The sequence below is a fragment of the Ruditapes philippinarum genome, unplaced genomic scaffold (assembly GCF_026571515.1).
Source record: "Ruditapes philippinarum isolate M1 unplaced genomic scaffold, ASM2657151v2 ctg697_1_1_1_1, whole genome shotgun sequence".
NCBI lineage: Eukaryota > Metazoa > Mollusca > Bivalvia > Venerida > Veneridae > Ruditapes > Ruditapes philippinarum.
This window is the reverse complement of record NW_026859667.1, coordinates 12578-156756: the sequence shown is the minus strand read 5'-3', so window position 1 is coordinate 156756 and position 144179 is coordinate 12578. Positions and strand designations below refer to the sequence as shown.

General features: G+C 32.8%; 5 protein-coding genes and 1 pseudogene across 7 annotated transcripts; 2 read left to right on the top strand and 4 right to left on the bottom strand.

Annotated features, from left to right (window-relative positions):
* Nucleotides 1–45028: 45028 nt before the first annotated feature.
* LOC132757454 (tyramine beta-hydroxylase-like) lies at nt 45029–55376 on the bottom strand. The gene is made up of 11 exons (XM_060748734.1): nt 55246–55376; nt 53835–54045; nt 51578–51710; nt 51264–51362; nt 50600–50770; nt 49722–49888; nt 48928–49171; nt 48048–48144; nt 47404–47564; nt 46490–46580; nt 45029–45823 (listed from the first exon to the last, which is right to left on the bottom strand). The coding sequence occupies exons 2-11, from the start codon at nt 54042–54044 to the stop codon at nt 45400–45402; spliced, it is 1797 nt and encodes a 598-aa protein (XP_060604717.1). The 5' UTR covers nt 54045; nt 55246–55376; the 3' UTR covers nt 45029–45399.
* A 4742-nt stretch (nt 55377–60118) lies between these two features.
* LOC132757452 (peptidyl-glycine alpha-amidating monooxygenase B-like) lies at nt 60119–85691 on the bottom strand. 2 transcript variants are annotated; one of them, XM_060748732.1, is made up of 11 exons: nt 85652–85691; nt 83677–83881; nt 77805–77937; nt 75368–75475; nt 73752–73928; nt 72138–72298; nt 71271–71514; nt 70005–70110; nt 63798–63958; nt 63423–63501; nt 60119–60858 (listed from the first exon to the last, which is right to left on the bottom strand). In XM_060748732.1, coding segments are annotated over exons 1-11 (1722 nt in total). In that variant the 5' UTR covers nt 85654–85691; the 3' UTR covers nt 60119–60512. The 2 variants fall into 2 exon arrangements, with proteins under 2 accessions (XP_060604715.1, XP_060604716.1); XM_060748733.1 differs by lacking the exon at nt 73752–73928.
* A 3241-nt stretch (nt 85692–88932) lies between these two features.
* Nucleotides 88933–104723, top strand: LOC132757451 (medium-chain specific acyl-CoA dehydrogenase, mitochondrial-like). Its single transcript, XM_060748731.1, has 14 exons — nt 88933–88967; nt 89548–89650; nt 93215–93312; nt 94175–94244; nt 94773–94873; nt 95325–95405; nt 96189–96381; nt 96645–96691; nt 97685–97756; nt 98271–98339; nt 101297–101392; nt 101623–101799; nt 102628–102699; nt 103276–104723. Exons 1-14 carry the CDS (start codon nt 88947–88949, stop codon nt 103348–103350), a joined length of 1275 nt encoding a protein of 424 aa, XP_060604714.1. The 5' UTR covers nt 88933–88946; the 3' UTR covers nt 103351–104723.
* LOC132757448 (histidine-rich protein PFHRP-II-like) lies at nt 90221–91105 on the top strand (annotated as a pseudogene).
* A 2078-nt stretch (nt 104724–106801) lies between the features above and the next one.
* On the bottom strand, nt 106802–126432 carry LOC132757450 (uncharacterized). 2 transcript variants are annotated; one of them, XM_060748729.1, is made up of 7 exons: nt 126236–126432; nt 116238–117069; nt 109795–110009; nt 108988–109079; nt 108425–108542; nt 107807–107932; nt 106802–106974 (listed from the first exon to the last, which is right to left on the bottom strand). In XM_060748729.1, the coding sequence occupies exons 2-7, from the start codon at nt 117065–117067 to the stop codon at nt 106847–106849; spliced, it is 1509 nt and encodes a 502-aa protein (XP_060604712.1). In that variant the 5' UTR covers nt 117068–117069; nt 126236–126432; the 3' UTR covers nt 106802–106846. The 2 variants fall into 2 exon arrangements, with proteins under 2 accessions (XP_060604712.1, XP_060604713.1); XM_060748730.1 differs by lacking the exon at nt 126236–126432 and adding an exon at nt 120891–120909.
* Nucleotides 126433–128143: 1711 nt separating this feature from the next.
* LOC132757449 (uncharacterized) lies at nt 128144–143211 on the bottom strand. The gene is made up of 8 exons (XM_060748727.1): nt 143045–143211; nt 140429–140590; nt 138795–139277; nt 138117–138287; nt 137298–137507; nt 135091–135258; nt 134319–134423; nt 128144–133532 (listed from the first exon to the last, which is right to left on the bottom strand). Exons 1-8 carry the CDS (start codon nt 143109–143111, stop codon nt 133234–133236), a joined length of 1665 nt encoding a protein of 554 aa, XP_060604710.1. The 5' UTR covers nt 143112–143211; the 3' UTR covers nt 128144–133233.
* Nucleotides 143212–144179: the final 968 nt, after the last annotated feature.

Sequence of the window (144179 nt, the reverse complement as noted above, 5' to 3'; positions counted from 1 at the left end):
AAAATGCGACAATCCAAGATCATTTAAATTATTTCGAACAAAACAGACCCAATCTGATTTAATATTATTCAGAGTATATAAATTATGAGTTGTTCTATACAGAATGCTGATTATCTTATCATGTTTAGAATTAACTATTTTACCCCAGTAATTGAGAACTCTACTTTTAATTTGTGTTGAAAGTGGGGTAATACCCAACTCCCCATAAATCATAACATTTGGAGTACTCTGTTTCAACTGTAGAATTATCTTTAGGTATTTTAATTGAAATTTATCCACAACACTCACATCTTCAACACCCCAAACTTCACACCCATACAACAAAATGGGTGCTATCATTGTATCAAACAAGTGTAATGGCATATCTATTGGTAAATTAAGTATCCTAGATTTCCTAATTACAGAAAACATGGCTTTACGGGCTTGATCAATAAGGAATGTTTTAGTTCTGCTGAATTTACCATTAAATGAAAATTGGACACCTAAATATGAGAAATGCTCAACAATTTCAAGGACAGTCCCCTCATAGTGACAGTTAGGCAATCAAGTTCACAATAAGACGGTTACCTTCCTTTCTTCATTCTGCGTGGTGTTTTGAATAGTTCAATGTGACATCATAGTTTTTGTTTAAGTTCTTGGTGTTTATTAGTGTTTAACTTGAGAATAAGGTAAATATTAAAGGTCACTTCCGAAAATCTACAAAATAATTAAAATATATCGGTCACGCGTTCCTCTGCGAATGGTATAGATTTAGTGTTAGGCCGATTACTCTCTGCGAACGATCCATTGACATATGGCTTTGAAACTTTGCACACTTGTTCACCATCATGACCCCGGCCTGAAGACAGGAGGAGGTAAATGTATCAAGCATTTTGACAGAATTATGCCCCTTCTTTCAACTTAGAATTTACATTTAGGTTTGCATACAACCACAGATATTTTCATATTCTATTGAAACAAGTTTAATTTTTATACTCTTCGTTGAGAGCATAATAGGACTCTCTTTAACATGGATTTAAAGAAAATAATTGTCTTTTCGTTATTAACCTAGAAAATTTTACATTATCACGCAAGCACTAAGAATAGTCGAGCGTTGCTGTCCTACCGACAGCTTTTGTTATTTTTCTTCTACCGCCACTAAAATAAATGTCACCTGATTATTGCTAGGTTACTGATACGAGGAATATCAGGTCGGTATGTATAAACAGTGTTAGGATTAGATCTCTAAAACCCCGGCAAGACATTCTGAATGAAACGAAAACAAAATCTGAACCCGTAATGGTGTCAATAACACGACATGGCAGAAAAATACGTGTAACTTAGCAACCCACGCGTAATTTCCCGCAAATCTGTGAGAGAAAACTAGCGCGTTTAACTCATGGAAATTGCGATTCTTTAACTACCCACATAGACTTTAAATTTTTATATCCTGTAATTTTCAAATCCTGTAATTTAGACTGCTTAAATGTGTACCTTGAAATGATGAGATCAGTAGGTTGAAATGCTAATGAAAGTGCGCAAAAAATAATATCGGTCTTTATACATTATAATATTAATCAAAAAGGTTGTTGTATAGGCGACGACATGTTTTTGCCCTGTGAAGTCATCTAATCATTTTAGAGATATTTTAACCGTTCGAAGAAGCTCCTGAAAAATGAAGATATTTGTGATGTCGACAAGAATAGCGTCCGCCCTAAATTCGTAAAAATTCGGAGTATTCCGTCACTTTCCGTGCAAAGCTAAGCCAGCAAACAACATATTCAGTTAGAGGATACAGGAAGTGTCGAAAATGGCCGAGTTTACAATATAATAAGAATGTTTAAATTATCTGGCGTTTTGAAAAGGTGGCTGTAAAATATTTTTTGCCAGATATAAAAATGAAGTTTAGAAAAAAAACTCAGTGACGTTATTTTATTATTTCTTCTTGAAGTGTCTGGAATAATGTCACGCTCTGTATATTTGAGACCAGCCATTCATGCCCTGGGCATGTCTCTAAGGAAACGCTGTTCAAAACGCTCTGACTCAACTGTTACCCATGAGAAAGAAAACATAACTCCCAGACAAGATGTGTTGTGGCATTTTACTACCAACAACAAGTGTTTGTGTTGCTCATATCTTTGACCCAGATTTGAAAATTTGTAACACATGTGTCAAAGAAATTTAAAACCAGGCCAGAAACGCTCATTTTCATTCACGTGAGTCACGTGCTCTTAAATGTTCCAGCGTTCTTTTTATTTTCCCAGCATTCCCTCGTTTTATTTCTAGAAATACTAAAGAAACGATACAAACCATCCATTCGATAGATTTTAAAGATCGAAGAGGTTATTGATCTTAAACATTTAGCGGTGTCAATCTAAATGTATCGATATCATCGATTTCTAAATCTAACTGTATTAATCGAACTGTTATATCGATTTTTAAAATCGCAGGGTCTCAATTCGACGGTATTATCGATACATGAAGACATTTGAAAATTGATCGAGTTAAAATCGCCAGTATTAAACGCTTTTTTATAATGGGTTTTTAAAAGTTTTTTTTTTCTTTTTTTAAAAACGAATTGAAGACTTCGTTGATTTAATCCCCAAAAAATTTTTTGGGAACATCAACCCCAAGAAAATGTTTTTTTCCCCTTTATTAACGTTTAAAATGACTTTGAGTACGAATTTTTCCTTTTTCCCGCTGAAAAAATATAGAACAAGGGTGCTTAAGGATAATCGAAGAGTCACAAAAAAACAAAAAAAAAAAACAAGTTTTTCCCGAAATATTTTTAAACTTTTTTATAATTTTTTTAAGTTTTGTTTTTTTTTCCGAGTTTTTATTTGTCAAACAAAAATTTTCATAATTCTTTTAATTTCAAAAACTTTAATTTTTTGTTTTAAAAGGGGAACTCCATTTGAGGTTACGGGGCCTAAAAAATAAAATTTTTAAATTTTTCTTAAATAGATCAGCTGAGGCATTTAAAACAGAATTATATGCAAAAGATAAATAAAAAAAATTGTAAGAAATAAAATCGTATAAATCATATTATTGTGCTTAGTCCGACTTTAGTGAAAAGTATTTGGTTTAAACATATTTTATTTAGAATATTTGTACATGTGTAGATAACAACATAACAATAATTATAGATTAGTAAGTATTAAGAAAGTATTTGAAACAACGCTTTTCAGTTTTGTGGGTTTTTTTTACATTTAGAATATTTATCCTGGAAAAACCTTGAATGATCGAATGATCTGAAATGTTGCACACAAGTTATTGGTCTAGACCTACATCAAATTGAACATTAATCTCGAAAAAATATTCAAAGTCCAAGCATGTCAAAAAACCTCAGTGGAGTCACTTTAAGACAATGTTGTTTTTTTTCTCGTAGAATAAAACGAAAGGTTTTGTTAAATCTCTACAAGTTACAACCACTTTTTGCGTTTTTCTTCGACAGTCGGAAGTGATCTAACAAGACAGCGCCCCCTGCCGATTTATATACAGCCAGGCGTCTTTAAATTTTACAATGAATGAAATAACAAACTTTATTATTTTAGCAGAATTATATGTCAGTACCGGTTGACTTGTCAGCGGATATATGAATGAACGAGTAAAGAACGTTACTTCTTTAACAGCTGGTAATCATGTCTTTATTTCCTCAGTTTTTTTTCTATGAAGTCAGCATTTTGGAGTAGAACAAGTTTAGATAATATTGTCCTGGATGTGCCTTGAAACACATTTTAAGCAATACTACATATATACATATACATTTATAAATGCGTGCGTCCATGTGTTCGTGCGTCAATACATGCATGATGCATGAGTCACTTATTTATGTGGCATCCATTGGAATATAAAGATAAAATATTAGATTCAATATAATGGTTGAAATGTATTTCTGACGAAAAGAATCGTTAAAGAATGCCTACTAAAATTTAATTCGAAATTCCGTCAACAGGGATACATTTTGTACTTTTTTTTTCTTTTTCTAAAATCATTTAATTTAAAAAAAATTTTACATTTGGTTATTAGACTTTTTTTTTTTTATATCTATTTAAAATAATTTTTTTTAAAAAGGGCCCTTTTTACTTTTCCCCAAAAGCTTGCAGAAAATTTGTGACACATTTTAATCCAAAAATTTAAAACCAGATAGAAAAAAAAAATGAAAGTATAAAGGGAAAAATTTTAAAAAGCTACAATGGAAAAATTTTATAAAATGTAACATTGGAATCGACAAATAATGGTTACCTCGGTGAATATATTTTATTCAAAAATTTAAAGCTGTAACGAAAAATTAGCAAATACAAGTACTATTAACATTGACCGTAAACAAATGTACAAATGTCACGTGATTGATCTCGCTTGTGTTTAAAAATTTTGTCGTTTCAGCGTTCGAAATCCTTTTCTGCAGATTGGTGGATGCCATTGATTTTTATAATGTTCATTGAAAATAAACAAACGCTGTGCTCGATTTCAATTGATATTTTCATTATTTTCTCACGGGTTTTCAATTTTAATAAAAAAATCTGCTACATGGCATTCCTTTTATTTCAACAAAAAGATGTCAATTAGGAACCGGCGTCGTATGTTAAAGTCACGCGCGCGTCTTAATATTGTTTTGTTATTTTAATGTTTACAGCGCGTGCGTTTTCCGCGTGCCTCTTTAATAGTATTGATTATAACGTTGCAAATTCATGCTTCGCAGGTGATGCTAATTTTAATCAGCGTTAAATGGAGCAAATAAAATTGACAGCTCTTTCTGTTTAGGGTGATTATTGATAATATTTATAATCATCAATGTGTCCCGAACCCCTTGGCTAGCCGTAATTTGTTTGACGCTATATTGTAACAGCTTTATCGCTATCTTCATTAAAGAAAGAAAATTTCACTATTCCTCCAAAGGACACAAAAGGTTTACATCACATGCCCCACCAGATGACACTCACAGTTAAAATACCCTAAACTATCACTGGACAGTTCTAATTCAGTCACGTTTAATTCTTTTTTAATTTTTTAAAAAAGAACGACCCGTTTTTTTAAAACAAAATCTTGGGAAGGGTCTTTTCCGCTTTAAAGGGATTGTTTCATTTTTTGTTCACCTTGCAAACAGTCGACCGCGTTTAAAAACACACGATAATAAATACGGCTTACAAATGAAGCAAAGATGGAGTTTATATCAAAAACTCTGCATGGCAATAAACACTTTGAGATAAAGATTTATTTCTAAAGCCATCAGACTTGAAGTCTTGAAGCTTACAGACAAAGAAACTTGCACTCCATGTGTATATGTTCTCTCTTAGTTCGTCTGAATGCTACTTGACACTTTCGGGGGAAGAGAAAAAAAAACCCAAAAAAATTTGTTTTTATTTTCCCCCCGGGTTTGGGGGGGCTTTTTTATTTAAGTTTTTTGGAAAGTTAATTATAAAAATTGTTTTTTAAAGACAGCCCTGTTTTAAATAGAAATTTAAACTTTTTAGTTCCCTTTCTCTTTTATTTTAAAAAAATCTGAAAAATTTGTCACGTGTCGGGTTTTAAAAAATATTTCAAAATAAAAATATTAAAATTAAATATTAAAAAAAAACATTAAAAAATTTTTATCTTTATTCTCGGGTTTGTGTTAAAGTTTTTTGTATTTTTTTATTTAACCTAGTAAAAGTAAAAAAATTGTAACTCTGAATTTAAAGTTATTTTAAGTTCGCGTTAGCCGCGTTCCTTTTATTGATCTTTACTCGGACACACTTTTTCTTAAAAAAAAAAAATCTTTGTTTTTAAAAATCGCAGTGCTTTTCCTTTTCTTTATGTTTGTGTATTTAAATTTGTTTCCAAGTTTAAGGGAGCATAGGAAAATAATGTTTTTTGATTCTTTTGGGGTTTTTAATTGCTTTAAATAGGAAAAAAGGTATCACTCTACAACAACCTATATCGTTATCGCTTTTTTTTTGACTTTGTCGCGAAAAAACGCCCAAAAACGACCCTTGTCGCCTGTTCTTTCCCCTGTTTGCAAAAGCACCCAACGGGGGTTTTGTAAAACGGGGTTTGTTTGCGCGCATACGTATGTGCTTTTTTTTTAAAAAATTTCGTATGGGGGGGGAAAATGTGCTCGCGAAACCCGAAAAGACGACGCACGTTTGTGTCTTTAGCAAAGGGGACGGGGGAAGCCCGCAAAATCGCAGTTTTGTTTTGTCGTCTGTGCTACGAAAACCCGGCCAAAAAAACGTTCCCAAACAGCCCCCATGTTTTCGGGGGGCTGTCTTAAAGGGCATTTAACGTGTGTTTTTTTTTTCTTTTTTGAAAAATTGTTAAAAGGTTTTTGGGGCGCTTATGTCAAAAAACCTTTCGTGTCATAAATCAAATACTAAATGGTTTTAAATATAAAAAAATGTAAAAATTACATACTTAAAACCAAAATATAATAATTGGGGAAAAAATATTTTTTCCCCAGATAAAACCCAAAAATTAAGTTTTTTGGGCCCCTTTTAAACTTGGTTAAATAAAAATGATAAAATTTTACGATTTAGTATTTTTTGGTTGAACTTCTGGGTCGAATATTTAAAAATTTAAAATTAAAGTTTTTTGCTTTTTCAGAGGCCTTTAAAAATTTAATGTAACAAACCTTGTTTTTAAAACACCCCGTCACATGTTGCATCTATAAAAAAGCTGATTGCCTTAATAAAAATGTTGGTTTTTCCCTGCTTTAAAATTTTTTTGCTTTTTGTTTTTTATCCCATGGTACAAAAAGCTTTTTCCTTGTTTTGAAGCTAAATTTTAAAAAAGTTTTATATACCCTTTTTCGCATGCTTTTTCTGGTTTTGGGTTTTTTCCGTGTTATTTACCTTTGCTAAAAAAACCGGGGAATTTTCGCCCAAATTTCCGGTAAAACCCCCGTGATGTTGAGTCCTAATGTTACAATAAAAAAAACAATTTTTTCCCTTTTTTTGTTGGGGGGAAGGTGAAAAAATTTTGGAACCGGCAGTTCCCGATGGGTTTTAAAACCGACTTGGGTTTGATGCAACAAATTTTTTTTTAAATTAAAAAAAACTTTCCCTTTTCTGTTTCCCTTTTTTCAAATAAAAAAAAGCCCCTATTTTTGAAAAGAAAATGTCCCCAAAAAGGGGGTTAAAAATAACTTCAAAGAGGGAATTTTTTTTAATTAGAATAGTGTTTACTATGTAAAAAACCCAAAATTTAGTTTATTTTAAATTTCCCTTAATTTTAAAAACCCCATAAATAAAGGGCTATATCCCGGGGACCCAAAATAAATTTTTGTACCCCTAATTTTAAACCTGCGTTTTCGATTTAAATTTCTGCTAACGGGTTTGTTTTATCAGTGCATATTGTCCCAAATTTTAAAAAAACCCCCTTTAAACCCAAAATACGACTTTCTTTTAAAATCGACTTTTTTGAACTGTAAAATTTTTAAAACCCTTTTACGATTTTTCAAAAAAAAATTATGATGGCCCTTAAATTATTCGCTACTTTAGAAACCAACCCCTTTTTTTGGGGCTGTGTGACCTATTTTTTGACCAGTACCTATTCAACTTCCTGAAATCCAAAAACCTTTTGTTTAAATCAGGTTTTTTTGATAAAAAACCCGTCCCTCTTGAGAAAAAAATTTTTTTTCCCCTTTTTTTGCTGTGTACTAGTTTTCCCCCTTGAACTTTTAAGATTGACAAAAATTCCAAATTTCCCCGGTTTTGGTAAAACGTCCTCTGGTTTGTTTTTTTCCTTTTTAAAATTGGTTGTGTACCTTTTTTTCTAAACCAAAAGTACCCATATTCAAAAAAAACATATAACATCCTTTCTGACCTATTTCCAAGATATTTGGACTGGAGCAGTAGCTCCTAGAGTGTTAACAAGGTTTTCCAATATTTAGGCTGTGTGACCAGGTGACCATTATTTGAAATTGACATAGATATCACCATAAAAACCTGTCTAACCAATTTCAAGGATATTTGGTTTAAAACAGTAGCCTCTAAAGTGTTAATAAGACTTTTCCATATCTGTGCTGTGTGACCTTGTTTTGACCCCAGGTGAGTGACTCATTTCAAACCTGACTTAGAACTCACCAAAACAATATTTCAGATCAATTTCAATCATATTTGGATCAAAATAGTAGCCTCTGGAGAGTTAAAAATGTGTTTCCATATTTTGGTTGTGTGACTTAATTTTTGACCCTTGGTCACCCATATTGGAGTTTGACCTAGAAATCATAAAAAAACATGTCTAACCAATTTCAAGGATATTTGGATCAAAACAGTAGACTGTAGTAGTTTTTGACCCCAGGTAATCCATATTCGAATTTGACCTAGAAACCATCAGAACAACTTTTCTCACCAATTTCCAGGATATTTTGACCAAAAACAGTAGCCTCTTGAGTGTAAAAACGTTTTTTATAATTAGGGCGTTGTTACCTAGTTCTTAACCCCAGGTGACCCATATTTCAACTTGAACTAGAAACATCAAAACAACCTTTCTGGCTAAATTCCAAGATATTTGGATCAAAACAGTAGCCTCTTGAGTGTTAACAATGTTTTTTTTATATATATTAGGGCTGTGTGTCCTAATTTTTAACCCCAGGCGACCCATATTTGAATTTGAACTTGAAAGCATGGGTATATATATAGTATATGCATGATTGTCTCCCGAACAATCATTATTATTCAGGCGGTAACCATCAGTTGAAGTGGTTATGAAAACTGTATACTGAAGGTATTCGGTAAAGACAAAAGCAACATTCCGGCTCTTTCCGGCAAACTTCGACAAAACTGACAATGGGGCTACAAGTGTAGAAAAGAGTACCAACGTCTTACCCTCCCCATATCTACTGACTCACACACTACCCCCCCCCCCCCCAATCGTTTAATAAGTTCAATACAACTCAATGTGTACGATAAGAGTCTAAAATAAAACATTAAAATTATATAAATTTATAAATTTAACCAATTAATTTTCAAATAATATAATATATGAATGTTACTTTATGTCTATCATACAGTTAGAACAACCTTTACAATAAAAGCAAGTTGTAAACATGTACATTGTATGCTGCATATAGTGGAAAATTGGAAATATGGTAATATTATTGAAAAAATAATAAATTTTCATCGGCTGATTTTTCGTACCAACAGGGTACTTAACGCTTTAATAAATAGGTTTACTTTTAAATGTACCATGAGACCGCCCACACAACTTTTGTAGGGTTTACCGACCGCGAAGTCGGTCATGAATACCACAAAGTAGGGTAATACATAAATTTTTGTGCTTTCGGGGAAAACAAAAAAAACGAGACATCAGACGAGGTTACGCATTACGTAGCAAAAATGGAATAACATGGGGCAAGTAAATATTCCGGCTTTTTCATTGCAAAAGTTGAATAAACATTATAGCTTCCCAATACTAAATGAAACAAAAAGGCCATGATGGCCCTGAAATCGCTCACCTGAATATAGAAACGCTTCAAGACAAGGAACAAGTAATATTGTAAACTATAAACAGCAGCAGATATAAAACCTATATTTTAAGCTGATATCACATATTTCATATTTGTATCTGAAATTGTGCTTGTGTAAAAACATTACTGGTTGCTATTTGTGTTTTTAAAGAGAAGATTTTTAAGTTTTCCCTTTATACAAATAAGGAAAGTCAACGACCCCCGGACGAGACCAATTTTGACCCAATGGCTTTTATTTGGTAGACATTCACTAGAAGATGTTTCATGCCAAATATCTAGGCTCTAGCTCTTTGGGTTTTTTTTAAAAAAAGATTGTTTCAGTTGTTTTCTTCCGGTTGCAATGGCAATCAGAATTGCATAGAATTAAATTCTTTGAACAATTTTCAAAGGTAACCAGCAAAAGGAATATTCCTTTGAAGTTTGGTTGAAATTGGCCTAGCGGTTTATGAAGAGATTAAAATTACAGTTTACGGACGACGGACGAAAAGTAATCACAAAAGCTCACCTTCTCACTTTGTGGAAGGTGAGCTAAAAAGCTACCTTTTCAACATACTGTCGAGTTCAACCCATAGTTTGGTGCCTTCAAGCAATGTTTCGTGTGTACACTAGTCTTAGAACCAGAATTTTGATACAATTAAAACATTTTCATAGTTGTGACTGTTATTCTTTATATTTATCAAGAAATAACAGGTATATTTTCATTTTAAGCTACATTTGTCCAATTTTAAGCAATTCCAGTACGCTTATGGTCATATTTAGTTGTGCATGGTTCACAATCCCAGCTCAAGTTAATATTCCTGTAGCTGTATAAATTCGACAACTGAAACCATTTGACAACCAAGGCAGGATCTAAACTCAATGGTAAAGCACACAAACGATACAAAGTCTTTGCAGTATTCAACCTTTTCCGGCGTTTTCCGTCATAAATTTTGTGAAGTAGTATAAATAATCAACTAGGTAAGCATGTATGTTTTTCTAGGCTTCATGGGAGTCCATTCGCTCTTTCAGGCACTGAGAGTACAGATGTATCAATCGGAACACCTCGAAGTTTTGTCATTATCCGAAGACAATCGCAACTACTCGGCCCTTTTCCGTCAGTCTTCGGATAAGTTATTATAGATAATAGCCGAACACGTTCCGATTGATCCGAAAATAGGCGGAAAAGGCCGAAACGTTGCGATTGGCATTTAAATATAAAATGGACCAAAAGAAACTCAATGAACGAAAATATAAGTATTCATACTATTTTTATTATTGATAAAACTTAACATAGTTTCAGTATACATCTGAGTTCATATAGCAAAAAATTATAAACATATAATTATATATATACATCATACAACAAAAATGACTTTAAAATGGATCTCAGTTAATTAAAACGTTATATAGTTAAATACAGTGTTTATCATTTTTTGAATGTGTTATTGGAATATAAATAATTAACACTGTATAAAGAGAAATATAGGGGGAAAGTAATACAGGTCATAGAAAGAAGCTTGACAACACCATAATAAGATCTTGTTGAAAATGAAAATAACATAAGTATAATACTGCAGGTTTGAAACGCTGATTTTTCATTGGTTAAAGTAGCTGTTACGTTATCATTAAAGGCACATTATGCCTCAGAAACAATTGATATTTTCCTTCTTTAGAAATGACATGAATAACTTATAAAACGTACAAATAATGGTGTTAGACAAGTTATAACACAATGAATGTAGTTATACAAGTTAAATGTTTATTACACAAAGAAAGTAGTACTGAATGTAAAATGATTTGTAACAGTGAAATTCATCTTTTATAAAATAATGTCTACAATTAACACAATTCTTGATAACTTTGAAAAAAATGTTGAATTCAATTATTTTCAAAGAAGCATGGCCAAATAATAACAAAGTTCAAAGTTTATGCCTTCTTCTTTTTAAAGACTCATGAAGATTTTATGTATGAGAAGTAAATCGTAACAAGAAATTATAGAAGAAAGTACCTACTTTTGTAGTGTTATATTGACTGCCCATATACTTTATATTATAACACTTACATTATGAATGCCCTTGAGATGAAAAAAAAACAACAACACTTGAGCTGCGTAACCAAATTTTTGTTCTGGTTCATTTTCTTTCAGAATTATTTCAAACAACAATTTGAGCCGCGCCATGACAAAACCAACATAGTGCGTTTGCCATCAGCATTAATCCAGACCAGCCAGAGCATCCGCGCAGTCTGATCAGATCCCTTGCTGTTCGCTTACAAACCCTATTACAAGTAGAGAAACTGATAGCGAACAGCATGGATCCTGATCAGACTGCGCGGATGCGCAGGCTGGTCTGGATCCATGCTGTTCGCAAACGCACTATGTTGGTTTTGTCGTGACGCGGCTTATTTTCTTCTTTTTTTTCAGAATTATTTTAAACAAAAAATTATGTAATACTCGCATCATGGTAAACATATATTGAATATAGATGAAGTGAAAAATGTAAAGATAACTGTAAAAAAGTGAATTCGATAACTTTAAGTTATCAATCAAACATTTATTTATCAATAAATCAATGCACAGAGGTATTTTCATTTAATTAAAGACAATAATGTTATGGTCTTATCATCTGCCATACCATATGAAAAGCAATTATCTCAGGCATGGAGTACACAGAAATTTTGTCCCACAGCGATAAAGGAGCAGAATATCTCATTATAACTTCAATACCATATACATATACATGTTCATCATGCCAATTATCAAAGACACATTATCAAACTGTTTATATATAAATTTATACTGGCCTTGATACAGAATTTACAAAAATTACATTTTTTTACACACATAAAAAAAATCTTGTTTCACAAGAAAAGATATTTTTTTTACCCGACATACATACACATTGCATTATTTGTCTTAAACAAAATACAGTAAGCAAATATATGTAAACATAAGACCTTTGTAGACAACAATTCTCACATTGTATCTAGTGTTATCTGTAAACAATAAGATTATTTCTTATCAAATATTGTTCTCTCATCGTTCAAGAATCAACAGTGAACAATGTGATCAAATAAAAATATAGTCATCACATACATTGGATTCACCTGTCAATACAAAATATAATATATTCAAGTACAGCGGTGAAGTATCAGGCGCGGATCCAGAATTTTTACCAAATGAAGTTAAAAAATAGCAAAAGAGTAAAATGGCTGGTTTTCACTTGCCTTGAGTAATTTTCGTTTATAATTTCATAAATGGTTCAATAAACTAGCCAAATCCCGGGGGGGGGGGCGGTTATGATCTAAAACCAACCCCGGTCTGGATCCGCGCATGAACAGCAGTGACTCAGTAACTGTTTTATATTTATGTGTACACAAAATAATTACCCATAAAAACATTACATTTGAAATTAACACTTTAAAACACCAAAGTATCTTTATTAAAAACAGCAAAGTATCGGGAAAAATATATATGTACATGTATGTCAATTATTGCTACTAATCCAGGATATAAAACATAAGATTTACGTTTAAACATTATTTGTATTTGTATTGGCCTAATTAATAATAGTGACGAAAATTTCAGTGCTTTGTGTGATTTTAGTACAAAATGTTTCATAAAAACATGTATGCACAGACCATTTTCAAAGAGACACACTGGTTACAAAATTAATTGATCTATTATTTTTTTCATAAACGAGTGTATGCTTAAACATTAAGGATTTAGGCCAAAGTAGATAGCATTTGTATATAACTGTGTTATGTAAGAGCGCACCTATTTAATCAATTCAATTATATTCATTTTAGGCTTATTTTCACTGAAAATCAAAGGCCTGGAAAGTTTTATACATTAAACCACTGAAAGTGTTAATTAAAATAAGTTCATTGAAACCGAACCTGCAACATTTTCATTTTTGACATGAGGAGTGACCTATAACGACCCCATTTCAATATCTGAATCAAATATATACATTTCAAAATTCATCAGGTATAAAACATCTCCGAGCTTGTTCGCGTTCGCCCTTTATTAACGCTCCAACGACAGACGAACATATTTCGTTTGGAGTTTTACATTTTAAACGGAAAACATGTTAATTCTGACCCGGTGTTTTGAAAACGCGAACTTATGCAAAGGTGCAACATAAAATACGAAATTGTGAGACGGTTTTTCAATTTAGACGAATGTAAATTCCTTTGAACTAGAAATTAGACCTTATTTCATCCTATTACTTAATTGTAAACCCGCCTCTTTTAAAAAGAGATTTCGTTAAAATTAAGTGTTGCGAAGTCTTAAAATTATACAATTCACAGTACTCAAACTATCTACTGAAGCGTTCATAATTTACCTTTACATTTCTAGACCACGGTACAATTGTATATAAAAGCTAGGTATCTTTTCACATATCAAAAGCCTGCGAGATTTAAATGTTTGCCAAAATATGTATACATACATCAATATATAAAATTGCTCCAATTTAATGACAATGCATTTTAAGAACGTTGGACGGCTCATTCATATATGGATAGTTATATATATAAATGTTTTATTTAAATTTTATCCCCATTTTTTAAAAACAGAAATACATAAAATATAGTTTGTTTTTTCATTTAAATGTAAATGTGTTTTACATGTCTTTATCGTTTCAAACTTTACCGATCGCCGGGTCTTGAATTTTGCTATGCACAAGTCCCGAAAAAGAAATAAATATTCTGATCTATTCTAAAATTTTGCAAAATGGGCACTTCAACAGAATGATATAGACTACCCACAATGCAAAACTACCCACAATGCAACAGCAACAAATGTGTCTAGCATGTTCAGACGTAAATCATTTGAACTATTTATTTGCGCATACGAAACTAGTACGTTGTAACTACAATGTTCTGCTTCGGTGCAAAGGTATTTTAAAAATGACTGTAAAATTTGCATTTTTAATACAACGATGGAGGGAAGAATGATCTTTGAATAGAATAGCTAGACCGATATTAAACTGTGCTGCAAATAAGTGCTTGCAATACTGTGAAATATTTTTCACTTTGAAACTGTAAACGTTTTAAATACAGAAGGACAAACTAGATTTAAATACCGAAAGCGGACTTAGTTTTAGTGCTCTGTATTGTACATGTATATACACGCATGTTTTAGTTCAACTTTAAGGTTTATGATTTTTTACGGTAAAAATGTAACTGACAGAGCGTTTATACTTTACTGGTGATGCCCCTCCGTGCATTATTTCAGTAGAGTAGAACTACCGAGTGCGTTAGCTTCCTCACATGAAATAATCCATAGTTCCCGACGTGTTTCAAACCTACAGCAGTGAATGGACAGGTAATTCAAATTAGATAGGCAAACCTTTATGTGGAACTTATACATATCAGCTATATGTTCGAAACGTAATTAATAATTTCAGACCCAACAGAGGAACAATCGATCCTTTTAAAATCTTAAAATCACATATTAACAAATGAATTCATGCATTTGGCCTAAATTTTCATATAAATTTAACCCATATTTTATACGACGATGATTAAAAAGATCCCGAGTGTATTTTATTGCATTACAAAGCACTAAGTTATCTTTTTTATTTACACATAATTTTAAAAGAAATTTTACGTCGAGTTGATAACAATCGTACTTAAAAGGTAATATTTTAATTAATTTACATATATAGGACGTCTGGCTTCGATGAAAAATGCATTAGGGGTTGATATCAAAGTTCAGCGGTGATTTACAGAGATGTTCCTATTGAAAGAAAAAAAAATTAATATACATACATTGTACAAACACGAAAGGGGTAATTTTGAGTGTTCTCAGTATTAAACCAATGTTGAAATAATAACAACAAACCCACACAATATATTTGCAAAGTTATACTTGTATAATACTTGGTATTCCTGACATAAAGATTTTTTTTTAGATTTTTTTTGGTGGTTGACTATTCTCTAACATATCTTTTAAAATAGTACAAGAGTAAATCCCTTAAACATAATTATGTTATCTGAGTAATTGTAAACTAGCATTATTGTGTATAAAATCAACATCGTTAGTTCATAACCACATTTTAAGATGAAAAATAAGAATAAAAATTGTCTTTTAATAACATTCTAGTACTTTACAAGTGTACATGAACATCCGGTCGGATGCAAGTCCAATTAGATTAAAATCAGCTCCTAAATAACGCTACGCATTAAGAAATAAGTAGATCTGAGCTTAATTAAGTCAGCTTGAATTTAGAGTTTTCCTCATTGTGTACAAAACGTACAATTTTCATTGTATTCCGATTTTATCCTAACGTATTTTTTATAAACGGAAAATGACGAAATATTCCGAACTTCTACGCCCTTATGATCAATGTTTTCGAACTTTCACGATCTGATAATAGATGTTTTTAAACGATCATGACACGTCAACTCTGATTGATCAGAAAATTCTACGAATTCATAATGTTTCTTTCTAATTTAAATCAAATTAAAAATGTCAAAAATAGGACCAAATTAACGACAGGGGAAAAATCTCTGTCAAAATTACTTCATGCCTCTCATTTCGCAATCTTACATTCGAACCTCGATAAAATTATAATGAAGTAACCGACTTTATCAGAGATTACTTCATTCTGTACTTGTCAAATACTTGACATAAGTAATCAAGTTTTAGACATATATCCTTCATCATATTAACAATCTAAAATTACCCGAGAAAACTTGTGACGATCATTTATTTAGAAATTAAAGAAATCTACTGAACTTCTTATACCTTAACGATCTGATATATTTGGGGTTCATCAATTTAAGTGTTTTTTTTCTCTCTCAAGTTAGCATCATAATGCCGCATAGTTATTTTCGGTGCAATCGGAACATCTCGGCTATTATCAATAATAACCTTATTCGAAAGGTCCGAAAAGACTATGGTGTCACATTTTCATTTCTCCGAAGAGCTGCATATTGACGGACAGCAGACCTTCCGATTTTTACATTCATGCGCGATTGTATGAAATGAGACATGGACTATAGAGCTTGAATAAAATACATGTAGCTTAAAGGTCGATTAACAAAATTGAAAATGTTGCAGACTCTCTTTATATGGGCGGCAGCTTTAAGATACAATTTTCTTTACAGCCTTTGATGCGATGTCCAGGATCCGAATTCGATGTACCACGCTCCCAATGTTCGTATAAAAAACGTGTTTTTTTTTTAGACAATTCACACCTCTTTAGGACACTGAAAACATTAGCTACTTTCATTGGCGTTTTTTAATATTAAGAAGCACTAAGTCCTTTATCTGAACCCCCGTTTTTAATTTGACAAAGCTAATTTATTTTATTTTTCTATAAATTTAAACAATTACAGATCGGCAAGTAAAAAAAAACACCTTTAAATCGGTTAACATACGATGCGATCTGTTCCTCAAATCGCTGTGTGTGATATTTTCCCTCACTGACATGTTGTACCATGTACAGCTTAACATAAATAGATTTTCCGCGACGATATGAGGGAAAGAAAAAAAAACATGACGAGTTACAACTAGAAAAGACTGTTTATCTTGCATCGTGGCAGATTTCATTAACATCTTGCAGCCAATATCTAGTACACATACTCCTGTGCCCCAGTCAACTTTATTAAAGGTCGGTACACATTGCCGGGAGAGAGAGTACAGGATGATATAGCCGGGAAGCGTTGGATATTTGAAATAAAGTTAATAATTTACCTCCTACAAAAAGTCAAACTATAATACATTGTTTTCTTTTAACCTTGATGATAAAATATTTATAATAATCAGCGTGATGTCCATTATCAATCATGAACATGACTTTATGAAAGATGTGTACCCCCCACCCCCACTCCCCAACCGACGTCCTTGTCAATTCCATGAGAAAAAAAAAGATTTCTTAAAAGTGTGCAGAATAACAAAACTTTTATAATTAAAATAAAATGCATCAAAAACATAATACAGGGGTACAAAAAAATTGAAGAAAAAAATCAATTTTCCAAATCTGAATGCTGATATAAGGGTTATATTTGCGTTTTAAATCCGTTTGTTTACCTTGTCGATAGTTCTTCATACACTGTTGAATGAAATAAGTCTAAAGTTTGGGATCCTTTAAAACGTTCGTCTGGTTGCAGATCTCCCTCTAAACTTCTTGGCGTTCCTTAACAAAATAAGTCAAGGACATTTTGTGAGAACGGCAGTTTACAAAGAGAGAACATATTTCCAAAATCCAGGTCGTTTAAATGAACGACAGCATAGTAACAAAGAAAATTCACATTTCTCCGGGCAAAAACTCACGATGCAGAGTCAATTTGCATTTTCTAGTGCAGCGTCTGTAATTGTGTGAATCACGGTGTAATTCTCACGATGTGCAAATCTCACGTTCGCTGTAACACAAAAAACACAACATTGCTGCTGTATGCATAGACTTTTCGCTGGTGTGTCTTATATAAGATGAGTTTTCTGATTATTGTATGTGTAATGTCAAGTTAATAATATTGCATATAATATATGTGAACAGTTTCAGCAGTGAAAAACACGTTTCATTTTTATGGCCCTATACTTGTCAAAACTATGCGTTTTTTGAAAGACATGTAGACGTTTTTTCGGCACAATGCAAATTTTTCGGCACATTGTATGTGCTGTGAACAAAATATAAAAAAAGAAAGACATTAAAAACATCTTGAAGAATACGTATCATCACAATGTCAGCTTGGCTGGTCACAAACGGCCATCCCTTATGTCTTGAACACACTACCTTTTATTATTTCGGTTGGCTGAAATTAAATAGAGCGCAATATCTTGGTGGCCGCTATATGCCGCTATATGTAAAGCATTCCAGCCGTCACGGTTTGCTAGTTTCACGTCAGCACCGAACTTCACAAGAAGTTTTACAAGTTCAAAATTGCCATCAAGGCAGCTTTGGTGCAAAGCCGTCTGGCCTTCTGTATCGTATAGGTTTATATTTATTTTTCCGTCCAAGGTCTCTAAAATCCGCTCCAATTCCGCCTTATTACCGTCTTTGACGGCGTGAAGAAAGTCTTTTTGGTAAGCGTTTCCAGACGGAGTCAGGACCCGCGACATTTTGAGATGTCTAATTAAAGTAATTTTGTTCTAAACAATTTATATCATTTGATAACTAAACGTACTGTTTTAACAAAGGTTTCAACCTTAGCTATAACTTGAATATATATATTTCCACTCTCTCTATACATATATTAAATCACTTCACTTTAGTTTAGCTTGCCTTTCAGTAATATATATCGTTCAAATCAAATAAATCGTCCTTTTTGCCCAGGCTCTATCACAATATAAATATACTTTTACGAGCTTAGTATTTAGTTTAAATATTCATTTAATCCAAATATTTCGAATTGTTCACATGATTTTTTGAACCAGTTTTCCAAATAATACGAATTCTCACTCTTAATTGTGTCAACTCTCAGTTGGTTAAACTTTGATTTAACAAAACGCTAGATTAGGTCGATTTTCAGATTCGCACCAAGAGGTAAAATTCACACGGTTACAAAATCGTCTTTACTTTATACTATATCCTATCTGTACACGATACAGACGTAATCAGCCGACCATATCGCTTAAGCTAACCACCTTATCGTTGGTAAATTCCTGATTTGTGTACACATTGAATAAAATATCTTTTTTCCCAAAATGTTGACCTTAAGGTTATACTTTTGTAACGCTTCTTCTGATTGAATGGGAATTGAAACTTTGATTTAAAACGAGTTTTGATTGGACGAGATATTCTCAATGATATAACTGCAGCGTTTATTCACAACAGTAGCGTGGGAAAGGAATTAATTCCCGTGGTCTCACATACTTGCATATTATCGCATGATGCAGTGATTTGTCGTAACATGCTATATTGGTAATAACATACATTTCGATATCTCAGATAACGCATCTTTTTCTAAAGAAATGTTTGCTATTTCAAATAAAGCACAGTTTAAGTTCACTTGGTCCGTGTATATCCGAAACCGTACAAAAAAAATGAAAAAAAAAACAACAACAAAAAACAAGACTCATTAGACCAAACTTAAGAGGTGACAGTAACGAATGTATATTTAGAATGAGGATATATTTGTTGTTAGTAAAAGTACACCTAATTTAAGTAAATTTATAGATATAAAAGAAAACAGTACAATATTTAGATAATTATTACTATGGTTGTAGGAACGGAAAATACTAATAATATACGCTACTTTCTAAATATATGTGTACAACATTGAAAACGCTAACAGAAATAAACGTATAAAATGCGAACGATATTTATTTTCTGCATTTTCCAGAAACATATTTCATATACATGTATATATAAATAAAATTAAACAAGCCTTAATTAAAATACATATAATGGAGAAACATGACACTGGAAAATTTCATTTTCGCCCAAAATCGCACTAACCGGAAGTGGATCTGATCATTACGGATGTTGTACCCTGTAGTACCGTGTAACCAAAACGTATGATTATACTATATATGTGAGACCTGACTATATTTTATGGTGCACTTCAGACCCTTTTTGATAACGTCCACTGTTTAAACAGCAGACGAAATAGTAGTTTTCATCTCAAACATCCGAAAAATCCGCTTTAAATGTTTTAATATCATCATTGTTTAAATACGTTTATATACATTTATATTTATACTACCTCATTCATTAAAAATCTTCAAACAATTTACTTTGGTTTTCTCGTTAACCTTCTATAAAGAGACCCTCTTTTTTCTCACACAGGGACCTCTATTTAGTGCGCTTATCGGACGTTATTGGCTGTACATCAGGGCATGGGAATAAACTAAAACAGCAATCCCTACTCTAGTAAGCTTTTGTTCGCATACAATCCGTGTGAAAAAGTTAACAACTAAATTCAAATATTTACTGATCTGATAACGTGGTCAACTACTGGTGTGTGTTCAGACAGATACATCGTCTCAATATGGCCGTCAATTCGAGATATTCCGATTATTGTTTTAATTATTTTGTCATCATTATCATATAGTGATCATAATTATCATCATCACTAACATCGCCACCATCACTTCTACTACTACCACCAGTATCATCATCATAATCATCATCATCATCCTCGTCGTCGTCGTCTTTTTTTTGTAATATTTTTTTCCAACAATCTCCATGTGATGTGTCTAGAATGTTCTATATGAAACTAATATTAGTGCAACTGTTCTAGGATTCGTTTGTTAAGAAAGAAGCTTCATGTTTTAATGATTAAAATATTTACAAAATAGAATGTAAGACTTGTAGCTGTCATATAAAACGTTCGTTGACACGCGATAGATTTATACTTACACTCGCAATATATCAGTCACATCTTCAACACCTTTTTGGTCATTTTCATTGCTATAATTGGCGCCAGAATGTGTTAATAGTAGTGTTTTCGGACATTGACTGAATTCAAAAGAATTTTTTTTCAATCTTCGAAGTATAATACTACTTAAACAATTCCGATCCCCGTGGGAGAATTGCCGGTGTATGTTAAGATGTTTTAAATTGTGTTTAACGGCTATCACATTAAAGGAACGAAAACATTAACCTCTGCTTTATATAGTATACATTAAGATACTTTCGTTAAAGTTTGAACTTTTCCAAATAACTGCTGCTAGACATTGACAAAAAATCTCGAAATTTAACAGCATTGAAAAATTAAAGAATTTTTAGCCTACAAGATCATTTCATACCATTTTTATAACCCAAATTTGAAGAACATTTAAAGTCAATAATTATCTAGATATCCGGGCATTTGATTGGATGAATCATAGGCTTCCAGTTTCAAACTAACCAATGGTAATGTTTTGTATTGTGAAATGACATATTTCATTTACAAACCTGCGAATATGATGGGCATAGCGTCCGATTAGTTCAATAGGTAGAGAGTTGGACTGTAAATCGATCGATCCGGGTTCAATTCCCGGACGGTGCAGATCTCTTTTGATGTGATTGATCATGAAATCCTTTCTACGGTCATTCAAACTGTACCTCTGCTCTGGCAGGTACAGAAGTAATCAGTTTCTTGTAAAAGTGAAGACAACAAGTACTGGTAAAATGTTTTACAGCAAGCTCAGGAATGATACGGTGGCCAAACTGTACTCTGGCAAATACAATGTGCTTACTGCCGTGATCCGGAGTGAAACCTACCAACACCGACGCAAAAATTATGATATGACGTGTTGCTGAAGGTCATGATATTAAAACAGATTGAAATATTTCGGGCAACTTGCAGATTTGAAACATCTATTTCAAATATACGACGTTTAACATTCACAATCTATAGTTCTGTTGTGTTTGGCCTTTTAGGTAACAGCTTCTAAATGTCGATATAGACAAACCTACTTTTTAAATATCTAATTTATGCACTAAATTAAAAAATAGTTCTAAATATTCATTAATAGAGAAATTCTTCGGTTTACTGACAGATGAAGATAATAAGGACGAGGATGATACAAATACTGATACTTATACTAATGATGATGGTGATGATGATGATGATGATGATGATGGTGATGATGACGATGATGATGATGATGATGATGATTTTACAAAGTACACATGTGTTGACAGATATTTTTTCTTCTTTTTTTATTTATAAAAATTTATATTGCATCACGGCTTAAATGTAGTTAAATCCTTGATTGCATTTACTAGCTAGAGAAACTTATTCCAACAATTTAAAACATTAATTATTATTTTTTGATACATTTATTTCAAGACTGTGATATTATATAAAATATAAAATATATGTAATAATACTTTTCTCGTGTTTAGATGTTTTATGCATTTGTTTATATGTTTATAAGTATGTATACACGCCATTATTGTTTATGGCAATAGGCATTATGTTTGTGCCTTAATAAAATCTTGAATCATGAATGATTTTCCCCATAAAATGTGGGGCTAATCTTATTGTTATGAAGCACCTTCCATATTAACTGAAAAGAACCCATCATAAATGAAAGTTCTATTATAGTAAGCGCGACGGATTTATAAATTAAAATGCACCCATTATTTAAGGTTTTGCCCGTAACAGTTAACAATTTAATCGTATTAGGTTAAAATAACAGACTACAGTGTTAAAGCGATAAAGTTTAACCACGAAGATAATCTACTAAGATTTAATCCAATTAGACTCATTTCAATGAACTTAGCAGAACTACAAAACAAACAAATAATCTGTTACATCAAAAATGTCAATCAAACGTCTACGTAACATAGATTATCCGGATAACCCCTTATATCCGAACTGGTGTAATCATCGCAGGGGGTTTGCAATACTGTGAGAAGAAATATCCTCGGTATGGGGTGGCTTTCGTTTTAAAACGGTCTCTGTTTACATTAAGTATATGAATAGATGTCTATGTTTTGCATATCGAGGCTCTATTTTCTTTGATTGCAAAAAGTCGTCTGCTTATCGTACATGAAAGAAATCGCGAACACTTTGAATGTTTGTTAAAACTATATAATGCTATGAATATGATGAACTTTGTTTTGTTTTTAAAATTTCAAATATTCTTGTTAGAGAGCTTGCATTTTTTTCACATAGTGTTGTAATATAGCGCTATATAGATATCTCAATTCTAGATAGCTTAATCATAGCTCATTTTATATTGATATATCTCATTTCATATCTCATTTCATATTGATATCTCATTAAATGATGACATTTTAATTCAAGTGGATATCTTTGTTGCTGTGATATATTTTTTTTGATATCTTAATTCCCGCGTACTTCTCAATACTATCCCAACTCGTGTAGATAAGAAGAAGTAGAAGAAGAAGAAAATGATAGAAGAAGAAAATGATAGAAGAAGAAAATGATAGAAGAAGAAGAAAAAAGAAGAAGGAGAAAAGTTTATTTCCAACTTGTACACATTAAGTACCTTATAGATATCTCAACTTATTAGAATAAATAATAAATTTAAACCAATGGTCTGTATTATACTATATATTGAATCCGTGTTTTTGTTGAGAGACAGTAATTGGTTTACTAACATGTTAGGTTTGATGTTAGTTCCTCATGAAAACATAGATATACCTCTATTTTTTACATTTCTCAAGATCAACATTTATAAATGATGAGGGCTTGACCTTAGACAGGCATTTCAAATAGGACCCTTAAAACATATCACCTCAATGGCATACTTTCCCACGAAGAGAATTCAAGCGAAAATTTATTTCACTTAACTTCAATAGGTAATTTGATCTTTTTGACTTGAACAAAAAATTGCAATTTTGCACATTTTTAACCATTGCATATTTTCACATCAAGATAAGGTGTGTTCCGCTCTTCTAGATCTTGATATACGCTTAACTAGAACATAAACACTTTTCTTTAAAAAAAATATATTAACAAGTGGTTTAGGCGAAGCAAAAATATTATGCAAATATTATTCTTCGCTTCCACAACGTATAGATCGGGTTTGAACAGCGAATGTTTATAGAGACCGAGTGATTACAAGTAAAAAGACCATTGAATGGGTTCAAATCCCTGAAGGTTTGAAAATTGTACTGTATCGGACATAAAGGAAAAGGGAAATCTGTGCAAATGTAGTCAGAATAACAAATGCTAATTTAAGATATCAATGTGAGTTTGTAAGTCAACTCGATACTGGTTGAGGTCACATGGCGATATTCTTCATTGAATTATACGGAAAGACCTGACCACATTTAATTCGGCTTCATGACGAGAAACTTCAAGAACTTGTCCACAGAGTTGTTTACTTTATCGTCCAACTTTCATCAACCTTTATTACAAAATCTATTGATTATAGGCTCAAACATGTTAAAGTTATTTCGCTTGTTTACTCTAAAAGATTTCAAACTCATAATTTACTAATGTGTTTCCTCTAAATATAATAATCATATCATTTAAATTATTTTTCAAGTTAATGCATGTCGATCGAACAAAGAAGATGTGTGAAACTTATATTTCATTAGACTATCGACTTTGCAGTTGTTTTAACGTTCTTGACAAATGTCAAAAGAAATAAATGTGTACATGTGTAAAAATGAAAGAATGTTTCCATTGAGAAAGCATTTTTTTTCTCAAAAAATTCTGATATATTCATTTCTTTCTCTCTTTTTTCTTTTTTCGTTCTTTCGAAACTAAGAAAATGTCTTTCTTCTTTTATTTCAATTTTTGATACTGAAACATATGTCCAAAACCTGTAAATTTCTAAATTTATCCATTGAACGTGTGTGCTTGCGTGTGTGTGTCGATATTTTTAAACTTTTGTTAATTTTTACATAGTAGTAATAAAGAAAGAAGTAAACTATTTTATTATCTACGTATATATTTACAAACGTATTAATGGTAGCTTGCATGATTAGAAAAAAATGTTAACTGTCAGGTTTAAATGTTATTTATCTTGAGACAATTACATTTGACACTGAGCTAATCTACTGAGATTAATTCTGTATTAATCTCTCAACAAATTCAACAAGGAATAACATTTCACACGGATAGTTTATTACAATGTCTGTCTCGTCTCCGCGTTCCATGAGAAAAACATTGCTGAATTAAAACCCCAGTGTCAAAAGTCAATATTTCACGCACTACTTTTAACAGCGTAGTTGTATGAAAGTGTGAACCACTTGGCCGGTGTTACTGAAAAAATAGCACAGTCCGTGAAATTAGCAATTATATAATGGTCACTTTCCCATGGTGGACGCAGAAATAGTCCAGTTCTCGTGTGAAAGGGTTTTCATTTTCAATTTATTCATAATTCTGTTTATTCTTCAGTTTAAGTTGGTACGTTTCATTCATTCATTCATTCATTCATTCATTCATTCATTCATTCATTCATTCATTCATTCATTCATTCACTCACTCACTCGCAAACTCATTCATTCACTCAATCACTCACTTACTCGATCATTCATTCATTCATTCATTCATTCACTCACTTACTCGATCATTCATTCATTCACTCACTCACTCACTCACTCGCAAACTCATTCATTCACTCACTCACTCACTTACACGATCATTCATTCATTCATTCATTCATTCATTCGCTCACTTACTCGATCATTCATTCATTCACTCACTCACTCACTCACTCACTCACTCATTCATTCACTCACTCACTCACTTACACGATCATTCATTCATTCATTCACCTACTCACTCACTCACTCACTCACTCACTCAACTCGCAAACTCTTTCACTCACTCACTCACTTACACGATCATTCATTCATTTATTCGCTCACTTACTCGATCATTCATTCATTCACTCACTCACTCACTCGCAAACTCATTCATGTCACTCACTCACTCACTCACTCACTTTATGACCTTTTTTATAACTATGTAGATCACGTGACCAGCATGATATTTTTTTTCATTAAAATTTAAGAATTATTATGTGGTAATGTGTAAAATTATTGTTAAAAGCAAATAATAATAATAATAGTAATAATAATAATAATAATAATAAAATATAAAAATATAACAAAACAAGTACATGAGGAAAAAACTGTACATAAATTACTTTTAACACGTAAAAATATTCACTTAAAGCCATTACACCGTAAAAATATGATAATAAAATAATAAATTGTAGTTTGCAAAAATATTTTGTTATATCATTACCAGTACCTAGATCTGTTAAACTATTATCAATACATGTATATAAGCTATGTTATTGTTGTTGCTGTTATAGCGATACATTTGGTTTCTTTATGAATTGAAGAATTTTTATGCGCGTTTTTCAGTCTTCAACAACATTTTCACATCTGGAGCCAAAATCCAAAATATATGCATCATGTAATGGATAATTGTTGCGACCAATTGTTTTCTTGATCTATTTCTTTAAAAAAAATGTATTTTTAGCAGCACCGAGACCACGTGATCACGTTCATATTTCCTGCTGTGATACAGATACTCCACAGAAGTGACCTGATTTGAAAGGATTTATTTGTTCTGGCCTATTTCTTACCTTTTTTGATATAACAAAATTTAAATAAAATATAAAAGTCAACTTATGCTGATACAGTACAATGTAATGTTAAACTGTATAAAATGTGTGCACAATTTTTGGGTAGATATTTTTTTATGGCTATAATATAGTTATACCTACCTACCGCATATTTTATTATTTATGACCTTTTTTATAACTATGTAGATCACGTGACCAGCATGATATTTTTTTTCATTAAAATTTAAGAATTATTATGTGGTAATGTGTAAAATTATTGTTAAAAGCAAATAATAATAATAATAATAATAATAATAATAATAATAATAATAATAATAATAATAATAATAATAATAATAATAATAATAATATAGTAATAATAATAATGATAATGATAATGAAATAAAATAGTTTATGAACTGAAGAATTTTTTATGTGCGTTTTTCAGTCTTCTCCATGTATTCTATAAAGTAAGATACTATATAAGATTTATACGAATATAATTATACTTTATGTATTTTAACCATACTGTCCTTATGAGCCTAGATGTCGGATGTGGGCATTGTGTAAAATAAATTTCTTCAGTTAAAAAAAAGAGAGAGATTTTCATATTTGGAGCCATGCCAAAGTCCTTTAGAAATATATGCATGCTTTAGTGTCATATCATGTAATCAACCAATTGTTTTCTTGAATCACAGCACCGAGACCACGTGATCACGCGGTGATACAGCTACTCTTTGAAAGTGACCTGAATTGAAGGGATTTTTTGTCAACTAAACACATTTATTTGCCATATCTCGGCTACAAATCCATCTAGTCGCCCTTCTTGGATAACTAACCAGTCTTTCTTGGATAACTAACCAGTCTTTCTTGGATAACTAACCAGTCTTTCTTGGATAACTAACCAGTCTTTCTTGGATAGCTAACCAGTCTTTCTTGGATAACTAGCCAGTTTTTCTTGGATAACTAACCAGTCTTTCCTGGATAACAATAAGCAGTCTTTCCTGGATGAATAACCAGTAATTACCTATTTCTCCGCAAGTGACCAACTCCTAATCTTATGTTTTTTTGATTCAGCGGTAAACAGAAAAAGTAACCATAAGACTCAAAGTCTTTTACTTATTGTCACTTAGAAATTTCGAACCAGCTACCCCCTAATCAGTGGGCGGATTTGAAAGAATCGAGTTCAAAATGAATATTTAATAAAGATATCTTCAGCTTGTCCCCACTAATCGCAATGTAGGGTAAAATAATGAATTATACTGATGAAAATTACATACCCACCGCCATACCATGATTATTGTGTTGTAATTACAGAAATAATGTAGTATTCGGGGTGTTTCCTTATATTTCGGTAATACAATGTGAAGCAATAAGACCGAGATGATCAGAATGAAAATTACACCCGTTTGGAATTGTCACATGCGTGTTAATTTCATAAGCGGTGTCAGGTATAATCATACTAAAATCATCAGCGTGCAAATTGAGTTTCTAGTATAGCAATAAGATTTTAATGACGTGTCTCAATCGTCAAATCTCAGCCAGAGTGAAGTGTTGTCTAACTAGATATTTGTCCTCCAATTTGACCCCGTAATTGCTTGTTATTACTCCCTTTTGGCCCGCAAATCACCGTGTCATTATTCGCCCCTGAGAATCTTTGCTAACTCTACATGTCAAGGGGCCTGCTGTGCCCCCTTCTTTCCCAGGCTATACACTACTTAACATGTGAACTATCAAGCGTGACTATATTTTATAAAATTATTCCCACGAATTTTTTCTTCTTTATTTTCCTTGAAGATGCTGTTTCAATTTCAACTTGAAAAAAAAACACGGACAGTTTACATTTGAAATACAATCCGAAAAATAATCATTATTTAAATTATAGATTCAATAGTTATTGTTATTTTATGTTTTATATTTTTAAGTTATCATTTAAAATGTTAGGCGTTGAATTCGACCTATGATAAGGTCTTAATTTAAAGTATCTTTGTTTCCACTACTGCGTCTCATGCCAGTAGAGTATTGTAGGTAGGAAAATTGTTTATTCATTTTTTTTCTATCAAAAATCATATGGATTAAAAAAAAACATGAATGTTTTAAGTTTAGTATAAAAGTTTCAAAGTTTTATTCAACATATATCCCAGTTTTAATATGGACAATGGAAAAAACATGAGACAGATATGAAATGGTGATTCTTATTGACAGACCGGTTCCATGATTAGTTAAAACATGTTTGTTGTTGTTGTTGTTGTTTTGTTTGTTTTGCAATAAAATTCGTTCAATAGCTCAGATTTTGTGGATACGTAGTGGGTGGGGGACACAAACAGTATTTTATTTAGATAGATAATTTATTCATAATTATAAGACATGTAAAAAGATGCACATGCACAAAATATATTTCATTTTAGGTCCACTTGAAATTCTTATGTCTTATTTGAATAAAAGAATGGATAAACTGTGTATGGGAGGCTGCGTTCCCTATTACAGGTCAAGTAAAGTTGTCCATTTCTTAAAAAACTGCCATTTTTTAATGACACTATATATTCATATTATGACCCCCTATAGCGTGTAGAATTTTAATCAAATTTGAGCAAAATATATCTTTCAATGCGAGGAGGTATACTAGAGTTAGAAGGGTCAGTGTAAGAGTAAGATTTGGCTGATGGTCGAACACAAAGTTCGGAAAAATCGGATGTTGTCCAGCCTAATAAAATATCCTGTTAAAATAACTTTTTAAAAAAATAATCTTGAATTTGAAATGCCAACTTGTCTAAAAACACGAAATCATTTTGTTTAGTCTATGTTGTAAGTTAAATTTACTTTAACTGTAATCGATATTTAAATCAAACCGTTGTTTACGTTTCAATAACCCAAATTATTCGATATTTTTCCTGATAAATGTTGTTGTATTGCCAGAAATCTAACAATATGTTTTTGTTAAAGAGGTAAGTTTTTTTATTCTGGTTTTGCTATTTTATTACGTCTATGTTTAAATTCTAATAAATTTCAGTAATTTCGTGATGTTTAACACCAATAAAACTTTTTTTTAATCACATCTTGTAGCGCCAATTTACTGTAGTGAGAGATTTAGCATATTATCACATACAAGAATAGGGGAAAGTGAAAGCATCAATAAACAACATAAACGCTATCACTTCCAACCACTTGCAGGAATATTCACAAGTTTAAAACAAAAAATGCCACGCCCTTTTTTAGAGACTAACTCTTATTGGTGAGAAGTCTGACAGAAACGTCGGTTGCAGAATTCCTGAGAAAGTTAAAAATTTAGAAAACCGTGTGAATCAGAAAAAAATACTTTTCGCAAAACTCTGTGATATTAAACACCCAATATTTTACGAGCTACATATATTACGTAATCTTTACGTGACATCAGTTCGGCTGTTTAATTTTTCTTGTGACTTTTCAATATTATAACGATTTGATTTATTTTAATCTGATATAAATGCTGTGATAATTTTAGCAGCAACACAGCGTTGTAAAGTAATGTTTCACTTTTGTTATGTTTGTTTAACTTGTTTTCGTTTCAGGTTATGATCGAAATGATTTATTAAAAAGAATTGTTTGAAATAAATCCCGCCATTAACTGCATCATGGCCGTTTTACTTCACATTTCAAGTTTCAATATCCGAAGAATCAATATCGCCAGATCAAGGGGGGGGGGGTAATCTAATAAACGGCAGATCTACCATCTTTCTAAAAAAATAGAGTCCGAGTCTAGTTTATAATGCATGGAAAAACAAGAACTGAACTGAATCTTTCTAAATATATATAAATGATATTGGGTGGATATTTAGCATAGTTGTGACCCCCCCCCCCCTCTTAACCTTTATATGTAGTAAGCATCCAACTTTCAACTTAACACCGCCTCTCAAGTTCCAAACAAAGATTAAGTAACATGGTTAAGTGTCCGCCTCTCAACTATATAAAATGGTTAAATGTCCGCCTCTCAACTATATAAAATGGTTAAATGTCCGCCTCTCAACTATATAAAATGGTTAAATGTCCGCCTCTCAACTATATAAAATGGTTAAATGTCCGCCTCTCAACTATATAAAATGGTTAAATGTCCGCCTTTCAACTATATAAAATGGTTAAATGTCCGCCTCTCAACTATATAAAATGGTTAAATGTCCGCCTCTCAACTATATAAAATGGTTAAATGTCCGCCTCTCAACCATGTAACATGGTTAAATGTCCGCCTCTCAACTATATAAAATGGTTAAATGTCTGCCTCTCAACTATGTAACATGGTTAAATGTCCGCCTTTCAACTATTGATGACTATTTCTATAGAATAGTCTCTGTTATTTGGGGAACAACTTATACCCTGCCCTGGTTATGACGTAGGTACTGTATCTACGTCATATCCTTTTAACGCTGGCGTCGAATGTTGTAACAATGGAAGAAATGAATTGTTGAAAAAACCCACCGCCCTCCTCGGTCAATTATGAGTGTGAAGTGTCAAAGATTTGAGCTTAAATTTAATACTAGACATTTTGTGATACTGGGATACTGGTTTCTGCTTCCCAGAACCAATTTCGCGCAACAGTGTCAATGCTGTGTTGTTGCTCATATACATTTCTGAAAATTGACTATTTTGTGAATGAAGAATTGAAAGACTAGTATTGCTTGAACAGCTTTGATCAATGATTTTCTAGAACATACTGTTCCAAAAAGCTATACAGTTTGTTCCATTTGCTTGTTTTGATTTTGTGTCATTTGTTTGCTTTGCTATGGATGCCCTAACAGGGTTTTGTATGCCCGGTATCCAAACCTTTTGGCTTTTATTAATGGAGTCGTGCCCATAAAATGCCAAAGATTAACTAAGACATTACTCAGTGAGATAAATTACATATGCCACTATGTATGACTATAAAATAAAATTAGGTAAAGTATGATATCGTTTTGTTGTTGTCCCTAATAAATAAAACTGTTAAATATCCGCCTCTCAACTATGTAAAGTGGTTAAATGACCGCCTCTCAATTATATAAAATGGTTAAATGTCCACCTCTCAACTATGTAAAAGGGTTAAATGCCCACCTCTCAACTATGTGAAGTGGTTAAATAACCGCCTCTCAATTATATAAAATGGTTAAATGTCCACCTCTCAACTATGTAAAATGATTAAATGTCCGCCTCTCAACTATGTAAAGTGGTTAAATTTCCGCCTCTCTACTATATAAAGTGGTTAAACGGCCGTTTCTGTCCATGAAAATTGTTTGTCAGTACTAGGTTCACAGTCGTGTTTTATAAAGCTTTTGTGTCTATAAAGAAAATAAAAAATAGGTGATTAAACTGCATAGAACATACTTAAAAAATCTTAAACTCTTAAAATTACACTAAACTAAACCAAATTAACGTGACACTTTACTAAAACATAAATTGTTATTTTGCTTTTTCTATTTCTGTATTTTATATTTTGATTTTATCATTTGATTTGAGACATAAAAAGCATCAGTATAAAAGGTTATAAAAAACATTAAAAATGCATCTCATCAGCTATTAACTTCAAGTATCGGTTAATTAGAAGTGAAATCTTAATGTAAAAGTATTGGTGTATATTGTAATAGAATACAAGTATTGGACTTAAAGTCTTCGTGTATAAGTAACGAAATACTAGTCTTGGTCTTAAATTTTTCTTGTATAACTATATTTAAATACAAGTCTTGCACTTATAGTCGTTGTGTATAAGTAAAAGGAATCACAAGTCTTGCACTTAAAATCTTGTTGAATAAGTATAGTGAAATACAAGTCTTTACTTAAAGTGTTTGTGTATAGGTAAAGTGAAATACAAGTCTTGGACTTAAAATCTTCTTGTATAAGTATAGTGAAATACAAGTCTTGGACTTAACGTCTTAGTGTATAAGAAGTGAAATACATGTCATGGACTTAAAGTCTTCTTATATAAGTATAGTGAAATACAAGTTTCGGACTTAAAGTCTTCTTGTATAAGTATAATGAAATATAAGTCTTTACTTAAAATGTTTGTGTATAAGTATAGTGAAATACAAGTCTTGAACGTATAGGTAGTGAAGTACAAGTATTTAACCTAAAATCTTCTTGTATAAGTATAGTGAAATATAAGTCTTGAACTTAAAGTCTTGGTGTATAAGTAGTGAAATACAAGTGTAGGACTTAAAAGCTTCGTGTATAAGTATAATGAAATACTGGTCTTTACTTTAAGTGTTTGTATATAAATATAGTGAAATACAAGACTTGGACGTAAAGTCTTAGTGTATAAGTATAGTGAAATACAAGTCTTGGAATTAAAACCTTAGTGTATAAGTAGTGAATACAAATCTTTGACTTTTAGTCTTGGCGTAAAAGTAATAAAAGAAAACTCTTGGTCTTATAGTCTTCGTGTATAGTTATAGTGAAATACAGGTCTTTAACATAAAGTCTTTGTGTAAAATTACTGTTTAAGTTTTGGTTTATAAGTAGAGGAATTCTAGTTTTGGACTTAAAGTGTTAGTGTATAAGTTGTTGAATGCAAGTCTTGAAGTTCCGGGGTACTTCTTGTTGACAATAAGTCTGGAGTCTTAGTCTTGAGGGTTACTAATTTTAGGTGTATAATTCTGGCTTAATGAGTGATAGACCGAGTGTCTTGGTGTATCAATAATGTTTTACAAGTGCTGGACAATAAGCCTCGGTGTATGAGTCTTAGTCTTTAAATTGTGGACGATACTAGTAAAATGTCTCAACTATAAGTTAGTAGAAGGGTTGATCTAGACGTCGTTAACCAATCCTCTATGGAAATATATTTATAAGGTTGTGTAGTTCAAAAATCTTTTCTTACAGAAGAAAAAAAATACACCAAAGTTTACGAATAAGCGGCAACTGTTTAAAACCGCAAAGTATTTGTGTAACGGTAAGCGTAGTTCCTGCAACAGGTGTTATACTTGACGGACCACTTCACTAGAGACACAGAATTCTCATATATGTAAGCTGTGAAGAAAACTTTAAATTGTATTCCACTATGCCTTCCTAGTTCTTACTTCGTAATGAATTCCTAAGGGTAACTCATTCATAACAAATTTCCCATTCATAAAAAACGGTTATTAACAAACTTCCGGCGGAATAAATCATTTTCGTCAAGTTTATTTGAAAAACTTCCTCTGCCTGTTCCCAGCCAGCATGACCATATCGGGCCGATATAGGATTAATGTCGGCATGTCGGCAAAATATGCCGACTATTGGCCGACATCGGGCCGCTGCAGTGCCGACATATTGAGTGTTTTGAAAAATTCTAATTGCAATGGCATTGTTTACTTAATAATGTGAATAAATTGTCCTGTGTATGATTTCAATTACTAGAACCACATTAACCACATTTCGTGTTACATCAAAAAAGATACATCGGGTCTGCGTCGGGCCTACATGACCTTTCAATGCAACTATTTTGTATATCGGATTGACATCGGTACGATATTGCGTTTTCTGTTGAATTGAAAATCATGCAGCAAATAATTGTACATTTTGATATGAATTTCTTAATAATCCTAGTTTTGTTTGGAAATGATATGTGGTATGTTTTTAAATTCAATATTTATGTTTTGACTACATAAAAATCACTCTTTTATTATATTTTAAAAGGAAAAGCTTGCAAATATTCACTGCAGTCCTAAAATTAACAGATTAAGCGCCAAAAAGAAAAGCTAACAAAGGAAGGTGATGAAAAGCATGTTTTTTTTATTTTATTAATGTAATGATGATTCAACAAATCTGTTAACGCTGTTAATAATTAGAATTTTACACTTAAAATTATTGGAAAAACACAATTTATCTGTTTGTTTATTTTTAAGATGTAAAATTATGTTTGAAAATTTTTGTCATATGATTTCGCGACATGCATGTCATTTGCATATTTAAGTTAAAATGTATGTCTTTATTATCTTATGTTGTAAACTAATCATCGTATATTTTGTGTTTTTGCAGGTTATGCCGAATGCTTGCTGCTAGATGTCATCAACATGCTAGCATAAGGATGATACCTGGTCGATATAGGACCGATATCTTTCTGCTGTTGGCTGACATCGCACCGCTTTTGTTCTGATGTAGGCCCGATGTCGGCAAGAAATATCGGGCCTATATCGTTAAGATGTCGGCCCGATATTGTGCTGCCGATGTCGGGCCAACATCATTCCTATTTGCAGCCGAGGTTAAAGCCGACATCGGGCCGTCATAGAAAACCATGTCGGTTTGATGTCGGGCCGATATAGAATGTTGGCTGGGTTTCTGTCACTATTTTCAAGAGGTTATGATGGTTCGTTAGAGGCACATTATGCTCCAGAAACGAATCAATATTTACTTCTTTAGAATGGGCAAACAGAAATTGTAACATACTTGACATACAAAATATTTTTAATCTTTAAGAAATCAGTTGTGCAATATTTTAAATTTTGAGAAATTTTTGACAAATGAGAAGTTATGTTGCCGTTTATTTACGACTGTTTATAGCTATAATTATAGCGGTCTTGCCTGATAGAACCCCGAGAGTCTAAACTGGGCTTAATAACATGTCTTAAATCATTTTTATAGAGCTTATAAGATAATCATAATGAAATATTTTGTCATTGAATGAAAGTTATTTCAGCGTTTTCCTTCAGTCTTATTTTAATATAACCGATTGAAATATTCTTCATACATTAATGTTTTATATTTTATTTGTATATGAAGAATGCAAAACGTCTTACGATCTTGAATTATTCTCTCAGACATACTGCATACACACGGACAAACAAAATAGTTGTAATATTTTTACAGCGATAAGAAGTCCAGTTGCTGTATTATTTAAAAGTATGACTGGCCAAAATCTGTTTTCCCACTGACGTTGCCAAATAACATGTTTTATATCAAATGATAAAGTCTTTATTTTAATAAGAACTAAAATAAATACCAAGGTTTATATATATGAGCCGCGTCACGACAAAACCAACATAATGGGTTTGCGATCAGCATGGATCCAGACCAGCCTGCACATCCGCGCAGTCTGATCAGGATCCATGCTGTTCGCTATCATTTTCTCTACTTTTTATAGAGTTTGTAAGCGAACAACATGGATCCTGATCAGACTGCGCGGATGCGCAGGCTGGTCTGGATCCATGCTGGTCGCAAACCCATTATGTTGGTTTTGTCGTGACGCGGCTCATATGTACTGCTGCGGTATGGGAACTTGGTAAACGGGTCAATCCTGTGTGAAAATAGTACAATATGTTCCCACGATAGATTTAATAGATCAATTAAATCGTTAATCTAGGATTACATTAATTAGCTTACACGATATCAAAATAAAAATAAAGAGACCATCCTGTTCTTTCTTTTTTTTCAATTTTAGGTACCATAGTCTCAATCTGTTACACTTTCAATGATGACATAAAAGACACTTCATTGTTGATTTTATTTTTAACATTAGCAAGGGGGAAAAAAGAACAAAAGTAAAAAATAAGAAAAAAGGAAAACAAAAACGCAGCAATTATTAAATATATGATTATCATGTAAATCAAATTTAATTATATCAAAGTAAACATTCTGATTGGTGGAACGCTCCTTCTAGAATGATTGACAGTTTCCTTTAAGTGACTCTTCTAACCTCCGTTTTTTGAAGAGTTTCCGGAACTACTAATCACTCGTGCAATAGGAAGCAATCACTTATAAACCACCGATATCTTATAACGTTTGAAAATATATTTAATACTTGAAGTGGTTTGAGAAATTTTCTAACCTCGATGCTATTTTACTTTGATTGTATTAAAACTTCGGGTCTTGGGAAAAGATCTAAATGATAGTCGATTCTTCTTGATTAATGACAAACTTTATCAAATAGCGCATTGTTTAAATACAGACTATGAACAACGTATGTTAAGTTCATTTGGTATGTTTCGCACGCATAGTAAACCAAACGGTAAAATGGTGTGTAAAATGGTAGGAAAAAAGTTGACTCTATATGCATTTTAATAGCATAAACGTCCGTTCAGAATTTTATTGACCAATATGAAAATAAGAACGTTTTATAAGAAATGAAACATAAACAATTGAAACAATTATTTTTCTTTTACTAGGTCCGTCATGACGACTCGTGCATAGCAAATTGATGGTGACGATGATTATGATGATGATTATGATGTGACAGATGATATAATCATCACACATGAATAGCTATTAAAGCAAAATGTCAAAACAGTGCGTTGGGATTTTAGAGTGCAAACTGTTCACATGACAGCGATATTTCAGTCTCTGGAAATTTTGTGATAAAATGAAAAAATCAGATATAATTTATATCCCAGAATTAGAACTAGAAAATTAGATTATTAACTGATAGCTCCCAATTGATGCAATTAGTGCCACAAAAACGTGCAATTAGCTGTTAATTAGACGACAAACGTGCGCGCGCATCCTGACAGATGGCGTTCTCGGTGTTATTGGCAGAATAAGTTTAAATAGTGATGTATATTTTGATGTATCGGCTTACTAAATTCTTATCACACGGAGAAAAACTAGCATGAAAATAAAGACATGTTACAGAATTAAGCGACAGCTGAACTTGAAACTAAAATTGATTGCTGTTTCCTTCAGACGGCCTATTCTAAATTTAAGTTTGAACGTGTCTAATAACTAAAGTGAGCAGGGGCAATGTTAGCAGCATTTCTGTGTAAAAATTGAAATTAGAGTTTAAGTTCAAATACAGCAGTTTATTGTTTATTTACGTCTAATACCATGTACATCATATTACATCATATAAATCATAATTAAATAATTAGAACTGATAAAAGTACATATATGTCATTCAATATAGAATTATATGAAAGCTTACAGAGAATAAAACATGTATTATAAAAAAATCGTATTTACATATAAAATACAATAAAAAAAAGTTATTTACATTAAAATGGAAGACGCTAAAGTCTTTAGATATAAAAGAAGGCTTTGGCTGTAAACTTAGGCATACATGGATTAACAAAAATGGTAAACATTTTCAAAATTATTAACAATAGCGTGGACAGTGTATCATAACGTGTATTTCATCTTCTACGGTGTCAGTACAGTTAAAACAAGTTCTTACATGTATTGACAGATTTTCATACTTCCCGGTTTCCAGACACCGCATTAAAATAATGCCATAGCTCTTCGATAATGAATCAGTTTCGAAGGCATTCTTGAACTTTCTTTACGTTCTTAACTTATTAAATTGATGGCACTTGTTCTAATGATTGCTTCCATTTATCAACTTCTGCATTAAAATAAATAAATCTTGTCTTCAAAAGCAATACTATAAAGTATTTCCCTAATGCGAAATACCTAATTAAAATTGAAATAAACGCCGGGATGTGTTTATTACGATAACAACCAAGGAAAAAAGGCAATATGATACTGAAAATTGAATCTGGGAATTCAGGAAAGAATATATTGGTAACAGTACCTCACTTAAAAAAACTACATTATAAGTTGGATTGTACCCCATATAAAGTTGAATTAGACCCCGGACTTGTGTTATATCAATGTGTGGGAAAAACTTGCGACACAGACATAGTTTCCCAGAGCTTTTTGTTTATCCACGGTGTGTAAATGGTCAACCGGCAGTTATTGAAACTATTTTCCCATACATTTTCACGCGGTATTAATACGCGGCACGCGTTCTTTTTATTTCGTCGAGATATCGAAACTGTTTGTATTATCAGTGCAGATTTTTCCCACAGAAATCTTTTAAAAGGAAAATAGAAACCTGTTAGATTAAGTATCCTGGTGGCCATGAATTATAAATGAAACAAACACACAAAAACAATTGGAATAAAAAAATATTTACAGGTATTAATACGCATCTCTTAAGGCAGAATACTTCCAAGATTAATATATTTTTAACTTAGAAAATATCGAAAGTATAAAATTTAATATTTGAAAGTTATAATAAAAAACATATTTTACATGTGTTATTCCAAATTGGACGACGTTTTTAAACCGGGGTGCAGGGCTATTACTGCATATTTTGAGTGTTTTAGTTTTAGTTATTAATTACACAAAGTAAGAGTAGCGGCTTGCCCTTACCAACTTATTTAAGTTTGTCTATTTAAGCTTTTTTTGAATTTTTCATGAAAATATGCTCACCCTGTGTAACGCAGGAACGTGAAAATAACTCTAGAATTGTGCAGAAGTAAATTGTGCAAAGCTATGGGCGCAAGTAATCGAGCCAAATATATCATATAAAGTAAAAATGAAAGACGTAAATAATTTATTTTTAAAAAAATTATAATTATGATTCCCAATATATTTAGGAAAAAGATATCAATTTTGAATGCATTGTTGTAGAATAATGCACGATTCGAGTTCAAATGCGTAGTCCTGAATGTAATCACGAAGACCGATAGGCTTTCAAGAGTGTTTGTGGCGCCGTTATATGTCGCAACACCGCTTAATGTCGCACTTGCCGCTTAAAGTCGCACCATTGCCGCTAAATGTCGCAATGTTAACGTTAAATGTCGCACGATTTTCTTGAACTACTTCTATCAGGTTAAGTTTACATATTTATTAGTTTATTTCAGTCTCTTTCATATGCATACATATATACATAAAACATATTAAAAATTGATAAAAAATACATATGACCATTCTACAATAGAATTATAAGAGACTATATCATGTATATACTTATCATTGTCCATTTACAATTGATATTTAGTTCCTATTGTTAACAGTAAAGATACATTATAAGAACATTTTACATCATAAAAGTTAGATTATCCCCACTGACCTTCAATAAAAAATAAATGAAGAAATGCTGTAAGATATTTTGATAATAAATCTCTAAGTGTTCTAAAAAGTGGCACTATTCCACAAATTTAATAAAACTATATCACCCATGGTCAGACCATGGATGATTGGTCAGTGGTGATATTCTATACATTAGTAGGTAAAACAACTTATCATGTTTAAAACAGATATGTTTCATTTGTATCATACAAATTACTATCATCACATTTGTACAATAAAATTTACTATCATGTACTATAAGCACCGATCATCTGAAAAAGATGTTAAAAGACTATACTAAAATTAATTTAAAAAAGAAACTAAAACACTAAGTGGTCTGAAAAACCTTACTTGTACAATATATTGTAGCGGAGTTGAAGAATATTGTAACAGGTTTTGGCTGTGACTTTAACAATATCAATGTTGGAGAGAATAAATACAAGTTTATCTTCATCAGAGAGGTCAACAAATTCTGGCCTTATGTTACGTGCTTTTTCTAACATAGGTAACCTAATGTGCTCATATGCATTACAAGATAATAATACATGTTTTTCACATTCAACTGTAATTTTACATATTGGACATATCCTACTGTCAACAGCAATGTTTTCATATCTACCAGTTTCAAGCTTTATGGGAGCTACTCCACATCTGAATTTCGCTAGTGCAGACATGTGTTTACGTGGCAAATATAGTTTACAATAATTTTCAGTTTTATAATCATTTTTTAACAACTTATAGGTTCTCAATTTATTACCACCATTCCCATTTAGACTAACATTCCTATTAAGCTTAGCTATCCATTCATCTTTATATAATGACATACATTTTTGAACAACTTTTTCACAAAAAGACTTAGATGAGACTGTTGCACAACCACGTGCATACTCTATTAAATTTAACTTTTCCATATAATTATTAAATATAAATTGCCAGTTTTTACACCTATTGCTGCTCTTGCGCAAACAAGTAGAAAAGATCTTATAATTAACTCTATTTACATCCATTCTAACAAATCTATGCCATTGTTGACATACAGATCTCCATTGTTTCACATGTGTAGGCTGCCAAGCTAATTCTCCATATAAAGCTGCTGTAGGTGTATGCCGCCCTACCCCCAGATAAAAACGCATTGCCCTATTCTGTATCGCATCAATGCAGGAGAATGACTTATTACCCCAAATAGAAGCACCATATGAAATGACTGGCCAAACCATTGAATCATACAATTTAACAAATACATCATATGGCATGGACCCCAATGCTTTCGATTTGGCAATAAGTAACCCAAGTGCTCTACCTGCACTTTGAGCTATACATTTAGCGGTCTTATTATAATCAAGAAACTCATCAAGTAACAGACCAAGGTAAGTATATTGTCCTACAGTTTTTAGACTATGCTCGCCACATGTGAAAACAAATGAGGATCTGCTGGCCGACTGCGACCTAAAGTGAATAATGTTGCTCTTATCATGATTTACAATCATAGCATTTGATGTACACCAATTTGACAAAACATTAAGCATAAGTTGAAGATCATTTTCAGTTTCAGCTACAAGAACAATGTCATCAGCATATAATAAAATGCAAACCTTATCATTATCTATATCAATTCCTTTACCAATAGCTTTAATTTTTACAACAAGATCATCTATAAACAAATTAAACAATAAAGGAGATAACGAACACCCCTGTCGGAGCCCACATTTAACATCGAACCATTCTGTTGTAAGGCTATTTATCCTTACACAAGATGAAACTGAGTTATATAATGACTGTATTGCCTGTAACATATTACCATGGATACCCTTACTATCTAATTTGTTCCATAACAATGATCTGTCGATAAAGTCATATGCCTTACGGAAATCAATGAATGCACAAAAGGTTGATAATTTCTGTTTCTTTCTAGTTTCTACAATATTAGTTAAAGATGATACATGATCAATGGTACTGCGACCCTTCCTAAAACCATTTTGCTCATCACTGAGTATATTGTTAGATTCTGCCCATTTTGATAAACGGTTATTCAAAATTGTACAGTATATCTTATACATGGTGCAAGACAATGACAAGCCTCTATATGACAATGGATCTCTTGGATCGACAGTACTTGATTTCGGTATAGGGCTTATTATTATCTTATTCCATGCAGAAGGAATAATTCCTTTTGAAAAACAGATATTATACAAAATATGAAGAAAAGACACAGAGCAATCATTTTTCAAGATTTCCATAGGTATATTATCACAACACCAGGCTTTACCATTTTTAGCCTGTTTGACCGCATTAAACACTTCTAAGATAGATATATTGTCGTTTAAAATTTCTGTATTGTCATTCATATGATTACCACTAGGCACAAAATTTCCAGTATTTGTAGTATTAGGACTATTAAAAAGCTTGCTAAAATCATTTTTCCATTTCTCAAGAACAGTGTTAACATCATTTGAAACACCATGTTCAGTAATAACTTCCATAGGTATTTGTCTACTTCTTGACTGTGAAACACCTACCCTGCCAATGGTTTTCCAAAATTCAGTCTGGTTACTTTTGCAATCTGACAATAAATCATTTTGCACACCTACCCAGTATTGACGCTTGCTTTGCTGTACCGCCTTATCAAAATTCTTTCTCGCAGAAATAAATCGAGATTTAAGTACTGATTTTTCAGCACGCATATTACATTTAAGCCAGTTGCTTTCAGCATCGCAGACAGTATTCCAAAGGCAAGATAAGTTGTTATTCCACCATGGTTTCCCTATTTTTCTTTTCTTATTAGACGTTCTACTGTTAACTTAAATATTCTTAAATGGAACTTTACTATACATTTCATGCCTAATATTATGACAAATATCTGCATATGCAGTATCTACATCACTTAGCTCTTGTAAACTTTGTTCTAGTTTAAAAATACAATGGTGAATACTATTTATTACATCATCTGAACACATAAAATTTTCGGGAATACCCTTTAAATCAAACTTATCAAATGTAACATTGACATTATGACTTCTGTCGGGTTGTTCCGCAGGGTTTTCACATGAATTCCGTAACTGCACAGTCCATGATAATACAGAGTGATCCGGAATAGACACAGCAGACAAACCATTCACTGTACTTATCTCATCTATAAGCTGTGTAGACCTTTTGACTGTGAAGTTAGAAAATCTATGCAAATACTCGTGTTGAACTAAGCAATAGTCCACTACAGAACATCCTTTAGTGGATACAGAGGTAAAATCATTGTTATCACTATTTCTACCATTAAGAACACACATATTACTGTCAATAAGAAAATCTATTAAACAATCACCATACATATTTGACTTATAATCAACAATATCTCTTTCAGGTAAATTATCAACACCAACAATGTAATCAAAATTATCACCAATACGACTATTTAAATCCCCGCATATGAATAACATGCCATCATTTTGAAACATATAGATACCAGCTAAAAGATTGTCATAAAAATCCTGTACATCAGTTTGTCTTGACGAATTAATAGGTGGTAAGTAGCATACACAAGCATAAAATTTTTCATTTGAGATTTTACTTTCAAATTTCAACCATAAAATACCATCAAAACTGTCTTCAACAATATTTATGTCATACAGGTTTAATAAATCATCTTTAATAAGAAAACCCACACCCCCTGACCCTGATCTTGCATTAACATGAATATTTGTTCTATTATTTCCAAACCAGGAGAAACCAGATAAATATATAGCATCATTATTTCTAAGATGTGACTCAGCTATACCTAAAATATCAAAATCTAAAAATAGAGCACATTGTTCCCTAACATAAAAATTATCACTATTTTGCACAACACTCCAACCATTAACGTTCCAAAAACCTATTCTGGCCTATCTTCTTTGCTGCCATCCCCGTTGTTGGTAACCACGACCTCTGGCTTGTCCTCTTCCCCTTGAACCCTGACCCTGTCGACCACTATTGTTCACATCTTGTCTATCTGGCCGCGAGGTGCCAGCATTATTATTAGAAGATCTACCACCACGGTTGTCATTATAATTTGAATCTCGATTCCTACTATTATCACTTTTTCTCTGCACTTCAAAATTTGAAGTGTCAGCACGATTATCGCGATTATCACTTCGGTCGTTATGAAACACGCGATTTCCTTTTACTGATAGGGTACCACCCCTGTTTACCGCCCTCATCACCGCACGAAAGTTTATTGCCGCCACTCTTTCTTCCTTGGATTGGTCCTGATGAATGAAGATCTCATGAAATGATGTATCACGTAGGCGAGATTTTGCTTTCAACACATTTGTATGATCGTTTGCATTTCTAAATGAAGCAATAACTACTCCAGGTACAGATGACGTGTTATTATCCTGACTAACAACTCTACGAGCTGATGCTACAGTAACATCCTCAACTCTCAACTGGGTTTTTATCAATGAATTAACCTTCTCAGTAATATTCTCATTTTCTGTCTCTTTCATTTTACATATATCATACTTTACTTATTTAAATTAATTTAAATAAATTTTATACATTTGATAGGGGATTAAAGGCCCATTAAGCCTAAGAAATGCTTTAATTTTACTTCTCACAATCTTTTTAATTTTGGCGTACTTTTTGTATAAGTATATTCACGGATTTAATATAAATCCGTGGTATATTGCATGGTAGTCAAAATACTACTTTGTTAACATTTTGCTACTTTAATGACAAATAATTTCACATTTATCGCTACTTTCTTCAGGTAACAAGCATCTAACATGTTCCAAACATTATAAAATTCTTGTCTTCCGTTTCTTTAGAAGTATAAACTTATTTGTTTCCGTGACATAATCCGCAAATACGTGGGATAAAATTATTTTATTATTAATCATGAAATCAAGATACATTAACATGAATGCCTTTGAAACATTTAAAAGCAATTGTACATAAACATCACTATATGATAGTCTAAAGTATATATATTTATTATCAATGGAATAATTCTCAAAAAGTATTTGCATGGGACCGACGATAATCACATCATAAAATACACGTAGAAGGGAGACAACAGTGTTGAAATTGTAAACTTACAAGTTGTAGTATTTCTCTCCCTTGTAACAGTCTCATTCGATTCTGTTCGGCACAACCTCTGCCCACCACCCACAATGGGTTGAAAATCGGCCCTGCCAACATTTCAACATTACGTTTTGATCAAAACGGCGTTGAAATCTGATCAATAATGGGGTTATTTTTTAACGATTTGTAAAATTTGAGTTTAACGTCGGTCATAGTCTGTTTACAGTAGAGATAGGCTTCATAAAGACCGGTAGAAAGTTAGCAGTAGCAGTGAGCAGTATCAGTAGCAAATTTATAAAATGTGAAGTTGGCAGTAGCAGAAGAAAAGCAGTAGCAGTATCAAAATAATAAAACGTAAAGTTGGCAGTAGCAGTTTTTCTTAATTTCTTGTTACCATGGCAACGGGGGGACATCTCAAAAGTGCGAAAAATCACTATTTTGCATAGTTTTTTTCCCCATCAAAACTGATTTCAAATTGCTGCAACTTCTCAATGCAATGAGATAGAGTAAAAGGCTTTTCAGCGTTGGTTACACGTCACCTTAAGATCGACCTGAGGCCATTTTTAGCCTGTTACATGTCCCAAATTTTCTCGGCGATGAGGGGGACTACCGCCCCCGTCAAACCCCTCAAACAGAAGGGGGCACCCCCCCCCCTCAGAAAAGGGCACATCCCCCTTCTGGCAACCCCCTGATGTATCATATTGATGGGAGGCCGCACCGAAAAAGTGGTCACTTTTTTTAAAAACATTTCTCAAAGGCCTCAAAAGGGGGGGGGGGGGGGGACAAAAAGCCGTCAAAACACGTCTATATCAGAAAAAAAGATTAATTAAGTTTTTATGAAATGAAAACTCGTGTGACATTTCACAAATTTTAGAATTTGTATTCATTGAATCAAATTTATTCAAAGTGAATTGCAACACTTTAATTCAACCTTCAACGCAACAATGCAACAATAGCAGTATCTTACATTATATACATACATTAACATGACCAAACAAATTGAAAGAAAGGTAGACACGGTCGAGGGACATTCATTTAGCACCCAGCCACACACAACCATCGTTAAAGCACCTACCCATGGCAATTACTAAAATCAAGCATGCAAGGTTGGTACCAGGGGCGAGGCGTATTTGTCATTGAAAAGTTGTATAAATAATTATAAATAACGAACACTACCCTATTGTAGTTCATATGAGAAAGAAATGATTTGATATTTCAAATGTTCAAGTCAACATTCTTATGCCAATTCAGTGACAAAAAAGTGACAAAAGACCATAACTATTACAACAGTCAAGAAATGACAATTAAATAAAATTGTTCCAGCTCTATTCACTTCACATTTGTTTGCATACTTCATCTGTGAACAATTCTGTCGTCCTTCATTCTCTTTAATTCTCAGTTTAGTTTTCAGTTTTAGAATCTGTTCCTCCAGCATATCTTTATCACATGAGTCTAACGCAGCATAGAATTCACTCATCATCTTATATTTAGCACTCTCTGGTTCACCTTTAAATGCTAAAAATCTCGCATATTTGTCCGCATCACCAAGGAAACATGGCTTCTTCTTTATATTACGCACAATCAGCATACATTCTACCTTACAATTCCCGGGGACACACTTTTCTATGACGTTAGAGTAGATCTGCAACATTTCGGGATCACTGAAAACACACAAATAATTATTTCTATGTAAAAAGGTTTTCATTACTTATTTAACAGCAAAATTCAATTTCTTTTAAAAAAAAAACATTTTCATCATGTACATGTAATATGTATCATGTTTAGAACATATCGTAACATTATTTAAATTCAATTCATGATAAAAGTAGCTTTGAGTCCCATTACTTGTCACTTAAGAAAATATGCAAAACATTTACTGATTTAAATAGTAATGCTGATGAATAATGTTAAAAGGGGATAAAAGTGACATTATGTCCATCCAAGGATATAAAGTGAGTAAACAGCTGAAAGTCGAAATTTTGCCATGCTTTCATTCAATTTTATACTTTATTTTGGATGAACAATAAATAACTCATATGGCTCAAGAAATGTCTGTAAATATCCATCAGAACCTACCTGTAACGTTCATTCTTAAAAATAAGTGTGGGACAGTCTTTTATATTTTATCGTAAACATAGGAACATTTAGCCTATCACCATTATAACAGTAAATCCTTTGAAATATATAGTCAATTCAACTGAACTTGACTATGAAGTCGCTTTAAAGGGCAGGCTACAATTTTGTTCATAAATGTAGGCAATCATGATCATTTTATAAATTAAATAAACTTAATATAAATATACATTAAGACAAAAACTAAAACATACTCGAGAGTCAATGTCCTAAAATCGCACCCATATACAACATTGTTGTTTTCCTTCCAGTCACACGTGCTCGAACCTCTCCAAGAGTTACACTCTAAAATATAAATATTATAGTTATATGTGTTTTATTTAACAAAATAAACCTAGCAACAATGAAAGTTAATATTTCTCAAAACAACAGTCTGTGTAGGGAAAACTGCGAGGCCGATGTAAATAAGCGTAAGTATCTATTACACCAAGGTCATTCAAACTCAGATCTGTGAAACATATAAAAAGTCATGAGTAAATGAATTATCACCAACTTTTAGACTATTTTTTCTTGCTCTTAAGGCCGTTTCAATATTTACTCTTCAAGTCTGATATGCATAATAGTCCTAGTTTTATTAAAGACTTAGGACCCCTTAATGTCATATAAAACTTACATACTAATAATACATCTGGTTCCTGAATCGCACCCAATAATGGATGTTTGAATCAAGATTTCTTTTGCAACGTCCATTCTTTTAAGTGTGTGTGTTTTGGAGGAAAGGGGATCAATCAATTTTGGTTCAATGTCCTTACTCTAATTAAGATGAAAATATATATATATATATATTGATATAAATTGTATTTAGGGAAATAAACTTAATAGTTATACACAGAAAATGAACAGAAATACGACACTTAACTACAGATTTTTCAGCAATTAAGCACATATTTTGTTACATAAACTTAATTTATGTTAAAAATTACAACTTCTTCATTTCTCTGCAGTAACATGAGGGAGGCGATTTGAAAACAATTTGTATTTTCAAATAATTATTGAAACTATCGATTATCCATAATGCCATTGGTTATAAATGTAGTGAAGAAAAAAAGTAGATTTTTACAATGTATGATATACAGATGGATATTTTTGTGAAATAATAATATCTCACTTGGTTTGGCATTTTCTACAGGGAAGTAGCTGATGAAAGCGAAACACATTTCATCGGTAGTATGCTCTCCATAATAAGTAGTTGTCTCCCTTGATGTTGTTTTATAGACGCACGTTGTTCGGATTTCGTCGCCAGGTTTCACAATTATGCCATGTTCAGAACTAAAAAAATACGAGCTCAATATAACATACATTAAATCTTGCAGAAAAAGACTGTAAACTGTAAAATTTAATGTAAACTTTTTTGTTAAACAAAGAAAAAGAATAAAACACCGGCTGTCGTATATAATATGTATCTAGCTTTCGGGTAACTGTAGATATTCCGGTCTCTACCGGCAGCCGGTGTAAGTAAATTACACCCTAGCGGTATTTCTCTGATATGCATGCATTTCCTATACATTTTTCAGTTACCTTATAAAAGATATCTTTATACAAAGGTCAATTTTAGAAACAAAAGTTAACTTTCTTTTCCACCCCTATCGTTTATTAAACAAAGTATAAAATTTGTTGTTGTTTTTTTTTTCATAATAATGTCAACAGTTCCGATCAATTCAGAAAGCAAACCCGACATTCAAATAACCTAAAAACTTTAATTAGAGTTAAACTAACATAAAAATGCATAAATTTAACCGGAATATATTTTACTTGTGGAGTAAAGGATGGTCGTAACTGTAATAGTTGTCTGTGGCAAGGTCAGCAACAAATTTACCATCCCTCCACACTTCCGTCATCTGCGACCGCCCTGAAAAATCGACCATTTTAACATCTTTATACAGAAAAGGGGTGGAATTAACATGGGTTCATATACAAAATTTGTTAAAATATGTGGACTCTACACCGATTTGTATCAAATGCATTAATTTGCATTCAATACAGATTCATCAAATATATTGATTATGCGGGGATAAACAAATCATGATATAAAAATATTCCAAAGATTATTTAGGCCATCAATCAAAATTTTAAATTTCGTTTCATTTTTCGAAAATTAATTTGTTCATGCTATTTTTTTTAAATCTTATTTATTTATGAATAAAGGACTTATTTCCCAACCTGAGTGGATCATAAATAGATACATGTAAATGAAAACAATTTAAACAAAAAAATATGTATAAGAAAGTTCTGATTTATATATCTATAATGACCTGTCACTGATTATCTCAATTTCATTTGTAGACTAGTATTGATTGACTTCAGTTTTCAGATATTGTTCTGGTCCTTCGGGATAATCAATTCCAGCACTGTTAAAAATGGGTGCCGCTCAAGCCGTTGCTTGGGGGGGGGGGGGGGGGGGGGGTTTCATTATCCGTCATGTAATAACTCAATCAAACGGAGTCTGCAATTTTCATGTAATTTTATTGTGATTAATGCTTCCGAGGGACCACCCTTAGTTCATATATTTATACATCACAACAGCAGATGTCAGTGTTGAAATACTTTTCTGTTCCTTCAGGATGATTGTAGTACTTTTAAGATAAATGTTTCTGAGGTATTACCTTTTTCCAGATTTTTGTATAAAAATTACCTAAATAATGCATGTGGTTCACGGCAGACACCACCGTTATGTTGTTAGTTATAATCAGAGCGCTACATTCAGCCGGGCATCCTCCCAGAACACTGTAACGTTCTTGTTTGGGCGGGATCTCCAGATACGTCTGTCCAATCATCATCATTCCAGAATTATAGGGGCGGAGTTTAGGCGTTACATAAAAAATCATCCCAGAAGAGTCGATTTCATTGGCCTTTTTCTCCGGGTTATTCCAATGTAGCTGAATCAAAATTTGAAAAAGAAATGACATTGTTTATTTAATACTTGAAATATATAAAATGTATGATGAAGAATATTTGCCATTCTGTCAATTATTAAACTTTGCTTCGTTTGTTCTGAAATTGCTCAATGATGACAAAATTTAATATACTTTTTTCTGTCGTCTGCTACATGTTACTTTGTTTACTTCTAAATTCAAAGTAAAACTTCCATACATTAAGATATCTGCCCCCGTAGTATAATTTCAATGGTGAAGTTTTTATCGTCACGTCTCAATGAGTTTTAACAAAGATGGTTCTTCTTTCTCACGCATTTTTAAGGTAAATCTTGTTTCGTTTGTTCAATAATCATAAATATATATATACTGTTTTTCTGTCGTCTGGTATTATAGTTACTTTGGTAACCTCTAAACTAAAACTTCTTTTTATTAAGATGAATCAAAATGGCGAGGTGTGGTGTGGTGACAACATCTATCAAAAAGTAAGAAAGAGCTAAGGCTCCTTTATCTTAAATAACCGGAAGTTTTCTTAAAAGCAACGCAAACTGGTTACCTGAATTGCAGCTTTCTTGATTCCCCACGTTCCACCAACAAGCATACCACTTCCTTCATGAGGACAAACCCCAGCTAGACCAACCGACCATACCGAGATGATACCTACACATTTAGGCCCGGGGGTCATGCCACATACGTATGGTTCATCAGAAACTTCTGTGTCGTCTGTAATATACAATTAAGAATTGTATTTTTTATTTGAGGAAACTGTCCAACGTAATGACGGTGGTTCTATCACATACTCGTATCAATGAAATAATTCACGATCCTTCTCCATCATAGAATCAGAAAGGTCGCCATATGGCCGGTATATTATGTCGAAACCAAAACAATGCGTCAAGATGACGTGAATTATAATGTATTTGCATTCAAAAATCCAAATACAGATTCGTTAAGGAATATTTAGTACAAAATAACATACTATTTAAGAAATAGATATCAATTTTTAGTGCATTGTTGTAGAAAAACGAACGGTTCCAGTTCAAATGCGATATGCCTAAATGATTAATTAAAAAGCATTTGAATGATAAACCGTGCATTATTATACTGTAATTCAAAATATTAATATCTATTTCCATTCTAACATGTTTATAAAAAAGAGAACTGATAAAATATGTTACATTGAGAGTAGAAGTTATTTTTCTGACGTAATTTGGCTTATTAACGTCATAATTGGCGTCATATGATGTGTAAGCATTCCTTTTTAATGCTGTGCATATATTGCACTAGTCTAGTTCCATGCCATTATGAGTAGTAACAGGGGCAGGTAACCCAGACTTATATTGCACTTGATTATCCTATCGGCTTGAACTTGTTAGAATATCCCATATTCTATGAGGCAATTAAGGTTAATAAGTACAAATATTATATGTTTACCTTCACAATGGAAGACTAGTATATGATGTAACATCTGGATATTGTTGATCTGTGGTTTGTAAGCGATCACGTGGTTTGCATCTCTGGGAAATTCAAAAACTAAGCATGTGTAGGTTGTAACGTTTGCAGGTATATCTGTCTCGGGTATCGCTACAGTGAAGTTAAAAACCTCTGAAATACAAATAAAATAAAAATGAATCATACGCATTATACGAAATTCATTTAATAGTATTATACAACTTATCTAAAATTTTAACATGTCGTACTTGTTTATTTCAACAAACAAAGCACCCGCTCCTGCCGCCGCCCTCCCCCCTCACACCCCTCACACGCACACTTTTCTTTCACACTTCAAACACAATCACACTCTCTATATACTGTTTTTACTGTATGAAATTCGTTAATTTACCCATTTTCATTATTTGGTTAGTAAATATATTTCCCTTGATACTATTTTCTATATCTCGCTTCAGAATAATGTGTACTCATTAAAGTCAACAATTGATTTGTTTTGCAGTGTTGAATTGTTTGTCGATTCAAAACTTACAATCAAAATTAAAACAAATCAATTAAACAGATTGCTTTCAAAATATATCATCCGCGTTCCTAATTCAATTTACAGTCAGATGACGTATCGGTCCAAAATACAGTATATTAAACAAACCTGGTTCGTGAATTGCTGGACAATGAAAGTCTTCTTGGTCGCAATTAACAAAATCATGTTTCCCATGACACAAAGGGTTGTCAACTGGATCACATATACCTGAAGTTCAGAATTATCTTATTTTAATGACAAATATTTCGATAATTACCGACAATAAACAGAAATATAATATATACATTTGATTTCTTTCCCGAAGAAAAATAGTTAGTTTTCTGTTATCAATGCTCAAATATCTTGTTTTGTTTCCCTAGTATTCTGTTCTTTCAGTGCTTTGATTGATTGATTAAGTGGAACATTTCATTGAAGTTCAATACCAGGGTGTGAGAGTCCAGTCTTCCGAGAAGGTTGTTTTCCTTTCCGCCAAATACAATCAGGATCTCCGAGTTCCTGTCCGTTCGTCTTTCCATCACCATCAGAGTCTTTCTTGCATAAATTTGAATCCCATTTCTGTAACAAACCACCAGACAACTGAGGAACGTAGTACAATTGATCCAAAATTAGAAATATATTTACTTCTGCTTATCATTATGCTTAATTATATTATACACGTGATTTATTTACTACATGTATATAATTTTAAAAAGTGATAGTAGAGGATGATAATCCGTAGTATTACATAGAGGATATTTGTTTGTTTGTGTGAAAGATGAAATTTTATTTCATCGAGTGGGCTTTAAAAAAAGTATTCTCACGAGTGGCGTAGCCACGAGTTAGAATACTGTTTTTAAAGTTCACGAGATGAAATAAAATTACATCTTACACTACAAACAAACAAATTTTCTTTTTATTTTATGCTTAAAAACAAGTTAAAAAACGAAATTTCCATAATATTAACGTTAATATTAAAATCTGTTTTCCCCATTGAGAGCCCCATTTAGTCGGAATTTCTCATTAAATACAAGAAGTCTTGAGCTGAAAAATAAGTTCGTAAATCAACGTTAAATGACGTTGATATTATTCATTTTATTAAAAAAATATGAATGTTCGCTTGTTTTAATAATAAAAACAAACAATTTTGGTAGGAGAAAAAGTTCAACCATCCATCCAAATTTCTGTTACTTACTGCGAATTTATAGTAGACCTGGCTTTGTTAACTGTAAGCGGCAGCCATTTTTAAAAGTTGTGTATTTCAAGGGAGGAAAATAATTGTGTTTGATTCAGAGGGATATCATTTGGATTTGTTAGTCATACACCTTTTTAAAAGAAAGAAAACTTATTTGAGGATTGTAACAGACAAAAAATAAGTGTTGACAGATGTGAAAACATTCAAAAATGCAGATAGGAAAATGGAAAACTTGGAAGCTGGCTCAGGAACGCTGGGTAGTTTACTTATTCTACGAGCAGATGGCTGCCATTGCTTTCCAATTTTTCATAAAGCATACGACAGTTATTGCTCGTAGGATACTTTAATATGCCCAAATGTCATCAAGAGCAGTTTTGCATGTGGAAGGAATGTATTTTTCAGACTGTAAAAATTGAAACAAAAAAATTTAGAGACGAAATTTGGTGATTGGAATTTGAATGAATAGAAGTAAGTTTTCTTCTTTTTATTACTTTTGACATTTAAGTTATTTATCAATTTCAGCTTTGCTTTTTCTTTAAACAGCCTGACATTGTCAGAATTGTCAGCAAAAATAAAATTGAGGTACCACATGGGGAAAATCTTAAAAAAGTAGTTTCGTCATTGAAAAGTGTGAAATTATATTTTGATAATTTTTACTGTGAAATTATCAAATATAATTTTCACGGATAAATCAGTTATCCACTGAAAAGCATAAAATAAATGGTAAAACTCGAAAAAACCTCATGATTATCCCCTTCTATTGAAAATAGGATTTTTTCAATATTCGTGGATTTATCACTAACATTGGAAATCGCCAATATAAAGGCAATGAGCTGAAACCAAGTGCCTATCACGGTCGCCCATATGGGCTTTCCGGCGGCGACCTTAAATAAACGCATTAAAAAAAAACAAGTCGGTCAATTTTGTAAAATTTGACAGAAGTAATTGGCATGTCTTCTTGTCCATTTTGCAAAGAATTTGACCTTGACCAAAAATTGCCTTGACCCTCCAGGTCAATTCCTTAGTTTTTGCTCATAGTTCCTAATTAGTTTTATTTCATATTTAAATATAACACCCATTCAAACTCATAATTCTATCCTATATATGACCTTGACCTTTATGGCCAAATTTTTTACTTTCCCCACAAAGGCCTTTATTTTCTTATTTATGGATTTATAGTAACTTCATTGATCGTAGCTAAAATTCGCAATAGCTTTGTAAAAACAACATTTGGCATAAGACCGTCAAGTTGGGCAAGTCGAGCTAGTATGATATCGACATGACAATGACATTGACCTTCAAGATCAAATTATTAAGCCCATAACGTTCTTCTTAATGAATGTGTTACACTCTTCTTTAAACTATAAAACTGAAACTGACATTTATGACCTTGAACTTTACAGAAATTATTGACTTATGCGTCGACTGTCTATACGTACATTTGTTATTTATGAATGAATTTGATTCTCAATTAAAAAAAACAGTAAATTCAGTTTAAATTTACTTACAAAACCATTTGCTTTGAAGTCCAGACCAAATTGGTTTCTACTGTCTCCGCCCAATTCGCTTATATGGCCAACTCCTCTCCAAAGAAAGTTTTGTTTACAAGGGTGGGGCACGATCTCTCCGTTTGGAATCTCTTGCTGATATCTTTCGTAACAGGAAACAGACTTGAGAAAAATTAGTACCAAATGAAAGGCTGGCCTATTCTTCATCATCCTATAAAAGATAAAGGAAAAAGCTAGTAATTTAATTTGTTCTTGTTACATCATATATATATATGATCACTGGCAAATTCGAAAACATGGCCAGAAATCACATGCTGTTGATTATAAATGTCAAGGCCGCCATTTTTTGTAAATATTGTTTTTAAACGGGTTGCACGGTAAAAAGAAGCCATTTTACAGAGAATACAAACTTTAATCAGTAGCAAAATCTACAAGGTTAGGCACCACTTAATTTGTAATATTTTGCATGTATAGGGAGACAGTGTTTCTTCAACCTGTATATTTGCAGGTATATGGACGAAATGCATTATTTCAGGTCTCAAACCGCAGTAGATTTTGCACTTCAACGGAATTAATTGAAACTTTTTCAACTGCCTGACTATTGCATATAGGATAATTTCATTGTAGATTTACAGTCCTATGGCATAAATGTTCTCAACTAATGTGTATTTTTCCAGGTTGTGTACTTTTGGACCAGAATTATCAGACGCATTGCTTGTAGGTCATTAACGGCTGGAACTTGAAATTTACTGTGGAGGGATACCTTTGTGTGTCAAAATGAAACAAACAAACGATTAAAGCATACAATAAAGGATTATTTAATGAATCTAATCAGTGAAACATGACAGGTGTAGGAGATAGATGTAGGATATCGTAACTGTATGTTGTAAAACACCACGTGATTAAAGGTGTTGAGATGATAATCTGTAGAGGATAATTTCCGTATATATGGGTTGGTGTTTTGATTTCTAAATGAAACACAGCTCATTGTATGTTTATGACTGATAGTTATCGTCAATTGCTTAAAGAATAAAAGAAAATTAACTTCTTATTCTTAAGTTCACTTACAACTTGCAAATTAAGGACAATGGAGTTACTCTAGGTTTAATTTTGTTACAGTTAGATTATTTTAGTTGAAAATTTCAGATCATTCAGTATTTGTCTGGTAAATAAAATAAAATATCAAATAGGTTTGTGGGTAACATTGATAATTTCATCCCTCGTAAAAAATACAACATTTTCCTCAGGATGAAACTTTAATCAGTTGATTTGATAATACCTTAAAACTGATATGCGAAACGCGAAACAGAAACGAAAAAAATAGAAATGCCTTTTCTCCGGCATTTTGTTTAAAATAGCCTAATGACATAATAATACACGTTTATGTAATAAGTAAACAAAACTGTTTTACCTTCGTTAGAAAATATCCAAACACTTTTAAGTATTAACATTACAGGCTATGAGCTGTTATTATATGTTGGGTTGATGCATGTTTATGTAGCACACAGGTAGTCACTGTCTGGCATGCTGTACGTACATTGTCTATTAATGTAGAGCAGGACGGTATCCTCGTATAACAATGTTTACCAATTGTTACTGGAGATAATGTTTGAAAGTACATTAAATATATGAGATGAAAGTTATCATTGGTCCTATGAAAATTCTAGACCTTGTATTCATTTTCAACGTCCACTGACTGGAATTGTCGGAATAGTTCTAACCGTACACGTTACAATACAGTGACTACATTGAGTATTGGAATTCTGAGAAAGGAAGCATGTATATTCCTGAGTTTTCTAAGTACAACCAATGACACATAGCAATTAAACTAGCTTTAAAAAAGAATTTATCAATTGACCCCAATAATAGTGCAAGCAATTTTAAATTGTATTTAACATGTATTCTGTTCCTTGTGATTGAACAACTTTAAATAATTACTGCGTAAATAATTTACCTGATTATGAGGAATTAACAATTTATAACTCTCAACTACTTTAAAAAAAATGAATTATACATGTAAACTCAAAGCCGACATTAAATTATTCTTTTTTCATTGAATAATTAATTTATCTATCACTTGGTAAATGATTATATTGAGTGCTACAATGTAGTGTATGTACAAAGCTTACTTATGAGATCGGTATTAAATGAACATCCAACATTTAATAAATAAGTATGTACAGTCAGGACGGCTTTGATGTTTTGCCGTTCTGTCCGCAAACTTAAACCTTGATATAACATTTAATTCTTGGTATTTGACCACAACAACCTTTGGAAAGACCTTTAAATAGACAGACTAACTTGACCTTCGCTCATAAATAAGCTTGACCTTCGAAGTCAAATTCTAAATGTTGCTTTGCTGATTTTTGCTATTAGTGGCTATATGTATTTTGAGATGTCTAAACTTGGCATAGTTTAGATAGACCTTAATACAAACAGACCTTAACTCACTTAAATAAACCTGACTTATTCTTATAATTTTCTTAGTGTAACGCATGAATAAATGATTAAACACGAAGTACGAAGAAAAATTTGCAAGTTCAAAACTATAAAATCACGAAAGAAGGATAATAAAAAACGTGAACGTACAATGACGAAGATAAAAAAAACACGAACATTGAAAGTCGACATCGTATCTTTTCATCTTCGTTAATTTTTTGTGATATTTTGTTGTTGTTTGTTGTTGTTGCTGGTGGTGGTGTTGGTTTGCATTTCGGTAAATGTCTGCGTCAATTGATTATACACTTATAAATTGTGTTGATCATATGTTTCCATGCATATTAACTGATAAACTCCATACCACATTTAAATGTAGTGTATGACAGGTTTTTTTACATTTGAAATAAAAACATTGATTTATCTTGCCACCTTGAAAAATGAGCGGGTATATTGCTTTGCAAATGTCTGTCGGTCGGTCAGTACGTTGGTCGGTCAGTCGGTCGGTCCGTTAACCAAGCCATCTTAAGATCGACTTTTTTATAAAAAAAAATAAATAGAGGTATTGTTACAGTCAGGTCGGCTTTGATGTTTTGCCGTTTCTGTCCGCAAACTTAAACCTTGATCATAACATTTTAAATTCTTGGTATTTGACCACAACAACCCTTTGGACAAGACCTTTAAATAGACCAGACTAACCTTGACCTTCGCTCATAAATAACCTTGACCTTCGAAGTCAAATTTTAAATGTTGCTTTTTTGCTGATTTTTGCTATTAGTGGCTATAACTTTGTTATTTTTGAATGGATTGTCTTCAAACTTGAGCATAATAGTCTTTTAGGATAGACCTTAAAGTTTACCAAACAGACCTTAACCTCACTTAAAAAAGACCTTGACCTTTTTATTCTTTAATTTTCTTTTTAAAGATTTGTTTAAACCGTTTATTTGTTTGCATTTAAAATAGTAAAACTGTCGATCATTGGCCCGCCCGGCGTTGGCTCTTGTCGATCAATAACATAAGACTCAGCAACTTCAAGCTAAGTATGTAGATCGGTCTTGGCAAATAGATGACCCCTATTGATTATGGTGCCAAGGAGTCAAAGTTCAAGGTTATATTGGTCTTTTATATCCAAACGGGTACCGAAAATTACTTAAACACCCAATGGGCCATTCGCCCTCAAACTTCACAGGTGCACTGGTCTTGGCAAGAAGAAGACCTTTCTTATTTTGGAGTCAGTGGGTCAAAAATCAAGATCACATTTGCTTTGTATGTACAAACGGTTTCTGACCAATAACTTGACAACCCATAGGCCTTTCACATTTTCATAGGTCTTGGCCAGTAGATGGCCCCTATTAATTGAGAAGCCGTAGGGTCAAAGGTCAAGGTCATATTGTTAAAATGGTTTCCGACCAATAGCTTGACAATGAATTGGACATTGGCTCTCAAACGTCATACGGTCTGACCCCTTTTGAATATCAGGTCTCAAAAGTCAATATCTCATTGACTGTATAATAAAAAGGTTTCCAACCAATAAATTTACACAAGACCTATTGGCTGGCTTTGGTGTGTATACGTGTTTTCATATGCATACCGAAAGGCGAAAATTCGAAAACACGAAAGTATCGGGACGAAAGTGAGAACATAAAACCGCGAAAACGCGATGATATGAATTTGAATACTCCATTTCGTAAAAGTGATTTTAACTTGTATTTTGATATTTACAAAGCATCCCATAACTCTGTACAGAGTGACAATGTGCTTTATTAAAATATGTTTAGATGTGTTCTTTTTTATTTACGATATGTTGCATATATTGTATCTCATTGAAGAGACAATGTTAAAGAGTAAAATAAATGTAATTGTATTAAATTGTAAAGAATTACTTTTTAAGAGTCATAAAAATTGGAATATTTTTATGGATAATATGTTTTTCAAGTTCAATATAGAACAGTAGATATTTTATAGATTGATAAACTTATGTGGTATTATCCTATTTTTTGCAACATGACATATTAGGATACTGCTGTGCAACAATTCACTTATTCAGGTTAATCTTTTACATACACATATATTAAAAAACATACTAATTTGATATTCAAAGCTACTGCAAATATATGAAAACTTCTATTTTCCTTATTCATCACATACCCGTGCCGCTTTTGCGACTCCATAAAAATGGTATTGCACGGCCGTGCGAATATGTTGACTTGATACAAACATAGTGTATGTTAGCGTTATACTACAGGCGCGTCAATGAAAAATGACGCTTTTTCTCTTTAAATGGTCTTTATCTTTGGTATGTGATAAATAGAATATTAAGTTCCTGTATGTTCATCACTCATTACTAAATTTATTGAACTCAATGAATAAAATAATATCATGCTTGCCAGGGGCTCGCATAATATAATAAATCGGCAAGCCTCGTTACCGCCCAATGGGCGGAGTACCCTCTGGACGGATATTTCGATCCGAACCGAGACATATGATTCACATTTCTTTTTAGGATCTAAAGTTTGATGGATAAGTAAACCATCCACAATGAGGAATAACCTTTAACAAATCGTAGTCAGCTGTCCGTACACAGTCAACTATTGGTAGTAACGCGTCCGTAAACAGTCAACAATTGGTAGTAACGCGTCCGTACACAGTCAACAAATGGTAGTAACGCATCCGTACACAGTCAACAAATGGTAGTAACGCGTCCATAAACAGTCAACAAATGGTAGAAATCCGTCCGTACACAGTCAACAATATGTAGTAGCCCGTCCGTACACAGTCAACAATTGGTAGAAACCCGTCCGTACACAGTCAACATTTGGTAGTAACGTGTCCGTACACAGTCAACAAATGGTAGAAACCCGTCCGTACACAGTCAACAAATGGTAGTAACCCGTCCGTACACAGTCAACAAATGGTAGAAACCCGTCCGTACACAGTCAACATTTGGTAGTAACGTGTCCGTACACAGTCAAAAAACGGTAGAAACCCATCCGTACACAGTCAATAAGTGTTGGTAACTCGTCCGAAAACAGTCAACAAATGGTAGAAACCCGTCCGTACACAGTCAACAAATGGTAGAAACCCGTCCGTACACAGTCAACAATTGGCCGTCCGTACACAGTCAACAATTGGTAGTAACCCGTCCGTACACAGTCAACAAATGGTAGAAACCCGCCCGTACACAGTCAACAAATAGTAGACACTCGTCCGTACACAGTCAACAATTGGTAGACACTCGTCCGTATACAGTCATCATAAAGGACTGATCGTCAGAAAATGTGTGTAGCAAAGTAAACTGTCAACAATGGTGAAGGAACTGTAAGCAAAGGGAGAAATATTGACGCAAAGAGTAGCGAACCGTCAGTAAATGGAAATAATTTCTCAACGAAGGGGAGGAAAGCGTCAGTAAAGATTTGTCACGGTTCAGAACTGTTCCCTATTTAGGGGAGAAGATGTGTAAGCGGCCGAATAGCTCAGTTGGTACAGCTGCGGTACGGTAACCCGAGGGTCCAGGGTTCGATTCCCGGTCAGGCTGCACATTTTTCTCATCCTGTGACAGATAAGTCAATCGACAACAAAAGGGAGTTATTGACAGTAAATTGGAGTAACTGTCAGCCAAAGTGAGTAACTGTCTACAAAATGTTTAAACTGTCAGCTAAGGGTGATTAAGATCAAATAAAAATAATAAGTAGTATTTCAGAAAAAGGATCATGTCAATTAATTCATCAACAAAGGTAGGGGTAGGTTACTGTCAGCGAAAAGGGAGTAAACGACAAAAAATACAATAAAATAAAATTCAGACACGCAAGATTATTATTTTAATAGACAGAAAAATCAAGTTAAGCAGAGGTCCCGATTTAGAGAAAATAATGAAATAAAAGTAAGATTTGATTGAACATTCTTTAGAATAAGTTAAAAAAGAGTAAAACAAAAGTCTTACAAGGCAATTATATAATATAAAGTCACGGAGTCTTGATATGTTGGTATCTACTCTTCTATAATACATATACAAATGTAGTCATTAAGATATATATTTACATAAAAATTCGCATAAACCCTTTTTTTGTTATTTTTGCTCTGGTATATATTCTCGCTGTTTTTGTTATTATTATTATTATTGTTGTTGTTTGTGTTATCATTGATTATTTTGTTGCCTTGTCCATTAAACTGAAACAGAAATGGGCTAAACACATACATGTTCTACATTACATTGTATAATAAGGTTTCTTTGTGTCTCAGTAGTTATAGTAACAGTATGAGAGAGATGAAGGTTATTTCCAGGTACACAACGTGCTGCCATTTCCTGTCTGCAGCGTGACTCATGTCCAGCCAACCATTCTTGCAGACATGTTTCGCCATCTTTTCCATCAGAAGCTCGGTATTGCACGAATCAAGCGCCGCAAAGATGACATTTAGGTGATAGTCAAAATCTTTGATTCTGATAAGGTGGGGTCGAAGATCTAAGGTCAGTTCCTCAAAGCAAGGATCTTTCTGCATCTCGCGTACGTAAACCATGCATTCGTTTCTACACAGGCCTGGGGTACAGAATTTCTGAATGTTAACCATCATGATTAGGAGTTCGGGATTTCTGTAAAACATAAATTTTATTGGTATTATTTAGGGCCGGGAATTATATTCGAATATTCGAATATTCGAAACACTACCGAATATTCGAACATTGAAAAACGAATACGAATATTCGAAAAAAAAGGAGAAATGTTTCATTTTTTGTCATTACTTTCAAATTTCAATTCAGATCGTAAATTAAACCTTTGCCCTTTCCTTCACCAGGTGTTCAAATGTTTGTATGACGCGTGTCAACAATTATCGCCAATTAACTGTGAAAACTTTGGGGTATAGTTGATCAAAAGGGCACCCGTTTCACAGTTTGTAATTTACCTGTTGAACAGTTTATAATGTAAATTTTTTCGATTTTAATTATCTTATTTGTTGTTTTCTGTGTTAAAATCTTTCCGATTAATCAATAATTGTCTTAAATTTTGTGAATAAGAATAAATTGGCACGCATTATTCGGCGCGTTATGAAAGCATATGAAGTGTCTAAATTCTGTCAGAATATATTTATTCCGTAGACATTAGACTCCGTGTGATATTTACCTCGTTATAGCTAAACTTATCTTAAGAATATTTTAAACTTTATCTAAAATTATAAATAAAAATATTTAATACAAGTTAAGTTTCAATATCATTATGTGTCTTTGGGGATAAATGGCTACGATGATTCATATTACTGTCAGTCAAGTCACGTGAGTTACCTCCCGTTAATAAGACAGCGGTCGGGTTTACTGAACAAAAGGCAATCAAATTATGAATTTATTTCAAAAGTAAACATATATCTCGATTTACAATATTATATATAAATTAAAAAAACTTCGACATAGCAATAAAGGTCTTTTTAATCGCCGATTATTCCAAGCATTTTAAAGTAGTATAGTATTCGACGCAATCAATTTCGGATACGTATACGTCAAAGAGAAATATTGGAACAAATGTTGTAAAAACGAATATTCGAATATATTCGAATATGGAAAACGAATATTCGAACATCGAATTCCTTATTCGTTCCCAGCCCTAGTATTATTATATTATGAACGTACAATAGTGAGGCCCGACACAAAAATTTTATGCAAAATGTAAACTTTAAAGTCATAATACAATTATAAGTAACATTCTATGAATCGTTTCTAAAATTCATAAGTATAATGTCATCGTCAACATAACAAAGATCTTGATAAGACCACAGTACACAATGTGTTACGAAATATTTAGCAACACATTCTTTATGTAGGAAATACTAATTTAGAGTTCGACTGGTTTTATCAACTACGTTATTTAAGAATGACTGGAGTAAGCAAATACATTATTTGGACGTGACTGCATTAATTAAGGAAACAATTTTGATCGTGACTGGAATTAGAATATTCATAATTTGAGTGTCAATGCATTAGTTTAACGCGACTGGAAATAGGGAATACATATTTTGAGCGTCACTGCGGGATAACAAAATTATTTTGTAGTGTGGCGAAAGTTAGGAGCTGCATTATTTAACCGTGACTGGAATAATGAACAATTTTTTTTTAGCTGACTGGGTTAAGGGAATACATATTTTGAGCGTGACTGAAGTATTTAAAACATTATTTGATCGTGGCTCGAGATCAGACATGTATCATTTAAACTTGACTAATGTAAGGAAAAAAACATTTGAAGCGTGATTTGAGTTCAGCAAATTTCATTTTTTTTTTTTTTTTTTTTTTTTTTTTTTGGAACGCGACTAAGCAAAGTTTGCAATGACAAATTTTCTCATTTAAATGTGTTTCCGAAAGCCGCCTGTTTGTACAGAAGGTTGGCGTTTTTATTTAAAACAACAGCACCACTAAGTCGGGGCTAGGGGCGATAATCTTTCCATTCGGGAAGAGTGCCCAATCAAGATTTGTCTGAAATGTGTTTTATCTTAATTATCCTAATGATACCATATGACCTTCAAGGTAGGGTAGGCGCATGATTCATAAAACATTTTAAAGGTTTACCAGGCAATTCTATATTCCAAACATAGAAGCATTGTAGTAAAGCTGTGTTTTCCTATATAAAGCACTGACACCCGGGGCTTCGCATATCGTCTTAGTATATGTTAGTACTCATCCGTGCTGTTCTACAGAAATTAGAAACTTCGACGGGAGCGAATTTTTGTAGAACTGCTACGTATGAATACTAACATATTTAGTGTCAAACTTTATTTGGCCTCATTATTATTCACTTTATTACGTCACTACGTACTATGAAAAATAGCAGTCGACTATTGACGGAATTCAATATAGTATCGACGTTTTCTCTTCTATGAAAATTAACGCACAGAATTTTTAAGAAATACAGCGTTTTCATTGGATGACAAATAAATTTGGACACTAATTATGGTTACCACTTCTGCCCATGTGCCAAGTAGTTTCAATTTCCTGCCACACGTTTAACAGGTACAACCATTGCTAAAAGACGAAAGGGCCGACGGCCGGGTGCATACAAGTATTAGCCGCGCCAAAATCGTTCAGACGTTTAAAAAAACTATGACGTACGAAACTTATTCTGTAAAGTCGGTGTTGACCTAAATATTTGTATTTTATTAGACAAGTCTACTCACTGGGGATCTAATCTCGAACGATCACATGTGTCACCATCTTTTGCAGCACATTGTGCTCGTTGTCCCACCGAGAGGCATGCTGGTAAAAGTCAATAGTCAGATTAAAATGTTTGAAAAATGAAGAGACTTGTAATTTAGTATGGTAAGTAGATAGTACGATAAACAATTATTAAATGGAAGTCAGGTGATAAATCTAAACGTGTAAATAAAATGTTTTACTTTATCGAAATTTTAAACAAAAAAGGAAAAAAAATCTTTAAAAGGTTTAAACTTATTGTGAAAGTACACAACACAGTGTGAAAGTGATAAACTTTAGTTGAAGTAAACAAAGAACTAGAATTAATTAATTAATTAATTAATTAAAGTTTTTTTTACACGTGTGTGAGTTCTCGGCAGGGAAATACGTTAAGAATGAGAAGCACATTTCGTCATCTGTGTCGTCACCGAAATACGTCATGTTGTGTCTGGATGTAGACTTGTACACGCATGTAGTCTTCAACTCATCACCTGGACTCACTATCACCCCGTCTACAAACCTGTACCGGGATAAAAAATAACGTAGGTCAATACATGTATATGAATCACACCGTATTACCGGCGGCAGTGATGGCAGATCACTGCAGTGATGGCAGATATCTGAAAATTACCGATCGATACAGGTAGGTTATAAATTTGGTTGGTTTAATTATATTACACAAATACGGCACATATCATTGCTATAAAACTATTGTCCATTGAATGGAGATACTGTAAGGTAATTTTGGACTCGTTTTTTTCCTGTTTTAAGACTATTTTGAGCAGGTTAAAAGTGAAAGCCTTAGAAAAATCCGTGAAAATGTCTGTTTTCTGTTCAAAATATCTCAAGTTTTAAGTAAATGGCAGGATTTCCTGTTATCAATATAGACGTTCATCCATTGGGGTCACGCAAGCCAAATATCTACCCCGTGAGTCTTTTCTTGAAAGTTTTACAGACGCTCAATCTTGTCCGGTCGAAGAAAAAATGCTGCTGTTGTAGGCAGATACATATTATAAATGCTGCCGTCGATGGCAGAAATACCATGAAAGTGGCTAACATTCTGACAGAAAATCAAGTTCAATTTGTTATCAATTCCTCTTTTCTTTGCGTCCTTTTAGTCAGAATTGAGACGTTAAACTATCATTTCTAATATTTTCTCAAGATAGAAAAGTTAATAACCCATTACCCCATGACCATTTTGTGAAAAATGGCTTTTTTCATTGAAAAGTCTCCAGTTACAAGTTCAAGTTGCTATAAAACTATAAAAACTGCTTCAATACTAATCAAACTTGGCACAAATGTTGACTGGACCATTGCCTTTGTAACAACATGTTCAGTCTGAAATTTCCTGTTACCATAGCAACTAGGGGACATGTCAAAATTGCCAAAAAAACACTATTTTGCGTAGATTTTTTCCATCAAAATTGATTTCAAAGTGCTGCCACTTCTCAATGGATTGAGATAGAGTCAAAGGCTTTTCAGCATTGGTTACACGTTACCTTATGATCGACCTGGGGCCATTTATAGCCTCCCACAAGTCCAAAGTTTTCTTGGCGATGAGGGGGACTCAGCCCCCCTTCAAACCCCCCAAACAGAAGGGGGCACATCCCCCTTCTGGCAACCCCCTGATGTATTTTTTGGATGTGGGTGGGGGGGCGCCGAAAAAGTGGTCAATTTTTTAAACAACATTTATCAAACAAAAACAAGTGTTTGGGGCCTAAATAAGGCATTTTTTCACCATTTGAGAAAGCAAAAAAGGAGGGGGGGGGGGCGGGTGAAAAAGGCGTAGAAAGGCGTATATATCTGGTAATGGGTTTACAGAAAATGATGAAAAAAACGAAATTACCCAAAAACGCGTTTTTCCATGTTAAAACATGGCCTCACATATAATTTTGAAGAAAAATTGCTGTTTTGTAGATTTTTTTATTTTTTTCATTTATGCGGTATGTGCATCGAAAAAAAGCTTATTAGCAACATGCAGTTACAATACAAAAAGTTATGATTTAGTACCACAAAATTTCACTATAAATAGAGAAATGAACATGAAAAACTTCATTTTTCTATATTCATGCATGTGTGCTTGATTTGTTGTGTCTGTCAGTTACATGCATACAATACTATATGTATCTTAAGTTTAGCAGCGCAATCCCTTTTTAAGACATAACGCATATTACAGCAAGTAAGTGGATATTCATTTCCTAGCATATGACATTATTTTCTCGAGGTAATAATGTTCATCGCTTTATGACAAATAAAGGCTGAAATTTACTTAATCGGCGCAGATTTTAAATTATTAAATTGATTTAATAAAGGGGAGACTATTAACCTCGCAACTGGCATCAGTGTATCATAAAAGAATGTATGTTAATGTAAAATGGAAAGATAATATTATTGACAGTTCAAATATTTTCCTATATTATCAAGTTCTTGAAAAACACGACAACGTGGATTCATTTCTTTAAATTTTCATGTTTGTAATAGCGTTGTAGTTTGCCTTTGAATTACATTTACTATGCTAAACTATTAACAACAGTTCTAACATCACGTGCTCCCATTTAACTACATATTTTTTCATTCATTTTAGTTGTAACCATGACAACTTATAAAGATGAACCTTTCGATGATTCATATCACAAGATGAAAATAAATCCTGTATTTATAGGAAAAAAAAGAATTTTTTGATTTGTTATATTCTTTTTCTCTTTTTTGACCTTTCAATTCATATGAACAGATCAAGCACACATGCATGAATATAGAAAAATGAAGTTTTTCATGTTCATTTCTCTATTTATAGTCAAATTTTGTCGTACTAAATCATCACTTTTTGTATTGTAACTGCATGTTGCTAAAAAGCTTTTTTCGATGCACACACCGCATTAATAACTTTTCTATCTTGAGAAAATATTAGAAATGATAGTTTAACGTCTCAATTCCGACTAAAAGGACGCAAAGAAAAGAGGAATTGATAACAAATTGAACTTGATTTTCTGTCAGAATGTTAGCCACTTTCGTGGTATTTCTGCCATCGACGGCAGCATTTATAATATGTATCTGCCTACAACGGCAGCATTTTTTCTTCGACCGGACAAGATTGAGCGTCTGTAAAACTTTCAAGAAAAGACTCACGGGGTAGATATTTGACTTGCGTGACCCCAATGGATGAACGTCTATATTGATAACAGGAAATCCTGCCATTTACTTAAAACTTGAGATATTTTGAACAGAAAACAGACATTTTCACGGATTTTTTTCCAAGGCTTTCACTTTTAACCTGCTCAAAATAGTCTTAAAACAGGAAAAAACGAGTCCAAAATTACCTTACAGTATCTCCATTCAATGGACAATAGTTTTATAGCAATGATATGTGCCGTATTTGTGTAATATAATTAAACCAACCAAATTTATAACCTACCTGTACCGATCGGTAATTTTCAGATATCTGCCATCACTGCAGTGATCTGCCATCACTGTCGCCGGTAATACGGTGTGTGAATATCAACAAAATTTCCTTTAACATGTACTCTGAAGAGAAAATAATTAGATAGATCGTGCGAGTAGTTTTTTCAACACATTGATTAAACAACCTATCTTTAATTTATGAAGAACATAGTACTGTTAATTTCTACTGTGGTTCACTATATATACGGTTAATATAATGTAGTCTACAGAAATAAAATACGTATATGGATTGATGTACTAGTCTTAGATGTACCAGTGTTAAATATTTTTGGAGAAAGAATATCCAGAAAGTTCGTTTCCGAAACTCCTTTAGATTATTCAGGAATAAGTGTACATAATTTAGAAATATCCTTTGTATTGTATTTAGACTAATGTTTTCAATTTTCAAATAAAGTTCAACATTTCATTTTCTAATTTCAAAATGACCAATGAGAAGTCTACATATATTCACTTATATTCACTTCTGTCCTGCTCATTTTACAGGAAGTCAACTTATCTTTGACATTTGCCAAAAATGAAAACATGAAAAACTTAGTTCTACGCAACACCAACTTAAATGAATTCCACTGAACTGAGGGTGTTTCTTTCACATGATGGGACTGAAAATATGTTTTCGATATTAATGTTGTATGATTTGCTTTGCTGTAGGTCTACATTAATTACTAATTAATTCGGTTTTGTTTTCCCAGAATAATTATTGTAATTGTGAAAATGACACAAAGTTGAAAAAAAACTTTGCAAGCTTTTCACTAAAATCGGCAACGAATATCACAAAAATACGGTTATAATTTCTTTCTGAGTAAAAGTTGATCAAGTTTTTACACATCTTTCTGTTTTAACTAGGGCTGGGAACGAATAAGGAATTCGATGTTCGAATATTCGTTTTCCATATTCGAATATATTCGAATATTCGTTTTTACAACATTTGTTCCAATATTTCTCTTTGACGTATACGTATCCGAAATTGATTGCGTCGAATACTATACTACTTTAAAATGCTTGGAATAATCGGCGATTAAAAAGACCTTTATTGCTATGTCGAAGTTTTTTTTTAATTTATATATAATATTGTTAATCGAGATATATGTTTACTTTTGAAATAAAATTCATAATTTGATGCCTTTTGTTCAGTAAACCCGACCGCTGTCTTTATAACGGGAGGTAACTCACGTGACTTGACTGACAGTAATATGAATCATCGTAGCCATTTATCCCCAAAGACACATAATGATATTGAAACTTAACTTGTATTAAATATTTTTATTTATAATTTTAGATAAAGTTTTAAAATATTCTTAAGATAAGTTTAGCTATAACGAGGTAAATATCACACGGAGTCTAATGTCTACGGAATAAATATATTCTGACAGAATTTAGACACTTCATATGCTTTCATAACGCGCCGAATAATGCGTGCCAATTTATTCTTATTCACAAAATTTAAGACAATTATTGATTAATCGGAAAGATTTTAACACAGAAAACAACAAATAAGATAATTTAAAATCGAAAAAATTTACATTATAAACTGTTCAACAGGTAAATTACAAACTGTGAAACGGGTGCCCTTTTGATCAACTATACCCCAAAGTTTTCACAGTTAATTGGCGATAATTGTTGACACGCGTCATACAAACATTTGAACACCTGGTGAAGGAAAGGGCAAAGGTTTAATTTACGATCTGAATTGAAATTTGAAAGTAATGACAAAAAATGAAACATTTCTCCTTTTTTTTCGAATATTCGTATTCGTTTTTCAATGTTCGAATATTCGGTAGTGTTTCGAATATTCGAATATTCGAATATAATTCCCGGCCCTAGTTTTAACATCTGATCTTTGCAAGAAATTCAAATTTTATGTTTTAGGAGGTTTTAGGCTTTTGTACCTCAGTAGAGTTCCTTTACAAGGTATGAAAGTGTAAGAAAAGGGAAAGAAAAGGGTTTTTATAACCTGAGAAGCTTTTCTGTCTTTCCAGTTATAACGTATGCAACATTACGTAATGAATGTTTCCTTTGTTTAACAATAATAAAAATAAATAATTTATTATTCATTTTGTGTTTGAGAAATATATAACGTTATTTCAAAAAGAAAAACAAAAGGAAAATTCATTTCAGTTGAAAGAACTAACGAAAAAGAATGAAACTCTTTTCTTTTTCCACCTTTAGCAAATGTTCGCAGTAGACAAAACAGAAAGAAGATAAAATCAACTGGAAATTGTGAAAATAGATAACATAAGATTTTGAGAAGAAAAAAATGTTTTAGCACGGAGAGAGAGGCAAACACATTTGTGAAAGGAGTTTTAAGATATTTATTAAATCAGGCGAGAAATAAACATATCATTTTTGTTCTTTCAGTTTAAGCATACATGTATTTATTTTCTCGAATATATAAATATCATCATTATACAATTATATATAATACAAGTTATATCAAGTACTCAAAGATAAGAATATGAGTCATATAAAGATTCTTCTCCTTTGTTGTTTTGGTTTATTAACATCTTTATTTACTCCGCAAATTCGAAATTTCAACATACATTACCGCTCCCCTAAAGATATTCTTATTTTCTAGAAGACCGGATCAAGCTGCTTCATATCAAATTAAAAAAAAAATATTTAAAGATCATTTCATGAAATCTTCTTTCATTGTGATTGATCAATCATCAAAGCTTAGATTGATTGGACATCTGTTATTGTTCAATATAAACGATATGTTCATTTCTCGCCTTATTCTATAAATCTTTAACAGAATCCCTAAAGAAAGTGCAAAACAACGACAAAATTGAAAATGTTGCAGGCTCGGTTTGATTGAGCCTGTTCATTGACGGTTCTGTCTTGAAAGCGCTGGTTACCGTCCGACCCCAAAAGCACTGGCTTTAGCAGTATAATAATGATAGTTACATTTAAACATGTAATTGTAAACTTCATTATCTAAACGTCATTTTTTATATAGAAGATTAAATGTCGAATGTTAAGAAAAGCGTTTGTTTTTTATAGAACATATTATCTGACTACAGTACGTGCATCTTTGTGCAAACTATTTACAGAGTTATTATCACAAGACAATATTTTCATTACATTGTATTATAAAAAATAAAAGGAAATACTCATGGAGAATTGGATCGTCATAATTGTATATCTCATCATTCCCTAGAGACACAACACGTGACCCGGCACCAGACCCTATAACAAGTTCAGTTGTCTGTGATTTACCTGCAAATACATACACATGCATATATATAGCTTGTAAAACATTTCAAAAGTTAGCACTATATACCTTTTTGGTTAGTTTGGAATTCAGTTACCTTGACGTCTGACAGAGAAACACTTTTTAAAGTTGCCTTTTCTGTTTCCAGTGTACACATGATTATCGTATATTTGGTTGAAAATTTAATAAACAATTAAGCCATTTATCAGATTTTTGGGTTGCAGTTTCAACGCATTTGACCTTGACCTTCAATCAACAGAATCTAGTCCCAATATACATAGAAAATCAAGTATAGCTTTGATGGAAATCAGTATAACAAAAGTGAATTAGTATTCTGGTAGGGAAGTCAAAATACTACTATGTTTACATATTGCTACCTTTACGACACATTCTGTGCGTCTTACTTTAGTTGTTAAACATCTAACATATACATGTTCTAAATCCATTATTAAAACATTATTAACCATATGTATGTCATTTCTGAATAATTAATAAATGAGCCGCGTCACGACAAAACCAACATAATGGGTTTGCGACCAGCATGGATCCAGACTAGCCTGCGCATCCGCGCAGTCTGATCAGGATCCATGCTGTTCGCTATCAGTTTCTCTACTTGTAATAGAGTTCATAAGCGAACAGCATGGATTCTGATCAGACTGCGCCGATACGCAGGCTGGTCTGGATCCATGATGGTCGCAAACCCATTATGTTGGTTTTGTCGTGACGCGGCTCAAATATGGGTTTCTGACGTAACATGTGCCTTTACTCGTTAATTTTTTCTTGTTTACCATCCAACATCAAAGACGTGTGTTTTATATACTAGTATTCTTTTCTATCATGTTATTTTTTTATACATCGATGTCAGCATATATATAGTAGTCTAGATCAAACTAAACATATTTCTACATTGATATAAAATTATTTTTTTTATGTTCCAATTAAATATACTGGTAATCCCAATGGTTATGTGTGACATAAAGTTATATTGTAAATAACTCAGTGGATGTACACAACTAAATGATTCGTTGTTAAGCCATGTAAAATCTTATTTTATTTCAATTTATTTGCAGCAGCCAGTACCAATATTAACACTTAAACAACAACAGTAACAACAACAACAACAACAGAAACAACAGCAGCAACGGCAATATTTGAGGCAACTCACCTAAATAATGCATGTGATTGTACACGGAAACCACCGTGATTTTGTCTGTCATGATTTGCTTTGTGCACGTAGTATCGCACGTGCCGCGTTCTGTATGCTCCTCTTTTCCTGGAGGAATAGCAATTTCAGTCTGCCCAATGTTGAGGATGCCGGCGTTATATGGCCGAAGCTTTGACGTAAGATAAAATACCATGCCTGAAGAGTCTGTGAGACCCGACACAAGTTCGGGATTGTTCCAATGTATCTATTGTTTTTAATTTAAAAAAATGCAATGAACAAAACATAATACAGATCATAATGTTCAAACCTAAATTATGCATTTATATTAGGTGTATATGTATGACATAGGTATAGTAATTTTATTCAGATGAGAACCTGTAGAAGTATATCATATGGAATTTAGTCACGTCAATGCTTTTGGTCAGTTTAATTGAGACAAGGTCCCTAGTAGGTTTAAGTAATAATGGTGTACAAAAAATATTAAATTATAAGCTGTCCTATTATGATTGTGAAAAACGTTTCTATTTGTGTTAAATAACGGCACCATTTGCATAAACTTGCGGTTACATTTGTGTTAAATAACGGCACCATTTGATTTAACTTGTAGGAAAATTTGTGTTAACTAACGGCTCTATTTTGGTTAATTTGCGGTAACATTTATATGTTAAATAACGGCATTGCGGGGACATTGGTGTTACCTTTGCGTTGACTTATAATGCTGGTATACAACAGTTATAAATAAGTCATACATTGTATTTATGCATTAATTACAACAAACACGTGAATATTATTAATTTGTTCATGGGAGCAAATTAACACAAGATATGGCCCGTAGTTGAAAAACCAAATGAATAGAAAATACAACACCTGTAATGCCGCCCACTTGAAACCGTTGTTCCCGCCTACAGAGATTCCACAGTCTTTGTGCATACAATGCCCGGACATCCCAAGAGACCAGACTGCAATCATGTCAATGCATAAACTGCTGGGAACCATTCCACACTTATATGGTGAAGTTCTGCCATTGTCTACAATAGCACAAACAAAAGATAATTTCTATAATACTATATTATATACAAATATCATGAGTAGCCTCAGGGAAGTGGTACATGGATATTGGAAAAAAAGTACCCAAGTAACGAATAAACACTTTCTGCTCAATTTCTAAGGCATCTAAAGAATTCAGGAATGTGAAATGGTTGATTGGTCAAATCGGATACAATTAACATGTATGTACATTGAGCGCTTATATAAATATATATTAAAGGGACTCCACTATGGTTTTGGAAATAATTTTTCGAGATTATTATTCCATTGATATAGGTCAATGCCAACAACTTATGTGCTAGATCAGAGATCATTAGCTCGCTCCCCTTTTCCAGAATAATTATTATAATAGTGAAAAATAACCCAAAATTGAAAAGCGTTGCAACGCTTTTCACTCAAATCGGACTGAGAAAAGCACAAACATACGATTTTCAACGTATGTCAGAGTATATTTCTTCGTTATATTTAATTATATATAATTCTGTTTTAAGTGCCCAAGTTGATCTATGTGAGAAATTAAAATTTTATGTTTTAGGCTTATATTCCTCAGTGGAGTTCCTTTAATGGTTGACATAGGCTATCAACACATTCAGGTGTCACCCGGTAGTAAATGTTTACCTGGCAGGTTGTCGCCTTGAATTATACTGTATATTTTTTTCATAGCTTTGAATGGTACGGTGATTCAAATGGTTGAGATACTATACTACTAGATAATGTATGGGTCAACAACATATCCCGTACAACCAACACATTCTTAAAATCTTTAATGTATACAATGTTGTTTTTAAAAAAAATACACGATATATTTGCAGAAGGGGAAGAAAAAACTTAATGTAAATTCAATTTTTGGGGAAAACTGCATGATTTTAAAGAATTTTTTGTGGGGAAGCAGTACTATAATGGCCCCTTCTATAAAAGGAAAAAAAAAGCCCTGTGAGGTGACCCTTTTGATATCCCGATATGAGCTATCTGGGTAATTGAATCTTTGTCGATGATAAGATTGACTTTATGGATATTTTTGTCAGTAACTATGGAGCGTTTTCTTATCTTTAATTGACGCGTGCCCGTTTCGGAATTTATGCATCCACCTTGAAACAGTTGCATAAGATACTTTATTGTTGCCATAAATATTACAAATTTATGTCAGATTTTCCAAGTTTTGCTCGAGAGCTTTTATGTTAGCCCATATTTCAGCACTTTACTTTTCAGTTACTCTTGTAAGTTACTTTGAGTGTGATCGGTTTCCTACACACATGATTTTGGTATCATTTGACAGCAGATGCTTGAACCATAGCATAGTTTATACAAACACGAGAATCTCGAGCTAAATTTTAAAATATACTTCATAATTAATTACATAATGACCATCTCTTGTATATCTCATTGATATCTTTATAATTATGAAAGTAAAATGGCAAATGTTGCTTAACTTACAGTCCCCGCGGCAACCAAATACCACCATGTGATGGACAACACGTGAATTGTCAATGACAGGTTTGAAGGCAATCATGTGACGTTCATCCGCCGGAAATTTAAATGTCTGACACATGTATGTTGTCTCTTTGTTTCTAACTCCTGTCTTGCGGAGTCTAGCAGTAAACATTGTTATTGCTGGAACAAAAAAATTGACAATGTATTTAATGAATTTATGTCAAGGTTAGGATTTTATACAAATAATTTAAGGACATATACATGTGTATTGTTATTTTTTGGCGACCATACGAGACTTTCGTGTATTAACATGTACATATCACACTGTACATGTTCCATTATCCATTATGTGTGCTTAAAAAAGGGGGAGGGGAACCGACAATGTTTTACATATCAACTATGTTATAATAAAAATTTCGTTGTAAATAGATATGCATGTTCTAACTCTCTAGAAATTCAAAGACGATTTCAAAACAGGAAATTAGGAGCGAACTACAATAGTTAATCTTAAATAATCTTTAATAATGAACCGATCAACATTATTCTTCCAATTTCGCCGAATATCGAGAATTTTTGACTTGTTGATAACCCCTACCTCCACTTCCAAAATACTTTCCATCTCCTACCCCTGGTGAGATACCCTTTCTCCGGGAACAGTCACTTGCTGACTATGATTATTTAAATTCCTGAAAAATTGTCCACGAGTTGGACATATTCCCAGCTAATTTTGCGCAGAGACAATGTCGCTGTGTGTGTACCGTATCTTTTGAAATAACAGTGTGCTCCGTACCATTTCAACATAACTTTATGAAAATATGCTAAAACATCAAGGCATTCACTCGATAAATTGGACATAGTAAATATATCAGAATTAACATGTATTTTCTATGAAATAGCGACAAAAAACATATGACTTGCTAGAAATCGCTTGTTATGACAAATGAGTGTGTACCGTTCCCCTCGGCCCGGCTATGAGAAGAAAACTGTACTCGAATGTTCTCAAAAACCATTCAGGGGTTTTCAGAATTTTGATATACCGTGGAAAGCTGATATAATTACGGGTACTCTGCGCCTTATCTGATCAAAATCGGTTGAGTAATAAATAAGTTATGAATAAAAAACATACCTGAATCGGGTGAAAAATCGGCGAGCTCCGTACCCGAAAAGTCACGTGGTATGGCCACATTTTTGATGTAATTAAAAAAAACATTTAAAGTTTTACTGCCTAGTTAAGTCCTGAAAACGGGATAAAGTTGGTTTTTTTTTCCTAAATGCTCTCACCCGGACTCCCAAAAAAGTATTCCCTTTTCAGGCTTTTAACCATAGGCACTAGATACAATCAATTTACCTATATATTACTTATATATAGTATATATATGCATATATATACTATATATAAAGACTATTCTTTATATATAGTATATACGTATATAGGTAAATTAATTGTGTCCATTGTGCCTGTGGCTTAACAAAGGAAAATAGTCTAATTGGTTGCATTTTGCAAACATTAAATCCCCAATATTTTGGTTATAAATGAAGTACATGAATATTTGCTCGCCCGATGGCGAGAGTAAGCACCCGCACCCCCTCACACACACAAGGTGAAAAGAAGGACAAACCTTTGTCGTCTGTATCCTCCACTGCAGGACATTTGAATTCGCCTTGTTCACAGTCAATGTCGTCTGATTTTCCTACACATTGTTCACTACCAACTGGTTCACAGATTCCTAAAATGTGACAATCGTTTAAAAGTCCTTTAACTCATTTTTTATGGTTTTATATCATAAATATAATGCTTTTATGAAAATTATCAATATAATAAGTTCCAAAAAGCATTATTTATAAAGATATTACCGAATTAATATGTCATGTCAATATAAAAGGGAGGTAATTAGAAATTATGTTCTATAAAGTCTAATTAAAAATGAACGCATATATTTATAAATTTTATCATTATAAAATTTCGATATCGATGTTCTTCATGAATTGATTGATTGATTGATTGATTGATTTATTTGTGTATATATATATATGTCATATTACAAAAAAACAAATTAAGACAATTTATCACAGTTATATCTATCACATTGTTTTTAACACAGTAATTAATTGAAATATAATAACTTTACATTCATAATTAAATCAAAGATCTTGTTGACTTCAAGACAATATATACAACACAGGATAACCCATGAAAGTTCAATATAAAATAGAGAACTTATTTCCAATGGGGTCCTTTGATGGTAAAGAATATATTTTCTTGAGAACTGGCATTCAGGTCCATACTTAGAGATGATATACTGGACTGATGTTAAATTTCTAAGATCAAATAATATTAATTTCTATTGCACATTATGTTAATTACATATATCACATATTTGTAGGAATAATACTATGAATATGACTAGTTATCACACCAATGAAAGATATCTATTTATATATATCACAAAACCAATCACAAGATACATATAAAACATACTATATTGATTAAAACAATTATCTCTAAAACTAATAAAAAATAAAATCAGCTTGTTCAAATTGTTTCATATTTTTGCTTAGTTCAGCTTTTACTTTCTTTTTAAAGTTAAAAAAGTTACTTTCCTTTTTAATATCAGTGGGAGCATGTTCCAATCCCTAATACCCTGGTAAAAAAATGTACTTTTTGTAAAACTATGAAAGTTCCCGACACTGTTTCTACTATTATAACAATGAACATCAGACTTTAAAGAAAAGTTATCATACATATAAGATGGACACTTTTTATTAAATATTTTGTGTACATGATTAAGTCTTAACTGCATGACTCTATTTTCTATATTAAGCCACCCAATACTGCTAAAATCAATAACTTTCAATGATTTTCTAGAGGAATAACCATGATAACCATGAATATAACGAACAACTTTGTTTTGTGCTACTTAAAGTTTATGTTTAAGTTGTTTAGTAAGGCCACTATACCAAGATGAGCTGGCATAATCGAAGTGACACTGTATTAAAGAGTTACATAATAGTTTTCTTAGCTCCATATTCAAACTGTTGCCTTGTCTGTACAAAATTTTTAATCGAGAGTTTACTTTTTGTACTATATTATCAACAATAGAAGTGGCTGAGAGATCATTATCCAAGATAGAACCGAGATACTTTACTGATGGCTGAGATTGTATGGTGTGATTATTACAGTGTATTTTAAACTGCTCTAGTTTTGACAATTTCCTCTTAGAACTAAAAACAATACATTCTGTTTTACCAAGATGAACACAAAGAACGTTTTATTTCAACATTTTCATTGTTTAGTAACATGATTCTGAGTACTCATGTACTCATGTACTATTCTTCTTTTCCTTTAATTAATTATTAAAAAGTATTTTCAAAAAGATACAGTTTTCGTCTTTGAAACATAATGTTCACATTTTTTTCCTTTGAAACTTTGTTAAAGAAAGTTGATTGTCATTATCTAATTCTCTTCTAAAAGTAAAGTTAGTGAAGTCTTCTCCTTCATAAAGATATAGAGCTGGAGCGTTCAACCTTAACTTGTATGTATATAATATTCGTTATGTTTAACCTCTAGCTTGTGTTGAAAAGGTCGTTATTTATTTGTCACTCGAACATATAATACGTTGCTCGCCCATATGGTCTCTTTCCGGTGGCGAGGGTAAACACACATAATACATGATACAGGGGCCTCCGTGGCCGAGTGGTTAAGGTCGCTGACTTGAGATCACTGGTCCCTCACCGCTGTAGGTTCGATCCTCACTTGGGTCGAAATCTTTCATGTAAGGAAGCCATCCAGCTGGCTTACGAAAGGTCGGTGGTTCTACCCGGGTGCCCGCTCGAGTCTGAAATAATGCACGGGGTGCCCTGGGGTCTTCCTCCACCACCAATTAAGCTGGAAAAAAAATCGACGAAAAAATCTCGGCGGGACGCTCTAGGATGGCCTATAAATAAACGCATTAAAAAAAAATGATACATGAAGTAGACACCTTAACAAATAGGCCACACCACTCCCCGACAATTAAAAAATAAAAATTGTCCTTAATTAAAAAAAAAACGTTATACCAGGATGGGATAGTCCAGTTGAGATTGCAGGTTTTTGTTTTGGTGTCCAGATACATTCCGGGTCACCGAGTTCATGTCCGTTTGTTTTCCCATCTCCGTCAGAATCCAGTTCACATAACGACTTATTCCAAACCTTGTTAAAAAATCATTCAATATAAAAAGATCACAGAATTTAAGTCAATATTCTAATTGATATTTGTTATTTGTTTATGATTTTTATGAAGTTTTAATTTAGAAAAGAAATATAGGGAATCTACATTATTAATTTTAGAGCCAACATGCATAACAACATATAAAAGTCATCATAAAAATCATATAGCTAGAGTACATGAAATATAAAATACATGTATACAGTATACTAAAATTCTAGATTCTCAATCTATACGATATATAATGATGAACTTGCATAAAGTGACATTAATCTTTCTAGAGCATACATAAATTTTTTAACACTGTCTTTTCTAAATTCAATAGTTCAAACATTTAAACAATTTTTCGTGCCGTCTCTTGCTTCAATATGGGTATCAGCTTACGTCAATATTCGACTACTACCGGAGGATATTTAAGTCTTTGTCGCTGATATCCTTGAAAACCGCCGGAACATTTCTCTATATACCAGCAGATTGACCCGGCTTAATGTCTCCTGCCTAATATCTAAGGTATTTTAAATATGTCTGTCATCATCTTGTAATGTGTTGCTATATATTCCTCCACATTGTCGGCTACTCCATCAATTACATGTATGACTATTATTTATCATGGCTTTTGATTGCCTGTCAGTAACATTGTAAAAAAAAGGTTTTTGTTTGTTCCTTCAAAGTATTTAATGTGACCTGACCTTAGCCTCTACAACATTAACAATCTCTTCATTTTGAGACTCCCCGTCCCGTTTGTCCATATCATTTAAAAACTCATTAACTTTGTCATCAATATCAGTTACTTTCTTTCCTAGCAATTCAAGGTTTTCTATCCTTTTGACATCTCACAAAATTTGGGTTTAAGGTTTAAGGGTGTTTTAGGCTTGCTGTTGAGAAGGCGTCTCGAAATTTATGTTTTATTACATAGGGAATAATAATTGCTGGTCAACAACGCCATTTAATATACAGTAAACTTCACGCATTTATGATTATATAGCTGTCTGATTCCACACCAACTGAAATAATTCTTATTTCCGTTCTTGCGCCATTTCAAATTTTAGCGACATTAAATTAAAACAGTTTATTGTTCTCGAAGTTGCATGCTTGAACTATATTATATCAGGCTACTATTATCAACGTATCGGATTACTAGCCTATTACAGTATCAACTTACCGGATTACTTGTATCTATTTAACGGCCTATTACAGTATCAACTTACCGGATTACTAGTATCTATTTATCGGCCTATTACAGTATCAACTTACCGGATTACTAGTATCTATTTATCGACCTATTACAGTATCAACGTATAGGACTACTAGTATCTATTTATCGGCCTAATACAGTATCAATTTATCGGGTTTCTAGTATCTATTTATCGGTCTATTTATCGGCTTAATACAGTATCAAATTATCGGGTTACTAGTATCTATTTATCGGACTATTACAGTATCAACTTGCCGGATTGCTAGTATATATTTATCGACATATTATAGTATCAACTTACCGGATTACTAGTATCTACTTATCGGCCTATTACAGTATAAACATATCGGATTACTAGTATCTATTTATCGGCCTATTACAGTATCAAATTAACGGGTTATATGTATCTATTTATCGGCCTATTTCAGTATCAACATATCGGATTACTTATATCTATTTATCGGCCTATTACAGTATCAGCGTATCGGATAAATATCTATTTAACGTTAACGGCCTATTACAGTATCAACGTATCGGATAAATATCTATTTAACGGCCTATTACAGTATCAACGTATCGGATAAATATCTATTTATCGGCCTATTACAGTATCAGCGTATCGGATAAATATCTATTTAACGGCCTATTACAGTATCAACGTATCGGATAAATATCTATTTATCGGCCTATTACAGTATCAACTTATCGGGTTACTAGTATATATTTATCGGCCTATTACAGTATCAAATTATCGGGTTATTTGTATCTATTTATCGGCCTATTTCAGTATCAACGTATCGAATTACTAGTATTTATTTATCGGCCTATTACAGTATCAACGTTTCGGGCTCATGTATCTATTTATCGGTCTATTACAGTATCAACGTATCGGGCTCGTGTGTCTTTTCATCGGCCTAATACAGTATCAACTTACCGGAATGCTAGTATCTATTTACCGGCCTATTACAGTATCAACGTATCGGGCTACTAGTATCTATTCATCGTCCTATTACAGTATCAACGTTTCGAGCTCGTGTATCTATTCATCGGCCTAATACAGTATCAACTTATCGGAATGCTAGTATCTATTTCTCGGCCTATTACAGTATCAACGTATCGGGCTACTAGTATCTATTCATCGTCCTATTACAGTATCAACGTTTCGGGCTCGTATATCTATTTAACGGCCTATTACAGTGTCAACGTATCGGATAAATATCTATTTAACGGCCTATTACAGTATCAACGTATCGGATAAATATCTATTTATCGGCCTATTACAGTATCAACTTATCGGGTTACTAGTATATATTTATTGGCATATTACAGTATCAAATTATCGGGTTATTTGTATCTATTTATCGGCCTATTTCAGTATCAACGTATCGAATTACTAGTATTTATTTATCGGCCTATTACAGTATCAACGTTTCGGGCTCGTGTATCTATTTATCGGCCTATTACAGTATCAACGTATCGGGCTCGTGTGTCTTTTCATCGGCCTAATACAGTATCAACTTACCGGAATGCTAGTATCTATTTATCGGCCTATTACAGTATCAACGTATCGGGCTACTAGCTAGTATCTATTCATCGGCCTAATACAGTATCAACTTATCGGAATGCTAGTATCTATTTATCGGCCTATTACAGAATCAACGTATCGGGCTACTAGTATCTATTCATCGTCCTATTACAGTATCAACGTTTCGGGCTCGTGTATCTATTTATCGGCCTAATACAGATTCAACGTATCGGGCTACTAGTATCTATTTATCGGCCTATTACAGTATCAACGTAACGGATAACTAGTTTATATTTATCGGCCTATAACAGTATCAACTTATCGGAGTACGTGTATTGGTATTTTATAGGACTCTATGACATCTCGACCCCTTGATAACTCGACCCATTGCACTTAGTCCCCTTGGACACTTTTACCCCTTTAATTGCCACTTATTCTATTATGTACATGAGGACGTTAAATTCGAAAAAAGTGCTTTAAGACGAAATTGATAGAAAAAAGTTGTTGTTTTTTCCAAGTTTGATTATTATATATAATCTAATAGATATATTGACTTTAAGTCAAATCATATTCATATTAAGCCGTTATTTTTACTACATTATCATTCATCAAGTAAAGCATTTTATATAAGGAATAGAAACACAAGCACTGCAATCAAACAATGTGTATATTATGTAAATTTGTGTACATAATATCATAAATAACAGTAATTATAATATAAATTGTAAACGTTATTTTTATTAAGTAAATACGTATCAGTAGTTTTGTAATTCACCTTTTTCTAAGCAAATACTTTCATTATTTCCATGTGCACTTGTTAATTTCTATAAATCAATCTACTTATATCAGGAAATCTTAGGCTTATTGGTTCTTTCAATACATGTACTATATTTTAATGAAAATACATGTACGTGTATTGTTATACATGAAATAAAAATTTATTTTAACTGAATTTCTTATATCATATTCGAACACATAATACCATTTTTCAAATTAATACTATTATGATGTACTACAGCACACAAAGCAATATTTACCCCGTTACAGAGTGACAGCAAAGGCACACACTTTTCAAATACATATTTGTAATAACTTGTGGCAATAATTGATTGTTGTTTAAAATGAACCGTCTAAGAAAATGTAGTTAAAATAAGTAAGAAACACGAGGCTAGCCCCCGAGTATAAATCAGATTGCCGAGTGTTTTGATGTTCTTTCTCTTTTGTATCATAGTCAAACATAAAAACACGTTCCCTGTTGTTCCATGACACCCCGGAAAAAAGTAACCAATGAACGAGCATCTGAATATGATATTTCTGACGCTTTCCCTTTCTCTGCCGCCACAATATGTAAACCCCAGCAAAAATGAGCCAATCAATGGACATGGTCTGAATAACCAATACCTGCACTCCAGTTATCGCACTGTGCGAAATTTTATTTATTAAACTTCGCCCCGCTATCTTGCTAATTAGCGTGTTTTCGCTCCGCGCACCCGCCATTTTAACTTGTTAGTTTAAACAATATTTATTTCCAGAATCTACAAAACATAGATATACATCACAACCAGAAGACATTGTATAACAAGAATCATGAAAGACTGAATATATAAATTTAGTGGTAAATAATGCTAAAGAATTGATATCTTAATTAAATTCGGAAGAGGAACATTTTTTTTCCTCGACTTTTCGCTTGGCGGGGTCGCGGGACGAAAAAACGAATTGCACAAATCAGCCACCATACTATTTAACTTTGACACATTTCCAACAAAAAGGTCCCCAAACTATGACACAAGAAACAATTGTCAAAGGACATTATGTTATTAGAAGGAACCGGTACTGACTTTAAGATATTAAAAAATCATAACTGGTTAATTATTGTCGGAAATATTGCCTTTGAAGTTTATTATGGCAATATTTGACTATGAGAAAAATGCATATATGAAGTGCGAGATGTAATAAAACATTTTTTGAAGTTAACTTCAGTTTTATAAGAAATAGCTGAGACTATATCATTATGTCAATATACATTGTAGTTGTAAAATATAGTACATGTAATTCTCGAAATACGTTTAATCAAAAACATGAAGACTGTTTTTCAAATTACAACCATTTATTGATTGATTGGTATTTAATTCATAATGTAGATTCCATAAAATGTGATCATCGCTACTTTGAGAATTCAATTCAATATTATAACATAGATTAAGTAGACATGTATAATAATTCATTGCCAATATAACATTTCATACAGAATAATAATAAACTAAATCTTTACAAACTTGTAGAGATTGTAGATATGAATGAACACGCAATGCACAAATCGTTCATTTTCATTATTATCATCATCATAGTTCCTTCACTTTTTGTCTGGGGTCTAATTTAATATATTATGCCCTAGCTATTTATATAAACAAACATTATATATAATAAATGCTATGTATCAATGCTACATTGCTATGTAACATAACATGAAATTAATAAAACAATATTAAATTATTGCTTTAGCTTAAGTTTTAATATTTTATCAGATCCTGTTATGATAATAATTAAAATATTTGCTATTTGCTTAAAATTATTTCTCGAGCTAACTGGGATTCTAAAGGAAAAACAATTGAGATAGGAGTCGAAATGTCTTACCCATGCACTAGGGGTCGGAGAAAACACGTAAAAAGTGGTCTACGTGTTAAGGGGTCTAGAATCTAGATGTCATCTTAATATCGTAAGGGGTCGAGGAGTCAAGGGGTCTAAATGTCTTAGTTGTTTTATAGCATCCATGCACTTATTGGTGTAATAGTATCCACTTATTGGTGTACTAGTATCCAATTTTAAGGCTACTAGTAAATTTACTTATCCGGTTTCAAGAATCTACTTTTTGCACTATTAATATCTACTTATCGGCCTTCTAGCTAGTACCTACTTAACCCCGGATTGGTTTTATAAGTTCACATAGTACATACGTGTATTTGATACAGTATACCAACTTTTAATATTAAAACATTGACTTACTTTTCCATTTTTTTCAAAGTCCAGACCGAATGGGTTCCGGTTTCCGCCACCATTTATATTCTCATGACCTACTCCACGCCATAAAAAGTTCGGTTTACAAGGATGGGGTACAATTTCGCCATTTGGTATACTTTGTTGAAAAGTTGAATGTCCCTCTGCCGGTGTAATTACAAGTACAAATAACAAAATGTACACGGCTTCGATCCTACAAAAGTATCGTCAATATAAATCTACAATTGTAGGTAAGTCAAGTCTCATATATCTGCGTTTTGGAGACTTTCATGTAAACGGGAGCACCAAATAACTCCTCCCATCCAATCATATTGAAAAGAATATTCCGTTGAAGGAATCATAAAGTTCTGTTATTATCGTTCGATATTTATCAGTATGGTTCAATTTTAAAACAGGGCGGGTCAGTCTTTTTATAATTTAGGTAGTTTTTACATGTTATCCTAACATTTTTGACTGTCAATTATTGGTCAATGATCATAAAAATGCTCAATATTTTGAACTATATTACTGATTTAGCTAGACGTGACAGCGAAAACAAATGAACATGTCACTTCAGATATAAAACGGGATTCTTAAATTAATTTTCAATGTTTGCATCAATACAACTTGGCAATCTACTGGGATTCACATTTATGTCCCCGCGTAAGCAGATTTCGTTCAGTTGTTAATCTTGCAAAAATCCACTGGCGTTTGGACAATACTCATACGATATATGAGCCGCTTCACGACAAAACCAACGTAATGCGTTTGCGACCAGCATGGATCCAGATCAGCCTGCGCATCCGCGCAGTCTGATCAGGATCCATGCTGTTCGCTTACAAACCCTATTAAAAGTAGAGAAACTGATTTCGAACAGCATGGATCCTGATCAGACTGCGCTGATGCGCTGGCTGGTCTGGATCCATGCTGGTCGCAAACGCAGTACGTTGATTTTGTCGTGACGCGGCTCATTTCTCGTAAAATATCCTTGACAACAACACTTTCCAGCACCCGTTCCGCATGAATAGCTGATTATGATATAAACAAGTGCTGGATACCACTATCACTACAATACTGACACATACAATTTTGTTGGCAATTAAAAAAAATGTAATCCTCACCTATATTTCACAAATGATTATTATCCTTTATACATATTTCGTTTAATTTTTTTAAGAAAAAAAAATCACGCATGACAAGGGTTTCCCATCACAAATAACTGAAGGAGTTCTTTCAACGCATAATATATTATACAGTTCGAGTAAAGAATGCATATTTCTACGTCTATTTTAACTAATTGTATACATGCACTTAATGTTGAGATATTTTGCTTGGTTTTTTTATGTATGAGCAATAGCTCCCATCTCTTGTAGAAGCGAGATTTTTACTCAGAACAAAATATCTCACAATCGTCAAAAAATTGTGACTATAATAATTCTATTATGTTTTTTTTTTTTTTATGAACATACCATCACTGACAGTTCTAATTTATATAGAATAAAACAATGCCACGGTTTTAAAGTGTGGCATGTTTAAAAGTCCAAAACTTTAATAACATTTTTTTCCTCGGTCCATTTTAATCCTGAACGGCAACGCGAACCTGTGCGGAAAAGTTCGACAAAATGCCATGTGAATGACAAACAAACAAATATTGTCAGCTTAACATATAAACCACAAATATTGCATAGGGAAATTAGTGAAGTTGGCTGAATTTATATCAGCTACAAGTAAATATAATTTATAAACATTACTTAAACAGTGTTAAGCTTAGAATATCCCTTTGTTGAGAATAGCATCTGCAAATTTATTATTGCGCAGTATCTTGGTTTACTTAAATAAAGCTGATTTCTTACTAATAAAATAAAAAAAGCAAATAACAATTTAGATATGTTTTCCCATTAATATTGTTGCTATCTATAGAAAATAAATATCAAAGCTTATTATTTCACTGAAATACAAACAGAAATACTGAAACATAACTTACATTTTGTATCAACTTCTCTTCTCGAACTGTAACCGTCTAAAACATGCCATGAAAGCATATTGTAAGATATTTTAAATAGACAACGAAAATAGCTCACCTGGGCAACGTTTCTACACTGACTGCAAATATAACCCACCCACACTAATTGTCGTAATTATAAAACAAAATCCAAAATAGAGAAAGAACAACACGTGTGAAAACATGTCCACCAACCCGCTATGATGACGTGATTGCAAACGCACGTACAGCAAGTAAAGCTTTAAAGGAAATAAAAACATTTATGAGCATATAGCCATACCTTGCACAAGTACGATAACACCTATACATGTACAAATAAGAAAAAGATAGAAAGAAAAAAGATATGTAATGTTCGCAAAACCGCATCGCAATCATGCATGCTAAAAAAAGTTAACAAAGTAAAATATAAATGGGCACGTGCGCACATGCTCATGGTTTAGCAGAATTAGAAGGCCGACAACTACAAACAATAATATATTGTAAATATTTCTCCTTTGGAACACCAGGTTAGCGAATTGTCCCTATTTGTTTTCTTGTTATAAATATTTAACGGAAAAAATGATTGTAGCAATCCTTTGACGTCAACAAGAAAGACTGGATCTGTAATAATTCATGTGTTTAAAGTGTTTTCTTTGAAAAAAATAAATATCTTGTCTATTTTATTATTACTGTTAACCATTGATATCAGCCACGACATGTTACTATATAGAGAAATACTTGGAAAACATCTTGACACTAGATCAAAAGAATACATGTAATAAATGAGTACATTTTTTAACATTTCAAAAGAGTAAACTTTATCACAGGATTTTTTTTTTCTATTTAAATTGTCAATTTATTATTATTATTATTATTATTTTATATTATTATTATTATTATTATTATTATTATTATTATTATTATTATTATTATTATTATCATTATTATTATTATTATTATTATCATTATTATTATTATTATTATTATTATTATTATTATTATTATTTTGTTCGCCAGTGTTATCCATTTGTTTCCATTACAACTTAGACCGCTTCGATTAACTGTGAGAGTGTACGCAGTATAATTATGTCTATTTCCTGTAAATAGTTCGTTTTAAGACATATTTCGTACAAAGGACAAAGAGCGAAGATTAAAAATATATTCATGAAATAGATTCTACAATTAACTTCTAGTTGCCTGTAAAGTTCAGTTTAATCGACAATTTCTGTAACATTTCAACGCCGGGTGTACGCAGTATCCAGAATCCAGAAAGGGAAGACTTGTGTCAAGGCATTTGGAATATTAAAACTGGAAGTACGGACATCTTCTTTGCAAAAGAAATTAAATTCAAATATATTCGGATTGTTTTACATGATTCGTTTTTGTTCAAAATAATTAATGTGTTGAAAGTGTCCGCGGTAGCAGAATTTTGAGGATGCACGCGCATCGCATGACCCCCTTGTCATATTTTCCTTGAAATTTTCTGTCTTGGTACTTAAGATCACGATTCAGCAAGTGTTTTGTCAGAATCAAGTTTATCAGTGCAGTTTGTACTTGTAAAAATGAGTCACTTCTATACCCATATCTTCAAACTGCGGAAAATCGTCATCATTGTGGTGAATACTTTTATTATTTTAGTACAGTAACGAATAATTTATTGTTGGAAAAACGCACGCCGTATAATTAAAAAATAAATGGCTTCAGCTTTGACAACGTTTCGACGATTACGTCATTTGACCACTATGTTGGTAATGTCATGTCACGGCTCATTTCTGTAACATAATAATGATGACTGACGTGTTATGATGGGACATATTAATAGAATTAATATGTATCATCATCATAATCATTGACTAATAGTGATGATAATGATGATGACAAAGATGCTGTCAATGATGGTAGGGCTATTTCGTGATGGTGATGATGATGATAATAGTGCTTGTGTGAAGTAGTACCATTGATGGTAATTGAAAAATAAGTTAAAAATCTTACGTAATAGTAATTTTACTGTTGTTGATGTTGTTGTTGTTGTTGCTGCTGCTGTTGCTGCTGATGATGATAAAGATGATGATGATGATGATAATGAAAATGATGATAATGATGCTGATGAAGATGATGATGATGATGATGATGATGATGATGAAGATGATGATGATGATGAAGATGATGATGATGATGGTTGTGGTGGTGATATTAGAGTAGAGCCACTGGTGGTGACTACGGTGGGCTGGCGGTGGCGGTGGTAGAAAAAAATGATGAGAATCTACTAACAATACAGTACTGAAGGGGAAAATGAGAAAGTAAAAGAAATACGACTACTACTTCGATTATGATGATGATAATGATAAATTAATTATAATTAAAATGATGCAGATGAACAAAAATTTTGCTGCTGCTGTTGTTGTTGTTGTTGTTGTTGATGATGATGATGATGATGATGATGATTATGATGATGGTGATGATTGTGATGTCGCTTACAAGTCAAGATGTGTCATGTTACCTTTAAAGCTGCACGCCTCCAAATGAGCCAAAATAGTTCAAGAAATCAATATTGAGAAAAAAGTACTGAAATTTTAAGAAAGGTTTAAGCATTCATTATACAAGTTATATTGTACATGTTATGTGCGGTTTAAGACTGATTTTTCAGTATCTTATCACCATATTGCTACTGCGTTACTAACGCAGAACTTTAAGGGCTGTTGTTTTGCATATGTTGTCCACTTTTTGGTATTCTAAGTGCTGATTGGAATATGAAAATTATTTTATTTGTTCACCTCACATCATTTTACTTTTAAATACATTTCCAAAATTTTCATGAAAATTAAGCTTCCAGTAGCGTGCTGCTTTAACCCTCAATCGCAACTTCAGTCTACGGTTATTCTAAATAATAGCCGAGGATATTCCGATTGCGTTATCCTTTGACCTCATCGTTATCAACAAACTCCTCACACTGATTACCTCCCTTGGCAGAATTGTAATCACTGCCTTCACAGACGTCACATGATGATGAAAGTCACATGACGTAACGTCGAAATTCAAATGTAAATATCGACCGTTACATAGAAAATCTAACGTCATTTTTCTCTTTCTGTTTTATTTTTAACTTTTTGAACCTACGTCCGTTATATTTTAACAAAAAATTATCAAAAGTACACAAAATAATAAAAAATAAATTAAAAAGCTAAAACATATAAATATCCAAATTTGGATATTTCAATGTTTGTGATGGCAGAGATCTCTGTACTGATAAGGGGAGATCACTGCGTAGGAGATTGCGTTATCAATTCTAACCTTCAAAATGGCGTCCATGATAAGCAAGGTAAAAAGCTTTCCTTTTTATGAGCAAATTGTATTTTAATGGATAAGTAATTAAACGCTTACTAATTTCTACATGTCTCAAGATTATATACATCAGAATTTTATAACAGGATTTCTTTGTACTAAAAATAGCCGGCGTTGTGTAACAAAAGTGTGCATGAAATCGGATACTGGCTACTGTACAATAAGTGAATAACGATTTTCTTACTTACTTTCATGCGTGTCATTCTTTTTATTTTGTAAAACAGTAAAAAAGCAAACATTGTAACTTGTCTAATATGTCGTGTTAGAAATTTCAATCATACATGAAGAATGATATGTTTAGACTTATTGATTATATGTCCACTCTAGTCAAAATATATTGACGTGACAAAGCTTGATTCTGAGATATTTTCGTTCTGGGGCAGAATCCCGCTTTAGAGGCGAGATATTGCCCAGACACGAAAATAGCACAATATCTCGTCGCGGAGTACAATTAGTTGGACTAATGTCCACTCCAGCTGTTCAGTTAACAGGTTAACAGGTTAAAAATGTGGCAAACATAAATGATTTGATAATTTGGAAGTTGTATATGATTACAGGTGACACGACAGAGTTTAAGATTGGCAAGATCTGGTGCTCGAGCCTTGTCAACACCTTCCTCCTCCCCTGCTGGTGATGCTACCAGTAGAGGGTATAACTTTGGTAAGAAAGTTTGAGCCCAACAAATTCTACAGGGCTTTTAATTATATAGACAATGGTCGCCCTAAAAAAAAAGATCAACATCTATGTAATATTAGTATCACTGTATGTAAAATAGGTCGGTCTTGCAATCGAAATATTTAGATATAGCTGCGGCTAACCAGCTGACCTAACTTATTGAAGGTCAGTGGTTATACTCTGGCTTAGGCCAGAAATAATGAGGATGGGGTAACATAAGTCTTGTCCACCTGTAAACCTGAAAAAAATTTCATAATAATTTATATGTCCTTTATTGTATTAACTATTGGTTTTTTACTTAAAATTCAACAAATTAATGATTGTACATATTGGACATCTGAACATGTCGACCATCCCTTTATTTAACAAGAAAAATTTAAAATTCTAAGCAGAGCATCTTTCACACAGACAATCAAACACATTCAACAGAATGAATCTTACTTACCTTTCCATCACTGTTCTATTATATACCACACTATTACAGATATATACCACATTATTAGAGATCTATAACACACTATTACAGATCTATACCACATTATTAGAGATCTATAACACACTATTACAGATCTATACCACACTATTACAGATCTATACCACACTATTAGAGATCTATACCACACTATTACAGATCTATACCACACTATTACAGATCTATACTACATTATTACAGATCTATACCACACTATTACAGATCTATACCACACTATTACAGATCTATACCACATTATTACATATCTACACCACACTATTACAGATCTATACCACACTATTACAGATCTATATCACACTATTACATATCTACACCACACTATTACAGATCTACACCACACTATTACAGATCTATACCACACTATTACAGATCTATACCACACTATAACAGATCTATAACACACTATTACAGATCTATACCACACTATTACATATCTATACCACACTATTACAGATCTATACCACACTATTACAGATCTACACCACACTATTACAGATCTATACCACACTATTACATATCTACACCACACTATTACAGATCTACACCACACTATTACAGATCTATATCACACTATTACAGATCTATATCACACTATTACAGATCTATAACACATTATTACAGATCTATATCACACTATTACAGATCTATAACACACTATTACAGATCTATAACACACTATTACAGATCTATACCACACTATTACAGATCTATACCACACTATTACAGATCTATACCACACTATTACAGATCTATATCACACTATTACAGATCTATAACACACTTTAACAGATCTATAACACATTATTACAGATCTAAACCATATTATTAGAGATCTATACAACACTATTACAGATCTACATCACACTTTTACAGATCTATATTACACTATTACAGATCTATAACACACTATTACAGATCTACACCACACTATTAGATATCTATACTAAAACTATTAGAAATCTATATCAAACTATTACACATCTATACCTCACTTTACAAATCTATACCACACTATTAGAGATCTATACCACATTTTTAAAGATCTATATCACACTATTACAGATCTATATTACATTATTACAGATCTATATCACACTATTACATATCTATATCACACTATTACAGATCTATACCACACTATTAGAGATCTATAACACACTATTACAGATCTATATCACATTATTACAGATCTATACTACACTATTACAGATCTATATCACACTATTACAGATCTATATCACATTATTATGCTCCCCGAAAAATTTCGGGGGAGCATATAGTCGTCGGGTTGTCCGTCCGTCCGTCCGTCAGTCCGTACGTACGTCCCAAATTCGTGTCCGGCCCATAACTTTGTTATTTGAAGTCGGATTTTAAAATTATTTCACAGAAATGATCACCATATTGAGAGGACGTGTCGCGCGCAACATTTGGGTCGCTACCTTGAAGGTCAAGGTCACAGCATGACCTTGCAGCAAAATTGTGTCCAGTCCATAACTTCATTATTTGAAGTCGGATTTTAAAAATATTTCACAGAAATGATCACCATATTGAGACGACGTGTCGCGCGCAACATTTGGGTCGCTACCTTGAAGGTCAAGGTCACAGCATGACCTTGCAGCAAAATCGTGTCCGGTCTATAACTTTGTTATTTGAAGTTGGATTTTAAAAATATTTCACAGAAATGATCACCATATTGAGACGACATGTCACACGCAACATTTGGGTCGCTACCTTGAAGGTCAAGGTCACAGCATGACCTTGCAGCAAAATCGTGTCCGGTCCATAACTTTGTTATTTGAAGTCGGATTTAAAAAATATTCCACAGAAATGATCACCATATTGAGACGATGTGTGGCGTGCAAAATGTGGGTAGCTTCCTTGAAGGTCAAGGTCACAGCATGACCTTGCAGCAAAATCGTGTCCGGCCCATAACTTCCCTATTTGAAGTTAGATTTAAAAAGTATTTCACAGAAATGATCATCATATTAAGATGACATGTCATGCACAACATTTGGCTCGCTACCTTGAAGGTCAAGGTCACAGCATGACCTTGAAGCAAAATTGTGTCCGGCACATAACTTCATTATTTGAAGTCGGATTTTACAACTATTTCACAGAAATGATCACCACAATGAGACATTGTGTCGCGCGCAACATTTGGGTTGCTACCTTGAAGGTCAAGGTCACGGTATGACCTTGCAGCAAAATCGTGTCCGGCCCATAACTTTGTTACTGGAATTCGGATTTAATAACTATTTCACAGAGATGATCACCATATTGAATCGACGTGTCGCATGTAACATTTAGGTCACTACGTTGAAGGTTAAGGTCACAGCATGACCTTGCAGCAAAATAATGTCAGGCGCATAACTTTGTTATTTGAAATCGGATATTAAAACTATTTCACAAAAATGATCACCATATTTAGACAATGTGTCGTGCACAATATTTGGGTTGTTTTTACACTTTGAACTTTGTCTGTGACATAACTCTGACACAACAAGAGGTATACCTTCCTGTGTCCAAAACATATTCGGGGAGCATCACCCGGTTCAACCGGCTCTTGTTACAGATCTATATCACATTATTACAGATCTATATCACATTATTACAGATCTATATCACACTATTACAGATCTATACCACACTATTACTTTTTGGTTGCTTATTGATTATTGACTTTGTTATTTATATGAAACCAGGTGAATAAATATAAATACACATTCTGTCAGAATGTACACTAAGGTGGTATAACAGAATAATCTTAATTATTTTTAACAAATCTATGTTTTAGTGGTTATTAACATAAAAAACTTCAACATTACAAATTGCATGTTTTTGTCTCAATGTAAGTATTATGATACTGTATTATAATAGAACCAAGAAATCACAATAATATGATCTCATGAGATACTTATAGCAGTGATACACAATTGTGAACACTATCTACATGACAAAATTTATGACTTGGATCATATGATTTTACAAGCGGTTCATGCATATTATTATTTATCTAGATTGGCATACCTAAATAACAGGGTTTTATTTAATTTTAGAGCTTACTGATGAACAGAAAGAGTATCAACAGTTGGCTAGAAAGTTTGCAAGGGAGGTAATTGTACCTGCTGCACCTCACCATGACCAAACAGGGGAGGTAATTCAAATTTTATTGTCTATGATTATATCACAGGAAACTGAAATTTGAAATGACAAAAAAAAATTCGAGAAAAAAATAATTACCCCTTCCTACAGAAGGTGTTTTATGTATAGAAGGGGTGATTTTTATTATTATGCCCCCCCCCCCCACCAAACAAAAATGGGGACACATATAGTTTTTGTACCATCCATCTGCCCTTCCGTCCATAAATTTGTTGTTTATCGATGGATCTTAATGTATAGAAGGGGTAAATTTTTTTTTTTTCGTTTCAATCTTTATTTTCCTAATGACTATGTCTCGAAATCCCTAAAAAAGATAATAAAAAGTATGTTACAATGTACATGTGAAAATTTCAATTTTGTTTAGATACATTGTTTATATCTTTTTCAGATTTTCTTACAAATCACTGAAATGTATATTAAGTTGTTAATGAAAACATACCTATACATACCTACAAGTCTAATAAATGTTATAGCTGATGAGAGTTTTGTAGAACCACAAAATTTAATGGTATCAATCTCTTTTAGTGTGATATAGATATGATATAGTGTGATAGAGGTCATTTGTTACAAATTTCATTAGGACCCTGTATATTTTTATTTTAGACCTGTGTTTTTGCTGCTTTTCTTTTCAACTTGTCATTTTAATGTAAGTTCTCTTGGTTGTATCTACTGTCTATGTGCCTGTAACGGGTTTTACAGAAAAGAAGAAGATAGATAATAATTTAATATGAAGATAACATTATTTCTATGACTGTGCTTGTCTTTACTGCACGATATCACTGAGTATTATCTGTAAGATACGAAATAATTCTAATGTTCACAAACATGCCACTTTCAGTATTAATTGAATATTTCAGTACCCATGGGATATAATCAAGAAGGTATGGGAAATCGGATTGATCAATACTCATATACCTCAAGCTTATGGTAAGTTTTGATTAAAAAGCCCATGAAGCCTTAAATTCTTTGTAATATTTTTTGTGCCTCGTTTTAAAGTTCCCATTAAGATTTGCTACATAGCTCAGCCATCTTGCTTCTTCTGTGTTGTCAGCAATTATAGTACACTTATAGTGATTTAGTATTTTGTATGAAAGTCAAAATACTACTTTGTTTACATTTTACTACTCTTATAACAACTTACTTCACATTTAGCACTATTTTCATAAGGGGATAAGTATTTCATAAAATTATGTTCTAAATCCATTAGTACGGCATAAACAATTATTTATTTATCCTTTCCAAAGAAAGAAAAAAATGTTTTACAACGAAAGAAAAATATGTATTCAAACTTTTAGGCTTAATATGCCTTTAATTTGAAAAGAGACAGTTTTAATTTACTGTATATACATAAATATATATATTTCTTTGTCTCTTAAAAAAAATGAAATGGTTTCTTTTATAGAACATATAGTAACGTTTGTAGCATAGTATTTAGCCACTTTATTTTTGTTTAAGGTGGTTTGGGTATGGGAATATTTGACTCGTGTTTAATCACGGAGGAGTTGGCGTATGGATGTACAGGGATACAGACAGCTATTGAAGCCAACTCTCTTGGGGTGAGTTTATAAATATAGGTCTTGCATATCAGACAGGATTATCTACTGTTTACACTGGTGCTGATAAAACCTGTCTAACACCCCCATGTAAGACAAGTCAGGTGGTTTAAATGAGATCATTTCATGGATGAATTGCGTTTTTAGGATGACGCCATTGTGCCGTTATGAATTAGGTTGTAAATTCATTCACTACTATAAGAAAAAAGTACTTAATGAAAATATTAGTTTTTGTATTTTTTTTACAATATATTATTATGTAATATGCAAGGAAAATAGTCAAACACCGACTTTTGTCCCAAACAGAAATATCTAGCTCTAGGATAACTATTTAGGGGAACACTTTATACAAATTTCTTCAATAGAAATAACCAACAGAAGCAGAAGAAAAAAAAGGATATTTGGAAAAAAAGATGTTCAGTGTATGTATAAATAATGTTTATATTAATTTCAGCAAATGCCAGTGATTATAGCGGGTAATGAGGAACAGAAGAAGAAATATCTCGGAAGAATGATGGAAGCCCCTCTAATGTGTGTAAGTCACTATTACAACATGATTTTAGGGCGTCCGAGTCTGAATAGGTTTTAACCAAATTATTTTAGGTAAAGGCCACTTCACCTACCTGTGAACATAAACCCTTGGTTAACTATTGTACTGTATAAAATTATACCCTTACTGTTTGAGTATATAAGGTGTCTGAATTTTTACTGGCCACTCATAGTTACATGGGTTCAAATCCTGTGGGGCTAAATTCTGTTAATCGAGAAGTCTTGTGACTAACTATTCAGCTAGTTTGTGGAAGGCTGGTCATTCTACCCAGGTGTCAGCATAATATTTGAAGTGAAACAAGAAATAGCACCAGCTCTACGTTTGATATTTCATATTTATAATTTGATTGTATAGTCAAAAAATTGAATAATTCTATGACTGATATTGAAAGTATAAAAATGTTTGATATGATTTATAACAAAAAGGGGCAAGACATTTATAATTTGTACATATGTTAGCATCTGCTGTAGCCCAAAAAAAATTTCTTTCTGTAAATATAAAATAAACAGACAAACCACACAAACACGAACATTCAGTAATTATTTATTGCATACGTTTCGGCTATATGCCTTTATCAGTGCAAAACATAATAAAATTACTGGAAGCAATGTCATAAGGGAGCACGGGTTAAACGCATAAAAAATGTTAAGGCATTTTTTGGGGTTTGTTTTGGGTTTGTTTTTTTTTGTAAATATAACAGAAATTGTAGGTGTATTTGCACTACATATAATGCAGGAATTCTATGACAAAAATTTCATATATTTCTAGGCATATTGTGTGACAGAACCTGGAGCAGGATCAGATGTATCAGGGTTAAAGACTAGAGCAGAAAAGAAAGGAAATGAATGGGTTCTAAATGGTTCCAAAATGTGGATCACAAATGGGGGAGTTGCTGACTGGTATTTTGTGCTTGCCAGGTCAGATCCTGATGTGAAAACACCTTCCGGCAAAGCTTTTACAGGTATGAATTATTCATAATTATGTTTTCACTATTACAATTGTAGGTTCACCAACCATATGTCACAACTCTCACATACATTCAGACTGAAATCTTTCCTGTCATGAACCTAGAAAATTCCTGTATAAACCAGACTTACTTTTTTCAGTCAGTTACAGATTAATGAAACTAATACTCAAGTAGGTCTTATCTGGTGTCATTGCCTATCAAAAGTATTTTAAGTATTTCAAAATAATGCTTAATATATTTCTTTGTTAACATTTCAGGATTTATTGTGGATGCTAATTCACCAGGCATAACTAGAGGCAGAAAGGTAGTTGATGTGTTATTCATATTCCATGACTTAATCCTTCATTTCTTTCATTATTAATATTGTTAATGATATAAAATATTTGTTTTTTTATACAATTTTGAAATTGAAAACTGCCTAGTCTGTTGTACAAAATTCTTCTGTATTGTATGAACCACTTTCCTTCAGATTACAGCTCATAACAAACTTAGTTTTGAAGAAAAATTTTTCAAAGGTAACCTTTAGGAACATTGAATGCATAGATATATTAGGCAGAGGGGTGATAAAGAGTTTGGGGGTGAGGGCGGTGTGTGCAGTGTCCAGTTTTGACAGAACCATATCTTCTGCATGCATGTTGGGTTTTAAGTCTTGTTCACAATCATGAGATTTAAGGCAAAGGTCAAGGTCATACTTAAAGGTCTTGAAAAGCTGTCTAGAACAAAACTTCTACTTGCTATGAGGGATTAATTATACATTGGCACATATGCTTGCTAATGTGCGGCGGGATGTCATATTTAACATTCAGCTCCAATTGGTCAATGACAAGGTCACACACAGCAGTTAAAGATCAGATAAAGATATGAAAAGAGTGTATGGACCATTGGGCTGTGTTGGATTGAGGGATTATATTACAGCTGTTCACAATCAGGAGAATTGACATTACCAGCAGTGTAATTCAGTGTATGTTATACATGTATTTTCTTCTTACATTCAGTAAGATTGGTAACAAATGAATGAACATAGAATTCACAATTCACTAGGGGAACGGTGGCCTAATGGTTAAGATGTCTACCTGTCAACCCACGCATCATGGGTTCAAGCCCTAATCAGGTTCACAGCCATGTTTCTTCTTATGTTACTTCCTGGAAATGTATCCAAAAGTGATTGATATAAGTTGCAAGAACTTGTTTTTGCAATCAAGCTTAAATAAATATATTTAAACCAAGAATTCATATTCTACAGTACTTGATTTTGTTTTGTGTAAAATAATATTAACAAATTTGTATATCATTTTAGGAAATGAACATGGGACAAAGAGCATCTGACACCAGAGGAATTACATTTGAAGATGTTGTAGTCCCAGCTGAGGTAGGTCCAAATATTCAAACATCTACATGTATTTATGTAGCATCTGGTAATTAAGTGATACATTTAAGACTGCTGACTTCTGACCACTTGCCTCTCATTATGTCATGGACCATGAATTGTTTTATATGAGGAAGGTATCCCAACTAGTTTTTAATATGAAAGGACAGTGTTTCTACTCTGAGTACCAGCTTGTGATTGAAAGAATGTACACTTTGACATCTGTGGTCTTCCCCCAGCAGTTATTGATGTAGTCATAACATGACCTTACTGTGTTGGTGAAATGTAAAACATAACTGTTTCTTAATACATCTTGTTGATTATTATTGGTCATTGTGTTGCTTATCTAGAGAAGCCACTTAATTAAGTGGACAGACTGCCAAAATTTTACCAAATATGAAATCGATAAAAAAAGACAACAAACAAACAAGCACATGTAGACTTCTTGGCTTATATATCAAAATAATGATAAAATATTTCAATTATATAAATAAGTCATCTATTTTTATGTTTTCAGAATGTTCTAGGCACAGAAGGAGTGGGTTTTAAAATAGCCATGGGAGCTTTTGACAAAACTAGGCCACCAGTATGTTAGCATTTATTGTTTTCTTCTTTCTGACTTTATAGTTTAGTTTTAAGCTCACCTGTCACAAAGTGACAGGGTGAGCTTTTGTGATCGCTTTTCGTCCGGCGTCCGTCCGTAAACTTTTACTTTAAATGACATCTCCTCATAAACCACTAAGCCAATTTCATCCAAACTTCACAGGAATGTTCCTTTGGTGGTCACCTTTAAAAATTGTTCAAAGAATTTAATTCCATGCAGAACTCTGGTTGCCATGGCAACCAAAAGAAAAAACTTAAAATATCTTCTTCTAAAAAACCCAAAGAGCTAGAGCTTAGATTTTTGGCATGAAACATCTTATGGTGAGTGTCTACCAAGTTTGTTCAAATAAAAGCCCTTGGGTCAAAATTGGCCCCGCCCCAGGGGGTCATTGATTTTCCCTATATGCATATAGTAAAAACTTAAAAAATCTTCTTTTAAAGAACCCAAAGAGCTAGAGCTTAGATATTTAGCATGAAACATCTTCTAATGGGTGTCTAGCAAGTTTGTTCAAATAAAAGCCCTAGGGTCAAAATTGGCCCTGCCCCAGGGGGTCATTGATTTTCCCTATATGCATATAGTAAAAACTTAAAAAATCTTCTTTTAAAGAACCAAAAGAGCTAGAGCTAAGATATTTAGCATGAAACATCTTCTAATGGATGTCTACCAAGTTTGTTCAAATAAAAGCCCTGGGGTCAAAATTGGCCCCGCCCCAGGGGGTCATTGATTTTCCCTATATACATATAGTAAAAACTTAAAAAATCTTCTTTTAAAGAACCCAAAGAGCTAGAGCTAAGATATTTAGCATGAAACATCTTCTAATGGATGTCTACCAAGTTTGTTCAAATAAAAGCCCTAGGGTCAAAATTGGCCCTGCCCCAGGGGGTCATTGATTTTCCCTATATGCATATAGTAAAAACTTAAAAAATCTTCTTTTAAAGAACCCAAAGAGCTAGAGCTAAGATATTTAGCATGAAACATCTTCTAATTGGTGTCTACCAAGTTTGTTCAAATAAAAGCCCTGGGGTCAAAATTGGCCCCGCCCCAGGGGGGTCATTGATTTTCCCTATATGCATATAGTAAAAACTTAAAAAATCTTCTTTTAAAGAACCAAAAGAGCTAGAGCTAAGATATTTAGCATGAAACATCTTCTAATGGATGTCTACCAAGTTTGTTCAAATAAAAGCCCTAGGGTCAAAATTGGCCCCGCCCCAGGGGGTCATTGATTTTCCCTATATGCATATAGTAAAAACTTAAAAAATCTTCTTTTAAAGAACCCAAAGACCTAGAGCTAAGATATTTAGCATGAAACATCTTCTAATTGGTGTCTACCAAGTTTGTTCAAATAAAAGCCCTGGGGTCAAAATTGGCCCCACCCAAGGGGGTCATTGATTTTCCCTATATACATATAGTTAAAACATAAAAAATCTTCTTTTAAAGAACCCAAAGACCTAGAGCTAAGATATTTAGCATGAAACATCTTCTAATGGATGTCTACCAAGTTTGTTCAAATAAAAGCCCTGGGGTCAAAATTGGCCCTGCCCCGGAGGTCATTCATTTTCCCTATATGTGTAAAACTATAGCAAAAATTGAAAAATCTTCTATTAAGCATGAAGCATCTTCTAGTGAGTGTCTTCAAAGTTTGTTCAAATAGAAGCCCTGGAGTCAAAATTGGCCCGCCCCGGGGGACATTGATTTTCCTTATACAAGTATAGCAAAAACTTAAAAATCTTCTTTTAAAAAACCCGAATAGCTAGAGTTTGGATATTAAGCATGAAACATTTTCTAGTAAGTGTCTACAAAGATTGTTCAAATAAAAGCCCTGGGGTCAAAACTGGCCCTGCCCCAGGTGTGTCATTGTTTCTAACTATATGTGTAAAGAAAAAACTTAAAAAAATCTTCTTTTAAAAATCCCAACAAGCTAGACCTCAGATGTTTAGCATGAAACATCTTCTAATGGTTGTCTACAAAGTTTGTTCAAATAAAAGCCCCGGGCTTTAAACTTGCCTTGTTCCGGGGGCCTATGTACAGGTGAGCGACTTCAGGGCCATCATGGCCCTCTTGTTACAAATTTACAGCTGAGTAGTTAAAGACATTGACTTCATACTACTTGTCCCACTCCACTGAAGTTGGAACCCCTTGAGCGACTTTAGACTCTTTCATGTGAGGAAGTTAAGCAATGTTGGAGGTTTAACTCAAGTGCCTGAAAATATTGAGAGAAGGGTTTCTGAGGTTTAACCAGTTAACCTGGAAAGGTGCCATAAGACCATGTCAGTTTTCATGTGACTTAAAACCACATCAAAGAAAGAAAGAAGAATGTAATGATTTAATCACTTGGATTTTATTAAGATGCTTAAATATGCAACCATCTCAATTATCTGGGACATAATATGACATTTGTAATCCAGGAGTGGCTCCTTGGGTGTGGTAGAATATCTCAGGGACATTTAATCTCGAACATTGATTCTGTTTGGTCATTTGTCTCCTACCACTGATTCAGAAATTATTTGGGATAAGTAGTTGGTCACTTGTAGAGAAATTGAAAATTACTGGTCAGTTATCCAGTTAAGCCAGTTAGGTGAATCAGCTTGAGATATTGAGTTCATGGCCGAGTGGTTAAGGTTATTGTCTTCAAACCACTTGCCTCTCACCGCTGTAGGTTCAAATCCTGACAGGGACTTTAGATTATTTCATGTGAGGAAGCTATCCAGCTAGCTTACGGAATGTCAGTGGTTCTACTTGAATGCCCGTTTGTACCTGAAATAATGCAGGAAAGGGCACCTGAGGTCTTCCTCCACCAGTAAAGCTGGAATGTCACCATATGACCTATGATGTGTCAGTGTGACGTAAAACCCGATCTGAACAAAAACAAACCAAAAAGAATATTGTGATACGTCAACATAAAGACCAATTAAACAAACATAATCACTAACATGTTACAGGTGGCAGCAGGTGCTGTAGGACTTGCCCAGAGAGCAATGGAGGAGGCCATGAAATACTCCATGGAGAGGAAAACATTTGGAAAATTTATCTGTGAGGTATGTCACCTTATAATTTATGTTAAAATATCATTTTGTCTTTCAGATGATAGTTGAATTACTAATAAACTAGCTTTACTGTTTTAACTTGCTACTTTAATATTCATAGAAAGCACTGATAACTGATATCTGAGGCAGAAACTTACTTTACTTGATAACTTGTGTGGTTATCCTTGACTTAACGCACTAGTCTACTGGAGTTTTGTTATTTGTACTTTTCTTTATTTCAGCATCAAGCAGTATCATTTATCTTGGCTGATATGGCAATAGGTATAGAGTCAGCCCGTCTGGCCATGCAGAGAGCAGCATGGGAGATTGATCAGGGTCGTAGAAACACATATTACGCCTCTATTGCTAAATGCCTAGCTGGAGATGTTGCCAACAAAACAGCCACTGACGCAGTCCAGGTAAATCTTATTTAACACAAGCAATAATCATATTGTCACCTTAGTGCAATAACTGGTTAACTCCTATAATATGTAGAACCTTTGCCAATTTGTATTATTTTTGTTGTGAGTAACCCATGTCAACCGGTGACTGTATTATTATCTTAGTGTAGAAATTGGATAGCTAGGTATTGAATTTCCATAAAGCTGGAAATGCTGGAAATGTCCATTATTTGGGAAATAAATATATCATGGGGAGGAGTCTTGTAAATTCAGATAAGTAAATGAGCCGCGTCATGACAAAACCAACATAATTGGTTTGCGACAAGCCTGGATCCTGATCAGACTGCACAAATGTTGGTTTTTGTCGTGATGGGGCTCAAATGATATTTTGCTTACTTTTACTTGATATTTAGATTGTATTGTTTCCGAGTAAGTAAGTTATAAAAAAATGTTAATTTTATGTCACCACCTAGGTGTGTCTATATGGGGGTGATGGGGGATACAGCTTAGTTACAGTTGTTCATTCTGTCACGGTTTTCTGCTGTTACACTGTCTGTCTATAGACTGACAAAGCAGCAGAATGTTGGCGGCATGCTAAAGACACATTTAGTCACCTTAGTGCAATAACTGGTTAACTCCTATTAAATTTAGAAGGACTTAATGCATTACTGCACTAACTTGACAAATTATTTTGTTATATATCTTGATTTGATGTTATGTTAGGAGAGACACTGTATATTTTAGGGCTACACATCAAACTAGAATAATTTTACATCTAGAAACTGACTGTATTTGTATTTGTCATATTTCATCAGTTAAGTATTTATTGTTTGTTTTTATGTGTAGATATTTGGAGGAAATGGTTTCAACACAGACTATCCAGTTGAGAAACTGATGAGAGATGCCAAAATTTATCAGGTATTTTTTTTTTAATTTTCTTATTGAAAAAATAATGAACAAAGTATTTCCATTGTGACTATTTTACCATATTTTGTATCCATAAAAAAAACTTGTGGATTTACTTTGTCAGCTATGATCAAAGGAAATAATTATTTCACCTGAATATCATGTTTTTACCATAGAAGATTAAAGGTTCAGTTTTGCGTTTGTGCTGTTGACTGTATAAAGAACAGTAACTGTAATGTGAATTTATTGTGAATCATTTACAAATACCTATATGAACTTACTAAGATACATGAAAAAAGTTGTTGAGTTGTCTGTCACCACTAAGAGTTGCCGTATGACTTACAATATATATTTCATATGAATTAATACTCAATGTTTGAAGAATATTCATGTTTACAAAAAAATCTCAAAGATTAAAAATTCCTCAGGACTGTTGGCTCGTAATGAGTAGAATTTATAAGAACCTGATGCAAGACGAGTAGAAAAATGTTGCTTGCACATTGGACCCTGAAAATAAGTTTTGATGCCTGTTAATAATTGTTTTCAAAAAATTAGAAAATCTAATTCATTTAATGTTTCATACTACAGATTTACGAGGGTACGGCACAAATTCAGCGCCTGATTATTTCACGAGAAATGCTGACACAAGCTAAACAACAGTGAAGAATACAGCCATAATGTGTGTTATACTATCTGTGATTATCATTACCATTATCTTAATCTTTGTGTTCAACACATGATGAAATCTTGATGTAGACTTTCTCACTATACAGTTATATGTGCTCAGTACAGAAAAAATAATATTTTTTATCTTTACAATTATGATATTTAGCCTTATTAGAGTCTAGTTTTTTTTTGTATTCATACCACCAAAATAAATGAAGATGCTCAATGGCTCAGGATCAGGATTTACTTATATACTTTCTTACTATAGTAACTATATAAAATGCTCAGCTTTATTGCCTGAAGAACAATTTATTTTGTTGAACATGTATATTTATAATCTCTTTTTTTGTCAAATAAGAAAATTTAAGCATAAATGAAAATGTTGTGGGGTTGAGGTTGGAAGTTTTCTGTAGGGAAGTATACAATATCGATATGCCATATATAAATGTACCATGCACATTTATTAGTACTGTATAAAATCCTATTAAACTTTATAAAAACAAGGGTAACATATATAATCCATGTCTGATATAACTCGTAGATGGTTTGTTTTATATATAAATGATATGATAATTAGCTTATACTATGAAATATGAAATATAATTTGCTTGTGGAAGAAATTTTTAGGAGTAATATACCCTGCTTATATAAACAGAAATACACCTGTTTTGGACACCTGTGTATGCACATGTATATTTATTATTCTAACACGCAGCGATGCTTCACAGTATACCACTATTTAAGATAGAGCAATCAAGTGCATTATTACATGATATGCCTTGCATAAAAAAGAAATGCCTAAACATCATATGAAGACAATAAACCAAATAACGTTGGGAAAATTACTTCCACAGTCAATATAGTTTTACATATTTATATAAATTCTTTTAATTTGCATATTAGAATGGAAAATAGATACATGTATTAGTATAATATTGCGAGTTTTATCGACCTTCGTGATTATATTCCTGCATATTTGAACTCAATCAGTGAATTATTTTACAACAATGTACATTCATATCCATGTTGTAAGGAATTAAACTTTAAGGAAAAAACATAGATTTTCAAACTTGAATAATTATTCCTTAATTGTAAATTGATCAGTATCTATAATTGTCATTTATTATAGAGTTTATTTGTATATATTTGTTATAGTGAAAAATAATAGAATGGCGTTTTTGTTGTCATGACATTGTGTTATTAAAGTGCTAATGCAAGTTTATATTAGAAAGTTACATATTTATAACCAGTGATATTTATGTTTTGTACATCTGTTTATTTGACTCTGTATAATTTCACCTTCATATACAAACAAATGGGTTATATTTCTTTGATTTCTTCATTGAATAATAAAATCATTTTAAAAGGTTTTTTTCCTGTTATTTTAGCTCACTGGTGTTATTTAGCTCACAATGGGTTTATTAGCTCACATTGAGTTTAAATGAACTGTTGTGGTTACTCACTTCATGCCATTTTGAAAATTCTTGGTTTACGTTTTGCATGCAACATTAAAATTTCAAGACTTCTGTAGGTATTCACTTGAAACTTTATACAAAGGGACGTTTGTGGCCGAGTGGTTAAGGTCCTAGACTTCAGACCACTTGCCCTCTCACCACTGTGGGTTTGAATAGTAACAAGGACTTTGGACTCTTTCATTTGAGGCAGCTAACCAGCTAGCCTATAGAACATTAGTGATTCTACTCAGGTGCCTGTTTGCCAGAAATAATGCACGAAAGGACACATGATGTCTTCCTCCACTAGTAAAGTTGGAAAGTTGCCATATGACCTATACAGTGATGGTGTGATTTAAAACCCAACAAAAAGAAATAAAAACTTAATGCATCACTTTTGGATCATCATTTGAGGTCCAGCAGAGATATTGATTGAATTATAGCTACTGTTTTGATGCAACATAAAGCCCAACAAACAAACTGAATTATATACCATTTTGAATGCAGAAATTTAAAGCATGACCTTTAAAGACATAATTTATTTAAGTGGTAGGATTGTAAATGTATATTTACTAGAAACAGTGTTCAAGATCCAAGTATGTCTGACCAGATAATATTTTATGTACTTGCATTGTTGTTTATTTTGTATTTACTTTCAAAACACAAATTTTTTGTCAAGGGAGGTAATTTATAGTGCAATTTTGTAACTGTACTGGAAATGAGTTTATAAGACAAAATATCGGAGGAAAGGTGACTTGCAGTCACATTTTGTGATTAATTTGACTAGTAGTACATAATGGACACTAGGAGAGGGAATTATCAGTCACATATTGTGACTATTTGAAATATTTGTACAAGTACTGAGGATGACAGAGGACAAAAAAAAACTTATTTCTTGTGTGATTTTTTTTTATTTATTAAACATGTTTGGCACACAGAAAACATGTGAACATAATATACTGTACATGTACCTTTATAAACACATAAAATATGTAATCAATACTGGTGTTCTGCACGAAATGCATTTCAAAAATAAATCTATTAAATATATAACAATAATGATGTAGGTATAAAAATTTGTGAAAAAATTATGTGTAACAATATATATAGATGATTTGTCATGAAATTTAGCATGCTAGATTAATGTATACATGTAGATGCAAGCATCTGATTTCAGTATTGATAAATATAAATAAAAAATGATAAATATAAATTTAAAAAAAAATCTGTTAGATCTTATTACTAAAATTACAAAATAGGATAAGCATTATATACATGAAGAAAGTACATGTTAATTTACCTAATTTGATCATATGGAATAGAATAGCCCTTTGCATCAGAGTTCTTGCCTAGAAATTTGTCAGATATACTAATTACTACTTATGAAAAATGTAATAAATGTTTTAATTCATTTTACTAATTGATATCACAATATATGTAATATATATATCACTGTTAATACTTAAACAGGTGTAAACTTGATTGATATACATTTACCACTTTACTAGCATATGCTCATTTGATATTAACCAATTTAAATTTGATCAGAGCTGGGTTGTAGTAACCTAAATCAGACATGTAAATACAACGCATTTACTATGTATTTTAACATCTCTGACATAATCAACTGTAACATGGTTATGCTCGATTGATATGACAGGATTGTGCTTGATTGATATATCCGGATTGTGCTCGATTTATAATACCTTTTATTTAATAGAGTTATGCTCAATCCATGAAAGAAAAAACACTTTTCTGAGCCAATTTCAATGAATGTTCATATTTTAAGCTTTTACAAAACAACATTCAACCTGGCATTGGTGTTTAACTATTTATTACATTTTACTGGGCAATTAAGTCGTACAAGATTTAAGTTTTAAAATTAAAGAACACACATTTTCATTGATTTAACCCCTTCTAAAATAGTTTAATTGTTTTTCCGAATGATTGAAATGTTTACATTTTGCTGCTGTTAATGTGGATGGTGAATTTTGATAAAATGTATACAATATTTGATGGGTCAGCTGTTAGGTTGGTGTTTCTCAGAACGTTGAGAATGGTCCAAGGACGTGAGATTTCTCGCGACGTAGAGATCTAATCGTAAAAGCTGGGCTGTGGTGCTTGTTGTACGAGAATTTTGGGTTGTAAGCGCCGGGTCCTGGAACTTTTTCTGAAAGAATATAAACACAGCATAAATATTACATGCCAACCAAGACTGACTTGTCACTTTCCCCTTTTGGCTGAGGGATGGCCTACTAGTAATTTACGGATTAAGGCATCAGAATTGCAGCCATCGTTTAACCCTGCGACTAAATGGATTCGAATTATTGGAGTCTACCGGTATGTAGCTTTTAGCTGCAGTAAGTGTGGTCATTTTGACCCCTGGTATTGCTTAGTGTTTGTAACACCCGAGGTCGGTCAAAATCATCTTTCCTATTTTCCTGTTTCGGCGACATATAACCTAATTTGTCTTGGTGCGCCCCAAAACCAACAAACAAAAACCTGACTGTCACCTTTTTATAGCGACTATTTAAAAAGAAGTTTCTGATGTTAAAAGAGATCACCTTTCTGTAAAGACCATATTACATTCTTACTAAACCGGACCTATATATAAATGTATATTTAATAAGTAGTTGATAAATAAAAGAGACGTAAATAATCGGCATTCCATATATTTTGACATTTGAAAATTTTATAGTTCTAAGCGTTAGAAATAGACATTTCAAATGCTTAGAAATATATTGTCCTTTTGTTTCATTTAAACATATTGACCTCAATCAACTATTGTACATATGTTCCTTATAATATGACCAAATGATTGCAATAGGGACCTATATGATTATAGACATACATAAGTCACATATCCCAGCTTATAAGAAAGATATCTTTATATAGGGCAGTCTTATTGTCGTGTTACAAGATACACCAAGTGTACATTTACATCAGGAGGCTACTGTACAACTCTTGAAGGCAAGACTATAATCATTGTAACTGTATTATACCTTTGTTTGCCCAGACGACAGTGCCTTCCCGCCTAAACTGATGGGAGAACGCGGGAGCTTTCTTCAACACAATTTTGTCGGCGGTATCTTTGTCGTAGTCAACAGGTGACGGCTCCTTATCACTTCCTAAAATACAGAAAAATAAATGTTTGAAACCCTAAGCGCTTTAAATAACAACACACGCCTTTTAAATATTGCCCCTGGCCAAATCGCGAGCAGATGTCAAAGGACATGACACGCAATATCAAATATAATATAGATGTACAACAACAGAACATTTTTTAGGTTTTAATTTATTTATTAAAATAAAGATAATGAATAACCTTAAAATAAAATGTGATTCCCCAAGAATGTAAGCAAACAACAAAGTACACAATATCAACATGCCCGCTGATTTACGTACAAAATGTGTTTAAGTATCAATAAAAATGCAGGCATTATTTTGTAGATTAGTAGATTAGTTATAAAAATGAGTTCATACTGTTACAGTAGTTAACTAGTTAATTATCAGGTTATCTGGTGGCAGAAATATGCCACCATACAAGATGTATATTGGCAGTCCGTTAGTTATTTGTACAAACTATAAGCCTATCACGTGACCACAATTTAACTATTCACCTTGTTTACTAAATGTAGTCTCTCGTCTAGTCCCGATAGTAAAGGATGGAGCTTCTACCATAGTGCGCTGGCGTGGACCCAGTGCTGGTCGATGCCGGTAATGGGTCGGAGTCGGCCACTGCCAGAAAATAAATGGTGTTCATTTTATAGAATTGTGTCGGCCGATAGTGCTATTTGGGACAATATATGAATTCAAAAGGCTTATTATATTTTTTTTAATGGAAATTTTCTCGAAAATTAAGGGTTTCTAATAGCTAAATCATTTTATATGAACATTTTTACATGTAAATTGCTTAGATAGAAAAAACAGAATCAAGCAGTTGTAACTTTATTTTCTTAATGTGAGAATGTTGAAAATCTGTAAAACGTAGTGCCAATTTTTTTGTACACTATGTTTTTAGATACATGTACTTGTTTTCTCAAGTATATAGAATACATTGTATAAAAAAAAAAATAACGTTGAGCATTTTGAAACTTTTCACCGTCTCAATAAATCTTATACATTTAATTAATGTTGGTTATATAAAGTTTCATTTTTTAATAAATAAAGGTTAAAGCATTACAGCTGAGTCGTTGTAAAAGTCCACTTTTGACGTCCATACTTCCGGATTCTGGAACCACGTTTTCTCCCAGGACGTTCTAGAACCTGCACCGGCTACATCAAGGAAATAATAAAAATAAAAAAAATAAAAAGATTTTTTTTCAATTTTTAGGTCATTCAGAGAGACATGTATATTATATTTGAGCCGTGCCATGACAAAACCAACATAGTGCGTTTGCGACCAGCATGGATCCAGACCAGCCTGCGCATCCGCGCAGTCTGATCAGGATCCATGCTGTTCGCTATCAGTTTCTCTACTTGAAATAGGGTTGGTAAGCGAACAGCATGGATCCTGATCAGACTGCGCGGATGCGAAGGCTGGTCTGGACCCATGCTGGTCGCAAACCCATTATGTTGGTTTTGTCGTGACGCGGCTCATATACCCTCAGTTGCAGCTAAAGTCGCATTTGTGAGTGTAAATCAAGTTTCCAACCGAACGTTTAATCAACAAGCATGTATCATAATATGTTCAAGAATCATATTTGCAAACAAATTGATTTTATTTTTGGCATTCTGGTTAAGGTGTCAGCCTTTTACATCAAGATCTGTTTGAACTTGCTATACCGGAGACTAACTATTAGTTACATTAAACAACCTTGTTTGACCAATGAAGTGCGAAAATGAAACACATAAGTTGAAAAAAGTTTAATAATCTTGCTTTTATTGTAGAAAATTATGATTATACAATGTGTTAAAATAAAATTTTCAGACAACATAACCAAATATTGAATTTAATTTTTATGAAACAATGAAAACAAGTATATCATACCTTTCTCAATGAAACATTTTGATCCAAATGTCCAAGCTGGAGAATTCGTTTCATTTAAAGGTTTGTTCCTCGGAGAATAATTTGTCGGTCCCGGTCCTTCCATGTCGATCCTTAGAGGTGGACGGGCATCATTCGCCTCATCCCATGTTATTACCTTCTTTGGCTTCGTCGGTTCCTCATAGTACAGACTTGGTCCCCGGGGCACCGGCTTCGTCCTGAAATTATCACAGAAATTTGATCAGCACGTCATTGCAGATTTTTAAGCATAAGTTTTCCTAGATAAACAATTCTGTCAGAATTATGCTGTCTATATGAGCGTTTTAAATGAAGCAACATGTGTGGGTAAAGAGGGTGAAAATACAAATGTTTTGGTTAAAAACGTATATTTGAATCACGAAATATCTCGACTATGTTGTTTCGTTTGATGAACAAAATGCGCACAGATTGAGTTAAACTCGATACGTTAGTTTACTTATGTATTATGCATGCCTGCATCGCAAGAGAAAAATACACAAATGTACAACGTAAAAACAGATAAAAATGGTCTTTTACCAATACTCAAACGTAGCGTGCTGCTCCACCCCAACTTTTGTTGCAGTAACAATGTATATATAAATAAAATGAAATTAGCTCTAAAGATTTGAAAAAAAAAAATGAAAAAAAATTCAGTCGAATTACAACGGATGTGACGTAAGACGTCACGGTTGTTGTTACTCCACGACGTCCCGCCTTTATGTGACGCACATATCAAAAATAATTTCGCCAAGTAGACTTAGAATGACAAAATATTTTTTCAACTTTTTTAATATATAATTGTTTTGCTTAACATAATTATGGTGATTTTTTTAATGATGTCGATTTTACCAAAGTCATGTTAAATTGTCTATGATCATTGTTGTTGTTTTTTTTGTGTTGATTTTTGTTGTTGTTTTCGTTGTTGTTGTTTATCAAAGTTGTTACGCATATGGGTTATGTTTTGGTTTTATTCGAGTTATCGCCAATGATATGAAATGACGCAAATCACCAGTTCTGTATTTTTCTCGTTGACCTTTAATTCGACTTATCCAGTTTCAATATTTGGAATATTCCGGAAATCAAGATAAACAATTTGAGGTTGGTCAGTTTACGGTTTAGAGCCTAGCCATACAGCTCGGACTTGCTCTATACTGCTGACAAAGGAAGGGGGGATTATTTGTTTGATTGGTTTTAACGCGCACTAACACAGTATAGGTCATATGCGCAGAAACAGGAAAGACCTCAGATGTTACAAATTTCAAACCAATTTCAGGGATCGAAACCACCCTACCTGCTGGAGTTCAGAGATGCATATACTCCACTTATTCAAACCAATTCTAACGATCACACAGGGATAAGATAAACGGTGGCTTCAATTCTTATGCCTCAACCATTTATTTAAAGTCATCGGCGCAAAGGCAAAGGATTACAACTTTGTAGTCTAGAACAGGGTAAAGGTTAAATATCCCCTATACAATGGGAATTATCTCATTGACAGAAATATGTATAAAATATTGGCTGTTTGTTCCAAACCCAAAAACTTTCAGCATCCTTAGTCGGATATTTAAATATTTAAAAAATTCTAAATGTCAGATATAAACATACAATTTCGCTGACTAAATCTAGAGATCAGTTTGTCTGTATGTCTGTCTGTTTTATTTAATCTGTAACCATAATATTAAGTAAATAAATCTGTTAACGCATACACAAAAAGTAATAGCGGGCATAATTGTTTGTACTTTAGAGTGGCCAAACACGGAAGCTAATGAAGGACATCTTGAAAAAAATCACCTGTGCTTATTAATTATATAAGAAACCATAATTAGATATTATATTTTACATATAACAATAAAATTCATGTTGACTATAATTATTTATGCCTAACATGAATATTAATATGTTTGAATACCTTTTTCAATAAACTGAAATACAAATGTAAACGTACGCTTCAGGATTCCAGCCGGCCATTTTTGGCTTATCAGCAGACCAAAATTGGCTTACACGTAGAAGTGAGGTGCTCTTGGTTACCTCGATAGCTTATAGCTTTTTTATATATCCTCATTTATATAAATCCCATCTTTTTATCCGTATAAATAGTTTGTTTTTTCCTATATTCTATTCAAAAATGAAAATGTGATAGCACAAAAAGAAACACCCTGTCTTCACACGTTTTGAGTTTTTTCTTTATTCCATTTTCCCAGCAGTACGAGCAAGCATTATTTAAGGATTTATGTTCGTAATATTTATTCTATATATAGATAACAACTTAATTAAAATGCTAACTGACGTTTCTGTCATTTATCGTCATATATTATAACAAAAAAACTATTTTAATAGCCTAGATTCTCCACTATCTCTATGCAAACACACTTTTTTGTTTATTTTTTCTCTCATAATTTCAATAGAGTTTTAAACAAAACATATATACATAAACATTTTATGCCGCTTGGTTAAGTTTTGTCATAAAATACAAAAAAGAACGATCAGTGCAGATATAACAGGACTTGTATGTACATGGTAAAAAAAAACAAAAAAAAGACAAAGGGATCAATAGAAATTATAGAAAATAAAAGAATAGCGTAAAAGGTTTGTTAATGCCCTTTACAACCATTGTCAATAATCTGTGTAAACACGCTTTGACGTATCATTGAATAATTTTCTATGCATAATCTGCCTACTCTTGTTCCGAAATAATGAAACCTGTAACGTCAAGTCGCATGATATTGTTAAATTATTTCATAAATTTACAAAGCCGATGTAAATTAAATTATATCTGTACACATATCTCGACTGAAGAAGCTTTTTATCCAATTTACAGAAAATACCCTTTTGTCTCCAAATTATTTTTCAATTCGCATGCATTTGTTACATGACAGACTACATTAATGATTATGCTTATACATACATAATGGCAACAATTTCGTCTACATTTTAAAAATTAGGATTGACATTTCAACTACTCTAGGTCATTTTTCTTTGGAGCAGTGTATTTCGAATAAGTTTAATATTTCATATAGCATATTATATTTTTATATGTGTTCGTAATATACACAAGCTCCCCTCCTAAATCTGTTGATAAATAACTAAGATAAAAGGTCGAACTTTTTAATTTTATTTTGATTTGACCTCGCATCTCGATACCATTTGCCTGACTAGTTCATCCAGACAAATGACCTCGACCTTCTAGACCTAGGTTAATTCAGTGGAAACAAAACATAGTAAACACATTTATAATGCATGTTCTTAGTAATAGAAAGGCGTAGCCCCCGAGTAAAAATCAGATTGTCGAGTGTTTTGATGTTCTTTCTCTTTTGTATCATAGACAAACATAAAAACACGTTCCGTGTTGTCACATTATGAAACCCCGGGAAAAAGTAACCAATAAACGAGCATCTGAATATGATATTTTTGTCGCTTTCCCTTTCTCTTCCATCACAATAAGTAAACCCCAGCAAAAATGAGCCAATCAATGGGCATGCTATGGAGTGCGGGTAACTAATACCTGCACTCCAGTTAACGCACTGTGCATGTATATGTATACGATTTAACTGTGACACATTTTCAACAGAAGGTCCCCAAACTTTGATACAATTCTTCCGGTTGTTGAATGTTTGGTTGAGTTGGAATAAATCGAACAAGCGTTTGATATTGGCTGTACCACTCGCTCGCTAATTAATTCATTAATGAATATTTTATGCATGTTGCTAAGCTTAAATTTCCAATTTAAAGTTCCAATTTAAAGGGACCCCACCGAGGTCCAAAGTCATTAAAACATAAAATTTGAATGTTGAAACAAGTTGAAAATCGTTATTTGTGCTATTCTTAGCAGATTATTTTGCAATTATGTTCATGTCATGTGTCATTTATGTATTATATGTTGTATTTGTATATGTAATATGGTGATGAGCTTTTTATGCTTAAACCAAGAAACAAAATTTCTGTTCTGTTCTGTTCTGCTATTCTTAGCGCGATTTGAGTGAAAAGCGTTGCAACGCTTTTCAATTTTGCGTCATGATTAATCTGGAAAAACAGAGAGAGTAAACAATCTGCAATTTTTCACTCAAGTTATTGATAATTATATATTTATACAAGGTATTATATAATTGTCTGTTTGAAAATGAAAATGACATAAGATTAGAAATCAATTAGCATGGAATAGCGATTTGGGTCTTTTTTTTTCTTTTTTTTTTGTAACAACAAATATCAGCTTATTATCTATCATTTACAAATCTGAAAATGAAATGAATCTTTATATGCTATTAAGAATACAAAATCAACTTTAACTAATCAATTTTTCTCTTTGTTAAAACTATTGTACGGATCGTCGCAAAGATGTAACGAACTTTACATGGTTATAGAAACAATGAACGCATGGACTGGTCCAAATTCATCAAGACTTTTGAGTCGTCATACAGAAGACAAGCTGAACATCTTATATCGAAGATCTTAAAGGCCCATTAATTAAGCCACAGAAAATATACCGGTATTACGTTTGCTTCTTAAACATTTTTTTTTGTTTCCTGTTACAGTTTCCAAAAAATTTCTCATTGGTAATACAGCTGAACATTTGCTTCTTTTGCATTTTGAAATTTAGTACAGTTATAGTGATTAAGTATTTGTATGGAAGTCAAAATACTTCTTGGGTTACATTTAGTCACTGTAATGACAAATTATTTCACATTTAGTGCTACTTTTTTCATATGAAAATCTTCAAACATGTTTTAAATCCATTATAAAAATAGCATAATCATCTGTTAGCCCTTTCTTAGGAAGGAAAAAAGTTCTCCTCTATGAGGATTAATGTGTCTTTAAACAAAAGTTTGATTATGATTATACCCGAGCTCTGTGTGTCACACGAAACATCTTAAACTTTGGGGTTTTGTTGCACATCGTTATTCTTATTTTTTATCTTTATTTTGATGTGGAACGTCGGCCGTATTATGAAGTTTGCCTCGGTGCTTCAAAGGTTTTACTATGACGAAATACATGTTCTGAATAAACGATAGATATTTCAGATACTGACCTCCCATTGTACGACCAAAATCTCGGTAAAACTGTTGGTTCCAGCGGAGGAAACATATAGTCACGTGATAGGTCACATGACAAATATTGTAACCCACTTGGACTCGGCTGATCAGATTCAGGTTCATCTAACTCTTCCGAAAGTTCAGACATTAGTTCGTTTTGGCATTTAAAGTCATGGGATGTGTTAAAAGTGACACAAAATATATGTTCTCCATATGCTAGCATCTGATTAAATTAATCGACACCCTCTTTAAAACTGAAACTCCTTAGTGACGATTTTAACATTTGATTACTCTTCATAACAAAAGATACAGTCCAATTTTTTTAAAAATACATTGTTTATATTTAGGTTAATCTTATTTAATCACAGGTTAACAACAAAAAGTGTAAATCCATGTCATTCTGCTAAGTGCTTCTTAGAGAGCATTAATCCACTTGGGGCTAATATACGAAAATAAATTAACAAAAGCACACTTTATTAAATGCCTTAAAATGAACCAAATAAACTGATAAAGGTATAAAATGACAGACAGATTAAGTGTTTCAGATCGCTTTATCTCCATGTTTTACTGCATTACAAGTGGCTAATCTCTGATTTAAGGTTATATTTACATCCATCACGTGTAACTCGTGCAAACCCGGTATTTTTCGTTATTTTCCGCTTCGTTTAGAAACAAAGTAAGGATGTACACAACTTTTATCAAACGCTTTCTACGTATATATTTAATCGCGGAAATATACAAAGCTTAAGGTAGCCGAACATTTACGCAGTTTTACTGGATGAATTACCTTAATTGAAATTGAAATTAAGTTTATCTCTTCATCATATCAATGATGATAATGATGATACTGTGATGATAATGATGATAACGTGATGATAATGATGATAACGTGATGATAATGATGATACCGGTATCCTAGTTTTTTCCGAAACGATTATAACATTTATCATCATCATAATCATCATAGTTATCATCAAGAAAAGCAATAGCAATTCTTATAATCTACTGCTTACACTGATGCTAGATCATAATAATCTAACACCGGTTGCCGGTACTGACCGGAATAACTAGTAACTATTTACGGCGGTAATGAGGCTCTAAGACAAATCGCTGAGCCTAAACAGTTACCCTCGAGCTAGATATTCCGGTCTCTACCGGCATCCGGTGCAACACCATCATCAATATAATCATGATCAATATAACAACAAACATCAACATTGTCAATGGTTTGATCATCAATGAATGTTTTATCATCAGCTTTTCTTGACTGTCTATTTAGTTTTTATTTACATTTTTGATATGAAAAAAAAACCCAAAAAAAACCAAAAAAACTATAATCTATGTGAGCTAAATATACCAATGTCTCACATTATTTCATAAAGAAGGTCATTTGTTACTTACTTTGGTGACATTGTCACTGTCGCAAGCCGCACTAATTTTGGTGGTCTCCGCATCCTATGCATTTGTGGCTGAAAGCGCATATCTTTCCCTGTTGTGTCAGCGGCAAACCCGTAGAACTGACCAAGCGAGGTAGCCAGATGTGTAAATCTGCTAGTAGATGGTGACTTGGAATAATAATCCGAATGTGATCGGGTCTGTGCAGTGTGGAGAGGTTTTCGTTCCACTTTCACTGAAAATGGAGTTTTCGTGTCTCGGTCCGTCTCGGATTTCATATCTTTCCGCTCTTTTTCCGTGTCATATGACATTTTTGTACCATCTCGTACACTTGTTTCGGTTAACGGACGAGAAAGAGGAAATTCTGAGAATTCCCCCAAGTCCGAAGATGCATTCTTTTGAGTTTCTTTCAGTTTTGATTGTTTCACAATGTCCACCACGTGTTCGGATCGATCTGTTACGTCATCTCCTCTCCCTGAATCTTTTTCAACTTTATCAGGCAATTTGAATTCTGTTACTTTTGGGTTACCTTTAGTAGGTTTTTGGTCAGTGGGTTCCATTTCTTTGCTATTATTATCCATCGGGACTGGCGTTGTATCTTTCTCTACACTTTTTGAGTCTAATTCTAATTTAAGGTCGTCTTTGATATGCACAGAATGTCGCTCTGTTTCCGACTTTTCCTGCGTTTTTTCCTCTACTTTTGTTTGCTTTTTTACAATAGTGTCTTCACCAGTGGTACGACCATCGGGACCTGTGCTCGAATCTTCGATTATGGTCCCCTGAACCTCTTGTAGATTAGGACCGGTCGGCGGAGCTGCGATTTCTACAGCGGACATCCCTGTAAAAATTATATAAATTAAATTATTTAGATATATACAGATATCTGTATTCGATATAGTATACATTGAATGGAAAATAATCAAGTCGCATTCAATATCTGCATGTATTTAGCGTCACAAAAGAAGTTTTTATTGTGAGAAACCATTTATAAAGAAGAAGCTAGAATGCTACATATCTTTATAATCATAGAACATTTGTTATGTCAACTATCATCAAGAACGAGTACCACTTTCAACGATGTTGCCCAAATTCACCCGTTCCATATCCCCCTCCCCCCAACACCACACACAACCTACATTCCTATCTCCATCTACAAAGCACCGTACCCCGAGTCCCTGACCCATCCCACATTCAAATTGTAGCTTATTTATGTAGATGTTTTCAGTCAGTTGGCTTTGGTTTTAAATACATTCAATAAAAAATGTCGCCACGTGGTATCCATTATCTCATGTCCACGCACTCCACATCACATCGTATGTTTACGGTTTTTTTTTAATTTCACACGTTATGAAATAAAATCATATTATTGATGTTCCAATGAAAATCATTATTTATCTAATCTTATTTCTTAAGTCTCGTTTTCATTTTCAGAGTCCAAAAATTCCATATCAAATCCGTATTGTACTTGAAGTAATTAAGTTCTGTCAAAATGTCACAAAATGGGAGTACAGCGAAATAAAGGGGTCATTTTACATTGTTTGCGAACAATAATACACTATTGGACTCGTACATAGCTGCAAAACCTATATCAAACTCGGCTAGCTATCACGTCATCAAAGCTGTGTACTCGTCCAATATAATTTAGTATTGGACTCAAACCTCGAATATATGTTGGGTTAAGAAAATTGCTGTATAAAAAAGGCTACTCGATTGATTCCTATATCGAAAAGCTGTAAAATAGTGGGTTTGTTGTTGTTTTTGTTGTTGTTTTTTTGTTGTTTTTTTAATTTTTTAAGAACGGTTTTGCTGTTTGAAACAATATTGTTTATAATGTAAGGGTTGACATACAGGCTAGCCATATAATTGCTATATTATATACTATTTTATATCAAATTTATGTTCAGACATTTAAAACTGTGTACGTCATGTTATTCTTTCTTTTATCAAATATAAAGTACATTAAACGCCCACAAATGTATGTCCTTTCATCGTGCCGAAAAAGGTAAATTTGTGTATTGTAAAGAAGGTAGGAATTAAAAGTCCATTATCCCCTGTCTGAAAGCTGAACTATTCTACGCCTTAAATTGTATGTATACATAAAAGATCTTTTAAATGTAAAAATATTAAGCTATAAATTATAAATTTAATTGAAGTATAGAACCGGTTCCCGTGTTCATTAATGTTTAAAATTTGTAACTTGAGAAAAACTAAAACGTCGTTTTTTCATACCGTAGTGGAATTTAATTTGTCTTGAAAGAGAGAATAAAAAAACTTATTCATTTGGACAGAATGGCGAAACTGCTTGCAGTTTGAAAGAAAAAAGCAAGTCGGGATTTGTCTCGTCTTATTTGTATTGACTCTTACACTTGTTGCCATTTTAAAAGTATCGGCATATATGATCTCACGTGTCGCCGACTCACGTGTCTCGGACTCGCTTGTCTCGGACTCCCGTGTCTCGGACTCCCGTGTCTCGGACTCACGTGTCTCGGACTCACGTGTTTCTGACTCACGTGTCGCCGACTCACGTGTTGCCGACGACTTACGTGTCTCGGACTCACGTGTTTCTGACTCACGTGTCGCCGACTCACGTGTTGCCGACGACTTACGTGTCTCGGACTCACGTGTCTCGGACTCACGTGTCTCGGACTCACGTGTCTCGGACTCACGTGTCTCGGACTCACGTGTCTCGGACTCACGTGTTTCTGACTCACGTGTCGCCGACTCACGTGTCTCGAACCCACGTGTTTCTGACTCACGTGTCGCCGACTCACGTGTCGCTGACTCACGTGTTTCGGACTCATGTGTTTCCGATTCTCGTAATAAAGGTCCTAGGATTGGTGAGAAAATCGGGACATTTATCATGTACGTATTTACGTTTTCTTCATGTGAACAAGACTGATGCGATGCCTAGCAGCAGCAAAGGTGTAAAATACATCATACTTATCTGGACATTATATTACTTTAAATAAAGTCAATGTCAATGTCAAAATGAAAATTATGAATGAAAGTTATTTCAAACAGAAATTAATTCTTTCATGTGTATTTTTACTCTATATTCGAGCCTGTAAATTAAAAAAAAGAAGATTTTGATTATAATATATTTATATCTTATAAACGTAACAATATGTAGATTCTAATCTTGAACAAAAACTAATTTCTTTTTTAAATCGTATTCACTGAATGGTGTAAAAGAAGTCGAAACTATGTCAGTTGAATTGACGTTTTATTTAATAAAAAGGTCATGCAGGATTATCGACTAATCTTGACGACAAATGTAAATGAAAACTGTGACCTTTTTTAACGCTTCTAGAATTACAAGTATTGTTTTATAATGTAACCTGATCTTATTGAAGTAGTGAACGAGATTTTTGTTTGTTTACATTTACGAGATATATGTTTCCCTTAGTTTAATTTACATGATCCTCAGATATATATGTAATTATCTGATGTCAGAACACATACTCTCTAAAATGATACAGTATAGACATATGACCTTAATGTACTCTTTATGAACAGAAGCTATATGACAAGGAAGGACCGCATCCTATCTCTGTGGCAGGAGTGATTGTGAACAAAGGTGAACGAAAAGAAGAAGACTGATGATGATCTTGAACATGATACACATAAAATAAAGAAAAAAGTACCCGGGAGTAAATTATAAAAGCTCTGTTTTAACCTATTAGTTAGATAATGAATAGGTTTCCAGGTATATCGTTTCCCAGGTTAAACATCCCACCGATGTACCATCCCAGAGATGTATCACTTCCAAGATGTATCAACCCCCAGGTATATCATCTCCCAGGTAAATCATCCCCCAGGTGTATCAATCCCCTGGTAAATCACCCCCAGTTGTATCACCCCCAGGTGTATCAACCCCCAGGTTTATCATCTCTCAGGTTTATCAACTCCCAGTTGTGTCAACCCCCAGGTGTATCAATCCCCAGGTTAATCATCCCCCAGGTAAATCATCCCCAGGTGTATCAACCCCAGGTGTATCAGTCCCCGGGTGTATCAACCCCAGGTGTATCAGTCCCCGGGTGTATCAACCCCCGGATGTCCCAGGTGTCAGTCCTATATATATCTATTTATGAAGTCTCTCTCCAACGTTCATTTTAAATACTATCACAGCATTGTCATGAAAACGTGACCGACTAATGCCATTGTCTTACGTGCATATCTTTTATTTACCAAAAACACAACCCTTTGTCAAAATATAGGGTGAAATCACACACACGACATGTTAATTATGAACACACAAATGTTTATGGTGTTGGTGCTATATTTAATCGACGAAATGCTGAAACAGAAAATAAACGACCTAGCTGGACATGCGTATATACATAATTTTGGCAGTCAAGTTTCACTTTGATTTTACCAAACTGTTGATCAGATGGAGTAATAAATATTTTAAAGAAAATTAACAGGTTAAAGGTCCACATCAAATATGATAATATTTGACGAATTTTAGTTGTTACATATCCGTTTTGTTTTGCTATCGCAACGGAATTTCTTTTTTTTTAAATCCTCATCTGAGATGAAAATTTGGAGCGACCTTAAGGTGCTGTTACTGTATGAATGTACAAACTGGGAAGGAGAGATAAATAAACACACGTGCATACAAATGCTCATGTTACCGTGACTTTTTGTTGAAAAACTTACATTTAAAAGTTCATTCCTGAAAAAGAAAGAATCATCAATATTATATGGTTGTTTGGTCTCTAAGCATTGTCAACAAAACAAAAATACACAAAAAAATCTGAAAAAGTGACTGATACAGTTTTACTTTTATTTTGTTTTAGCCGTTTGTAAATAAAGCATCGGGAATTATATGAAACTCCTTTTGACGAGTGGTCCGTTAACACAGGTTACCGTGTATGTACGTGATTGTTAGATAATTGTCAATATTTTGTTTCTACAAAACGGATGTACGAGCATTTGAAAAATGTTCTATGTGTTTGTTTTACAGTTTTTGTTTCGATTTCTTTCAAGAATTATTTTTCTAAAATAGATCGCAGGTATATTGTAAATATTGAATTCGGTTCCTTTTTTTAAACATTTTCATTTGATACTGCCTGTTACATTGGTATTTTAAACCTTTTCAAATACAAAAAAAAGCTTAGATTTGAATGGTGTTAAACAGGAGCCTATTTCAAACATTGTAATACTATTTAAACATATCTGAATCCTAATTATTTGGGTGTTAAAGGATTTCCCTTTTATCAAATACAATATTCAAACAAACTGTCGCGTGTTTAAATATGAACAAATGTATCATTCAAATAGTTGAATCTCTAGTGAGTATATGTAAATATGCCACTTTCGTTTGTATAGAAAGACAATCTGTTAATAACAAATAACCACTAATTTATTAATCGTGCAACTTCATTTAAAGTAATGAAAAGTTTCTTCTTATAAATCTTAAAGGTCGAGAGGCAATTAAAAAAAATCTACAAAAGCATTTATGACATTTTTAAAGCTTGTAAAATTTGGAAAGTATATGATTTGTGAATTGAACAAAAATAAATACTTTTTACATTGCTGATATTTTATATGATTTGTGTAAGTCTGAAATAAAGTTTTTGTTCTGTTCTGTATCATGGCGATATCAGGTGAGTATATAGAGCTATAAAACACTTATGTCGTGGACAAATAATTAAGTTAATATATACGTAGGCTGTCTCAATGAATCATGGACAGCAGCGTTAAATATACGAGGGCTGTCTCAGAAAGTCATGGACAGCAGCGTTTAATATACGAGGCTGTCTCAATGAGCCATTGACAACACCGTTTAATATATATACGAGGCTGTCTCAATAAATCATGGACAGCAGCGTTTAATATACGAGGGCTGTCTCAATGAGCCATTGACAACATCGTTTAATATATATACGAGGCTGTCTCAATAAATCATGGATAGCAGCGTTTAATATACGAGGGCTGTCGCAGAAAGTCATGGACAGCAGCGTTTAATATACGAGGCTGTCTCAATAAGTCAAGGACAGCAGCGTTTAATATACGAGGGTTGTCTCGATAAGTCATAGACAGCAGCGTTTAATATACGAGGCTGTCTCAGAAAGTCATGGACAACAGCGTTTAATATACGAGGGCTGTCTCGATTAGTCATAGACAGCAGCGTTTAATATACGAGGGTTGTCTCGATAAGTCATAGACAGCAGCGTTTAATATACGAGGCTGTCTCAGAAAGTCATGGACAACAACGTTTAATATACGGGGGCTGTCTCGATTAGTCATAGACAGCAGCGTTTAATATACGAGGGCTGTCTCAATAAGTCATGGACAGCAGCGTTTAATGTACGAGGCTGTCTCAATAAATCATGGACAGCAGCGTTTAATATACGAGGCTGTCTCAATAAGCCATGAACAGCAGCGTTTAATATACGAGGCTGTCTCAATAACTCATGGACAGCAGCGGGCTGTCTCAATAAGCCATGGACAGCAGCGTGTAATATACGAGGCTGTCTCAATAACTCATGGACAGCAGCGGGCTGTCTCAATAAGTCATGGACAGCAGCGTTTAATATACGAGGCTGTCTCAATAAGTGATGGACAGCAGCGTTTAATATACGAGGGCTGTCTCAATAAGCCATGAACAGCAGCGTTTAATATACTAGGCTGTCTCAATAACTCATGACAGCAGCGGGCTGTCTCAATAAGTCATGGACAGCAGCGTTTAATATACGAGGGCTGTCTCAATAAGCCATGAACAGCAGCGTTTAATATACGAGGCTGTCTCAATAAGTCATGGACAGCAGCGGGCTGTCTCAATAAGTCATGGACAGCAGCGTTTAATGTACGAGGGCTGTCCCACTTTTCATGATCGCTTGAATACGGTCATCCCAATTTTGCTACTTTTTGACACCTGCTACATATTTGTATGGCACATGTATGTCAACAATTGCAAAGCATTCAGATTTTAACTTTCTAACAAGACCGTAGGTGTCCTTCAGCACCAAAAGCAGAAATTGATAACAAACGGTATTGACCATTTACTCTGTGTTGAAGATGTGTTAAGTTTGTAAAATAACTATTCGACACACTAAAACTTAACAACAAACATATGTACGTAACTAATCCGCAAATACTTAATGCGGATCAGACTTTTTGGGATAAAACTGAAAATAAAATACATGAAACGGACAGAAAATTGAAAATCGAACTTTAATCTTACACGAGGTATTGGATAATTTAGAGTAGGTGCGAAGATTTATAGTGATATTTTAAATACCCGGGTTTTTAAACCAGAGATTAGATATACTTTATCATTCAACAAATGTTGACATTAAAATCAACCAATGTTATGCTGCCAAAAACTGAAATATAAATCAGGACTAGAATCTTGCAAAAGAACTTAACATGGCTTTAGATCAAGTGGTATTTTCTTTTCTTTTTTCATTTCGAAAGAATGCGCCACGTGTGAAATAGAATTTTAGCGACCACAAATGTAATTAAACAAAACAAGTGACGGTATCTGATGAACTTTCGATATTTGCAGTCTTTATTTTATGTCTTCTCCCAATTAGAACCACTCGTCCATGTGTATATTCGCAATTTTTCTAAGATTCTTAATTTCTACGAATAAAATCGATGCACTATGTTTTTTATGGCATAGATTTCCGTTTACATCGCGAATTCGTTATTTATCATTATGGTCAACTCACGTCCCTTAAACAAGTTTTGTCGCCATTGTTATATGAATATATATATTTTTAACAGAATGTAATAATATTGCTGGACGTTATCATATTAAATGAAGTACCGGGCATTTTCATTTACCATGGCAGACGCAGACCACTGGACAATTTTCAAAATTTATAAATATATACATTGTTGTTTTTCTTGTTGAAGTTCGAAAATTCGCGGCAATACGTCAGATTTTCTAGTTTGGCGGTGATATTCATGTTTAAATTCTTATCTTTATGTATTTCATATCATTAAATATTCTTATATATATATTTAACTTAGAATAACACCGGGAATATCCAGTCGCTTATGTCACAGTACACTTGTGTCGAGCAGAGCACGGTCTTTATCTTTCACTTAAAAAAAAAGACAGTAATTTATTAAAGTTTTATTTTTCATGTAAACAAGGTATAAAAATTGTTGTGTTTGATAATTAGGGAAAATATCACGTATCAACAACCTTGTGGGTAAAGAGATTTCTCATCAAAGATTTCGGCCTGATATAATGCTAAAATCAATCGCTAGATTTATTTGTACTTGCAAATATCTATAATTTAATGTAATTTATACATTGGTTGATCGTGTATTATATTGACAATACACCTGGGTATATAATATATTTAATATATAAAAGGATTTTATAGATTATATAGCACCATTTGTACAATATACAGGGTCACACAGAGGTGTGTACATGCGGTTATCAGATCTTCCGAAGATTTAATACAGATAACTTTAATGATTTGACAAATTTTCGTTTCAAAGTGTCGGAATACAATATTAGAAAAAAATGACTATCAAATAAAGGAAGTAACTCTGAAAAAAATGATACATGTATAAAATTTATTCTTATTAAATGAGTTGTCAACAAAAGATACGAATTTTTAGAAGACTTTACGATGCTATAAATGGACTGAATGAAACTCCAAATGGATTATAATTATATTGTCAAGTGACACTTTTAATCTCAAGAAACTGACTTTTTACCAGCCGTAAAACAAATTTTTGTCTTTTCTATTTTTTTCTATTATAAGAAGTTTCATTTTTGTTTAATATTGTCAAGTGACACTTTTAATCTCAAGAAACTGACTATTTACCAGCCGTAAAATAAATTTAAGTCTTTTTTTTCTCTAGTTTTATGTCATTACCTAAAGTTTCATTTTTGTGTAAGAATCCGAGTTGACAACGGGCACTCTGGAATTCTCGCGGTATCAACCTTCCGTCATGGTCCCGTATCATGTACCGATAGCTTCCTTATATGCACAAGAATGCACAGAATCAAGTTCCTTGTGTTTTGTTCAATACCTCATGTTAATCATTTTGGTTGTATGCCCATTAGTTATTCAATAAACATATCGTCAGTTAGCGTTAGAATGTCTATTTAGATGGTTAGGCTAGAAAAATGAGAATTGCTCTTATAACATGGAATAACATTTTAATATCTTCGGGGGTTTTGTAGTTGTTTTTAATGCATGTTCATACGTTCATGAGAGATCAGAATAAACTGCTTTAGTATAGTATAGAGAAAACTGTACACGGTGCCGTATATTCGCAGAAGATTAAGATTTTTCCTCAAGGCAGATATAGCTACCAGGGCCGTTTAACGTTTGGTGCGTTACGTACGGTTTACTGTATATTAATTACTATTCAGCACTATGCAATACTTAAAGACGTTGTTTTCTAAAATAAACTTAAAGTTGTGTTGTCTTAAATAAACTTAAAGCTGTGTTGTCTAAAATAAACTTAAAGTTGTGTTGTCTAACTTAAGCATGTTGTTGTAATGTTGTCCGTTATTGTTTGACTGTTTCGTCAACATAACCTTGTCTTAAATGTTCTTATAGTCACCTCACCCATCATTTCACTGGTTACTTGCCTAAATTATTTAATGGTTATGCATTCTAAAATCCTCTTTTAATAAAGAAACATTTTACCTTTAATTGGTTTGGTAAAGAACAGTTACATCTAGAGCTATTCGGTGTGAACTTTTATAAATGAAGCACCAACCTCTTTATATAACATGGTAAAATGATTAAAAATAAAAATTAAATAAAAAACACAAAAAACACTGGTAAATTTCTTATTATTATCTGCCTTATCATTCCCTGTTTTCAAATGCTTCGCTAGAAATGGAGAAACTTTTCAAAGACATTTAGAAGAAAACAACACCCCTCCCAGATCGAAGAAATAAACGTTTTATAACAAAACAAACAGAACATACGTTGATTTAAATGGTTAATACTGTTTTAGATCACAAGATACTTTTTTGTTATAACTGCAAGATTTATTAATATATCAAAACTTACTTGATTAGATAGTTCTATATTCCTTTTAAAAGATTCAAATCCATATCTGTAAAATGTTAAACAAACTGAGCACAAGTTATAATCGAAAACTATAAGTTACAATGTCAGGACCTCGTAATTTGACAAGATCTTTTCAATGATTTAAGAAACTCGACCAGTATTTAATACCGCCATATTGTATCCAATGAAGCTTTAAAGATTAACCAATCGTAGGTAATTAAATACCTCGTGTATTTAAACGTTCATGAATGAGAAAAACTATAACACAGTAATAGAGCGTGCGTTTTATTTTTTGTTAGGTTTAAATTTAGTAAGATCAATTATCTATCATGCCACTTTGCATTATACGCTAAAATTAAAGATATCTACACGGCTTTCTCGTTATTACAAACATATATACAGCTCGTTTAATTCAATAAGCATTGATTTTAGATCTAACCGAACTGTCGTTGTTTTTTGCAACCTAAATGTACATCTATGTTTCACTAGATACCGAAACTATCTTAAACAATTTTAATCCACATAGAAAAGGTAAATCCTATTAGCTATTATAAGCCACTGTTTACTGTAAGCTAGAAACAAAGCGAATATTTCCCTCCAATTATCAAGGTCTAAATATTTATTGAATTTAAAGGAAATTTCTTTTATTGACGCAATATAATTATAATTATGTACGGATTAATCTCGGTCGCCTTGATAAATCAGTGGTATAGCGTCGAGACCCTGCTGAGGAAGGTGGCGGGTTTGATACCATGCCGCGTTATACTAAAGGAGTAATTGATCAGTTCTACCTAGTCTCATACTTGGAGCAGCACACGGACATTTCCTCTAATTCCATCAAGGCGACATATTAGTTCTGAAGGAGCTGTAAAGAGTGACTGGTAAGCCCGAATGCTATTTATTTATTCATTCGAGATACTCGTGCCACGAGCCTAAATATCTCGCGACCATGTGAATAAATTAATGTTAATCAATGGGAACCTCAAACGCTGCAACAAATACATCCGGGAACTAAAGCACTGAAATAAAGCATGTGTAAGCGGGAGAATTGGCAGACGCTGTGACTTGCTGTCATCTTACATGAATACAACTGAACGCACAGAACTGGTCTAAGTTTATACAAATGTTTTCAGTATGAACAGAAACCAGATCATTGTGCTCATATTTTCATTTTGAAAACATTGAACGGAAGTGACGTCACTATTAATGAAATAAGCTATAGGACCAACAGTATATTTAATATTGATAAATACAGAAAAGGAATATGTGTTTTACTTTAAATGCGTTTAATAAAACAAAATTTGCTGAAAGAAAATAAAAAAAAACAGATTACAAAATGTTAATACATGTATATCTAAAACATGTGGTACGAGCATAACTATTTCAATAACTTGAACAAGACTACAATAAAAGTACATTATCTTATATCTATTGCTACATATTTATAATGAAATTCACATGTAATATTAACAAATAGCAAACATCATTCTTTGTAAATAAAACGCTAGCACCGAGCAAAATGTTGTTTTGAAACCTGAAAAATTGTTCTTACTTTTGGTTTAAATTTTTTGAAAAAGATTAACTAGTTAACAACAAACTTCTTGGTACAATGTGACTACTGGCATGCGTGCAGTTCCCGTATAGTAGCAGTATCCGTATATTTCGTTTAAATGCTTGATTTTACTTGCATTCTTTAAAAATTGATTTCAAATTAAGCAGATGCATAAACAAGACAAAATGTAAGTGTCAGTTAAATTTTTAAGTAACTAGGATTTTTGTAAGGGAACTGCACGCATGCCAGTACTGCACTGAAGTCTCGTCTGCTAAATCTATTTCAGTAACTTCCGGCAACGTGACAATAAAGTGTCGTCTGCTTGAAATTATTAAGAACACACGGTATATATTGATTTTACATGTATTTTAATTCATGGAATGTATACATCACAACCAAAGAAGCGTATTAAACAAACATAAGTAAAAAAAAAAAGTCATTAAAAACAATACTCATTACTAAGACAAATATTTTATTACTTATTAGAAGCTATATAAACACTGACTAATAACTTTGACCTTTAAAACGTTGAACCGAAAATGAAAAGCCTTTGCACATGGATGAAATCGGACTAGGGTTGACTGACCAAGGGCCAAATTTTCATCCCGATATCCTTATATAAGTGTATGGGCTGGTGGCCTAAAACATCTAAATAAAGCATTGAATTGAACTGACTAACCTTCCATGACAACAATAAATTCCCTTTTTTACAGAGGTTGTATTTTTGTTGCAAGTTTTTTTCTTAATTAAGAATGGTTTTAGTTACCATTTTGATAAAATCTTGTAATTTATTGCTATTTAAATTTTTTTCGAAACTGACTAATGCCAGAGGTTAATTATAACTGGGCTTCATTTCTGAAATTATTTCCACATTACTTATCTGGAGAGACAATACAATTATTCACTCTATCTGCAGAAAATTGTCAAAACAATTGATGAATTTGTATGTTGTATCAAATTTCAAGGCAATTCCCTATTCCAGTAGTAAACTTTAATAAAAGTCTATAATTTCAATAGCTTACACACCTTCCTTCATGATCAATAACCATTATATTTATCCAGTGGTCAAGAACAAATCTTATACCCTTCATTATCCTATGAGCAAATAAGCTAAAAAGAAAATGAGCCGCATCACGACAAAACCAACATAATGCGTTTGCGACCAGCATGGATCCAGACCAGCCTGTGCATCTGCGCAGTCTGATCAGGATCCATGCTGTTCGCTTACAAACCCTATAACAAGAAGAGAAACTGATAGCGAACAACATGGGTCCTCATCAGACTGCGCGGTGCGCAGGCTGGTCTGGATCCATGCTGGTCGCAAACCCATTATGTTGGTTTTGTCGTGATGCGGCTCAAATGACAAATCAAAGATAAAAAATAAAATATACAAATCAATTCAATTACAATTTCTCATAAAAAAAAAGTAATGAATAAAAACAAAATGAATGTATCAAAATGAAAGACAAGTATTCATGCAGTAAAAGTACATGTATTCAATTTCAGTTGCAATCTTTAAAATGAAAGCAACTATTTCTAAATATATTTTATTGTAACAATAATAAGGACAACATCTATGAATAAACTTACTTTTCGCAAGAACCAAATGGCCAAAGGGATAAAGCACTTTATTTTTTGATACTTCTTACATAAATTTAAACTTTACATGAGTTTTATAGTTTTAGAGCATGTACTGGTATATGATAAATGCCTGACGAAAATAGGCTTAATTGTGAAATCATTTTTTACAAAAGTAGCAAAATGTAAACAAAGAAGTATGTTTTGACTTCCATAAAAATAGTAAATCACTATGATTGTACTAATTCATGATTCAAGTATTTGACCAATGACTAACTTTTTGGAAACTATAAAGAACACCAAATTTATAAAGCTTTTGAAAAATAAAAAAAATTTACAGAGCAAATGCACTAATTAACAGACCTATGTAATAAAATTTATGATTTAAATGACTTAAAATAAATGAAATGAGATGACTAGTAAAATGTTTTTGTACATATTCCATAGAAATTGATAAAAAAAAACGAAACTAGTTTCAAGAACTGTTAAAAAATAGTTGAAAAATGTTTTATAGTGTACATAATATTTTTTCACATTGAAGTTTCTTTTTTTAACAAAGTATAAAACTGCACAAATACAATAAAATTCATATTCAAAAACTTTTTCCTCACAACTCTAACAATCACAACCATCTATGTCTTTTACAAACATGCTAATTGCATTTAACTTCAAGAATACATACATTAATAATAAACAGCAAAGGGGGATAGATATATTTCCATCTGAGCACTAATAATCAGCCATAAAACTTATTGCCATATATGCACTTTACACATTTCCATGGAATCACTTTGACTTATTTCCATCTATGCCATAAAGCAGCATGCCTCCAGATTTTCAGGAAACTTTTAAAAATGTATTTAAAAGTAAAATATTGTGGAGTGAACAAAGGAAAGTAATTCACACATTGCAAACAGCACTTACATGTAATCTACCAAAAACAGGTCAAAATATACAAATATAGTCCTTACTTCATTGGTTACCTAGTAACAAAGGCATGCAGATACAAAACTACACTAAAACTTTTTCCAAACATGCTAAAAAGGTATTTCCATTTATTTTCTTAAACTTATTTCCATATTAGCACTAAAGCTTATATCCATGAAAGCAATAAAATTAATTTCCATCTACAAGTATTCAATATAACATATTCTATTAAGTACCATAAATTTATTTTCATAAATGCATTAAGATTATTTCCATGTGAATACAAAATCATTTTCTTTACATGTTATAAAACTTATTTCCATACTTGCATAAATGTGTCAAAAATCACATTACATACATGAACCTGTAAAGCACTTTTCAGTGTTAGCTTATACGAATATCTCACCAACAAATATAGTCATAAGGCCACTTTCAGCTTCAATGATGTATTGTGCTTTTCATAAACATTTGTTTGAAAATATTTTTGTGATTGTTTTTTTTTATGTTTTGAAAAAAAAAATTATAACAAAATTATACAAACTTAGTTAAAAAGACATTATTTAGTCATATATAGTATTTAAAAAAGATTTAAAAAAATTTACATAATAAAAAAAAGCTGTTCTCAAATTTACTGTCTGTCCGACAATACTATATTACTTTCAATATTGTTAATTGTGATAAAACTAAAAAAATAAAATATACACTTACACAAATATTAAATACACTGGTATATATGGTACTCTTTATAGAACTGTGATATAATTAACTGCAACAGGATTTGGGCTTTCCCAAAACAGACAGACAGACAAACAGACAGACAGACAGACAAACATATTCAATTATAATCACACAAAAATCAATGAACATACAGTAAATGTTATTCCAATAATCTAAAACAAGTAAAACCGTCACCTGTCTACAACTATACAATATAAAACTTGAAGCAATTTAAATTTTTTCCACTAAAACATACATTTATTTTTAAAGACAAGTCACAAATACAAAATTAAACATAAATCACAAATACAAAATTTTGATCGTAAAATGATAGGGAAAAAAAATGATTATACAATTTCGTAATTTGGCAAGCACTTGCTAATTAACTACCTGTTATAACTATACCAACTGCACAATTGACAGATTATTGAAAAATTGAAGTAATATTATTTACATATATAAATATACAACATTACATAGCTTATAGCTTTATAACTTCAAATAAAAAAATTGAACTTCATAAAGAGCTTTTTCTAAATATTTAACAATAAGAAAATTACTTTTTAAGGTCGGAAACTGAATAATATGCGTAGAAGAAATGAATCTGAGTGAAACTACAAAGCATTGTGTTTCTTAAATAAATCTATATAAACTAGAACACATTGTGTTGCTGTAATAAATCTATACAATGAGGAAGAGTTGTGTAGCCTGAATAAATCTATACAATGAGGAAGCATTGTATCGTTGGAATGAATCTATACAAAACTAGAAAGCATTGTGTAGCTGGAATGATTCTATACAAAATAAAAAGCACTGTTATTTCCTAAATGAATCTACACAAACTATGAAGCTTTGTATTGTTGGAATGAATCTATACAATTAAGAACTCAGTGTAAAAAAAACTTCATGTACATTATTCACAAGTACATCTTAATGTGTCATCTTTCTGGAGAAATGCATTTAATTTAAAACAGGAGCTTTCAGTTGGACTGCACACCTTATTATCATAAAAGTGTCCTGTAGGAAGTTTACAAATAAGGGAAAGAATTTATTGAATTTAAATGACCTACAATTATGACAATAAAGAAATTTGTGAAGATTTAAAATAAAACCTCTAATACATAATGATTCACAGAGTAGCATGCAAGGTCTACATCAAGTGTAATAACATCATACAAAACTGTAGAAAAGCCCCAATATTTCTTCATTTTTCTTCCCATACCCCAGTGTAAGAAATTAGGATTTGAATCGACTAGGCTGGTCGGACTACCAGATTGGAATATTCACTCAAGACATTTCACTAGCACGATTCATTTGTTCAAAACAGTTGTTTATAATGCCTCTGAAAATACAGTAGCCTGGTCGGGCTTATTACTGTGAAAAGTTGGTAGCCCGAGGAGAAATTTAATAGTCATGGGCTATCGGACTACTGCTAATTTCGAACACTGATACCCTTACCAATTTCCTACCATGTAATTTGTATCCTGACAAGTCTGTTTGTCTGGTTTTTTATGCTTTAAAAGCATATTTGAGGTCATATCTAAACAGTCAATCAACCTGACCAGCTTTCCTGAATAACTAACCAGTAATTAACAATTTCTCGACTGATGACTTCTAATTGAAAATGATTTTTGAATAAGGAGTGGGACACAAATCACCATTAAACACAATGTGTGTAAATGATAGCAGAGAATTTTGTCTCATCCAAGGAATGATCCAGCAATCCCTTTTCTTAAAATCTGATAACATCCCATCTGAACTAAGCTTGGGACTTGTATACTGAAGAATTTATTACAAAAGTGATTTTAAAATAAAGTGTCACTTAAAAGCTATCAAACTTAACCTGCCTTTAAAATGAGCCTAAAAACAAGCTTCTTAGATAATATTTACAAATACAATCTAACATGCCTTATACAACAAATGTATAAACAGCCTGACAAATAAAGAATAAGATGTCTGACAAATATTAAAAACAAAATTAACCTCGAAAATAAACAAAAAATGTCTGAAAATTTGTTATATAATTGATTATTTACTTATCAATGTCTGTAGACTTCTTACATCACAATTTATCAACAGTGATACCTTCTAAGCTTGATAAATCACACGTAAATCTGACAAACTTATTAGATGCCCAACTAGCCAAAAATTGCTAAATTTCTAAACTTGTTTCCCACAACCAAATATTCATTCTACCATAAAAACTTTATTCCTGTTAACGCCATCAATCATCTTCTTTAAGCTGAGCGTATGGCGGAAGTTTATTTTTCCCTCTTGACTGTGATTCATAAAATCTCATATCGTCATGCTGACGTTCAAGTTCATCGTCGGGAACGGCACTGAAATTCACATCGTCATGATCTTCCTTGAATTCTATTGTCCAAAACGGCTTGTTTTTAGGGAAGTTGTGACTGCGTTTATACACAATAAACCCTACAATACCTGACAATAAAACTATAATGGCGATTACGATGGCAGCGATCATACCTGCAGCTGGCGTTTTCATGGCTTTATGTTCCTTAGCTGAAAATGATGCAAAAAAATAAGATAATTGTATGCATACTGAATTAACATAAAATAACAGACTCATTCCACTAAGGTCCCATAAGACTATGTTAAACACTTAAGCAACCATTGTATCTAACTAGACTATTTCAAGCAAATAGTGCCACCACATAAACAAGGGCCACACTTGACTCTTTCTTATTTCAAAAGGTTAACACATCAAAAGCATAAATTTGTAGTGATGTGTTTTTAAAACAAAACATGTTTATGTGTACAGAATTGATTTTAATGTATGGGTTTGGAAAAAGGCGCGGTTTTATCTAAGAATGAATCGAATGGATAATTTAATATTGACAAAAAGAAGGTTATTTAAAGACCAATACCATATTTGATTTATTCAACATGTTGTTTTTGTCAGTGGTGTTTTTTTGTTTGAGTATAAATATAATCAATAAATAAACAGCAAGGTCATCTCAGTTTAAGCAGAACTCAATAATTAAGCTTCAAAGTTTTGGTAAAAATCTAATCAGCTAGTCCTATAAGTACAAAAAAGCAGGAATTTTTCACTCGAAATAATAGATATTATCATTACTTATTAGTTTTATCATGTGGTATAAACAAACCTTACGATTTACTAGTATAATAGAATAGTTTATTTCATATAAATTTCAATCTAATTGCTTCAAAATTCACTTACTGCAAATAAAATACTCCTAATTTCACCATTCTATGACAATTAGTAACAATTCAAAATGAGATTTAATATTGAGTACAAACATTTTATATGCGAGAATATTATCTTACCAATAGGTACACAAGGAATTTTATTTAAAGGATCGCCCTGGAAACCATCCAAGCACCTGTTACATCTTTCTCCTGTTGTGTTGTAATGGCAGTTTAAACATTTCCCTATAAAATATAAACACTTTATGTCAATTCTGATATATTTACCGTTGACATATCACTGTAAATATTTCCCTTAACAATTATAAATTAGATAAAGTATAAAACTTTCTCAGTTCAAATATTTCCAATAATTATGTAAACACACACTCCATTAACATATACATGTATACACACATATCAGATTTTTTTCCCTTATAAGGGCTTACCTAACATTCATCTCGTAACAATTTAATTGAATGTCATTCATGTTTGGGGTCCATACTTGATAGTGTAATGCTACTTGTTATGCCTGTAAGAGCATATGGACCCTCATTTAACTTCATACATAGATCAGCCCCAGTGAGACAGCGTGGAAAAAACATGACATTTTATATATACTGAAAAATCATTTTTATTATGAGAAACTCAATTTCATAATTTTCATGGACAAGTCAATCCAAGTTTTTAAGATATAACGAAATTTAATTTCGTCTGCTGTAAGATTATTTTGCATCACATTATTTACATGTTACACTTTAGAAAAATAAACAATCCATGAATTTGAAAACTCAAGAAAATGTTCTTAGTGACAAAACTACAAAATTCATGCCCACGAAATTAGGTGAATTCATAGTAATACAATATATGGGAATCTACAAACCTGAAAAGGAATATATGGGAATCTACAAACCTGAAAAGGGATCACATATTAGTCCTGGTGTGATGTCATGACAACCATGACATTTGATACACTTGGTAGGAGAATTGATATGGTCTCTATAGTAACCGTTGGCACAGCGATGACACAGGTTGCCCGTGTAACCTTCTTTACAAGTGGTACAATGTAGATATCCCTCCACTGTAATATATTACAACAAGAGCTGTCCGTAAGACAGCGCGCTCGACTTTTTTATTGCTTGCCAATAAAAAAAGTTTTTGCAGTAAAAGGCAATACAAGAATCTCTGTATTTTTAAAGTGAACAATGGCCATGAGCATTAAGATATTTAGTGAAGAATTATTTTACTGAATTGTGTGATACCCTTGAACACTGCAGCAAAGTTTGAAATGTTTAAGTCAAAAGAGGGCTGGTAAGAAAGAAAAAAAATCAGTTAAGGGCCATAATTCAAATAAAATCTTTGACAGAATTACCTTCTCCTGGACATGTTTGGGAATCATGATTGTAAACAAGTATTCCAACTTTCAAATTAATATCTCAAACAGTTCAGTCAAAAAGTGGACTGGTACTAAAAACTTAACCAAGATTCTAAGTCGATAAAAGGCCTTAATTTTTAAAACAAATCCTTGACAGAGTTACCTTCTCTTGCGTACAGAATGGGGGTAATGATGTGAAATAGCATTAAAAGTTTCAAAGCAATATCTCAAAGGGTTAAGGCAATAAGTGGATTTTACCCATATTCAATGTATTTTCTCTAAGTCAAAAAGGGGCATAATTCTGTCAAAACCTTGACAGGAGTTATGTCCTCTTGTCTGTTGATGAAGGTCGTGATGGTAAACAAGTATGGTCAGTTTCAAAAGCAATACCTCCAATGGTTTTGAAATAAAGTGAGGTGGTACACAAAAACTTAACCAAGCTCAATACACTTTCTAAGTCAAAAAGGGCCATAATTCTGTCAAAAACCTTGACAGAGTTATGATACTCTTGTCTGTAGATGGAGGTTATGATGGTGAACAAGTATGGTAAGTTTCAAAGCCATACTTGTAATACTTCTGAAATAAAGTGGGGTGGTACGAAAAACTTAACCAAGGTGTGACGCAAACGCCGACGCCGGGGCGAGTAGGATAGCTCCCCTTTTCATAGAAAAGTCGAGCTAAAAACATTCACCTATAAGTATTACAGAGATATTTCATGATAACTTTCAGCTCTATCTTCTAAACTCTTTGATCAGATAACATAAAACTTTACAGTCAAAAATAAATAAAAACATAGTTACTACTACGATTATAACTGACCAGAACTTTCACATTTAAACATAAATAGAGGATATTGAATGAGTGTAGGTTTAATACTAAATTTACTGAACGAGTTAAATAAAATCATATTCTGCGAGCCTCTGGCGAGCATAATATTGTTCATTCAATGAGTTCAATAAATTTAGTATTGAATCTACACGAATATAATAATTCATTTATCACATATATATAATAAGAATGGTAAACTGTTAAAAAGAGTTATTTTTCATTGACACGCCTATACTGTAATGCTAACATTAGCGCGCTTTAACACTATGTTATATATAGCGCAAATGACGTTACTTCAAAGTGTTATTACACTAGTGTAATATCACTTTTATTACATGGCTTTATTACGCTCCTGCGCCACTGTTTATGTGACAATGTTTTATCTTTGGATATAAATAATTTAAACTGAAAACTAGTTATGTGTGTTGAATACACTTTTCTTGCATTCCAAAACATGTCTGACATCCTGTGTGTAAGACAAGTCACGTGCTTAAAATGATGTCATTCCCCCATGTCTTTTATGAATGGAGTTTGCTGTATGAATGAAGTTGTAAATTCATATGCTACTGTAAGAAAAAGTGCTAAATAAAAATCTGTAATTCTGTAATTTTTTTTCGAAAAACAATTGATATAAAATATACAAGCAAAAAGAATCAAACAGCCGCTGTCTTAACAGACATGAATATCTAGCTCTCAGAGAAACTGTGTAGTGGGAACACAGCAGAGCCTTACTGCCATAATTTAAAACATTACTATCGAGCTAGATATTCCAGTTTGTACTGGCAGCCGTTGTAAGATACTTGTATTTCCCCATAGTCAGTAATTTACATATATCAAATAATCAACTCATCACATTTATTAGTTCAACTGAATCCTAATGATTTACACAGACAAAACACATTGTAAGTTTTACTTACTAAAGTGACAAGATCCTGTGGAAAATGTTTTAGGACAGGGACAAGTATGGCACGGCAGACTTGGTGTCGTCCTGTAATATCCATGTCCACAAATCTCGCAAAAAAGTCCGGCATGACGGGGTTTACACTCGCACCATGGTACATGTGACAGAGATAGATTACATGTCTTGTAGCCATTTATTGTTCCGTATGGGTCGCAGTAACAGTTCGCTGAGACAAAAAAAGAAAAAAATAATAAAATGTAGTAGAAAAAAATTGAAAGCTTTTTCATTTTTTTCTTAAAGCAGCATGCCTCCAGATTCATGTTTATTTTTTCATGATTCTTTTTAAAAATGAATTAAAAAGTAAGAATTAGTCAAGTGGTTACATCTATTGTTATTCAAATAAAGTGTCAGGGTAGGGATCTATGAAAAAGGGACCACTTTTTTATTATAAAAGAATAGTACATAACCATATAACACATGTATATCTCTAGAATGATACATAACCATATAATACATGCATATCTCTAGAATGATACATAACCATATAACACCTGTATACCTCTAGATACATAACCATAAAATAAACACATATGTCTATAATATACATAACCATATAACTGCTGCATATTTCTTTATTAGAAAAGAATAAAAGAATAGTACATAACCATATAACACATGCATATCTCTAGAATAGTACACAACCATATAATACCTGTATATCTCTAGAGGCATAACCATATAAAGCTTATATGAAATTTAAATGAAAAAAATTAACCATTCTGTGATTGACAAAACTTAGCAACAGTCTAGATATAATACAGAAAAAAAAACTTACTAGCTTTGGAAGGATCCTGTGAAGTCTTTGCTGTGATATTTTTTGCTGATACAGTGGAATTGGTAAGATATACTGCACTAACAGTGATTATATATTCTGTAGAAGGTGACAAACCAGTTATATTCTGTTCCGTTATATTCCCAGGTACATTAATTTGCTTCACCAATTCTCCTTTAATCAAAAATGAAACAATTATTACTAAAAGAATATACAGGAATCTGAAGAAGACTGATCTATGATTGATAACGTCAAATGTATACTTTGCTTATGAAAAAATAGATGAAGATTTTTTCTAATACTCATCTGAAAGTTGCTAGCACAAGTGTGAGTAATATATGTACCTGACAAAGTGAGACAATTAAACAAGGTACTTTCAATAGGCAGTTATATGAGCATTATTACATCAAACCTTTGTACTCATTAAAACACTGATAAATCAGTAATATTTAATTTTTGTATTGTAGAACTTAAATCATTAAAAAAAGATTTAACTCAGAAAACTTTAATTTTATGAAAAAATTTAAATTTATTCTGGTAGATATCTTTAACTAGATTTTAGAAAATTGATAACATATCTTAAAGATTTCAAGTATAAAAACTGGTTACTTAAATGAAGATCCTATCTTAAAATAACTAGTTTTATAAATTAGCTAATACAGTTTCAAATATAAGACACACCTGAAGAAAGCATTATAACTATCAAATAATGGGTCAATCTTGCAAAATGAAAGGGAACTTTCTCCTTTTCTATATAGTCAGTTATGCTAAGATTTGTTCCAGCTATTTCTACTTCCTCCCCTGTGTTAGTAGCCACTGTTGGACTTGCTGTTGAACTATCCTCCCCCATTTTAGTGTCTGTACTTGTAGAATTTCCTCCTGATTCTGTTGTGTTAGTATTATTTGCAGTGGTATTTGATGGTGTGGACCCAGTCTCTGTTGAATTATCATTCGAGGAAACCGACCGTGATACACGTTTTGAACCTACAGGTATTAAAACCGGTGATGATCTGGCCCCTCCTGCTGAACCGACCAATGTTTCATTTGTCAGCAGTGGTGTATGAAGTTTATAATTTACAGGTGGGAACCAGTATAAATATAACCTGTTACTTCGTACATATGCCACTGTCACATTTCGTGGAGGGTGAAGATGTATCAACTTCTCTGAAAATAAAAATTGTAAAAATTAAAGCACAATTTAGCTCTTATTTTCTATTGGAAAAACAGAGCGTAAAGCATCAGTGATGATCGTTTCTAAAAGTAGATCGGGAAACAAATCATCTACTTAAATTTAAATATAGAGAGTGGACAAATACATTAAAGGTATCATGGGGTTTTCTTATTATGTATTTTTTCGTCAGAAAATTTAATTTTCCACCTTAATGCTTTTGATTTGACAATTATATGAAACGATTTTAAATTTTATATAAGAATATCATACATGTGTATTTAACCTTTAGAAAAGCTGAAGACAGCTTTATAGCTTATAAAGTTATACTTAGTTCTGTTTAAAGTGGTATAATGCCAATCCAGATTTAAATGGTTAGTGAACAGGTACAAATGAAAATAACGTGACATTTTGCCGTGTGTTAAATTTTATATTTTACTATGAAAAATGTAACCAATAATACCTATGACCATCAGTGACATGAGTGCTTAGAAGTTCACCCGCGTCACTCACTCTGTCAAAGCTGAAAGTTCAAAACATTATGACACTGTGCCAAAGTTTTATAAAATTGTAAATTTAGCCTCAATATGATTGTCCAAATCAAATGGAAACCCAAGGGTAAAAGTTCATAAATTGTTACCATTACACCAGACAGCCGAGATATTGCACAGACACTTGAGCTGTTGGGTTCCAAATACCTTAAAATCTAAATAAATTGTATATTTTATCAATCCAAGCTAATAGTCAAAATATATTGACGTGCCAAAGCTTGATTCTGAGATATATTCGTTCTGGGGCAGAATCTGGCTTGTAGAGGCAAGATATTGCCCAGACACAAAAATAGCACAATATCTCGTCGCGCAGTACAATTAGTTGGACGATCCAAGCTAATATACTTATCATAGAAATAAATCAAACAGTTTAAACTTAATTTAAGCACTAAAGCTCAACATTATTCTACAGTATACAAAAACAATATTTTTTTTTTCAAAACAGTATATATTTTATTGATATATATGATAAGTATATGTGCTGGGACTAACAAATATACAATTTATTTGGTTATTAAGGTATTTTGAGCCCCACATCCGAACTGTCTACAGGTGTGATATTGGTCAAAAATATGTAAAATTTTTGTATACTGAACCTTTGCAGTGTGAGTAGCATTCTTCTTCTGTTTTAAATCTATTCTTGTTGCCACCACATCCTAGATAAACAAATTCTTGGCATTCTTGTTTTGTTGCATTATAGAACCAAGCTATAAACATAGTTGAACACACACCACTCTGAGGTGGTTCACTACAAAAGTCTGAAATACAAAAAAATTATCGGGTAAGATATATTAAAATTCATGATATCAAAATAGTGTACTTTTCATACAACACATAATAAGCTTACCAGAAACATTGCTACCCTACCTTGACAAGTTGTGCTTATCAAACTTGACAGCTAATCAAAAACAGGTTGTGATTGTGATTAGCTGAAATATATAAGATGATGAGTTGTGCTTTTACTTTTAATCTGTTTCTTAACGCTTACCAACATTGAACAATGACTTAACTTCTTTCAAAGTCTCTCAATCTCCTGAAAATGCTCTTTTATTACCGGTTGGTTTTAACTTTCTCTCACCCCCATTTTGTAACATTTCTGACGAATGTTCCTACGCGTTACACACTAACACTCATGACATGGGATGGCAGTACCCAGATATAATTAGGTTAAGGGTCAATTTGGCCTTAAATAATTTCAGCATGGGTCAGCTTGGTCTACTATTAAAAAAGACTATCAAGATAAAGATTTTCTGTCTGTTGTAATTGCCTGTAATATATTATGATGGTCCTATATCACTCACTTTGAGTATAACGGCTGATATTGATAACTGGATGAATGCCGGACAAGCCATCTAGTTAAACAAATATCAAAGTTCAAATCTGGATCTGGACCTGCACATGAAGTAGAAAATTCATACACAAAGATCTAACTTCAAAAAGTAGGTTGCTAGGTCAAAGTTTGATGAGAGTTCTACCAAGACAGCTACTCTATCATTCCTCTATTGTACATTTTAGCCACATAAAGAAAAATAGCCACATAATTACAGATTAAATGACATCAAGGAGAAATTACAGTTACCTATTGTTTCTCTAGCAACATAAGCATCTGATGTAAGCTTGCATTGATGTACGATGGACAACAGAGTTGCACAGACATATTGAGATCACAAAAACTCACCTTGAGCATTTTCTTGTATTGATAAGATAATCTTTATTTATACATGTAGTCGGTTACATAAAACATATAAACATTAGCTATATATAAGCTATTTTCGGACATAACATGATGTGGCATGTTTGCCTTAAAACGGATAGAATCAGCTCTTGGGGATCCCAGAGATCTGTACATGATTTGAAAGTACTGGGCCCTAAGCCCACTAAGGTCTTAAAATGATAGGCCAGTTTGAACATAGTATGGGCCATAGGAAATTAATGAAACTTTGATCAAAACGATTGTATTCTGGTCTAAAGTATTCTGTATTTTCAAATTATCAGTGTGTGGTAATAATATAACCTAATGAAAGGTTTTGTTTTTGAGCCAATACAAGTCCGGCACAGAATAAAGACATGCGCATGGTTCTTTGCTGACTATTTTCTTTTGCTATTTTCATTTTTTAGACCCAATTCCCAAAATGTTTCCTAGGCACTACTTCTACCATATTTGCTCAAATTTAATTTGATTGATCTACTGTTTAATCAAGTTGATACACAAAAGAGAACTTTTAGAGTGAAATGTCTTGGTGTGTATAGTATCGGGAGAAACAGTTGAGCGTACATGTAAGCTCTTACTAGCTTTTATAACAATTCGATTACGAAAAAAGAAAATTATGCAGCCTGACTGGGACTCGTGTCACAGTGAACTGCTGCTCTACAAACTGAGCCATCAAACCCCTTACACATTTTCCAGACTAACAAGTGAACAGTTCAATACTACGACATAATATGATTATAATGTGTGTTCTTTGTTCATATTGTCTTAAAAGTTAAAGTTGTATTTTTGGTGAAACCATGTATAGTTAAAAAAAAGTGTAATGTTAATGCAATTCATAGTCCCTAGTCCCATGATAATACAAGAAAACGGAATACCAAAGGACCCTTAAATTATGTCACAGAGTGACATGACTGACTAAAGTTCTGGCTTCCAAAACTTTATAAGCCGCTATTTAACATTTTTGTTTTTCATCTGATGCCGAAATTTTTACCTGTCGGAAACTATTAGGTAGTTTATGTTCGTAATAAGATTTAATTTGTCCATCCTTGGCTTATCAACAGATTATATATAGTTTTATCAAGGTATGCTTCACTTTACTTCATGGCATGTCAGATTCCTGGCATGATTAATGGTGGACTTTCCCTACGGGGTTGTCTTCAGCGTTCACGTCATGTCATAGTATTTAAACTGGTACGCTGAAGACTTTAAGCTAGACTGACTACAACATTAGTGATATCTATCTTGATAGTGATGACGTAAATTAAGTCAAGTGATGACATAAGGTTATGGTTTCCCATCTGATTAAATCATGCAAGTTAAACTAATGAAATAAAAAGTAAAGAAACAAGCATTTTAATATGCATGCATACAAAATAATTAATACTGCGTATTTTTGATATCTCATTCATGAATCATGTCATCTTAAACGAGTCCATAATTATGGCATAAAATAATTTTATCATATGGATGGATAAATTACGATTTATTTTAAGTTACCTACCAAAATCAGTAGACAGCGCTAGCTGTACACATAACACTATGTTCAGTAAAATGATTAAATAGTGCATTTTGATTTAAAGTGTGAGATAAGATGACAAATTAAGAAAAAATTCTTTGTAGTTTCATTTTCCGGGTTTACAACGATAAAAACAAAGCATCCAGCATTCCGAATATATCTGTGCTACATGCCGTGCTTACCGTACAACAATAACAGGACAATTCCGTGCCCCACCGGTACGGAATAGACCCTTGAAAACAGTTCTTTAGAATCATTTTAAGTCACCCATAGTCAAATCTGGTTATATTTTGAGTTTATTGCTGTGTATAATTAAATTGTGTACACGAAGTGCCATTTCTTCTATGTACGCTAAAAGTTATTGAAATTGATACATGTGTGCATGTTGTTTTTTTTTATCTTGATTAAAATTATAGGAAATGTCCCACGGCTAATATGTTGTATGTTATGTCTTCACATAAGGTCTGTACGATAAGAAAAAAAATAGAGTAAAAAATATTGTTTCCCCGTGTCCATCTATCTAAGAATCTAAGAGGTGGTACCAGGATAACATGTTAATTTGGACCAACATTTTTTCCTGTGTTCTTCGCCCTTTCAAGACGTCAATGAAATCATTGAAGCCTGTGGTCCTGTTATGAAGAAATAATTAAGAAGAATATTCAACAATAAAAAACAACAACAGCCAAACGAATTGGCATTTAGTGGCTCAGTAAGGATTGTTGTAACTGTGGTTTGAGTATACGTACATGTAGCGAGTTTTGTAGAAAAATAAGATAAAAAATGCATGTTGGTTTGTACGTTAAGTATTAATGATAAATTAGTATATATATGGTCACTACTGTAGTGTACTGCTGTCAGTTATGATGGTGGTGATGGTGTTGGTAGTTTTCACTCCGGATCACGACAGTAAGCCACATTGAATTCACCAGAGCACAGTTCATTTTAACCACCGTATCGTTTCTGGACAGGCTGTCAAGCAGTTTACCAGTATTAATTACCTTCACTTTCGCAAGAAACTGAAACTTCTGTACATGCCAGAGCAGAGGTACAGGGCGAATGGCCGTAGAAAGGATTTCCTGATCAATCGCAACGAAATTGACCTGCGCCGTCCGGGAATCGA

Excerpts from the sequence above, each read along its gene's own strand:
- LOC132757454 (XM_060748734.1), bottom strand. The coding sequence starts at position 54,044 with ATGATGAAGAATAGGCCAGCCTTTCATTTGGTACTAATTTTTCTCAAG. Across the intron at positions 50,771-51,263 it reads TCCAGCAATTCACGAACCAG|AGGTTTTTAACTTCACTGTA; the intron begins GTTTGTTTAATA and ends TTTGTATTTCAG. Across the intron at positions 48,145-48,927 it reads GAACCACATGCATTATTTAG|GGCGGTCGCAGATGACGGAA; the intron begins GTAATTTTTATA and ends TCGATTTTTCAG.
- LOC132757452 (XM_060748732.1), bottom strand. Across the intron at positions 77,938-83,676 it reads ACTTTGAAAAAAATGGAAAA|GTTTGGAATAAGTCGTTATG; the intron begins GTAAGTCAATGT and ends TTTTTTAACAAG. Across the intron at positions 63,502-63,797 it reads TGCCGAGAACTCACACACGT|CATGCCTCTCGGTGGGACAA; the intron begins GTAAAAAAAACT and ends GACTTTTACCAG.
- LOC132757451 (XM_060748731.1), top strand. The coding sequence starts at position 88,947 with ATGGCGTCCATGATAAGCAAG. Across the intron at positions 96,692-97,684 it reads GCATAACTAGAGGCAGAAAG|GAAATGAACATGGGACAAAG; the intron begins GTAGTTGATGTG and ends ATATCATTTTAG. Across the intron at positions 101,800-102,627 it reads CAGCCACTGACGCAGTCCAG|ATATTTGGAGGAAATGGTTT; the intron begins GTAAATCTTATT and ends TTTTATGTGTAG.
- LOC132757450 (XM_060748729.1), bottom strand. The coding sequence starts at position 117,067 with ATGTCCGCTGTAGAAATCGCAGCTCCGCCGACCGGTCCTAATCTACAA. Across the intron at positions 108,543-108,987 it reads ACTTTTACAACGACTCAGCT|TGGCCGACTCCGACCCATTA; the intron begins GTAATGCTTTAA and ends ATTTTCTGGCAG. Across the intron at positions 106,975-107,806 it reads TGTCGTCTGGGCAAACAAAG|AAAAAGTTCCAGGACCCGGC; the intron begins GTATAATACAGT and ends ATATTCTTTCAG.
- LOC132757449 (XM_060748727.1), bottom strand. The coding sequence starts at position 143,111 with ATGCACTATTTAATCATTTTACTGAACATAGTGTTATGTGTACAGCTA. Across the intron at positions 139,278-140,428 it reads ATGCTACTCACACTGCAAAG|AGAAGTTGATACATCTTCAC; the intron begins GTTCAGTATACA and ends TTTTATTTTCAG. Across the intron at positions 138,288-138,794 it reads AGTTATAATGCTTTCTTCAG|GAGAATTGGTGAAGCAAATT; the intron begins GTGTGTCTTATA and ends TTTTGATTAAAG.